A 144,179-nucleotide genomic window follows, 5' to 3' on the forward strand; every position below is an offset into this window, starting at 1 on the left:
CACACCACCATGTGTCCATATGTGAGGGTTCCCATTTTCTGCAGCCCCTTAAAAAAAAAAAAAAAAAAAACTACTACTGAATTTTGGTAATGAGGTGCATTACCAGAAAGAATCAAGGTAGTAGAGATTCTTTAAGTACTGTATATTTTGTTTAAAGGCAAAAATCCTTAACTGGTTGTATTTTGTGCAATTAATCAGTGCATCCCATTATTCACCACTTGTGTCTTTCATAGGTTTGCTTCCTGTATGGTGAAGGAAAAAAGGTTTCCTGAATAAATTGTATACAATTGCACTTCTCTTGTTTGCGTCTTCAGTTTTTTAGGTTATCTTTAAAGGTAAGTTCCATGTCTATGGGCATCAATGGGATATTTTTTTGTCTTAGGATCCATCAGGTAGGGACATTATAAAAATCCACTAAAATAGGCTTCTGCCTTTACAAACCTATTCCAGAAAACTTGTGCCCCAAAAATGAGAGCTAGGAATGAAGGTGAACAAAATTTAAAAAAATTACACAAACCTCAATTACATATAAAGTAAAAAATTAAAAGGAACCCAAAAACTTTAAAGTAGTATTAAACCCAAAAGCAAACACTTATTGTATTACAGTTTTCTTAGAGGTGATGGCTGCATTAGTTTTCTGTCATTTATTTTTCCTTAGGCTTTCTTTCCTTTTTCCCCTGGCAATCCAGCAAGTACTGGTAAGTCTTGTTTTTCAACAGAACAAGCTCTCATGCTGATGTAGCAGTTAAAAGTGTTCAGACAAACAATTTACCACTGACAGGTTGCTTACAATGGTCAGCTTTTATTTATACATGTAAAACCTTTATCACAAAATAAATAAAACAGTTACTGTAACTGATCAGATCACAAGGTAATGATCACTAATGTAGATAATGAAGCTGAGTAATAAAACTTAATTTTTTGCAATATTTCTTATTATAATAGTAAAAAGAGGGCAACATAAAACTAGTGCGATATTTGACACGGTTTTTGATACACTAACCAATATCTGGTTTTAATTTTGTCCATCATGTGCTTCATCTTTGAAAATAGTTGCTCACAAATATAGTTGCTGCTGAAAACCAATAACATGAAAAAAGGCATAACTGTGAGGAGTGGGATATTTTAATTTGGGATGATAAAACTTTTAAATGTCTAGTAAAGAGGCACTGGACATTTAAACGCTTCCCTCCCTTGACTGACCAACTGATGTTTAAAGGTGCCACAGTGCTCCTTCGTCCAGAGCAAGGGTCTCCAAACTATGGCCCTCCAAGTGTTGAGGAACTGCAAGTCCCATGAAGTCTCTGATAGCCACAGGCAAGACGCCAAGAGGCAGAGGCATCATGGGACTTGTAGTACTTCAACAGCTGGAGGGCCATAGTTTGGAGACCCCTGATCCAGAGTGTATGCACTCGAATATAGGAGGTGTGTTACTGACCAAACCACCAGGTGAAAACAGAGGGGAAAATACCTATAAAAAAGAAAACTAAGGTAGCCACTACATCTAAGGCTTGGTAAGCTGCATTATATACATTTTTTTGTTTTGGGATTAATACCGCTTTTAATGAAGATCAAATAGCTACAGTATCTCACAGAAGTGAGTACACCCCTCACATTTTTGTAAACATTTAATTATATCTTTTCATGTGACAACACTGAAGAAATGACACTTTACTAAAATGTAAAGTAGTGAGTGTACAGCTTGTATAACAGTGTAAATTTGCAGTCCCCTCAAAATAACTCCACACACAGCCATTAATGTCTAAACCGCTGGCAACAAAAGTGAGTACACCCCTATTTTAAAATGTCCAAATTGGGCCCAAAGTATCAATATTTTGTGTGGCCACCATTATTTTCTAGCACTGCTTTAACCCTCTTTGGCACGGTGTTCACCAGAGCTTCTGTCAGGGATCCGGGTATGACCAGAAATGTGTGGACTGACACAGGGAAGTAACAGGCTTCAGGAATGATATAATAATATAATTTTTTATTAGCTACCCAAATGTACAACACACAGTAAATACACCAACCTTCCACTAATCTTAGTATGTGCAGCAACTCAGGCGCAGTCAGGGCTGGAGAGGTGAAAGGGTCAGGCCGGCCATATGGGTCTGTTAACGACCGTCTGGTGATACCCCTAGCAGTCCTCAGGACAGGATTCCCCAGGGCACGGAGTCTAAGTCCCAGTCTGCTTATTCACCAGGGCCCCTGATGGTGGGGATGGACTTGGAGCAGACAGGAACCAGGTTGCCGCCCCTGAGTATACCTGCTCGTGGTAGAGGGATCCGCCAGAGGTATATGCAGGTAGGAAGCCTGATGTGAAGAGGCAGAAGGTGTGAGCAGGGATGGCTGGATCCGTGCAGGATGGATGGATCATCTGGGTAGCATAAGGCGTAGTCAGGCAGGCCAGGTCAGCAATGTGCGGGCAGCGAGGTACCGAAGGTGCAGGCAGAGAATAGTCCGGATCAAAAGCCGGGTTCAGGAACTCACGGGCAGCGCGGTACAGAGGATCAGGCAGAGAATGGTCAGGGTCACAAGCCGGGTTCAGTAACTCACGGGCAGCACGGTACAGAGGATCAGGCAGAAGGATGGTCAGGCAAGCCAGGGGTTAAACAGGAGACGGTCAGCAGGATCAGGAACAATGCAGAGTCGGCAACAAATCAGATAGGCAGAGGAACAGGAACACAGGATACAAGGTACAGGGGCTCATGGGAAACATACACCAAGGCACTGATCACAGGCCTGGTCATTCCTTAAATATGCCTCCTGCAATCAGCCCCAGGTGTTGGCTGACTGAAGGAGTGAGCTTCTGGCTGCTGAGAGCACCTGCTGGTCAGCCCTGGTACTGCAGCCCACACAGCAGGTGAGTCCCACTACCAGTGCTGAGTCCATTCCTGACAGCTTCACAGGTTGCCACTGGAGTCCTCTTCCACTCCTCCATGACAACATCACAGAGCTCTCCTCCACCTTCCGTTTGAGGATGCCCCACCGATGCTCGATAGGGTTTAGGGCTGGAGACATGCTTGGCCAGTCCATCACCATTACCCTCAGCTTCTTTAGCAAGGCAGTGGTCCTCTTGGAGGTGGAGCATGCTCTTCTTCAGTATGTCACAGTACATGTTGGCATTCATGTTTCCCTCAATGAACTGTAGCTCCCCAGTGGCGGCAGCACTCATGCAGTCCCAGACCATGAAACTCCCACCACCATGCTTGACTGTAGGCAAGACACACTTGTCTTTGTACTCCTCACCTGGTTGCTGCCACACACGCTTGACACCATCTGAACCAAATTGGTCTCAGACCACAGGACATGGTTCCAGTAATCCATGTTCTTAGTCTTCAGCAAACTGTTTGCGGGCTTTCTTGTGCATCATATTTAGAAGAGGCTTCCTTCTGGGACGATAGCCATGCACACCAATTTGATGCAGTGTGCGGCATATGGTCTGAGCACTGACAGGCCGACCCCCCACCCCTTCAACTTCTGCAGCAACACTGGCAGCACTCATACGTCTATTTCCTAAAGACAATCTCTGGATATGACGCTGAGCATGTGCACTCAACTTCTTTGGTCGACCATGGCAAGGCCTGTTCTGAGTGTAACCTGTCTTGTTAAACCGCTGTATAGTCTTGCTGCAGCTCAGTTTCAGGGTCTTGGCAATCTTCTTATAGCCTAGGCCATCTTTATGTAGAGCAAGAATTTTTTTTTTCAGATCCTCAGAGAGTTCTTTGCCATGAGGTGCCATGTTGAACTTCCAGTGACCGGTATGAGAGAGTGAGAGTGATAACACCAAATTTAACACACCTGAGACCTTGTAACACTAACATGACACCAGGGTGGGAAAATGGTTAATTGGGCCCAATTTGAACATTTTCGCTTAGGGGTGTACTCACTTTTGTTGCCAGTGGTTTAGACATTAATGGCTGTGTGTTGAGTTATTTTGAGTGGACATCAAATTTACACTGTTATACAAGCTGTACACTCACTACTTTACATTGTAGCAAAGTGTCATTTCTTCAGTGTTGTCACATGAAAAGATAGAATAGAATATTTACAAAAATATGAGGGGTGTACTCACTTCTGTGAGATACTGTATATGTCTAACCTATGCTGGTACAGTTGTGCTTCTTGGATCCAACTTCAGGTCAGTGCAGTAATCCAATTTACTCATTTAGGTTTTTTAGTGTTAAATGCGGTTTTTATGGTATTACAAAAAATATATACTACAAATAAACCAATCCCAAACCTCTACAACCTATTATTGATAGTATCAATCAACTATAAGTAGTACTGAACAAACCTAACATCAGTACACTGTTCCCTAAGAAACATTCATTGAGCATAGGGAGACATCTAGTGGTGAAAGTGTAAATCCACATGGGGAAATGTGTGTTCAGTGTAAAATTGTGTAAAATAAAGTAGTATATTGGAATTTCTCACTGAACACACATGGCTTGCTATGGGGACACACGCAGGAGAGGAGGGGCAACTAGAGTCAGCAAGGAACCCCAGAAGAGAAGGATTGGGGCCACTTAGTCCAATACCATTGCACAGAGCAGGTAATTATCAACCTCTGTTTTATTTTAACAAAAATGGCTTTACAATCACTTTAAGAGTCTGCTAATTCAAAGTAGAATTTTCCAATTTCTTTACATTCACTCTTGTCCCCACCTCCAGGAATGTTTACTTTTAGTTTCATTATTTTTTTTCCAAAGCAATAATATTCATGGTTTCTGAGGCCTTACCAGAAATCTTACCAGAAATCTTCTATAGATTAGAAAAGTAGATGTATAAAAGTAAAACACTTCCTCTCCTTGGTTGGCTATATCTGTTTCTCTACTCTATGTAGTCATAGATTGCCACCTATATTATATAATAAACGCTCCTATGGCCAGTAGTAAGCGGGTGTTCCAGCTACAACCAGCTGGATGCCGGTACCATCATAGACTGAAATGTATGTATGTCTCCAGCACACCGTGGATCTTTAACCAATTCAATACCGGGCAATTTTACACCTTCCTGCCCAGGCCAGTTTTCAGCGCTCTCACACTTTGACAATTGCGCGGTCATACAACATTGTACCCAAACTAAAATTTTATCATTTTCTTCACACAACTAGAGCTTTCTTTTGGTGGTATTTAATCACCACTGGGGTTTTTATTTTTTGCTAAATTAACAAAAAAAGACCAAAAATGTTGAAAAAAAAAAGTTTTTTTTTGTTTCTGCTATAAAAGTTTGTAAATAAATAATTGTTCTTCATAAATTTTGGCCAAGATGTATTCTGCTACGTCTTTGGTGAAAATAACCCAAAATAGGATGTATTTTTTAGTTTGTAGGAAAGTTATAGAGTTCACAAACTATGGCATAGATCTGAATATTGATCAATCCTGAGTACTGACAGCCAATCTAATTTCTTGAGGTCCAAGAATGTCAGAACAGTACAGATATCCCCCAAATGACCCCTTTTTGCAAAGTAGACAGTCCAACGTACTTCATAAGAGGCATGGCGAGTTTTTTGAAGTTGTATTTTTTTTGTCATTTTTCGGAAAATTAAAAAAATTAGTTTCACTATTTTTTTTTTTTTACATATTGTCACCAGTGCAGTACAGCATCATCATATAACTGGCATGGCGGTGATCAGGGACACTGACTGGTGACAGTATGAAAAAAAAAAATAATATATATTTTTTTATTTTTTTATAAAAAAAATTTTCTTTTTTTTAAGATTTTTTTTTTTTTTTCATATTTCACTATGACCAAAGTAGTACAATGTTACCATAGTAACACTGTACTACTTTGGGGAAGTGATCAGTATTTTTTTATTTTTATTTTTTTACACAATTTGCTTATAGCAAAGATTTACTTTGCTATAAGCAAGCATTTACCTGAATGACCGATTCATTCAAGGTTTTTTTTTTTTTTTGTTTTTTTTTTGTGCTTAGCTGTGATTTGGCCACAGCTAAGCTAATCACATGACATGTGCATGTGATTAGCTGTGACCATTCACAGCTAGACACTAGTATACAATGCATTGTATGAATGAAGACATCCATTGTATACAACTGTCATGTGACCTGCTGTGATTGGTCACAGCAGGTCACATGGTACCGGCAAGGTGGCCGATACTCAGATCTGTCATCGGCCGTGTCTGAGGTACATGGCCGGTGACAGATCACGCTGCTGCGCCACTCTGCAGGAGCGCAATCTGCGCATGTGCGGGAGGACGCCATATGGCGTCCACCCGGAACGCTGATGACATTTGCCTCCCGCCATTCGGCCATAGGGCGGGCGGCAAATGGTTAAGACATAGTCTGAATGTTTATTCATGTCACATCACATTGGTAAAGTATAACATTTCAAGGTCATGCAGGACCCCTTTGCCAGACATAGTCCTGCACAGCCCTGAAACTTTGCACATTATCAATGTGATGTGATCATCTTAACAAACTGGAAAATAGAGGCAGGAAGAATTTAACCAGTTGCCGACCAGTCCATTGAAGAAATACTGTTGGTAAACAACACATGGCTCTCTACAGACAGCAGTGATATGTTGAATTTTTTTTTCTCTCTGCAAAGCAGGGAGTAAAAACTGGCACATTGCTTGGTAAAAACATCACACAGTAAACATTGTTAGGCACACAGTTAATGATTTAAATTACCCCTAAATGTTAACCCCCTTCCCACCAAGTGTCATTAGTACAGTGACAGTGTATATTATTAGCACTGATCACTGTATTAGTTTCACTGTTAGCCAGTTCCCACAAAGTGTCAGTTTTAGATTGCCTGCTGCACTATCACAGTCCCACTATAAGTCCCTGATCACAGTGATTTCTAGTATAAAATTATATATAAATAAAAATTCCAGTATAGATACCATAGTATATAGATACTATACCTTTTATAACCGAGAGTAAAAAAAATAAAAGAAACTTAAAAACCCAGTGGTGATCAAATACCACCAAAAGAAAGCTCTATTTGTGTAAAAAAAAAAATTCTATAGATTTCATTTGGGTACAGTGTTGCATGACCGTGCATGTGTCAATAAAAGTAGCACAGTGCCGAATGGCAAAAAAATGGTTTGGTCACGAAGGGAGTAAAATTTTCGGGAGCTTAAGTGGTTAATTAGCAACTTCATACTTATGTAGCCCAAGCAAATCCCTGGGAGGCCTGGCCCAGCAGATTCTGGGAGAAGGCATAAATACCCTGGAACAGATGACAGCCTTGTCTTCTTCCAGAGGGAAAGATCACAGCCTTGGGGGCTATCTGCCCTCCCTGGGCACTACTGCCATGAGCTTGCCAAGAGAAGGCCCCAGCTGGGAGGCTGGAGATCCTGGTGCCACTGAAGGTTGCTGAAGGATAACAGAGCGGTTGTCTGAGGATCTGGTCTGATACTACTGGAAGAAACTGCCTGTAGGATACTGGTAGGAGGCAACCATTTGTCCAGAGGTAGCAGTTATTACACATGGAAAGAGAGATCTTAGAGATTGAGTTCTTCTACCACCCCTCTCGTGTGTTAGAAGGTTAGCCGAGTGTTTGCAAAGAAGTTTTTCCATAGGAGCATACTCTATCCACTCCTTGTGAAGTGACTGTTGCTTGGCCTGTTCACCGAGCAAGGCTTAACCTCCTCAATACTGTTATTGCAGAGCCTATCCATCACATGCTTAAACATTGACTGTGCTCAGAGTTTCAAGAAGCAAGTTTAGTGTCCTCAAGTTTGTTCCATATTTGAAGTATCCTTCTACTTCCCCTCACCATCCAATTTCAGTTCTTTACTAAATCATCAAAAACACCAACCCCTAGACTGTTTCTTTACCCAAAAGAGTAAATGTGTATGTGTGCCTGGTTGCCAGACAACTGCGGGGAAAAGACTTGGGGACCTATGGAACTGCTGGCTCCCACGGGGGTTCCGCTAAATTAGTTTACAGAGAAAAGATAAGATGTTGTGACAGACCCAACTGGGAGAGGGGCTTTTGGAGATGACTAGGGGCTAGCCTTCTACCCATTGATTATGGCCCATGGAGGAGACCAGGGATTTTATCTGCTTCTCCCACTCAGAGGATGGAAAAGAGCTCAGTTCAGCCTCTGATCACATGGAGAGAGCTGATCAGGCTGTGATGATGGATAATAACCTGATGAACACTGAGAGTGAGGCTTGGATTAATCTTCTGAATAAAGACAATAAAGCTTCCTTTCTGCAGTAGATGGAAAGGTGTAATATTAACCTTGTACAGGTTAATGGTCAAAGGAAAAATGGGGCCCTCTTGCGGACTGGGTTGGAGAAACTCAACAATCTCCCTCAAGAAATCTAAGAAGATAAACTAATTCCACTTTTCTTTATGGTGACTTTTCTAGTGGACAGATTAAACAAGTGAAAGGCAAACACCTGAAAGACAGCATATGTAATGTACTTTGTATATCCAGGGGTGTGGGCTTGTTGCTAGGCTGTCTGGGGTGGGCTCCTGGCTGGGCTCCTAGCTATTGATTAGATAACTGTTAGCTTCTAGCTATTAATTAGATTACTGTTTGATTAGATCACTGCTAGCTGTTGTCTGTTCATTAGATGTACTGATGATATTACTGTTTGCATTGTTTAGGAAAATGTGATCAAGCTATTACCTGATTCTGTGTGGTAGAAATTCTGTGTGAATTGACAAAGAGAATTCCAGTTTGCACCTAAGCTAGTGTCATCTAGTTCTTGGGTACAATGCCCAGTTATAATACCTTGTTCCTCTGTTCCAGCGGTGAGGACGCAGTTCCCTGACAGAAGCACCCAGGCAGGGTTCCAGGCGGTCCGTCACAGATGTGCTTTCTGTTAAAGTATAACTAAAGGCAAAACTTTTTTTTTTTAGTTATGGCCAGAGTGGAGAGGAATTAGAACACCTGTCGGTTTTTATTACTGTCTTTGCCCCCATTAGGGAGGTTCAATCTCTTCTATGTGTCATGTTTACTGTTGTCATCGAAAGTGAAAATTAAGGAAAATTCTAAATTGTTGTGCCTACATAATAGAGGGGGAACCTTCCAACGGGGACACCTGGGGTGCTCTAAGGGGTTATCTGGGGTGCTCTAAGGGACTCCCTTTAATTTGGAAGGATTCCCTTAATTTTCCTCTCACTTCCTGTTTTGGCTGTGGAACAGGAAATGAAGGGAAATCTCCCCAATGGAACACAGATGGGGAAAAAAAAAATCTGACAGGGGTTATAACCTTCCCTTACTCTACCTGAAATAGGAAATATTTCTACTTTACGCTTGGAGGAAGTGACAAAGAATGCTGCATTTCTGGCATGATTAAGGCTGCTTTCACACTGATGCAGTGCTGTTTGACCACACCGCAGGTTTGGTGCAGGTTAGCTGCGCTTTCCCATAGAGTTCTATTCTATCCCGTGATTTTGGTGTGCTTTCTGAAAGTACACCAAAACTTCTGCATGCAGGACTTTTGCTCTGCTTTCAGAAAGCACACAAAAACTTCAGGACATAATACAAGTCATTGGGAAAGCACAGAAAAGCACTTTGTGTTCATGGCTAACTTGACAATCATAAATCGATATCTGAGCTCTCGTATTCAGTTTTGCTGCTAACCAATAATCCCCTAGCACAGGCCTTGAAATTTCCTCTCGCCTGCTCGCCAATGGCGAGTGTAAATTATGGTGGGGGCGAGTGTGTCCCCCAGGGCCGTCTTGCTGAGCAGGCTCGGAGCTCAGGCCGGATCTGTCAGTGGCACTGGGAGCCGTCAGACTGCTCAATAGCTGAGCGCAATGAAAGCAAAGGAAGGAGTGTGTGCTGTGCTCTCTGCCTCCCCCTAGAGTGCAGTACCTGGCTCTTTGAGTGAACAATGAAGTACTGCAACTTTTTATAGGGGTGTGTGTGTCTAGTTTCAGCTCACTCTGGTCACATGATCCTCTATATCAGCCAGTGGTGGCTTCAGGGGAGAAGAGAGAGCACTTAACAGCGTGCATGTGTCTGTGTATGCATGTACATGTGTCTGTGTGTAAGTACATGTGTGTATCTGTACTTGTGTCTGCGTGTATGTACATGTATGTGTACATGTGTCTGTGTGTGTACCTGTGTGTGTTTATGTACGTACATGTGTCTGTGTGTACATGTACATGTGTCTGTGCGTGTGTATGTATATGTATCTGTGTGTATGCGTGTCTGTACGTGCCTGTGTTTGTATACATGTGCCTGTGTGTATGTGTACATGTGTCTCTGTGCGTGTGTGTACATGTTTCTGTGTGTGTGTGTGTGTATATGTCTGTGTGTGTGTGTACAGGTGTCTCTGTTTGTGTGTGTTTGTTGGTGGCGAGTAACTCTAAAGGCCTGGCTAGTAGCTCAGGACTTGAAATTTTAAGCCCTGCCCTAGCACACCAAATAATACAAGAATTATCTAGTACAGTCAATAACTACCTCCCTGTATTATTTACTACTCATGAAGATGGCATCTGACAGAATTTGTGGTATTCAAGACCACTAGTAACACTGCTGTAGTGTTCTATAATGCTTATTGGTTGGTATCTGTATTACAAATTCAGTCCTTACCTGTCAGCCTCTCACCCGTCCCACAATCGAGCAGTGTACTCACCACAGCCGCTTTTAACTGGCTGTCCTCTCTGACCAACGTCGGCATCTTAAATGTGGGCACTTGGCTGTAACAGCTTGCGGCTTCTCAGCCGGGTGCCCACTGCGCATGCACGAGTAGCATTGTGCCTTGTGAATGGTCCCTTAGTCGTCCGGGACCTGTCATGTGTCCCAGAAGACTACAAAGAGGGATGGGGGAGGAAAACTTCCGCTTCTGATCGCCTAGGCAATTGCAGCAGAAGTGGGAGTGGGTACTTGTCAAAATCAGGTATCCGCTCCCCAAAGGCGCCAATTACCCACTGTGAGCAGGGGACCAGTACTTAAAGCGGAACTTCCCCTTTTGGGTGGAATTCTGAGCTAAACCTATCTAATCTTAAATCTGCTTTGGCCCCCCCTTCTAACTAACTTCTATTCTATCTGCCCTGTAGAGGAAAGATGTATATACTTACCTATTCTCAGGGTGCTCCACTCCCAGTGCCGGCATCAGGGGAGAGGAGGGACAGACGGTGGAGAAGAGATGCCACATAGTAAGTTCACACCAGAATACGGTGCTGGAAAGGTGCATTTGCCTTATGCTGTGAGCAGGGGTGGACTGACCATTTGGAAACTCGGGCACTGCCCGAGGGCCCGGGGTCAGTAGGAGGCCCTATGAGATGCCCCTGGTACCTTTTTCATAGGCTTTTTTGAGTTTGGGCAAGGACACAGGGGCCCCATGATCCCCTATTGCCCGGGGGCCCCATGAGTTGTCAGTCCGCCCCTGGCTGTGGGTGCCAATACATTGTTAACAGCATCCCAAATGCAGATTACAAATGCAGTGTGCTTACCAGCACCAGATCGCATTGTACCACAGTATCAGTGCATTTTGGAGAAGTAGTGCATGCACTACTTTTTCTGCATTCTGGTGTGATTTGCAGTGCATTCAAATGAATGGTCTGCATAAACGCACCGCACTGAATAGCACAAGAATGCAGACTGCGTTCCTGTGAGATTTAAATGTGAACCAGGCCTTACTGCAGTTGGGCCTGGAGACCCAAAACTGTGAAACCCCACAGTTGCAGAATTTTAGGAGCAGGAAGAGAACAGGGCATCCCTGAAGTGGAAATTTCTACAGGATCCACCAGCCAACGTAAGTGAGACATACTTAATTACGGGTAATTAATAAAAATAAAGCTGTAGAGAAAAAAACTGGTTTTTAACCAATCGTCAGCTTTAAGTATTATTATTCTGTTGTCAGGAAACCACTGGCACAGTTGTAACAGAAAAGTGACAAGTTCCACGTAGCTTGGCTGCTGTGCTCTTCCGTATTACCTATACTGCTGTAAAGGTTTGTTTTTGGAGACTGAGTGGTTGGTGGCTAAATTTGATACCTTTGTCCAGTGCACTAAAGTGATCATTTTTCATAATTGGAAAATACATGATATAAATTATTACAGACTAGAAATGTCCAATCTCTAAAGTGCATATTTATTTATTTATTTAATAACACTGGGGAGTGTAATATTAACACTTTTAAAAGTGATAAATCTTATTTTAATAAACAGTAGAGGTATCTATATAAAGAATAGAAAAAAGGAAAGAAGTAAAACACGTCAAGCTCACAACTTCTGTGCGTTTGAACAATAGTATAAAAGTATTGCACTGCGTCCTTTTCAGCTGTCCAGATCTACAGCAGAGTCTAGCTGTATGGGTAATGGAACATGGAGTTTTTCAAGCAATAAGCATTTTCAGTTCTTCATCTGTCAATTCATTCACCTCCATGATCTTCTCCAAATACTCCATATATCGACCTCTATCCTGGAGAAACTGCGGAATCCTGGCATTGTGCAGAACTGCGAGGTCTTTTAAGCGATCTACATCTTCATATGAAACCTTTGATAGGAATCAGTCAGACTTAGGAATAGTGAGTAAACAGTGCACATTATTTTATTAAACAAAATTGAAGTCAAATACTTGGCATTTCTTTCATCCGCAATTGCTTGAGGTGATTGTAGCCGTATTAGTGCATTTGCGACAGAAACCCTTGAGTACTGTCCATGATACTTTTTATTTGCACTAACATACAATTTTGAGGACAAGCTTTCGGGGTATGTCCCCTTCTTCAAAGTCCAAACAGTACTATTACAAATCACAAAGTTTAAGCAGAATGTTAGAAGGGATTGAGAAAAAAAAAAAAAAAGGCTACAGATAAGATACATCAAAAGCGAGGAGGGGAGGGGGGGGATACTACACTCACACAGAGGGGGTCAAGCTTCAGCTAATAGATAGTCATGAAACTGTTGGATAATGGTTGAGGAATCCCATGTCCAAGGTAAGGCCGTTATCTTTTGTGTCAAATAGAATTATCATTCTTAGTTCAAATGTTTTTCTTTCCTAGATGGATTTGAATTTTCCTTTCAGAACTAAAACATTGAGGTCTTCCATATTGTGGCCTGGTTGTGTGAAATGGTGTCCTACAGACATACCATCAAGGAACATAAAGAAGATGACCTCACTACACCTGTAGGACACCATTTCACACAACCAGGCCACAATATGGAAGACCTCAATGTTTTAGTTCTGAAAGGAAAATTCAAATCCATCCAGGAAAGAAAAACATTTGAAATAAGAATGATAATTCTATTTGACACAAAAGATAACGGCCTTAACTTGGACATGGGATTCCTCAACCATTATCCGACAGTTTCATGACTATCTATTAGCTGAAGCTTGACCCCCTCTGTGTGAGTGTAGTTTCCCCCCCCCCCCCTCGCTTTTGATGTATCTTATCTGTAGCCTTTTTTTTTTTTCTCAATCCCTTCTAACATTCTGCTTAAACTTTGTGATTTGTAATAGTACTGTTTGGACTTTGAAGAAGGGGACATACCCCGAAAGCTTGTCCTCAAAATTGTATGTTAGTGCAAATAAAAAAAAGTATCACGGACAGTACTTAATTGTTTCATCCGCAACTAATTCCTGGTATGATATTCACATGTTTATATTTGCATGAATTTAAGGAGGCACTCCTTTGCTATTGATATGACATTGTATGTATATTATATATGAGGTATCTGCCAATGTACCTTTAACTTTTTAAATTAATTTTGTATTTCTCCACTGTGCCTATGGAGGGTGCCATGATTGCACGTCTGCCTTTGTTCTTCTCAATTACATGGTAAACGGATGGGGCAAATAGTTTACACAGAAATGTTTGTGGTTTTTTTACAGCTCACAGAAGGTGACAAGGATGTTGCATTTTTGGCTAGGCTAATGGGTATTTCCTACACCTGCCGAAAATGTTCTAAGCCTGAAAAATGAAAACCACTGCGGCCACCACATTTTACAGACTTGTAAACTGCAATATATGAATTTTTTGGGTTTGGATACAGTTTAAGCCCCTATTTACACTTGGGCATTTTTCTGCTTGTTTTCCTACAGCTGACTAAGCAGATTCCTATTATTTCTAATTGTTTCTGTTCACACTTGTACGCTTAATCACCCTATGCTCAAAAAAAGTAAGAACTTCTTACTTTTTTCTTCAGCATATGAATTTGATCCCATAGACTTCACTGGGCATGCCTGTAAACACATGATACGTGTGTTTTCATGCCTGAAGATTTCCTCTTCTCCTATAGAACTCCTCTTCTCAGCCAAACAAACAATCTCTTGAAGCTTGATACACCTGCAAAAATGCCTGTAATATTCCAGGAATACATTCTGCTCAGGTGTGAATACAGGCTAAGATGTTGAATGGTTCCACACTCCTGCCAACAGGGTGGGACTATAATAGCGTGCTCAAGTATATTCCTAAAATCTGCATCCAAACTGAATGGCCTATCCAGTGCATCCAGCCTCTTTACTAAGGGTTTGGAATAAGAATGAGGTCTATCTGTCAGTATGGAGCTCAGTCCTAATAGTTTTCAGGCTAGGTTCACATCTATGCAGATTGTGCGATTTCACAGCAGGTTTTGCGTTTTTGAACATGCTCTTTGCCACTTTTTTATGCATTTTGTGGTTTCTTTTTTTTTTTCTTTAATGGCGGGGGGTCCCCCCTCCCTAAATCCATTGCAAAATCCTATCCGAGCACGCAGCCTGGCAGGCTGAAAACTTAACCCTAACATCTAACTCTAACCAAGCCCTGAACCCTAACATTTTAATCCAACTCTAGTCCTTAACCCTAACATGCAACTTTGGAAAAAATATAGGTTCATGCACTACTTTGATGCTACTTGAGTGTCAGAAAATGTAAAGTCGCATCAAGGGTGCACTACATGAACATCACATGCATTTTTGATGTGGTTCCATTGAAGTCTATTGCACAAAAAACACAATCTGCTGCAGGTAAAACTCCCTGACCCTTTCAAAAAATGCACTGGCCCGAAACGCACAGATGTGAATCAGATCCATAGGAAATCATGTTAAAAGGACTGTAGTGTGTTTCTGCAAACTGGAAAACTCACTGAAATCCACATACAGTATCACATTTTTGTAAATATTTTATTATATCTTTTCATGTGACAACACTGAAGAAATGACACTTTGCTACAATGTAAACTAGTGAGTGTACAGCTTGTATAACAGTGTAAATTTGCTGTCTCCTCAAAATAACTCAACACACAGCCATTAATATCTAAACTGCTGGCAACAAAAGTGAGTACACCCCTAAGTGAAAATGTCCAAATTGGGCCCAAAGTGTCAATATTTTGTGTGGCCACCATTATTTTCCACCACTGCATTAACTCTCTTGGGCATGGTGTTCACCAGAGCTTCACAGGTTGCCACTGGAGTCCTCTTCCACTCCTCCATGACGACATCACGGAGCTGGTGGATGATAGAGACCTTGTACTCCTCCACCTTCCATTTGAGGATACCCCACAGACGCTCAATAGGGTTTAGGTCTGGAGACATGCTTGGCCAGTCCATCCCCTTTACCCTCAGCTTCTTTAGCAAGGTAGTGGTCGTCTTGGAGGTGTGTTTGGGGTCGTTATCATGTTGGAATACTGCCCTGCGCCCAGTCTCTGAAGGGAGAGGATCATGCTCTGCTTCCGTATATCAAAGTACATGTTGGCATTCATGGTTCTCTTAGTGAACTGTAGCTTCCCAGTGCCGGCAGCACTCATGCAGCCCCAGACCATGACACTCCCACCACCATGCTTGACTGTAGGCAAGACACACTTGTCTTTGTTCTCCTCACCTGGTTGCCACCACACACGCTTGACACCATCTGAACCAAATAAATTTATCTTGGTCTCATCAGACCACAGGAAATGGTTTCCGGTAATCCATGTCCTTAGTCTGCTTGTCTTCAGCAAACTGTTTGCGGGCTTTGTTGTGCATCAAATAGGTCTGCATGGCTGTTGTCCCAGAAGGAAGAGGCTTCCTTCTGGGACGACAGCCATGCAGACCAATTTGATGCATTGTGAGGTGTATGGTCTGAGCACTGACCCCTTCAACCTCTGCAGCATTGCTTGCAGCACTCATACGTCTTTTTCCAAAAGACAACCTCTGGATATGACGCTGAGCATCTGCACTCAACTTCTTTGGAAGTCCATGGTGAGGCCTGTTCTGAGTGGAGCCTGTCCTGTTAAACCACTGTATGGTCTTGGCCACCATGCTGCAGCTCAGTTTTAGGGTCTTGACAATCATTTTATAGCCTAGCCCTAGGCCATCTTTATGTAGAGCAACATTTCTTTTTTTCAGATCCTCAGAGAGTTCTTTGCCATGAGGTGCCATGTTGAACTTTCCAGTGACCAGTATGAGAGAGTGAGAGCGATAACACCAAATTTAACACACCTGCTCCCCATTCACACCTGAGACCTTGTTACACTAACGAGTCACATGACACTGGGGAGGGATAATGGCTAATTGGGCCCAATTTGGACATTTTCACTTAGGGGTGTACTCACTTTTGTTGCCAGTTTAGACATTAATGGCTGTGAGTTGAGTCATTTTGAGGGGACAGCAAATTTACACTGTTATACAAGCTGTCCACTCACTACTTTACATTGTAGCAAAGTGTAATTTCTTCAGTGTTGTCACATGAAAAGATATAAAATATTTACAAAATGTGAGGGGTGTACTCACTTCTGTGGAATACTGTAAGTGTGAACCTAGGGTGAAACGCTATATCCACTTTTGCGACAGGGTCCCACTTTACAGTACAGTGTGGAAATAAAGGGTTGGAAGATGGACTGGTACATCAAATGAAGGTTGCACAGTCAACTCTCTTGTTTACATAAATCTTTAAAGCAAACATAAATGGTAATGGATGCATTTTAAATGTTTTCTCATTGTAAGATTTGACAATACAGAACCATGCAGTATACCTTTCCCATGGATGTTAACAAGTGGAAATCTATGGTTTCTCTGTGCCTTAGTATTCGAAGAATCCCATCAAGATATACTTGATCTTTGCTAAAACAGCCTACAAAGATGAAGAAAATGTTTAGAACTAAAACTTATTAAGGGAAAAAAATTGTGGCATAGCATATTAATTATGGTATTTTCCACAAAAAGTGGAGCTCTAATTCAGACACCACTGTAATAGGGCTGTTAAAGATGAACATGGATTGAATGGGATACCAATTAACATTTGAAGCAAGCAAAATTCAATCACTTTGTTTCAGATAGGCAATAGAGGATCGCAGGCAACAGAAGCAGTCCTAACTGCTAATACCTCATAAGGTTTTTGGAAAAGTAAAGTCAACAAGTCACCTTCCCAGAGCTTCTTGGATCCTTAAAACCATTCTCAGGATAGGATTCCTGCCTCTCCCCAACTTGAGCAGTGCAGATGGGAGTGCATGTGTTCCCCATTTCACTATCCCGGTCAAAAAAATTGAAGAAGAGACTCAGCATGGGACCCAGCAAAGGACAAGGATGTTGTTGGATAATTGATTTAAATAAATTAAGAATATTAAAATGGTATATTAGGTGTTTGTGGGTGTCTTGTTAAACTATTGGTATACTTGCACACAGTGCAAGCACCCTCTCATATACTAAAGCAGATTTAGGCTGGTAGCAGCATGGTATGGGCCAAGTGCTTGTTGCCTGCTGTGCAGGTAGTGAAAGCAATGTCTTAGGTAAATCAGACAGCAGACTTTCACAGAAATCAGGGCACCTCAGAAGATTGGAAAACAATCTATATTTACTTTGTTCCATCAAGTACTGAATTCCTGTGTGCAAGTTAACCTGGCCATACCTGGTCAAATTTTGGCCAGGTTAAACTGATCAATATTTGCTTAGTGGGTGTCCCTTTGGTACCCTTCCACCCAACATTCTTTGAAAAATCAAAAGATCTGATGTTCAGGTATTCTGACAGCTGCTAGCAGAATGGAAGACTTTGTATGATTTGTCAGCCTTAGAAAGCCTCCTAGGACTCCATATCACTGCACTCAAATCACATCCTAAAAACCTTCCTGAAGTTTGCATCCTTGATAATATGAACAGCCCTGAAATGTATTTTCAGATGCAACTAGTGTATCTGATTTTATTTTCTTAAAAGAGAAGTATGGGTCTTGTTTTTTTTTCCCTAAATCATACTCAGCATCGGTCCAATGCTGGATCGGCCCCCTGCCGGCTCCAAGTGTGAGAACTCAGCGATGACCACTGATCGCCGAGTTCTCAAAGCCACTCTGAGCAGAGAGTGGTGACTGTCAGTCACCGCTGTCTGCTCTGCGCCCCCCCCCCCCAGTGCACACTGGAGCGTTGGGCTGTGGAGGGGGCAGCTGGCTCAGGCTCTCAATGGCTGAGCCAGGTGCCGCTCCAGACACTTTGGGATCTTTCACCAGCCTGGACTGGCTGAATGACATCAGCCAACAGAAGGCTTCAGCCCGCTGTCAATTGAAAACGGGTCACAGGATTGCAGAATGAACTGCACTCCTGTGATACACAGGAGCAGTACAGCCAAAAGAGCTTTGGCTGTACTGCTCCTTTAACAGCCTCCTGTACATTCCCTGGACAGCAGTACTGACTGGGAATGGAAGGCCAGCACTGGTAGCCAATTAGACTCTGCTGCAATTCAAGGCAAAGTAACAGCAGGCCTGGTCTACCTCTGGTACATACGTTTTACTTGCTGCATTGCCCCATTCACCTGCTGAAGCCCCCTGAGCTTACACAAGTGGCTGCTCAGGCACTGAGCAATGTATTATGAAAGGAATGTGAGTCCCAAGTCTACCTATCCCCAGAAGTACCAATGTTTTAGAGTTTCAACAGGCAAAAAAGGTAGCAGGGGAGCGCATGGAAGATAAACACCAGCAGAGCAGGACGTCTGGTATGCTTTTAGCTGATTATTTGCATGTGTTTTTCAAAATGTTATATAAGGTAATAACGGGCGCAAGGCGGTTCTCTCGTTCAGGGAGGATGTCATATGACGTCCTCCCATTCTAACCGCGCATGCGTGGCTCCGGGGGCGTGCAGCGCAGCGATTGGTGGTTCGCTTTGTCCCTCAGACACAGCGGATCACCGATCAACAGAAAGAGCTGAATATGTCGGCTTGGTCATGTGATCAGCTGTGTCCAATCACAGCTGATCACATGTAAATAGGGAAATTCCGGTTATCGGCATTTCTCTCCTCATGAGCTCTCACGCTGCCAGCTCGAGATGAGTGGAGAGCCAGTAATCGGCATTCCTTGGAGGGAACATGGGCACTCACCATCAGGGCACTGATGATCAGTGTGCCCTGATGATCAGTGTGGCCCCAGAAGTGCACCTGTCAGTGCCCATCAATGCCAGCTGTCAGTGCTCATCAATGCCACCTGCCAGTGCCTCATCAATGCCACATATCAGTGCCTACCAGTGCACATCAATGCCACATATAAATGCCCATCTGAGCTGCCTTTCAGTGTCACCTATCAGTGCCAGTCAGTGCCACCTATCAGTGCCAGTCAGTGCTGCCTATCAGTGCCAGTCAGTGCCACCTAACAGTGCCGCCTGTCAGTGCCACCTAACAGTGCCGCCTATCAGTGCCAGTCAGTGCCGCCTATCAGTGCCATATATGAGTGCTGCCTTTCAGTGCCCATCGGTGATGCCTGTCAATGCCCATCAGTGGCACCTACTAGTGCCTCATCAGTGCAGTCTATCAGTGTCCATCACGGCAGCCTCATTAGCGCACATCAGTGAAGGAGAAAAATCACTTATTTACAAAATTTTACAACAAAAACTAAGGAAAAAACATGGGTTTTTTTCTAAATTTTCAGTTGTTTTTGGTTTGTTTAGAAAAAAATAAAAAAACCCAGACGTGATTAAATACCACCAAAAAAAAGCTGTATCTGTCTCAAAAAAATGATAAAAATTTCATATGGGTACAGTGTTGCATGACCGCACAATTGTCATTCAAAGTGTGACAGCGCTGAAAGCTGGAAATTGGCCTGGACAGGAAGGGGGTATAAGTGCCCTGTAGGCTAGTGGTTAAAGGGTGATTTGACTGAAAAAAGGTTGAGAAACATTGATCTAGGGTGTCTGCTTTAAGAAAATATATAATGTTTGGGGGTTTTGTGTAATCTTCAGGCCTAAAATGATTTTTAAACGTGTGCACAAAAAAATGCAAAAATGGCTCTGGCAGTGAAAGGGCTATAAAAATTTCATATGGGTACAGTGTTGCATGACCGCGCAATTGTCATTCAAAGTGTGACAGCACTGAAAGCTGAAAACTGGCCTGGGCAGGAAGGGGGTATAAGTGCCCTGTAGGCAAGTGGTTAAAGAAAACTCCAGTTCCCCCAACTAATGTAAAATCATTTTTACATTTACCTGGTTGTGATGTGTCAGTACAGCCCCTCTTTGCCCGTACACAGTAATCCCAGCGAGTGTTTGGATCTTTGACAAACTGCCCCACATCCTGGAACAACTCACTGAAAGACATGTGGCTGGCTTGGTACACAGTGTAATATAGAAAAGCAGCCCTCCACAGGAAGGGATCCTTGCGAAATAAGACACTGTGTATGCTTGCAAGACCTTCTTCTGTTGGGTTGACTGGCTTTAATCCATACTTCTTCCGACCACTGACGTTATTCCAAGGTTGCTGATTATTGTTCATCCCTCGAAAATAATGGGTGCCTGTAGGAAAAAAAAATCATGATTGGCATAATATGACAACTGATTTTTGTTGTACTGACTGCATGTATGTGCTTATTTAGGTGCACCAAGGGTAATCGCCTACTCAACTCTCCAGTCCCTACTCATCACTATTACACATAATTATTCTACTTCACATTGCATAATAGCCTACAGGCTACGTGTTCAGTTTCTTCTCCATGCAACAGCCCTGTATTCAGAACAACAGTTCATGCCTGTGCACCACATTTCTAGAGCAAGCAATGGTGCCGTTATTTCAGCTAAACATACTGCATTGGTTTTGTTTTTTTCTAAAGCTGCCTATTTATGATTTTTGCATATGTGTGCCAGTAGCCAAACTGTGCACTTGCAGGCGTGCTAAAAGAAAACAAGATTCAGAGGTGCCCCACAATCTACTACAGTAGTAAAAAAAGGTTTTTGGTTAGGCACTGCTCGTATAGCCGTACATTTGCTCCTGGATAGCAAGGCTCAGGCATATTGATATGGCACTCAGGCCTTGGTTATTGCACTGTGGGATGGGGGTTCAGGGGATATATACTTTCTCCACTGTCAGCAGGAGGAAGGGGTGCCCCAGGCAGTAGAGAGCCTACACACTGTTGCAGGAGATGCAGCTCTTATTTTATTCAAGAAGCTTTAAAGTCTGAAGGTTTTATACCTTAATGCATTCTTGATATGAAAGCAAAAAGCTCTCCACTACCTGTCCTACCCCCATCCCTAAACACTTACCTGGCTCCTGTCATCACTCCAAAATGGTCTTTGGCTCCAGCACCGCTCCCCTCACTTCCAGCTTTCAAAGGAGAAACTGAGGGCAGCAGAGCCTCATGTTTCTCTCAGTCAAACTCCTGTGAAGAGGGAGCAGGGGTGTGAGTTACCAGAGCTGTGTGTGTCTATAGATGCTCGCAGTTTACCAGCAGTAGGGAAAGCTGGCAGCGTTGGTGGGGGACTGCCAGAAGAGGAGGTAATGGAATGGACCTCTCTGCACAATATTGTTGGTAAGTATTATCTCTTTTTATTTGAAACCTTTAGTATCATTTTAACCGCTTGACGCCAAGCGTACACAAATTAGTAGCCTCACAGAACTGGCTTTTTTCCATGGGGCGACTAATTTGCGTACCTGTTTTTGCACTGGGAGCGCGCCGCATGGCACGCTCCTAGCACAAAAACCAGAGTGTCAGTGAAAGCCTCGGGTCCTGTTCTGATTGGCTATCACAGTGAGCAATCAATACCAAATTAAAAAAGAAAAAAGCGCCACTTACAAAAACCACCAAAGTGTCAGCAGCATATCCCACCCAAAATAAATTTTGGCAACAATAATCCTAATTAAAGGTATGCGCTAGTAATAAACTTATACAAAGGTGTATATCATCATCCAAAAAACATTTAGTGTTTTATTATTATTATTTATTTAAAACACTAAATGTTTTTTGGATGATGATATACACCTTTGTATAAGTTTGTTACTAGCGCATACCTTTTAAAATTAGGATTATCACAGTGAGCAGTCACTGTGAAGCCCGCCCACCCCCCCTCCCCCCCTCCTGTTTTCTCTCTCTGAATGGAAGAGAGAGATACATTGCATCTCTCTCTGTCCTTTAAAAAAAAAGTGTGTTTTAAAAAAGAAATAAATAAAAATAATTTAAAAATAAATAATACCTAGATCAAGGTTTGATCTAGGTCAGTGCCAGGGTTAGTGTTTGGGTGAAGATCAGGATTTTTTTTTTTTATGTTTAAATTAGTATCAGTGTTAGTTAGTGGCAGGATAAAAAAAAAAAAAAATTCGCACTATTGTTTGTTATGTTACTACGTGTACAACTAACAACTAGCATATGGTATCAATCGTCAGGAGCAGGAAGCAATTTTTTTTTGTTCTTTGGTGGTTGGTTATGGTAGTAGCAAGAAATATACAGGTAAATTTTAACAAAAGTGTTTTTACTATTTTGGTGGTAAATGGTAATGGATATCTCCAGATTTTTTTTTTTTTTTCAAAGGAAAACTAACCCAAATTAAAGCCCAAGTTGTCCTGAAAAAAAGCATGCTATAATCCACCTGGATGCACAAAGTAGTTGTGATGATATGTACGGTTTTGCTAACACATGTCAAACTTGTGCTTATGCTTTAAGATTTGTTTTACCCTTAGGTGTGAAGGGGTAAAGCGGAACATTCACTTATCCTCCTCCTCTCTTCTGTCTCTCTCTTTATTACTACCTACAGTGAAGGAAATAAGTATTTGATCCCCTGCTGATTTTGAATGTTTTCCCACTCACAAAAAAATGATCAGTCTAAAAATCAAATGGTAGGTGTATTATAACACAGAGACAGAATAGCAACAACAAATTTTAAAGAAATGCATGCCTAACAAATGATGCACTGATTTGCATGTTCATGAGGGAAATAAGTATTTGATCCCCTTCACAAAAAATGACTTAGTACTTGGTGGCAAATCCTTTGTTGGCAACCACAGAGGTCAGATGTTTCCTGTAGTTGGTCACCAGGTTTGCACACATCTCAGGAGGGATTTTGGCCTACTCCTCTTGGCAGATCCTCTCCAAATCATTAAGGTTTGGTGGCTGACGTTTGGCAATTCGAACTTTCAGCTCCGTTCACAGATATTCAGTCGGATTAAGGTCTGGAGACTGGCTAGGCCACTCCAGGACCTTATTGTGCTTCTTCTTGAGCCACTCCTTTGTTGCCTTGCTTTGGGTCATTGTCATGCTGGAACACCCATCCACGACCCATTTTTAATGCCCTGGGTGAGGTGAGAAAGTTCTCACCCAAGATTTGGCAGTACATTGCTCCGTCCATCGTCCCTTTGATGCGATGCAGTTGTCCTGTCCCCTTAGCAGAAAAACACTCCCAAAGCAGAATGTTTCCACCACCATGTTTGACAGTTGGAATGGTGTTCTTGGGGTCATAGGCAGCATTTCTTCTCCTCCAAACACGGTGAGTTGAGTTGATGCCAAAGAGCTCGATTTTGGTTTCATCTGACCAGAACACTTTCAACCAGTCCTCCTCTGCATCATTCATATGTTCACTGGCAAACTTCAGATGGGCCTGGACATGTGCTTTCTTTAGCAAAGGGACTTGCAGGCACTGCAGGATTTCAGTCCTTGTCGGCGTAGTGTGTTACCAATTGTTTTCTTGGTGACTTTGGTCCCAGCTGCCTGGAGATCATTGACAAGATCCTCACGTGTAGTTCTGGGATGATTCCTCACTATTCTCATAATCATTGACACTCCACAAGGTAAGATCTTGCATGGTGCACCAGACCTAGGGAGACTGACAGTTGTTTTGTGTTTTTTCCATTTGAGAATTATTGTACCAACTGTTGTCTCCTTCTCACCAAGCTGCTTGGTGATAGTTTGGTAGCCCAGTCAAGCCTTGTCTACAGTCTTGTCCCTGACATCCTTGGACAACTTTTTGGTCTTTGCTATGGTGGAGAGTTTAGAATCTGATTGTTTGATTGCTCCTGTGGACAGGTGTCTTTTATACAGGTAAAAAAATGAGATTAGCAGCACTCCCTTTAAGAGGCTGCTTCTAATCTCAGCTTGTTACCTTTATGAAAGACACCTGGTAGCCAGAAATCCTGCTGAATGATAGGGGATCAAATACTTATTTCCCTCATGAACATGCAAATCAGTGCATAATTTGTTAGACATTCATTTCTTCTGAATTTTTGTTGCTATTCTGTCTCTCAGTGTTACATTACACCTATCATTCGATTTTTAGACTGATCATTTCTTTGTGAGTGGGCAAACATTCAAAATCAGCAGGGGATCAAATACTTATTTCCTTCACTGTAGTTTTGACAGATACCTGCTCCCACTTTTTTTGGGAACGCCTAGGCAATCCAGGCAAAAGTTCTCCTCCACCTCCTTCCCTGCCCGCAGCCTCCTGGGACATGTGAAAGGATCCCAGGAGGCTGCAGAATCATTTACAGAGCGCACTGTATCTTGCACATGCAAAGTGGGGAGTCGGCTGTGAAGCTGCAGGGAGTCACAGCCAGCCTCCCACAGTCTCCACTGTGGTGCTGGAGACCCAAAAACTGGTTAAGAACCGGCCCAGGTGAAGATAGAGCTGGATCCCCGGGCTTGTATGTGTCTTTTTTTATCACAAGTCAGCAGCTACAGTATTTGTAGCTGCTGACTTTTAATTTTTTTAAACCTGACTGAAGCTCCTCTTTAAGTCCTGATTGGCTACAATGGATGATTTGCAAACCATCTCTTTTTACAATATATATTTCAGTAAGCCAGCATAAGTTTCACTGAGGAACACCAAAGAGAACAATAGATGGAAGAAGTATATGAATACTCATTAACATATTCTGCTAAAGATGAAGCAATATAAGAAAATAGGAATTGCAGAGAGATAAAAATAGAAACAGTGACAACTCCCACATTCCTCAATGACAACACCCTGGAATGTGCTGGGCAATGGAGGTTTGTTAGTGAAAATAAAAATCTATTCTAGTTTATATCCTAGTCACATGAGGATTATTTCATACATCCAATTTGTTTGTCTAAACCAGCCTTTCTCAGCCTTTTCATCTCAGAGGAACCCTTGCAATAACTGTCGGCCTCAGAGAACCCCTGCTAAAAATTACTATAACTCTTGATAGATCAGTGTGGTGGTCAGTGGGAAGAATGCTCCTTACACATGTGGTCATTGGGAACAAAAATCCCCTTACAGATAACTAAAAAGATCAATGGTGTCACTGGGTACTTATCTGAGAGGAAGAAATTGCTTATTGCTCAAGAAACCCCAAGCAACCTCTCAAAGGAACCCTACAGTTCCATAGATAAACCATGAATTGGGGATACTAGATAAAAAATTCTTAGTTGTGCATGTTTTACTGAATGTTTTCAACTATAATAAAATTCAACCACATGGCTATAAAAATGTAGTGATAACCTTAAAAACTGCTAAATGGATTAATGTTATGTACTACTAAAAATTCCAAGCCATGAGACATTTGGAGCTGTTACAGGGAAGTTGACCTGGTCTAGTCAGTTATTTTTGCAATTGAAAAAAAATGGGTGAAGTTGCATAAAATCATTGGTGTTTATGCCCAGTATGTATTCTGCTACATGTGTTTGGTAAACAAAAAATCTCAATATATGTATGTTAATTGGTTTGTGTGAAAGTTATAACGTCTACAAACTATGGTATATATTGGAATTTACGTAGCTTTTACTTTCTGACTGCCTATCACATTTCTTGAGGTGCTAAAATGCCAGGGCAGTACAACCCCCCCCCCCCCCCACCCCATGCATGCCATGAGTATATGTGCAATAACACCCCAAAAAATATTCTTCTACTTCTCCCGAGTATGGGGATACCACATGTGAGAGATGTTTTGGCAGCCTAGCTCTATACAGGCCCCCGAAATCCAATGACCACCTCCAGGCTTTCAAAGGGCATATTCCCTCATATCACTTCCCCACTACCTTTCACAGTTTCGAAGGCCCTAAAATGCCAGGATAGTACAAACATGTTTATTATTGATAGGCGATGCTTTACAAGCATTTACAGGTCACCAATTTTTATTTACACAGGAGGTCTAGTGCTAGACTTACTGCCTTCGATCTGACGTTCGCAGCGATATCTCACATGCATGGTGCAACCGCTTTTTACATACCGAAATAGGGTCAATGCTTGCACACACAAAGGGTGCTTTTTTTTTTTTTTCTTTTTAGTTATTTTGATTTTTTAAATTATTTTTACACTGTCCCTTTCTTTCTTTTTTTAAATCACTATTATTGCTATCACAGGGAATATAAATATCCCCTCTGACTGCAATAGGCATTGACAAGTATTTATTTTTTTTTTTTTTTAGAAATCTGGGGTCTATTAGACACTAGGGGGTTTATTTACTAAAGCTAGAGAGTCCAAAATCAGACTCCCTTCTGCATAGAAACCAATCAGCTTCCAGGTTTCATTGCCAAAGCTTCATTGAACAAGCTGAGGCTAGAAGCTGATTGGTTTCTATGCAGAAGGGAGTCTGATTTTGGACTCTCCAGCTTTAGTAAATAAACCCCTAGATATCTCCCCTGCCCTTACATTATCTGATCTCACCAAGATCAGTGTGATCAGATGCTTTCCCAATTTACAAATGGCGCTGTTTATATTCTGCGAAACGGAAGTAATGAAATGCTAGTAGCTTTCGATTTCTTAGACTATAGAGATGATTGGAGCCATTCTGGTCTCTGATCAGCCCTATGGTCAGCCAGCGGATCTGCTGGCTGCATTCTCAGATTCCTCTGTGGTACAGGAGAGCCCATGAAAGCCGTGGAAGGCGGCAGGAGGAGGGGGGGGGGATGTCCCTTCCCGCTGCTCGTAAAAACAATTCAGCAGCTAATTGGCCACTAGGATTGTAGGATTGCTTTTACATGAAAGCCGACCGCCATCTGAAAGAAAAACAATACCAGGCATCATCCCAGTTTAACCACTCAAAGTCCAGTGACGTACCAGTACATTGCTGGTCCATGTTGGGCATATATGTAACAGTAGAGAACATGGGCATATGATGAATCGGGTCTGTGGACCAATATGACCGCAATTCATTCTTTTTTGTAATGTCCATGTTGAGGGTTAGGCCCAAAAAAGTTTTAAATTCAGAAACTGTGATAGGTTTCCATGCGAATTGTCTGACAAGAGCTGAATTTGGGTGGGCGGTGATGTATTGTTGTGCTTATAAATTGCTTTGGCCACAATCAATTGGTACAAATCTTCTGTGAAAAACAGCAGAGGGGCTAAACGCTAGTGCTGGCAGTGAACAGGGCTGATCCTGCTAACACTGCGTTTTTGGGGACACTATACAAAGCAGACACCAGTATAGTTCTGTTCATGATCATTATATTGATCCGTACAAACACTATACTAGTAATGGCGGTGATCATTGACCTATAGTGTGAGTGTGATAGTGCATGGGCAATCTAACGCTAGCTGACCCTGGCTGGGAGGGGCGCTAACTGACCATGACGTTATCTGATGTCGCTAGTGGCAGGAATGCAGTGATCAGTGAAAAATTCTATATACTGACACTGTACTAATGGCACTGGCTGGGTGACGGGGCGATCACAGGGTTAATAGGGGTGATCAAAGGGTTATATGTGCTAATCTAACGTGTGTGTGTAAAATCTAGTGTTTTTACTCAGTGCCATGTTCTCTCTTCTCTCCCTGGACCGACGCATGAGGGTGCAGGCGCGTTCACACCCCAAAACAGGAAGCAATGCAAAATTATGTCGCTTTGCCAAGAGCTGCTGCTCTCCCGCAAAATGCAGGTATGCGATTGGCAAGTAGTTAAGAAAAGAAAACCTTAAAAAATTTTTTTTTTTTAAATTCTCAATATGGTGTATTTTATTATTTTTTTTTACTTTTTTTGTAATACTTTTATCAGAATAGTACAATGTTACCATAGTAATTTTTTTTTGCTCTTTGCTTTGCAGGAGAAATAAAGATCATTTCTCCTGCAATGCAAAGCTTGCTATCATGAACCCAACTCATTCATGAACTGTCATGAATGAGTTAGGTTTTTGACAGCTCAAGATAGTGATCTGTGATTGGCTGGAGCTGGTCACATGGTACAGGGTGCTCTGATTGGCCCCATGTATCGTGACAGCTGTGGGCCAATCACAGCTCACTAGGAAGAGAAGCAGAGCTGTTATGAATGAGAACAATTCATTACAGCTTTGCTTACATTGTGATTATGTGATCGCATAGCAATCACATGATCCCAAGGTCCCGTTCACAGGGATCTTCATTCCGCTTGTCCGGCGGACACAGCAGTTGCGGGGGGGAGCACTGCGTGCCCCCCTGTGTTAGTACAGCCAAGGTGACGTACCGGTACGTCACTTTGCCTGTAGTTGCTGCCTGGCCACAGTACATTGCAGGCGTGCGGGAAGCTGTTAAAGTGCCTGCTTTGAGAAAACTGTTAAAAGAAGCATGGATTTTATGAAGAAAAAAACATACTCACCTAGGTGGATGGAGCATTGATCCGATGCTGCATTTGTCTCCCGCTACCTCTGTAGTGAGAACTGAGCGATCAAACACCTCCGATCACTCAGTTCTCCCTCTCTGGTCTGAGCAGAGAGCCATGACTGTCGGTCACTGGAGTACTGGGCTATGGAAGGGGGCTGGAGGGACTATCTCAGGCTGTCAGTGGATCGCTGAAAGGCTGAGCCAGGTGCTAGTCCAGGCTTCTGGGTGGATCCCGACCATATAGTCGAGATCTTTTCAGAGCCTGGACTGGCTAAGTGACATCAGCTGACAGAGCTTATAGCAAAAAAGCTTTGCCTATACTTCTTTAATCAGCTAATATTTGGTGGGAAGGGGTGGTAACAGACACCAAGGGGTGTATTTATTTAAAAAAAAAAACATTGCATGGCTGTTTGTTTATTGAAACTGTATATAAATGTGTCCTGTGCAAATGGAGCAAAATCAAATATTCTCAAATTATATTCTCTACAGATTGTGAATATGTGAGTGTGGAAAATATCTCATTATGGCCTCTTAATGGACCCTCAGCAACAACAACAGATCTCCCAGCAGCCAGCCATCAATAGACTCTCCAGTAGCCTCTTCCATAGGCACAAACCTACAGGTTCTCCCAATGCAAACTTGCAAGTTTACCATCCAAAATATGGAAGCATGGCTGGCCATCATATAGTGTTTTATAGGCAGCTTTAGTCAAGCTATACCTTGGTGATCAGAAATTAGCACCTACCTATTTCATGTCTGAGCATCCCTTCAAGCCACTGTTCTCGTGCAGTAGAAATGTTGATAGTCAATGTTGGACGTCCATTGACAACTGTCATGGAAGCTCGTGAAAGTAAATCCTCTGTAAGGTGAACTACAATCTGGAACATAGAAAATAATTATGTCAGTCTGCATTCCAGCAGTTTATTTTCCCATAAATCATTATCTCCAGGATTGAAGGAGCCAAAATATTTATCTTACTAAACATTGACTGTCAAAAGCAGCAGGTAAGCTCCAGTAGGGATGGGGATAATTTGCTGATTTTTAATTTCTCAAATATAAAGAACTGAGAACATAGCTGTTACTGAGTCACAACTTCAGCATATATACAGTATATAAGCTCATGATTAAAACTAACCTCTAGGATGATATCAAAGACATAAATTAATGTATTTTTTTAACTGTACAGGAGAACTCAGAGTGGGAGAAGAAAAAGCAGCTCAAGCAGCCAATCAGTTACTGCGCTGACAAAGAGCATGCTGATAGGAGGAGAAAGCAGAGCGACAGAAAGATGAGCTCATCTCTGTGCTGTGTCTCCTTCACTGTTCAGTCTCCACCTGGTCTCAGAGAAAGTGAAATGAATAATTAATGCAGGCCATCAGTCAACCTGGAACATGGAGGACATCTTATGGTGGAAAGTAAGTACTGTGGTGAAACGTTTTTGATTAAAGATGAGTATTACAGCCTATTCATGTTTTAGGGTGTTTGACTATAGTTCATCTTTAATCTATGCTATCTAGTATGTTTTCTTTTTAAAGCATACGTAAAAGGCAAAACTTTTTTTGGTTAGTTTTGGAGAAAATGGGTATTGTTAGGAAAGGGTTTCCTTGCTGGGAAAATTCACCATTCTATTTGTTTGCTTGACCATTCTCACCATCACAGAAAGTGAGGAAATCCTTAATTTTGGAGTTTTCACCAAAAACGTGAGAACAAAACTTCCAATGGGGACACCTGTTGAGGGGACAACTTTTTAAGAGGAAAATAACCCTTATTTTGTAGAGATTCCTCTGATTTCCTTTGGAATCTCCAGGACATTAAGTAAAGGGAAATCTCCCTAACTCTAGGTTCACACCTATACAGGTTGCATTTGAGCCATTTCTGCATTGTGTTTTTGCACCTGCGGTTTTGCCGTGTTTTTAATGCGTTTTGCGTTTATTTTTTTTCATTTTTATTGTTGCTAGGCAGATTAAAAAACGCAGCAAAAACGTACTACATTCTTTTCTGCAGAGTTTCTATTGAAGTCTATAGAACCAAAAACTGAACTTTTTGCATTAAAAAAAGTCCCTGACCCTTTCCAAAAAATGCACTGAGTGAAAACGTTCAGATGTGAATTTGTCCCATAGGAAAACATGTTAAATGGAATGTACTGCATTTCTGGAAACCGTTAAATGCTGCGGAAAACACTTAGGTGTGAACCTAGGGTAAAGGGCAGAGAAAGGCAGGTTTTGCCTTTCTTTTAAAGCAAAGATCAGAGACTCTGATTTTGGCCCCTTTCACACAGGGCAGACCCGTTAGCGGACCCACTTGCTTAGCGGGGATCTGTCTACTAATCCTTGCTGAGCAAGCAGATGGCAGGTCCTTGTCTGCTCTGCTGCTACAGACCAGACACAACACAGCCTGCTAACCTCTATGGGCAGTTAGATGGAAACAGACCGCCTGACCGTTTCCATCTGACTGTCATCCCATCCGTCTCTTTTTGGCAGATCCAATCAGATTGGATGCAGGTGGGTGTAAACAGACACATGTCTGTTTACACCGGCAGCTCCATAGAGTAGAATAGAGGTTCTGATCGGGCCTGCCTGAAAAACGGGCAGGCGCACCCAGTCGGTACGTCCGTGTGAAAGGGGACATAATCTACTACATGCACACATTGGGAGAGGTCTACTAAAACTGGAGCACTCAGAATCTGGTGCAGCTGTGCATGGCAGCCAATCAGCTTCTAACTTCAGCTTGTTCAATTAAGCTTCAACAATAAAACCTGGAAGCTGATTGGTTTCTGTGCAGAGTTTCACCAGATTTAGCACTCTCCAGCATTTGCAAATCAACCCCAAAGAGTCTTCCTTTCCCTTATCCTGTCGCTCATCACAGGAGTTACAGGGACCATTCTCTTAAAATGACATCTTCATTCACCAGATTTATTAAAAATGTGTTGCCTGAAACAGCACTTCCCAACATGTATCTTATCTACAAGTACCTTCTAACGCAGTTTGATATTGCCTGTAGTAGTCTCTAAGCTGGTATTTGGTATATTACAATTTGAGCAATTCTGCAAGGCTCACTTTACAATATTGAATTCAAGCAGGCTTTAAATATTTTATACTATAAATTATTAATACACTTTAACATGTTTTCAGGTTGCAATTATTCATGCTTAGTATAGCTTGCCACCAGTTTTTGAGCTTGATCATGACCTCAGAAATAACAGGGACCTAATTTTGAGGCTTCATAATGAGATATCAGTGAAGTTATACATACAATAGGAAGAAATATTAAAGTGGTTCTAAAGGCTCAAGGCTTTTTTCCTTCATGTATTCTATGAATGAAGGCAAGAAAACCTTTTATGTGCAGCTGCCCCCCAGCCCTCTTTAATTCTTACCTCAGCTCCCTCCAATCCAGCGACATTCTCAACAGGCTCTGCTGTCTGGGGACTCTTCCTCCTCATTGGCTGAGACAGCTGTGGAAGCCTATTGGCTCCCGCTGCTGTCAATCACAGACAGTGAGCCAATGAGGACAGCGCGGGGAGCGGGGCCGAGCCGCGGCTCTATGTGTCTTATGGAAGCATAGAGCAGTGACTCAGGGACGAGCATGCAGCAGTGCCCCCAGGACAAACAGCTTTCCTGGTGGGCACTGCTCGAGGGGGAGGAGCCAGGAATGCCAGCGGGGACCCGAAAAGAAGAGGATTGGGGCTGTTCTGTGCAAATTCACTGCACAGAGCAGGTAAGTATAGACATGTTTCTTATTTTTAAAAAAAGAAAAACAAAGCTTTAGTGTCACTTTAAGTACTGCAAAGATTAAGCCACTTACTTCACCCAAGCAACCTTCTTTTTCCATGTATTTTCGAACCTGGTGCCATATTCGGCTCTTTGGAAGCAGACTGCCTCCAGTAGCTTGCTCAAATTTTTCATAGCTGCCGTATTTTTCCAGTGCTTTCTTCATGATATTAACTGCCTGTGCAAGAACACAACATTATACTGACACTGAATGCAAAACAGCTTTTTTTTAAGATTGTACAAATAACACATGAATAACACAACAGATTGAGAAAGATGAAGAGAGGAACTGAAAAGAAGAGAAAAGAGGGGGAGCACTGTAAAGACTGCAGGGAACTGCCCTGGTTAGATCAATTTGGTATTCTTAACAAACGTATACACGCTGGGTGATTTAGAAACCAAAGGACTGTCACATTGGTTACAATTGTGTATATTTATTTAACTTACTTCATATATGCTGCAGTAATGGGCAAATTGGATAAAGCTGCTAACAATATCTCAGTATGTACTAACACTTGCATTGTGCTGGTATTGTAGAGTGGGCTACTTATTCTGGTTTGCTGCTGTGCTTTATTTTTATCAGCTGCCTGTTAGGAAACCTTATGTACTTTTATTATACTTTCATACTCTTAGGTTCATAATAGCTGGCAGAATGACTGTAACTAGAGACTAGCAGGAGTATATCCACACAGGACATTGTTAGTCAGTACATGAGAGTCATATGGGAACAGAGATTCAAAATAAGTATGGTCTGGGCCTGGCAGGGGGTCAAGCCAGGCAATTGGATACAAACTCAAGTGGTAGACTGGAAGCATAGTCAGGCTGAAACCAAAAGGTCAGTAAATAAGCCCAGTAGCCAAGTACCATAGATTGAACAAAGACCACAGATACTTGTCTAGAGTTATAGCAAAGAGCTTTAGGTTAGTCCAAGAGCAGTTATGAGAAATAAAGAAACAAGACTGGATGTAAGCAATCAAACATTACTCTACAATGGGCCACCAAGACTAAATGAGCCAAAAGAATGCATGTGTGCAAGAACTGTTTGGAAGCAAAAGGCATGAGGAGAGAAGGAGACTTCAGATGTCCATGCAGGATGAAGACTGCCCATCAGATATACGAACTGCGTATGACCACCTGACACAGAACTATACCACAGCCGGCAATTAAGGCTGGATAATTTTTTGTGTTCATCTGGGCTGAACAACAACAAAATTGAGGTGGATAGAGGAATATTTCCCACTGAGACATTGTTTTCTGACAGCGGAGACTCTCTGCTCTCCAATGGGCTGCAGCTGCCAATCGAGAAAAACATTTTCCAACATTCCCATTCGACAAAAGTTAATAATTGGAGTGGTAGTGGCCACACATGGCTTGAAATTCACCAGGTCCCTGCGGAACCGGCTGAATTTCAGTCCATTTATGGGCAGCTTCGAAACCAGCAAGAAACCATCAAATGATCAGCCAGATGAGCAGGCAATAGTCATTTTTCAGAATAACATGGAAAAAAATCCTTCCTCATCTTGACCACAGCTTTTGATGTTTATTCACTTCTCTGCATTATTGAAAGGGCCTGGTTTACATGTATTTCCCATGCCTTGTGTATACAGATGTACAGTATATTTATACATTTTGTTATGCTTTATAAAACTACCAATTTTACTGGTTACTAGAACAGGAAAACACAGATTGTCTAGTGTTTCCTACACATCACCCTCTGCTCTGGGTGTCTGGGAAACATTTGGAATGCTACTGTGCTCTTTTACTACATTTCTTTTAACTCCCTTTGTTGTCACTTTACAGCCATGTCTTTCTTCTGCAAACTTGATGGCCTGTTTGCAAACATAATGTGCCATCTGTGTCTCAATGTTCTGGTTTGTTTATGGGGTACTTCTGTGACATTTCCCATTTACCAAACAAGATGCCATAGAGAGCTGGATCCCTAACGTACCATTTTTCAGGCTTGTTTGGCTTTAGTTAGAGCACCCTATGGAATCCTCCATTCATCTCCCGCTTCTCATATTTTTAAATCAGTTTTTGTGCAATTTACTATCACTCATTTCCCAGAAGCACATAAACAAACTGTAAATAGGTGAGTGAGCACATTTATCTGATGTCAGTATAATGACATGAGGGGGTAGATGAAGTCAAAATATTTAAAATGTAAGTAATTCCATAAATTCCTTACATTTAGATTTTACCGTTCATCCTGGAAGTTCAGCCAGGCTCGATGGACAATATCCCCTGCTGGGCTACTGTATTCTGACAGCCACAGCCAGCAGCTGTCAGAATGTTTGAATACCTGATTGGATGGCTCTGTTTGGCCAACAATTTCCTACCCGGCTCCTTTGATTTTTCAGTCGACAAATGTCCAGCAAGAGGAGGAACCAACCAAAATTTGCAGTGTTTGACCAGCTTTAAGCTATTTTTGCTCGATCCCACAGATAATCCTCAGGTTGAGAAACAGTCTAATGCATATATAAATATATATATATATATATATATATATATACACTGTGATGAGTACAGACATCCCCTGGATGACTAATTTCTTCTTTAACCCCCTTAGTATTACCTTCCTCTTAAAAAATGCAGAAAAGTTGCATTTAAAATGAGCATGTATTCAATGTTGCATGATAAAATGCACATTTAGTCTTTGTAACTACTAAACCACAAAACACTATAAATGTTCTGAAGGCAAAGAACCTGTAGAAAAAAAGATAGAAGTTGCATTTTTTCGTCAAATGATATTTGCACAACTGTTTTTCAAACCTATATTTTAAGTAAAAAAATACAATAAAAATGATGGTGCACGCAGACATATAAAAAATTGCACGTGATTGAAGACCAATGTAAACCTACTACAATTTATAATCTTCTACAATGATGTACCTCAAACTCTTTTGTAAAATGGTCCCAGTGCATACTGATATTCACCACTGACCAGTGGGATGAGCGGACAACCAACTAATTTTGCTGATACTATCAATACAGAGGACCAATTCATACAGATTAGGGTCCTGCACTGCCTCTATTACACTTTGGAATATAGGTTGGCATTGTTCACTACTGCACACTGCCCTGGATGTATGTCGTGCATCTCCTTGCAGCCAATCACATTCACATACAGTCAGGTCCATAAATATTGGGACATCGACACAATTCTAACATTTTTGGCTCTATACACCACCACAATTGATTTGAAATGAAATGAACAAGATGTGCTTTAACTGCAGACTGTCAGCTTTAATTTGAGAGTATTCACATCCAAATCAGGTGAACGGTGTAGAAATTACAACAGTTTGCATATGTGCCTCCCACTTGTTAACTATCCTGGAAGACCAAATTTTCTTCATCGTACCCCAAACACATGATGTGCAAAGTTTGGGAGTTCTAAATTATTTTTTCCCCATGCATGTATAAGATCCATGTTCCAATCAATACTCTTCTATGCTCATAATGTTAAACTGGTGCACTAAAAGAACTCAAAGTGCGCAGAGCAGTGCACTTCCAGCTTCACAACAAACAGGCATACACAGTCAGGGGAGACACACTTGGGCAAAAAACGCAGTTAGATCAGGCATACTCAAACTCTTAACAAACAATCAGGGCAGGCACAGTCAGGGCAGACACATTTACATTCACAGTTGAGAAAAGTGGAAAAATAGTGCTGGGCCTTTAGTGTTATCTCACTGGTATTCCTATCTTAAAGTATTGATGTAAATGATCTGGTTCCATGGAATGTAGCTTCCACACCCTAAAGCAGCTGTCACTAAATGACAAACCGCGGTCCGTGAACGGCCCCAGCAGCACTGCCACCCGGACCGCAATGACAGATCCGCTGCTGAGCAGGGCGGTCGTCACAGCAACATGACATCTCGTGTGCTCCGCGCCTCTCTGTCCTGCTCCCTGCCTGTACACAAGCGCCCAGCAAGGATCCCAACACACAGCTCCTATCTGCCCTCAAGGTAGGGTATAGTCTTACAGGGGCACTCTGATGGGCACATTGAATGTTAAGGGGCACTCTGATGGGCACAACATATATTGTGCCCATCAGAGTGCCCCTTAACATAAAATGTATCCATCAGCATGCCCCTTATTTTATGCTAAGGGGCACTCTGAGGGGCACATTTTATGCTAAGGGGCACTCTGAGGGGCACATTTTATGCTAAGGGGCACTCTGAGGGGCACATTTTATGTTAAGATTCTGAGTGCACCAGTTTTAGTAAATCTCCCCCAATATGTTTGGCACGTGTGTGTGTTTTCAATCCCAACAATTGTAGCTTTTCTGTTCATATTAGGTTCATGCTGTTTTGTTGAAAAGCAGGTGTATACAGATTTCCATTTCCAGTAATTCATACCTGTTTAAGGAATCTGTCTGAGGCATGGCTGTGTCTAGCTAACACATTTGGCAGTGCAGGATTGGCATACTCAAATTGAGGGTTGTAAGTAAATGCTGCCTTGAAAAACTTGTTTTTTTCCTTGTCAACATTTGTAGGCTTTATAGCATTTAAAATACAAAACTTCCTTCCTGGAGGGTCTTCCTTCACAAGGGGTTTTGACACCCGGGAGTCCTTTCCGGTAGTTAAGACTTGCTTTCTCTTGGCTTTGGGTTTAGGGCGATGAGTAAACCCAATGCTGTTTCCTGACACAGTAATACTTGGAGAACATTTATGGGTGACTGCTCTTGATCTGGAGATAAAATTTGACATGTTCCTCCTGGCATATAACCAGGCATTGTTTTGTGAAGAAGGACAGACTTTGTGGAACTCCTTGTTGCGTGATGTACTCAACACTCTGCTCCCTTTCCTCCTTTTTTTGTTGTGGCTTAGGAGTGGATCTTTTTGAATCTGTTTCTTTTCTTCTTGACTTTGAAGAAGGACGTTATAGCTGCTGGTTCCAGTTGTGAATGTATCTCGCAAGACAGTCATAGACAGAACCTGCACATCTTTGATCTTCTCTCGTGTTAGCCCTTTTTCAACATTTAAGATGGATTTTCTTGAAAGTTCCTTTTTAGGCCAATGAAGTGTCTCTACAATAAACATAGACAGAGCAAATATAGTGATTAGGTATATCAAGTGTAATGTGGAATGTTTCTGAATTACAGGAAAGTAGGTAAAATCACATTTAAAACACACGTAGAGGAAATGTTCTTCCAGCCAAAGGAGCTATAACTCATTGAAGCCCCTTTGCAATTAAGACTAGATATGCGCACACCAGAAAATTTTGTTTCATTTAGTTTCAAATGCATTCGTTCATTGAAAAATTTTGCTTTTTCATATTCATTATGTTGAACCAATTAGTTTTCGGGATTTGTTTGCTTATATTCGGCATTTGTTTCATATATTAGTTGGTCCGGGTGGAGTCTAAAAATGTTGCATTTTTATGGCAGATTGCTATTTATATCAGGTAGATTCAATATTCATATATCAAAAATTCAGAAGGATTCAATATTTTCAGATGCAGTGGAATAAATAAAGCAAAATTCAGCAGCCCTGAATTTTTCAAACCTAAGAATCACAATAGACCAGGGGTGCTCAACCTTCTGAGCATCACTTAGGTGATTTGGTAACTGGTAGTAGCAAAAATTAAATGAAATGGTTGGTAATGAACATTTTCTTCCTACAGCCGCTGAATGCCGGCAGGAGGGAGAGGAGAAGAAGCCAGCTTTCAGCGGTTTCAGGAGGGAAACGGAGAGGGTTGGTTCCTTTATATGCAACCCCAGCCACCCCTCCTTCTGTAAAACAGAATGTAACAGGGAGGCTGCACAGGCTTCCTGGAGCATGGAGCTGGGCCACCACTGCGACCCTCAGCTACACCAGGGGTTGGGGTGTGTGGTAAAAACATGTCTCAACTATGTGGTTTTACACCCACTCCCAAGCTGCAAATGTAAACTTTCCCTTACTGTCTTGAATCCCCTATAAGGCTGCTTTCACACTGATGCACTGTGGTTTACCAACACCACCCGTGCAGCACAGTGCACCTGCAGCTTTCTTGTGGGCTAGCTGTGCTTTGCCATAGATTTATATTATATCTTTTAGGTGTGGTGCACTTTCAGAAAGCGCATCAAACCCACAGAGTATAATAGAAATGCGCTTCCCTGGTTTAACGGCGAGAGCCACATCAGAGGGCTCCAAGGGCCACAGGTTGCACACCCCTGCATTAGGCTGTGGAACTAAACTGACTGTGGCACTTACAAATTTAAATCACAAATCGAATCTAAATCATCAAACAAACTTGAAAATTGAATTAATTTCCCCATGGGCCCAAATTACTATCGATATTGTTGATTTTGTTATAATTTTTTTCGGATTTGTTTACATTCATTACTATGTCTATTCTGCCCCCTGGATCCTGTCCCCTCACAACTCCTACGATCTTTAATCTCTCCCTCTCTACTGGCGCATTCCCCTCCCCTCTGAAGCACGCACACATCACTCCCATACTTAAAAAAAACCCTCCCTGGATCCCACCGACCTGAACAACCTTAGACCCATCTCCCTGCTGCCATTTACATCCAAACTCCTTGAGTGCTTAGTCTATAATCGCCTAAGCTCCCACCTCACCGACAACGACCTCCTTGATCCCCTACAGTCTGGCTTCCGTCCCCTACACTCCACCGAAACTGCCCTACTCAAACTCACCAACGACCTGCTAACCGCCAAAGCTAATAGCCACTATTCACTGCTCCTACTCCTTGACCTCTCTGCAGCTTTTGACACAGTCGACCACCCCCTCCTCCTCAAAAAACTATATTCTCTGGGCCTCAGAGACTCCTCTCTCTCCTGGCTCTCTTCATATCTATCACAGCGCTCCTTCAGTGTTACCTATAACGCTGCCACCTCCCCCTCACTGCCCCTCTCTGTTGGAGTCCCTCAAGGCTCCTCACAAGACCTCCTTCTCTCTAGTTCCCTGGTCTCCTCCTTCCATGCCCGCCTCCAGGGCTTCCCCCATCCTCTGGAACTCCCTACCCCAATCCATCAGACTTTCACCTACTCTCCTCTCCTTTAGGCGCACTCTGAAAACCCACCTCTTCAGGGAAGCCTACCCCACCATCAGCTAATTGCCAATCTCCTCCACTCTTCCTACCACTCCATCCCCCACAGCTATCCCTCCCGTACCACTATCCCCTCCCTCCTAGATTGTAAGCTCCAAGGAGCAGGGCCCTCGAACCCCTCGTGTATTGCATTGTATTGTTATTGTACTGTCTCGTGTATTGTCTCCCATTGTAATGTACTGCGCAGAGCGAACTGTTGGCGCTATATGAATACTGTGTAATAATAATGATAATAATTCGGAGAGTCATATACATCAGAATCTCTGAAAATCAAATTTTCTGAAGAAAATCGATTCAATACGAAACAAAACGCACATATCTAATCTAGACACCCCTGCCAGTGAGCACTGCCGGATCCTCAGAACACAGAGTCAAAACTCAACCACAGATTTCTGATTGGACAATGCAAGGGCAGAAGTACACTGATGAAATCATCTCTTTATTCATAACAGCATGCTTATTATCAGCACATGTATATACAGCAGAACCTGATTGGCTCGTAGTGTTGTCCTTCACATCCCCAATCTGAGTACTGCTGTGGAGGCAGTTACAGCAAACTATTTTCAGATACTTATCCTTGTTGCATTTAGAAAAAAATTGTAAAGATGATTCCAGTGAAAATATAACTGTATTAACTGGCGTCTCTTCCATCTGCCTGGATTTTTTAACATTTAACTAGAAATTAGTTCATTAATAATACAATTGCCATGTTTTAAATTGTTTGTTCTGTCTACACGTCTTTGCTGATCTAGAAGAATTCTGTTATTTGCTTGCTGATTTAAAAGCTAACTCCACCTTTCTAACCATGTTTCATGTCGCACACATATTTAGGGTATAACAGGAAACATGGTCAAAATCCACAGCTGCCCCCTGAGCCCACTTACAGCATCCAGGGGTCCTTCTCCCTGCTAATTTTTGTCAGATCTGAAATTGGTATGGCTGTGTGTGGCTTCACCCACAACATTAATTTACAGGAATCTGTGAATTAAAAGTCCTATCTGCTACTGTGGCAGAGGGATTAAAGTTCTCAATGGATAGTGACATCAACATACTTGTAATTCTTTGATAATTCCTCCAGCCCCTTAACTGAAGTACCATACCATGATACAAACGTAAATTGGAGGAAGAGTCTTCAAGAGTCAGAACACTGATCAAGGTTGCAATGCTTTGCAAATTCAAATGCAAAAAAAAAAAAAACAATAAATGCACAGTACTGATTTTTGAAACATGGGTGCATTTCTTTCCCCCCAAAGTTGGAATTCTCCTTTAAAATGAAATGACAGTACCACAATGTTGAGAGAGGGATCACATGGCATAGGGATCAGACCTGTATTCTATTTTGGTTTTATTCTAGTTGAACTCCACTTTTCATGATTTATATATATATTTTCTTGTCTCTTTCAAGCCACAAAGTATATAGTGACCCTAGATTATTGCTTGGGGATCCCCACTCAGGCTTCTGGTGTCCTGTAAGATGGATGCCATTGAAACAGTGACTCTCCAGACGCGAAGCATGCAAGCAAAATGAGAGAAGGTTTCTCAACTGCTGCACAACTCATCCAGCCATGTAGTAGACAGGTAAAAGCAGTCTCAGCTCAGTCCATCAAGGCCATGCCCCCAATGTGTTTCACCCCGCCGGAATAGGGTGAAGCGCATTGGAGGCATGGCCTTGATGGACTGAGCTAAGGCTGCTTTTACAGGTCTACTACTTGGCTGGGTGAGGGGTGCACCAGTCGGGAAACCTCCCCTCATTTTGCTTACAAAGTATATAGTGTTTATGTTTTTATATGCTTATTTCTATGTACTGGGTAAAAATAGCTCATGAGCTCTTCAATGCAAGGTATCATATCTTTATACATATGCATAGGTGAGAATGTGCCAGAATTTTGTGCAGGTAGTACGTGGTGAAAATTTGCCTACCTTATGTACACTCTTCTCGTTGATTTTGACTTACTATGTAATGTGTCAGATAAAGTTTCACTGACTTGACAGTAAGCGCTCTAAACATTTCTCATTGTTTTTACTTGCTATGCAATATTAATGTCCAGTAAGTGTCCACTGACGCAATCAGAAATTAATTTGACAAAAGAACCTAGTATACAGGACTTTCTATTACAACTAATTTATCCACTCCTTATTAGTGTGAGCCACAAACTGTTGGTTCCCATTTTGCTTTTACCTTTCTATTCTCGAGGGCAGAAAAAAATTAAAACCTAATCAACTCAGTCAAAAGCCAGAGACATCTGAGATCTTTTATTGTATAACTGAGAATGGTCCATTGTGCAACTGAACAATAAAGGCTAGAGGGAAAGTTTAGGTGAACGACTGTGGAAGCCTGGGTATTCAAGAAATGCTTTGCTCATAAAACATTGCTGAGGAGGTTTAATTCAGGGTATTCGGCAAATGCTTTGCTTATGAAACAATGCTGGGACTGTATTCCCCCTATAGATACTTTCACTATTCAGTTCTCAGCATGTACGCACTAGTGTTCATTTACAAAAGGAGTAGATTCATATACAGTTCATACACACGGACATTTTTCATGCCTAGAGTAAATTTCCTGGTGCTTGCCCATGCCTGGGAAGCTGCATGTGGCGCATATAGCCTGCCATACAAGTAAGATTCTGTTTGCGGCTATATCCTTGTGTACTTTACATCTGCGTTTACCAGCGCATGCAAATAAGCATTAGTGTTTAACCACTAGCTTACAGGGCACTTATACCCCCTTCCTGCCCAGCCAGTTTTCAGCTTTCACCGCTGTCGCACTTTGAATGACAATTGCACGGTCGTGCAACACTGTACCCATATGAAATTTTTATCATTTTTTGAGACAGATATAGCTTTCTTTTGGTGGTATTTAATCACCTCTGGGTTTTTTATTTTTTGCTAAACAAACCAAAAACCACAGAAAATTTTGAAAAAAAACTGTTTTTTTCTTAGTTTTTGTTATAAAATTTTGTAAATATGTGATTTTTCTCCTTCACTGATGTGCGCAATGAGGCTGCAGTGATGGGCACTGATAGGCTGCACTGATGGGCACCGATAGGTGGCATTGATGGGCACTGAAGAGGAGGCACTAGTAGGTGGCACTGATGGGCATTGACAGGCATCACTGATGGGCACTGAGAGGCAGCACTCATATATGGCACTGATAGGCGGCAATGACTGGCACTGTTAGGTGGCACTGACTGGCACTGTTAGGCAACACTGATAGACATTGATAGGTGGCACTGATGCACACTGATAGGCGGCACTGACTGGCACTAATAGGTGGCACTGACTGGCACTGATAGATGACACTGAAAGGAAGCTCAGATGGGCACTGATATGTGGCATTGATGTGCACTGGTAGGCACTGATATGTGGCATTGATGTGGCACTGATGGGCACTGGCAGGTGGCATTGATGGGTACTGGCAGGTGCCATTGATGGGCACTGGCAGGTGGCACTTCCCTATTTACATGCAATCAGCTGTGATTGGACACAGCTGAACACATGACCAAGCCAACATCTTCGGCTCTTTCCGTGGATCGGTTATCCGCTGTGTCCGAGGGACACAGCGCACCACCGATCGCCGCGCTGTGTGATGCGCGGTTAGAGTGGGACGACGTCATATGACGTCCTCCAAGAACGAGAGAACTGCCTTGCGCCCGTCATTACACTATATGGCGGGCGGGAGGCGGTTAAAGAGTAATTTATAATAATAGAATTAATATTTATATAGTTATTGCTATATAATTTAATAGTTAAGAGTGATTTATTTATTATTAATAATGTATTAATTATCAAGTATTAATTTTATTTTATTTATATATATATATATATATATAGCAAAGACTTATTAAATTATTAATAATGCCTATAAGGGCTGGTTCACACCATGAATTCGCTGTGATTCACATGCAATCTGGGTACAGTGTGATTTTAGCCCATTCATTAGATACTAAATGTAGTGCATTCACATCCAGCAATCCGATTGCACGGTGCTACTATACCATGCAATCCAGGGCAGGGAAATGCACTGCGTTTGTGATGTTGTTACAGAAACACTGGCACCCGCTGCAGATCGCAAGTGCAGTGTGTTTTGAATGTGGTGCTGATTCAATGAAAATCATTTGATCTGTTATTGTACGTGAAACATTTTCATGCTTGTCCCTTTATGAACGGCTTTCGAAAGTTGTGTACTAACAATCAGATTATCGGGCGATCGCTCAGAAAGCAGTATTTTTCGTTCGATCTTCTCATCATGTGTACTAGTCTGGACAAGTATTAGAAGATGACTGTACATCTGGGTAAATAAGTTATCTTTTGATAGTCTACCTAAAAAGTTTTTATCACAATCAATGGGAATATTATATTATTATTATACAGTATTTATAAAGCGCCAACAGTTTGCTCAGCGCTGTACATTACAATGGGATACAATACATGAGACAGTACATAAACAATACAATGCAATACATGAGGGGTCCGAGGGCCCTGCTCCTTGGAGCTTACAATCTAAGAGGGAGGGGATAGTGGTACGGGAGGAAAAGCTGTGGGGGATGGAGTGGTAGGAAGAGTGGAGGAGATCGGCAATTAGCAGGGAGCGGGGTAGGCTTCCCTGAAGAGGTGGGTTTTCAGGGTGTGCCTAAAGGAGAGGAGAGTAGGTGATAGTCTGATGGATTAGGGTAGGGAGTTCCAGAGGATGGGTTATGCCCTGGAGAAGTCCTGGAGGCGGGCATGGGAGGAGGAGACCAGGGAACTAGAGAGGAGGAGGTCTTGTGAGGAGCGGAGAGTGCGTTTTGGGTGGTATTTGGATATTAGGTCGGTGATGTAGTTTGGGGCAGTATTATGGACAGCTTTGTACGTCCGTGTTAGCATTTTGAATTTGATCCGTTGGGCAATCGGAAGCCAGTGGAGGAATTGGCAGAGGGGGATGGCGGAAACGGAGCGGTTGGTAAGATGGATGAGTCTGGCTGCCGTATTCAGGATCGACTGAAGTGGGGATAGCCTGTGGTGAGGCAGGCCAGTGAGGAGGGAGTTGCAGTAATCGAGTCGTGATATGATGAGGGAGTGGATGAGCTGCTTAGTGGTTTCTGGGGTTAGGAACGTGCGTATTTTGGCGATGTTGCGGAGGTAGAGTCTGCATGAGTTTGTTAGCGATTGGACTTGGGGCTGGAAGGATAGATTGGAGTCAAGAATGACACCAAGTACTCTGGCTTGCGGGGTGGGCCTGATGGTGGCATTGTTGGACACGATGGAGAAGTCAGTAGGGGGGGGGTGCGCGGGCTGGGGGGAAAACTAGGAGCTCGGTTTTGGAGAGGTTCAGTTTAAGGAAGTGGAGCGACATCCAATCTGATATGCTGTTCAGTAGGCTTGTGATTCAGGCGGAGACTGAGGGGGTGAGGTGAGGGGTCGAGAGATAGATTTGCATGTCGTCGGCATAGAGGTGGTAGTTGAAGCCATAAGAGTGTATCAGTTGGCCAAGGAAGGAGGTGTAGATGGAGAAGAGAAGGGGCCCGAGGACAGAGCCTTGAGGGACCCCAGCAGAGAGGGGGAGTGAGGGGGAGGTGGTAGCGTTATAGGTAACGCTGAAGGGGCGTTGTGATAGGTAGGATGAGAGCCAGGAGAGAGCGGAGTCTCTGAGGCCAAGGGAATGTAGTTTTTTGAGGAGGAGGGGGTGGTCGACTGTGTCAAAAGCTGCGGAGAGGTCGAGGAGTAGGAGCACTGAATAGTGGCCATTAGCTTTGGCGGTTAGCAGGTCATTGGAGAGTTTGAGTAAGGCAGTTTCGGTGGAGTGTAGGGGATGGAAGCTGGACTGTAGGGGGGTCGAGGAAGTTGTTGCCGTTGAGGTGGGAGTTTAGGCGATTGTAGACTAAGCGCTCAAGGAGTTTGGATGCAAATGGCAGCACAGAGATGGGTCTAAGGTTGTTCGGGTCAGTGGGGTCCAGGGAGGGCTTTTTAAGTATGGGAGTGATGTGCACGTGCTTCAGGGGGGAGGGGAATGTGCCAGAAGAGAGGGAGAGATTAAAGATGTAGGTGAGGAGCGTAGGATGGAGGAGGAAGGAGGTTGTAGGAGTTGTGAGGGGACAGGGTCGAGGGGGCAGGTGGTGAGGCGGGCTTCAGAGAAGAATATGCTTGGAGTATGGTGCTTACGGTGGGTATATGTATATAACAGTAGTGAAGACAGCTGGTCAACATTATTTATAAAGCAGTGAATGTAACTTTCACCAAACATTCTCTGTTGGAGCATCAATCACTGTCATTTAAAACACATAATGGTTGGTTTGCTAAAACTGGAGAGCTCAAAATCTTGTGCAGCTGTGTATTATAGCCAATCAGCCTCTAAAGCTGGCCATACACATGTTGAATTCCGAAAGAATTTTCTTTCGAAAATCTTTTCTAAGAATTTTTGCTTGAATTTCGCACTATTAGTGGGTCACAGAAACGGCCGATATTTGTGTGACCATCGAATTTGAATGATCGGGCATGTTGGAAATTTTTTTGAAAAACGAATGAATTTCGAATCAATGATGGGAGAATCGTGCAAGAAATGTAAAGCTGTGGCCTGGAAAGAAAAGAAAATTCTTGGCCACGAAAATTCTTTTCTGTAGCAACATGTGAAATTGAAGGCTTGGTTGGTTAAATTTCAAAATAAATGGTGGCACCATCGCATTACAAAACACACAAGATTTCCGATTTTCTAAAGAAATTTCATTTGGAATTTGACCTGTGTATGTGCATAACTTCAGCCTGTTCAGGGCTGCTTCACACCATGCCTGCATCTGAATCAAATAGGAATGCACTGTGCATTCCTTTGCAATTCAAACCAAATGCAAAATGCACTATATTAGCGATCTGCAGCCGGTGGCAATAAAAAGTTAATGACACCCCAAGTGCAGGTCGCAAAATGCAGTGCGTTTGCCCACACTGGATTGCATGGTACTTTTGTACCATGCACTCTGGTTGCAGTGCGTTTTAAAAGGAAGTGCACGCACCACTTTTGGTGCAGTTGAATGGGCCGAAATTGCACCAAACAGAACTGCATGTGAATCACTCAGGAACGCACAATGCATAGCCATGGTGTGAATGGGTCCTTAATTAAGCTGTAACAAAAGCTCTGGAAGCTGATTGGTTTCTGTGCAGAGCTGCTCTAGGTTTTGCACTCTCCAGTTTTAGTAAATCAACCATATGGAGTTGTTTAATTCTCCCGCAGATAATTTTTGATGAAGTTCACATTCACTGCTTTATAAATAGGAGTAACTACATTAAAAAAATATATCCACTATGCTTACAGCATCTGCCCTTGTGCCATTCTAAAGCCAAGCAGAGATCCACTCTCTCCCGCAGTATGCCTCAGTGTCATGATCACATATAGCCAATCCTGCCCACACATTTTATCTTGCTTGCTACCTAAATGGTGCACAAATCTGCACTAAGACACTTATCTGGGAATCAAAAAAGAACAGGATAAGTGCAGTGTGGATGGCCACAAGTCACTAAAAATCAATAAGAAACTCATCATCAGCAGGGTTTGCAAGGGTAAGACACATCACTCTCATCTGTCATCCCTGTCAAAACATGTAATTGGTGACCTATTTCTGAAAATTCTAGCGTCTCTGGCTTCAAAACGTTTAGTCACAGCCCAGGAACAAGTAATCAGGTGGTAAAGTGAGAGCTCCTGGTCTGCATAAAGGCTCATGTAGCTGACCATTGTTTTTCTGCATTTGCATTTTTCTGCAACATGCGTTTGACACACAAACTAAACAAAGGTCAAAAGATTCTTATTTACTTCAATAGTGTGGTGTGGATGACAATTCTGAGGCTGACCTTGACCTGCTTTGTTTTGTGTTCCTTTGGACCCAGCAGATCTTTCCAAGATGCATTTGCCTGGCAGGCAAATACGTCAAGCACAGCCTTTTGCTGCATTCATGTTCAAATGCACACATTTCAGCATTCTGAGTTTGGAAGAAAAAAAAAGCAGCATTTGGCACAATGCCAGCCTATACAAACCCTAACCGTTTTGGGGCACTGTCTTAAAGTACTAAATCTAGAGGATCAGGATGACAGCCGAGGAACTAGCAAGCCAGAGACATCAACAAATGCACTCTGCATATTTTTCTGTAACTAAAACATATAAATACCATCAGAGAGAAAAATGAAAATCTGAAAATCTTAGTTCATAAAATAAATGCAATCACCGACCCTTAAATATGCTGGATTGGGAGCGATCAAGCTTGGTCGCTGACCACATTGTAACATCTCATTGCTATGTCTCACCTGCAATTCTATTCCATCTATATGTACATATTTAATTTTATGGCAAAGACGTGCCATAAAATGCCAATGACATGGTAAAAGTAGTCATACCCACCCGAAAGGTTGTCATTACTGTGTTTTTAAGAATGAATGGTTAAGTGCAATGACTTTTGAATATGCTGCATTGCGTCAGCTAACAGGACTGTAAACAAGCAAAAACAGCTAAATTTTAAATAGAATAGACTGAAAGCAAATCATTAAAAAATGACATATGTGATAATTATACCTTCCAAAGAGTATTTATATCTTCAGATCTACTCACCAGTAACGCAGATGGATTCCATCACGTTTCCTTATAAATACTGTGCAACTTCTGTATTATGATACCTCTGTTAAAGATGTCTACCGTTACCAAGAGATTTGACAGAGAGCCAGCATTTTAGTAGATGCTGGCAGTTGGTCGATGACTTTGGTGCATTGCATGAAAATTTCTGGTATATTTCCAAAGGCATAGGCAGATGGGGAGCCTGACTCTAATGTGACATTCAGCCTGTGGCTATTGTTCCTCTCCCATTGACAACAGGGGCAGCTTCATGCTGGAGTGGTTTGGAGCTCTACCTTGGTCGCCATGGCAACAGCTAGCTACACGTCACACACACCAAATGAATAGGAATGAATTGTGTGCGTGAACTTTTAGAAGCCGTGAGTGTGAGATCCGAGTTCACACGTCACATAGTATGATACTGAAAGACTAGTACCCCACTAGTTGGGAAAAGGGGCATTTGAAAGCAAAGCAAATGCGGCTTCAACCTGACACAAACACATAGCAATGCACTACAATTCAACTACAGTATAGGGGCATGACAGACCAGCTCTCCTGTTGTTGGCCATAGCTCACCAGCAGCAAAATTGTTAAATAGAAGACTCACCTGCACAAGGGTGTCCCCCGTTAACCATTTTTTTAAAGGGGTAGGTGCAGCGTGGTGCAGCAGAGTCATTACACAGAGTCCGGTTGCAGGAACAAGACTTGTATGAAAGGAAATGCTCAACTCAACAGATAGCCCTGCGGGAGAGCTCCATGCCAGAAAACGCTAACAGTTCCGTATAACTTGAGAACACAGCAGGTTCAGATTATTATTTTTATTATTTTATTTCAGGTACTTTTATAGCGCCATCAATTACGCAGCAATTTACATATACATTGTACATTCACATCAGTGCATAACCCTCCAGGGGCATACAATCTAACTCACATTCATACATACACATACTAGGGCCAATTTAGACAGAATCCAATTAATCTACGAGTATGTCTTTAGATGTGAGAGGAAACCAGAGTACCTGGAGGAAACCCACACAGGCACAGGGAGAACATGATTCCAGGCAGGTGGTGCCGTGGTTTGAATTCAAACCAACGACCTAGTACTGCCAGGTGGAAGTGATGTACTGTCAAAGTCTGTCTCAGAAGGCAGAATGCGGCTTGGCCAGTCTAGTTTCAATAGGGAGGCCTTCAAAGTAGGAAGGCGTATCCCTAGCCAGTCCCTCCTTATCAGGAACCTCTCCCTGTCATTTTCGCTTTCCCTGACAGATGAGTGCTCTTTCCCTCTCCTATCCATTCGCCATTACACAAAGTCCGGTTTCAGGAACAAGAACTTGCCTTAAAAGAAAGGTTCAACTCAACAGACAGCCAAACCAAAAAACACTCACAGTTCCATGTTACTTGATAACACATTAGGTTCAGATGCACTGACAACGTCTGTCTCAGAGGACTGAATGTGGCGTGGCCAGTCTGGTTCCAATAGGGAGGACTTCAAAGTAGGATGGCGTATCCCTAGCCTGTCCCTCCTTATCAGGAACCTCTCCCTGTCATTTTCGCTTTCCCTGACAGATGGGTGCTCTTTCCCTCTCCTATCCATTCGCCATTACACAAAGTCCGGTTTCAGGAACAAGAACTTGCCTTAAAAGAAAGACTCAACTCAACAGACAGCCCAGCGCCAAACCAGAAAACACTCACAGTGCCATGTTACTTGATAACACATTAGGTTCAGATGCACTGACAACGTCTGTCTCAGAGGACTGAATGTGGCGTGGCCAGTCTGGTTCCAATAGGGAGGACTTCAAAGTAGGATGGCGTATCCCTAGCCTGTCCCTCCTCATCAGAAACCTCTCCCTGTCGCTTTCACTTTCCCTGACAGATGGGTGCTTTTTCCCTCTCCTATCCACACCGCAAATGCGTGCAAAAACCTGCCAGCAAGGACTTAAAAAGACTCTGCTGATCCAAGATGGCCACCGGGGTCACCTGAATGCAGTGTACCCAACTGGAAATCTGCCTCAGGGGATCAGGAAATCATAGAGAAATCAGGTTTCTCCTGACTTCCTCTATGGCTGCGGTACCACTCTGGTTGAGCGCCAGTAGAGAAAGCAGACTGCACCTGCCTACACTCCCCCCCTTTTGACAGATGCTGTCCTCGGCATCACAGCACAGTAAGAACAACAATAAATGTGCAAAAGGAAGCATATTTAAGGCAGAACAATAAAACAAGTTCAAACAACATAGTCAGAATATCTTGCAGGAAGTCGTTGGACCAAATAGGGCGACAACTCTCTTGGTTTTCAACTGAGTCATTTGGCAAGGATTCATCTTCAGTTCATTACTTGGGAGCCACAGGTGACAAGGGATCGCATGTCTTCCCCACTCTCTCCTCAACCGAGGCTGTGTCCTCAGATGCATCAAAACAGTCTGTTGTACTGGATAATGTTGCCAGCTTTCCCATACTTCTGGCACTAGGGTTGTCTCGGAGTCGATGAGAGTCGGAGGCTCGAGCATGAGCAGAGGAAGGAACCACTCAGCGGGGCCTCGTGCATCAGTAGAAGATCAATGGAATCTAACGCCTACCGATCATTGTTAGGCTTTTTTGAGCAGTCTTTGGGCCTTGTAGGCCTGGAGCACTCTGAGCCACACTGCCCTCAGGCATGTCTTTAGCTAGCAAGCGAGGAAAGTCCAAGTCTTTCAGTATGTTCATGCCCAGCACATCAGGTACTGGCGGATTAACTGGACTGTGGGTCACCACTACTCCCACCTGGTCCTCGATTTGGATCCTCACCCATGATGATGCCTTTGACCATTATAGGCAGATTATTGGCCACTCTGAGAGACAGCCAACGGGGGTCCAGTTGTTCCCGTGCCCAGAACCTCTCGGCGTAGAAGTCATACTCTCTGACAGACCCGGTGTCAATCACCTCCTCATTGACAAAGGCTGATACCACTTGACTTGGTGCAGCCATGGACTCTGGCTTACTGGCACTTTGAGTTACCAGTCCAGGGGTTGTCCCTCTACCCCAGGAGCCACTAGTTTAACGACGGCCTGAGTGAGTTTTTATACTCAGACTGCTCACAGTTCATAGATAGATATGTGTCCACAGCAGCAGCATTGCCAGCACTTTCAGTGCTCTTTGGGGTTACTCTGTAGTGGATTGTTTCCCCTATTGGATTGAGGGGAATCTCACTTAAGAGAGAACACCTCTTGCTTCAAGGAGGCCACGTCTTGAGCTATCTCTCTCAGTGTTGTCTGCATGGATGACAGGGGTGAAGATGCCAAGCCCTCCTCCTTCAGATACACAGGCTCGTATTATTTGGGCACTGCCACCATTGTTTCCATATCCTCTTCCTCTCATGCAACCGTGTCCACCACAGTGTCATAGATGAAAACTGCGAGTTGCGTCCTGATTCTCTCCTGCAGGGCTTTCTGGACTGGGCCAGCTTTCATGCCTACTATAAACTGGTCTCTCATCATGTGTTAATGTCAGCACTGCCGTGCACATAGCTCTTTTCCAGGTGCATCCAGAGGTTCTGCATTGCAACCACATAATGGTTGAGATTCTCATCTTCCTGTTGCTTCTGGACAAAGACTCTTCATATCAGTTCCAGGACCAATACCTTTTCTCTGAACAAGCCCTCCAGGTGTGTCACAAATTTGTTCTAAGGTAGCTTGCTCCTCCTCTGGCAGCACTATCACCGCTCGACGGGCGTTAATAGCTACCTGTGCGACCAGTTGGGCCCGAACCCAGTACAGGCATGCTGCACTCTCCAGTTTGTATTCCCACTCAGCCAGAGGGATGTTCAAGCCATTAATCTTGGGCACCAGGGCTAAGGCCTATCCTAATGGAGCCATGGTGTGACCTATTCCTCCTATTGCACCCGCTGCAAGGGACATATCCTGCCAACTGCCATCAAGTGTGGGTAGGCGCAGAGTGGTGCTGCAGAGCCATTACACAAAGTCCGGTTTCAGGAACAAGAACTTGCCATAAAAGAAAGGCTCAACTCAACAGACAGCCTAGCGCCAAACCAAAAAGCACTCACCGTTCCGTGTTACCTGAGAACACAGCAGGTTCAGATGCACTGACAGCGTCTGTCTCAGAGGACTGAATGTGGCCTGGCCAGTCTGGTTCCAATAGGGAGGACTTCAAAATAGGATAGTGTATCCCTAGCCTGTCCCTCCTCATCAGAAACCTCTTCCTGTTGCTTTCACTTTCCCTGACAGACGGGTGCTCTTTCCCTCTCCTATCTACACCGCAACTGCATGCAAAAACCTGCCGGCAAGGACTTAAAAAGTCCTTGCTGACCCAAGATGGCCACCAGAGGTCACCTGAATGCAGCGTAGCCAACTGGAACGCTGCCTCAGGGGACCAGAAAACCATACAGAAACCAGGTTTCTCCTATACTCTCTGGCTGCGGTACCACTCCAGTCCCGCTTAACCTACAGTGGAGAAAGTAGATGGCACCACCTACAACCATCTTCAAGGAAAGATGGTGCCAACTAGATCTTCAGTGTAGATGGAGCAGCCAGCAATGGAATGCGCTTTCCTATTTGTAATCCAAGCCTGCTTTGCACTGACTGAAAGCACCCTGTGGTGCTGAAAACAAGCTCAGGGTTGCAATTGAAAATTTTAGATTTGACAGCAAACTTTTCTCTTAAATAATAGTGATTAGGGGAGCCTAAAAGTCACCCTATTACTTCAGCCTCTCCACTGTTGCTATGCTACTGTGACTGCAGTCAGGTTGGTACTCCATGTGTGAGATCTGTAAAATTTTTGTTTTCCGTGGGTCCATCCAAGTTTTATCCTTGTTGAGCACTAATGAAGGGGGAGTGGTGATGCCCCCAAAACACACTGACTGATTTTATCAATAATTAAAATGATTTGGGACTCTCTAATCCAGTGTTGGCCTGGCACTCTTTTCTGTATTTCTATCACTGTTAAAGAGACCCCCCCTCCATGTTTCCCAGGTTCCCTATTACTGATCTCCCTTTGGATGAATATATTCTGAAAATGCATAGCTCTGAGCATTTCCAGGTTCACAAACATAGAAGCAGCCTTCTAAGCTGCAGGTCAAGGACTGTGTCCTGATTTGTGTGCATCTGAGGTATAGAGAAGGCATTGGGGGGAATATTAATTAATAATAAGTGTACCTGTACCACCTCTATATTATTACAAGGGGGCATATGTTTCAGGTTTCCTGTCACTTTAAATAGTTTGTTTGGACCAAGCTATTTCCTTCACTAAGCACTGCATTGGCTCTAAGCGCTCTATGAACTATATGTAGGCTCAGCTACACACAGTACACAATACTGGGTTCTGGCTGCGAGACAGAGACTTTTCGTCTCACACCCAAAACAAAACAGTCAGTCTGAGCAGCACTAAGCCATTCATAGGCAGCTTTGACCTTTTTGAAGGAATAAAAAGCTCCCTCTGATTGGCCTCTCTGAAGTCAGAGATAGTGACATCATCTAATCGTAGAGGATTGCAAGAGCTTATAAGAACATGAGTATAGAAACCTTTACTCAACTGTGAGTTAGTATCAGGAAATAAACACAAGACTGTTTAGTGGTAAATGAACTAAATGTTTTGGTATGGGTTAGAGCTGGGATCAGCAACCTGTCGATCGCGATCTACCATCAACCTCGGCCAGGTGATGGGTAGGTTGCACCTCTGTATTACCGACCCTGAACTAAACTGCTCCTCCCCGCTGCTGTCAGAACAAGTGCTTGGAGGAACAGGAGAAGTTCTGAAGCAGGGAAGGAGAGAGCCGGGTGGGTGGAGAGCTGGAAGAGAGAGGCGGGCGGGTGGAGCGGTGGAAGAAAGCTAAGCTGGTGAAGCAGTGGAGGAGAGATCCAGGCGGGTGGAGTGGTGGAAGAGAGATCAGGGCAAGTGGAGCAGGGGAGGAGAAAGCTGGGTGGGTGGAGGAGAGATCCAGGCAGGTGAAGTGGTGGAAGAGAAAGCCAGGCGGCTGGAGCGGTGGAAGAGAGATCCGGGTGGGTGGAGTGAGGGAGGAGAGAGCCGGGCAGATGGAGTAGGGGAGGAGAGAGCCGGGCAGATGGAGTAGGGGGAGGAGAGAGCCAGGGAGGTGGAGTAGGGGGAGGAGAGAGCCAGGCAGGTGGAGCAGGGGAAGAGAGAGATCCGGGTGGAAGAAGTGGGAGAAAAAAGAGCCGGGCGGGTGGAGCGGGGGAGGAGAGAGCAGGGCGGGTGGAGCGGGGGAGGAGAGAGCAGGGTGGGTGGAGCGGGGGGGCAGTGAGCAGGGTGGGTGGAGCGTGGAAAAAGAGAGCAGGGTGGGTGGAGCGGGGGGGGGAGTGAGCAGGGCGGGTGGAGCGTGGAAGGAGAAAGCAGGGCGGGTGGAGTGGGGGAGGAGAGAGCAGGGCGGGTGGAGCGGGGGAGGAGAGAGCAGGGCGGGTGGAGCACGGGAAGAGAGAGCTGGGTGGGTGGAGTAGGGGAAGAGAGAACTGGGCGGGTGAAGTAGGGGAAGAGAGAGCTGGGCGGGTGGAGTAGGGGAAGAGAGAGCTAGGTGGGTGGAGGAGAGATCCAGGCTGGTGAAGTGGTGGAAGAGAAAGCCAGGCGGCTGGAGCGGTGGAAGAGATCCGGGCGGGTAGAGTGAGGGAGGAGAGAGCCGGACAGGTGGAGTAGGGGGAGGAGAGAGCCGGGCAGGTGGAGCAGGGGAAGAGAGAGATCCGGGTGGAAGAAGTGGGAGAAAAAAGAGCCGGGCGGGTGGAGCGGGGGAGGAGAGAGCAGGGCGGGTGGAGCGGGGGAGGAGAGAGCAGGGTGGGTGGAGCGGGGGGGCAGTGAGCAGGGTGGGTGGAGCGTGGAAGGAGAGAGCAGGGTGGGTGGAGCGGGGGGGGGGAGTGAGCAGGGCGGGTGGAGCGTGGAAGGAGAAAGCAGGGCGGGTGGAGTGGGGGAGGAGAGAGCAGGGCGGGTGGAGCGGGGGAGGAGAGAGCCGAGCAGGTGGAGCACGGGAAGAGAGAACTGGGCGGGTGGAGTAGGGGAAGAGAGAACTGGGCGGGTGGAGTAGGGGAAGAGAGAGCTGGGCGGGTGGAGTAGGAGAAGAGAGAGCTAGGTGGGTGGAGGAGAGATCCAGGCTGGTGAAGTGGTGGAAGAGAAAGCCAGGCGGCTGGAGCGGTGGAAGAGAGATCCGGGCGGGTGGAGTGAGGGAGGAGAGAGCCGGACAGGTGGAGTAGGGGGAGGAGAGAGCCGGGCAGGTGGAGCAGGGGAAGAGAGAGATCCGGGTGGAAGAAGTGGGAGAAAAAAGAGCCGGGCAGGTGGAGCAGGGGAGGAGAGAGCAGGCCGGGTGGAGCGGGGAAGGAGTGAGCAGGGCGGGTGGAGCGTGGAAGGAGAAAGCAGGGCGGGTGGAGCGGGGGAGGAGAGAGCCGAGTGGGTGGAGCACGGCAAGAGAGAGCTGGGTGGGTGGAGTAGGGGAAGAGAGAACTGGGTAGGTGGAGTAGGGGAAGAGAGAGCAGGGCGGGTGGAGTAGGGGAAGAGAGAGCTGGGTGGGTGGAGTAGGGGAAGAGAGAGCTAGGTGGGTGGAGTGGAGCGGTGGAGGAGAGAGCTGAGCGAATTAAGTGGAGGAGAATGCCGGGCAGGTGGAGCGGGGGGAGGAGACTTGTTCTCAAAGGAAGGTTCCTTTGTCAATAAAGCTTGGGTCCCGCAGTGTCCCTGCATCTTCTGTCCCGCAGCCAAGGGAAAGAGAGGAGTATGGGGTGAGAGCAGCTAGGACACCGGACTGTCACAGGGCTGAGCAAGGCAGGAGGAGAGCACTGCTTTGTAGCCAGACTGCTGCCACTGGTGTCGAAAGATGCTGCTCGGGTATGTGCCACCTACTGGGGACCCTCCGTACCCTTTACCCTGCTCACCTCACAACACTTTTACATAAGGGGAGAGAAGGCATTTGTTACTGGGGGGACATTTGTCATTACGTGGGGGGATGACATTTACTAGAACCAATCGGCTGTATTTTCCTCCTGCAGTCACTGAAGGCCAGCTTCTCCTCCTCTTCCTCGCCGAATTCAGCAGCTGCAAGGGGAAAATACAGCCAAATGATCCTAGAAAATGCCACCCCCGCCACCTCTCCTCCCCTCTCTTTCTGTTGCCCTGGACTTCACCTTCATCTCTGCAGCACTGTCAGCTGTCCTCCTCTCTAACCAGCTGCTGTGAACCAAAGCATAGTAAACTGTCTTTACTATTCTTCAGTTTGTGAATGAATGGAAATATCCTCAGTACAGAGCACTTCCCATTCATTCACTGTCCAGTGCAGCTAACGCAGTAGAGAAATGGACTGGGGAATCTCTGTCCTCACTCCCTTTCTCTGTCTCAAAATTGAGACATGATATTTCACCAAAGCCAAAAATCAAAAAATAAAATTGCAAAAAAATTAAAAAAAACTTCTGACACCATCCTCTGCCCTACTGACACTGTTCACTGCTCTTCTGTCCTCTTTTAAGGTGGGCTAAGTATATATTTTTACAGAGACAAGTTTTTATCATATTTTTCCAAATTTTCCTTGGTATTTAGTTAGGCCTCTCTAGTTAATTTCCTAAAAAAAAAAAAGGCACCGAACCCCGGTGATCTTGGATATCTTTCACTTTGTTCAGATAGATCTCCGCCTCTCAGACAGCATAAATAAACATAAAGAAGGTAGGTTCAGAAACAGTCTACTAGATAGTATAATCAGTATGGCAAAGTAACTCAGAATAAAGTTCTGTATCACTAAACTGGAATGAACTCATGAATCAGCAAAGTTAGCAATAAACAGTGCATATAAACAAACTGCAATGTCAATAATAATACTATAACTAGTCTAGAGTGCACTCTAGGAGAAAATCTAGGATATGGTGCAATATCCTGAGAGATATCCCTTAGCATAGGCAATAGGCGAAGATCTCTGTGTGGCAGCTGTAAAGAGGCAGTCTTTAGTCCTAACTCTTCAGCCGGCTAGCATTGGGCCCAATTGTACTATTGGCCCACCTGAGAATAGCCCCAGCAAAGCCTATAGGTAGCAATAAGGCTACTATATGGCTGTATGGTCAGTTCATAAAGGTCTCAGTCTCTCTCTTCAGCAGCAGTTTTAAATTTGAATAGAGAGGGATTAGAACACCTGTTTTTTTTGGGGTTGTCCCCAGAACAGTAATAGAGGGGAAATCTTCCAATGGGCACCAGTTCTGTTGACTCTGGTGTCAACCAGAGATCCCCTCACTTTTGAGGAATTTCCTTTCACTTTCTGTTTTGGCTATTGAACAAGAGGTAATGGAAACATGAATGGAAACAATAAAAACTGACAGTGGTTATTATCCTCCCTTTCCCTATCCAAAATGTGATAAGACAACATTAGAACAATGCTACTAAACAATGCTTAGCACATTACACTGGCACTTCTCAAAAACAGAACAGACAAACATAGGTTGCTAAGAAACTCATTTGTATTGTGTAGTATGTATGCATGCTGGTCTAAGCATTGCTAGGGAGCAGGTATTTGGTAAGAATTACACGGTAAATAATTAGACCATAAAACAGCTTTTTGTGTTCAAAGTTCATGTCATACCCAACAAATGCACTATAGTTGAGTTGTTTTTTTACTAGAGGTTAAATACGCATTTGCTATTACTTGTATAGTCTTATTACTATATAGATAGTAGTTTGTGTCTGTGTTTTTTACAAGTCACAATGCAGCATACACTGCTTGCTGGTATCACATGGCTTATATCATCCCTTTTGGCTAAGATCAAGTGTAGTATCTGTTCTTATCAGTGTCCAGTAGGGGTGCTCCACCATCATTCCTGCTTGCGGGGATGATTGGTTGTATAGTACCCCTGCTGGTAGGATGGGGGTCCTGATGGTTAATACAGGGCGGAACAGAAACCGAGGCGCCGACAGGCAGTTGGGGCCCGGGAGTAATTCCCCCCAGGAACGCCAGAGGGACCCAGATCCTCCTGATTTGAGCGGATCTACCTTGTCTGGCTAGGGGCCGGGAGGCAGAAAGTCCGTGGACCAGTGCCCCCTGAGAGTGGTCGCCTCAGGGGTGCTCTTAGTAGCACATGGGGATGGGAACCCAAGTGTGAAACGTGCACATGGTCACTGATCTAAACACTTTTTCTGCACTGCGCCTTTTAGGGCTATGCCTTTTAGCTAAGTCCAGGGCAATTTTTTTGCTACAGACCTCAGGGCCTAGCCAGTGCACAATTGCATGGCCACTTTTTTATTTTTTATTTATTTGACTTATTTTTTCTCCCACAAATGTTCACTTTCACTTATGTGTGTGTTTTCTTTTCTCACGGATGGTAGGGTGTGGGTCCTCGGGCCTACCCTGAAGTCTAGGGGGAGGATGTGTGGCCTTTTGGTTCCTTCCTCCCCTGTCCCTAGGGGGTTTTCTCTTCGGGAGAGCCCCCTTACCTAGTACTTGGTGGCTCGCTTCGGTTGGCCACAAGGAAAGGGTTCCACCAGGCCTTTTGGCTAGGAGGACCATACGGGAACCTTGTCCATTTCAGGAGCTTCATGCCCCGGGGTATCAGGGTAGAGATCCTACCCCTTCGGGGGGTGGACAAAGCACACCCCTAAGTGCACTTTTTTGTGTTGGTTTTGCACTAGCACGTTTTTTGTTTACTTACGGGTTTTTCATTTTTCGCACGTTCGCGGAAAAAAAAATGGCTTATATCATCCATCCTAAAAAAAAATCTTGCATCAGGTTCTCCCCTAAGAATCCTTGCATGTAGTGAGAAGCTCTCACTACAATTCTTACCTCCTCTCTGGCCCTGTCCCCCACAGAAAGTCCTTTCCAGAGTCCAGCACCACTTGCCTTCTGGTTTGAATGACACTAGATGTTATCATGCCAGTCTGGGTTCATAGGAGAATGCCACAGAGAGCAGCAGCAGGTCAAGAGGAGGAAGAGGACCTGTGACATTTTGCAACCTGGCCTTAAATGTCCTGGAAAAGGGGGGGGGGGATCAAATAGAGTTTCACTTTATATTCTTAAAAAATCTTCCCTCCCCCCTTCTCCTTCACCTATGCTGCCTAACCTTTATAAAAAGAAAAAAAAGATACCTACCGTATTTGCCGGCGTATAAGACGACTTTTTACCCCTTAAAAATCTTCTCAAAAGTCGGGGGTCGTCTTATACACCGGTATACGGCATACTGACACTTTTTAGGGGGGCGGCGCGTTGCCGCCGCCGCCCCCCCCCCTTCCTCCAATGGAAGGGACACTAAGTACAGGGGTGGGCAGCAGCTGTTTCTTACCTGGTTCCGGTCCCACGACGATCCGGTCCAGGAAGCGCGGCTGCGCCTTCAGTTCAGTCACTGGATGTTCGTGCGGCTGCTCGGCTCCGCCTCCTCACCAGTGATTGGCCGCCAGAACTGTAGCTCAGGAAAGGCACACAGGCGGCCAATCACCGGCGAGGGGGTGGAGCCGAGCGGCCCCGCGAAAATCGAGTGCAGGACCAGCAGGTAAGTGGTCAGTGTAGAGGTGCTGCTGCAACCACATATGCTGGCTGCAGCAGCACCATACGAGAACAGGGTCAGCAAGTGTCAGTGGGAGGAATAGTGCCCCATCATTGGTGTCACTGATACCAATGATGGAGCACTATTCCTCCCACTGATACCAATGATGGGGCACTATTCCTCCCACTGACACCAACGATGGGGCACTATTCCTCCCACTGACACCAACGATGGGGCACTATTCCTCCCCCCCACTGACACCAATGATGGGGCACTATTCCTCCCCCCCACTGACACCAACGATGGGGCACTATTCCTCCCCCCCACTGACATCAACGATGGGGCACTATTCCCCCCCCCCACTGACACCAATGATGGGGCACTATTCCACCCCCCACTGACACCAATGATGGGACACCATTCCTCCCACTGACACCAATGTTGGGACACCATTCCTCCCACTGATACCAATGATGGGGCACTATTCCCCCCACTGATACCAATGATGGGGCACTATTCCCCCCACTGATACTATTGATGGGGCACTATTCCTGCCACTGATACCAATGATGGGGCACTATTCCCCCCACTGATACTAATGATGGGGCACTATTCCTGCCACTAATGCCAATGATGGGGCACTATTCCTGCCACTGATACCAATGATGGGGCACTATTCCTGCCACTGATACCAATGATGAGGCACTATTCCTGCCACTGATACCAATGATGGGGCACTATTCCTGCCACTGGTGTGCATTGGAAGAGGGGTAGTCTTATACGGCGAGTATAGCTCAAACACTAAATTTTAGCAGGAAAAGTAGGGGGGTCGTCTTATACGCCCAGTCGTCTTATACGCCGGCAAATACGGTATTTTTATTCTGCTTTCGTCTAGTCATGTGATCCTGCAACTCCAGTGAGTGGCTGCTGCAGGGGAGCACCAATAACAGCAGGCAGGGTCATGGGGGCCTATGGATGACACCATGGCTCCTGGAAGTCAGAGATGTTGTTGAGTGCTCCCTTACATGGAGCTGCAGGGTTATGCGACTGGTCGGAATCAGATTAAAAATAGGTGAGCATACTAATCATTTTTATACGGGTTAGACATGATAGGCAAGAGGAAAGGGGAAGAAAAATTTTTAAGAATAGATATAGTTAGGGTTATTATCCCCTTTCCACTAATGGGGCAAAATCAAATATTCTCTGCAGATCTTCTGTGCATTTAAAGTGTTACTAAACCCACAACAGTAAAATCAGTATGTATATACAGTAATGCATGCTTGTTATACTCGCTGAGGAACCTAAGGGGTTAATCCTCTGCACTGTGTAAAAAGGCTGTTTGATCCTGTTTTCTCTTCTTGTTCAACTGTCCACCTGATAAGACAGACTGAACCTGTAGTCACATGCACATGCTCAGTTTAGTGTGTATTGGTAGAGTGTTTTTTTCTTTTCTTGGGAGAGTGCATGTGATCAGCACAGGGCCAATCAGCACTGTCCAGACAGAGGACAGGTTTTGCATCCTCCTACAGCAGAAAGAAAACGCCTCCTACAAGATTTAACTAGTGCTCTGCTGAAGTCACAAGACTGCTCTAACTGCTGATGAGAAAAGGTATTTAGCAGTTTATATTTAATAAAATAATTGCATTTCCATGTTCTATGTACTGTAGGAGACCAGATATAGTGAATGCAGGGTCCTGGGTTTAGTAACACTTAAAAAAAAACCAAAGTGGGGAAAAAGGGAAGAATACTGCACTATGGATACTAGATGGCGCTGGGTATCATAGGAAATAAGTATCTTCCTCAGCTCCATCTAGTGTCTATTATGTAGTATTTTACCCATGCACACATTTTTTTCAATGAATAACATTCGATCTGCAGAGAACATAGCCTGAGAACATTCGATTTTGTCCCAGTTTGCACAGAACAAAATTACAGGCAGTTTCAATGAAAGAGCACCTATGCTAAATTTTTTATACATATACCTCTAAGTGGCTGCTAGATGCTACACAGTTCATAATTCACACATCTTGAAAACAATATTAGGGCTTAAATCTTTTTTACTTTGCCAAGGTTACTAAAAATTATAGTTTAGGTACAACATCTTTCTAGGTCTGCAACAAAGTTATAATGGCCAAACACACAGATATTTGGGGCAGTTTCAACCCCTTCCAATCAACTTTTCATAAAAATAAGTAATGCAATACACCAACAGTTCACAGAAGCTCATTCTGGAAGGTTGCATCAATTCCTTTGAATGTTTTTTCAATTCACAGTTGGTTAAAGTGGTTTAAATTGCCACGCTGTTGCCATGGCTATAACAACAGACTGGTGTTAAATAGTGCTTGAAAAAAATGAATAGAACACATTACTTAGAAGTCCATACACTTACTTGCCTCCTTCTTTCATTAGTGAGAGATTTCCCACATTCTGATATTCGGGAAGTCAGCAACACTCCTGGCTGTAATGTCTTTCTATACAAAAGGGAACAAGGTTATCACTGTGTTGACTGGTAACCTCCAATTGCAGCAATGTATTATGAATATCAGGTTTGTCCACCCATGGTAATGCCTGGGCTTTGTTCTGTTGAGACAGTTCAGCCAGCCCTGAATGAAAAGCAAACAGAATGTGAAATAAAAGTAATGTATGCTCAGAGCTGATAGGTCTGACACCCAATGCACAAACCACCAGCAGGAATATTTACTGGAAGCTGCAAAGTCCTACTGACTGGTTTGATATGAACACAATAAAACAGATTTACCACGTTACATGTTATTGCAGATAGCAACCAGACTATTTTACTGTTCACTTGTACATTGGACAAACAAAAACACGGCTAATTTAGAACAAAGTATTAAAAAGTGGCATATTATAGTAACATATAAAAACCAAGGATAGATCATAATGAAATGTTTCATGTAGGCAGACTGCTGAAAGATTATCTGTAGTAGCTTACCATGTGCACTCTTTACATCCCGACATTGAAATTGTGCGACTTCCAGTGAAGTCGCATGATTTCAAAGTTGGATTGTATTGTGACTTGCAAGACATCTGTGGCTTGCAAGACACAGATGTCTATGCAAGTTGCACCTAAAGTTGGAATCGCACCGATATGATTGCTGTAATTGCAGACAATAGGGTGCAATTTGCCATGCTATTTGCAAGTCATAAGGCATGGCAAATTGCATGCCATGTTGCACCTGGTGTGACCAAGGTCTTAGGTTGGCTATACACTATACAATTTTCTGTCCAATTTCTGCCCAATTTCCTTTAGATTTACCTTCAACTATGTAGTGCAAGGGCCTGCCTAATTGGATACAACTGAAAGTGTTGTTCGGTTTGACCTCCTATTATATGGTTTTTGGTAAATCTAAAGTGAAATTCTCAAGAAAATTGTATAATGTATGGCCAGCCTTAAAGTTGAGCTCCAGGATACGCATATAGGTACTAAAACTGGAGCACTCAGAATCTGGTGCACCTGTGCATGGCAGCCAATCAGCTTCTAAATTCAGCTTGTTCAATTAAGCTTTGGCAATAAAACTTGGAAGCTGATTGGTTTCTATGCAGATTTGCACCAGATTGTGCACTCTCAACCATTGATAATTAACCCCCATATTGATTAAATACAAGAGGCATGTGTATTCTTACCCTAATCTCAGTGTGCTTTGTGTATTTCTTTCAGATCTATGCAGTAATCTAGCATGAAACTTTTCTCCTGAGCAAGATCTTCCTGTAATCAAGACCAGTCAATACTGCCCCGTCTCTTTGTCATGTTGACTAGTCTTGTCTCCACCCCATCCTGTAGTTTCTGCAGTCAGCCCGTAGTGGGGGACCCTCCCATAGCTCTGCTCTTTGTACAGTAGAACAATGATGTCACTGCCGCATTTACAAGGTAATAATTGGGTTTACACAGGCATTTAGTGCATAAAAAGTGTATTTATATCATTCATAAATCTTAAATAATACATTTAAATAAAAGTTTTTGTGCCTCTAGCTTTAAGGCCTTGTTTACACAGCTAAAAACAGGCCACAGAGTTACCGCACACCTAAACATAACATACAATCGGAGGTGATCATACACATGCCATGGCAAACTTGACTCAGCATCCTGAGTTTGATAGATGTCACCGCCTGTCAAACTCAGCTATTGATCTCAATGGGACCGCGCCACGTGAACCAAACATTTGGTTGCGGTGTGGTATTTCACCGCAAAATCTCCATTAGTGTATATTCACTCTGACGGCAGTCTCTACTGCCCCTCTGAAAAGCAGTCTCTGGTGGTGAGCCTTTCAAAGGGAAGAAGAGCAGCACCTTTTGCATGTTCAGGAGGTTGATACAACCACCTCCTGAATGCCTGATTTTTTTTTTGCTAGACAGGGTTTTCCATTGATCTGCAACTGCTGGCCAAGCATTGTAACCGCGATTTTGGCGTGGTTTCATTGATTTTAATAGGTGATTCTGAGAGGTGGTGCTGCACCTGTTTTTACCAGGGATCGGAATGAGGTCTTTGGTTGACAAGAAAAATCATTCAAAATAAAAAGGCATTCAGATGGCAGCAGTATCACCCTTAACCACTTCCTGTCCGGACACTTTTACCCCCTTCCTGTCCAGGCCAATTTTCAGCGCTATCACACTTTGAATGACAATTGTACCCATGCAATACTGTACCCATATGAATTTTTTACCATTTTTTTGAGACAGATAAAGATTTATTTTGGTGGTATTTATTCACTGCTGGGATTTTATTTTTTGTGGCTACGTAAATGAAAAAGTCCAAAAATTTTGAAAAAAAGTGTTTTTTCTTATAAAATTTTGCAAATAAATAATCTTTCATCATAAATCTTGACCAAAATGTATTCCGTTATATTTTTAGAAAAAAAAAAATAAGCCAAATTAGTTTATAACCAAAAATTATAATTTTTAAACTTTTTTTTTACATTTTTATTTTATTTTTTTGTATTATTATTTATATATATATATATATATTTTTTTTTTTTCATACTGTCACCCTAGCAGTACAGTGTCACCATGGTGACACTGTACTACTTGTGGGAGGTGATGAAGATTTTTTTTTTTTTTTTACAGTGATTGCTTTTACACCCATATAGGATGTAAAAGCAATCATTTCTCTTTCTCTCTGTCTGCATTCTTGCAGCAATTGAGAAATACTGAGTGAGCTGTGATTGGTCACACCTTGTCACATGGTACAAGGCTGTTGTGAATAGCCTTGTACCATGTGACCTCTGTGATCATTCACAGATTTCACAAGTAGTAAGCAATAATGTCACAAGTGACATCTTGCTTACTACTTTGCATGTGATCACTGATTGGCCAATCAGTGATCACATGATCGGGACCGAGGTCCCGTCCGACGATCGGTGTTTCACTGTGTCCAGAGGACACAGTGAGCACCGGATCGCGGTGCTGCGCGCTTCCAGGGAGCGCGCACAGCTAGAAAAGGCGGGTGCCGTTTATGAACGGCAACCCACCCCTGGAGTGCCACCGCCCTGCCGTTTATAAACAGCAGGCGGATGGCAAGTGGTTAAACGCCTAGAAGCCACCGCACTACTGTAAAAAAGCAATCCACCATGGATTGCTTTTCTTAGGGGGCAACATAGACTGCTGCAGGCATAAACAAGATCTAATAGCCCTGTTACACCAGGTGAGCCAGCACCCTTGCCCAGGGTAGTTCCAGCACACAAGCCAAAAAAACATGGTTTCCAATGAGACCAGTTCACACCACTATGCTGCGGTACTGTACAGCGTGCAATACTTTTTTCAGTGCCGTGTGGTGCAGTGCACTACAATATTCCACCATGTTGTGGGAGTGGGATGTGCACACTGTGGAGGCAACAGTGTATGTCAGCTAGGAGTGTGCTTGCAAGGGCGGCTCCAAGAGACCTTGTAAGGCTGGCCATACATTATACAATTTTCTTGAGAATTTTGCTTTAGATTTACCAAAAAAACAAATAATATGAGGTCAGTCCTAATGCAGACCATTCCTGGGTCGAATTCTGAACTAATTTTCTTTAGAAAATCAGAAATTTCATGCGTTTTGTAACCCGATGGTACCAACATTGATTTCGAAATTCCACCAACCAAGCCTTTAATTTAACCTCATATTGCTACAGAAAATAATTTTCATGGCCAAGATTTTTCTTTTCTTTCCAGGTCACAACACATGCTCGTTTCTTTTTCAGTTACATTTCTCACACGATTCTTCCATCATTGATTAGAAATTCATTCATTTTTAAAAAAATTTCCAACATGCCCGAACACTCAAATTTGATGGTCGTTCGTAAATCGACAGTTGATGTGGCCCACTAAATTCGAACAAAAATTCTTAGAAAAGATTTTCCAAAGAAAATTCTTTCGGAATTTGACCCATGTATGGCCGGCTTAAGGGGATGGAGCCACCTGAAAAAAAGGAACATGTGAAGAGGGAAATTTAGTACAAGGAGTTCAGAGTACCGACAGGCCTGGGAGGAATAGCACACAGCAAGTTATCAATTTCAGGTTCAATAAAGATCCTCACTTCTGCTTATGCAAACAATCTGAGAAATTCATAAAGTTTATTGAAGACAACCTTTAGAATTCCATCAGGATGCACCACCAAAAGTGATGGTGCTTGTGCCCAATTCTTTTACCTGTTAGACTTTGTTCACATGGGGCGTGCATAACCGTACACCCCTAGAAGGCCATTTTTACATGCACAGGGATAAACAGATGTTCCATGCATCCCCGTGCAGGCAGTTCTGCTGCTGTCAATTGGGATGCAGCATCTGCATGGCACAGCCACTGCTCCCAAGGTGATATCTGTATGTGTGCATGCCCTTAGAGTGTTCATAATGGACACTCCTTCCTCAGTACACTCTTCACACAGGGAAATGGTCAAATCAGTAGATTTAGTTCTGCATAACCAGTTGCAGACTCTGGACGTGTTAGACAAGCCCAAACAAAATTCATAATTGTGCACAGTGAGTCTATCACATCCTGTCCTTCTGCCCTACTGCCAGGACCTCCCCTGGCAATTCAGCTCTGATTAAGTAGCATTACCAATAACACAGAGAAAGTTCTGACAGCTGGAGCTGTCAAACTATCTGGCAATGTTTACCAACAATATTGCTCAAAAGAAACAATGTTTAACCACAAGCCTGCAGGGCACTTATACCCCCTTCCTGCCCAGGCCAATTTCCAGCTTTCAGCGCTGTTGCACAATGACAATTGCGCGGTCATGCAACACTGTAACCATATGAAATTTTTTATCATTTTTTGCGACAGATAGAGCTTTATTTTGGTGGTATTTAATCACCTCTGGGTTTTTTATTTTTTTTTAAACAAACCAAAAACCACTGAAAATTTTGAAAAAAAAAATGTTTTTTCTTAGTTTTTGTTATAAAATTTTGTAAATAATTGATTTTTCTCCTTCACTGATATGTGCTAATGAGGCTGCAGTGATGGGCACTGATAGGCTGCACTGATGGACACTGATAGGTGGCACTGATGAGGAGGGACTGGTAGGTGGCACCGATGGGCACTGAAAGGCAGCACTGATATATGGCACTGATTGGCAGCACTGATAGGTGGCACTGATGGGTGACACTGAAAGGCAGCTCAGATGGGCACTGATATGTGGCATTGATGTGCACTGGTAGGCACTGACAGCTGGCACTGATGGACACTGGCAGGTGGCACTGCTGGGCCTACACTGATCATCAGTGCTCTGCGCATGTGCGGTGAGAATGGGAGAACGTCATATGACGTCCTCCCAGAACTAGAGAACCACCTTGCATCCGTCATATTACTATATGGCGGGCGGAAGGTGGTTCATTTTGTATCTGTTTATTCATCTACAGATCAAAGGGATTAACTTCTATCTGCAGGTGAAGTCAATTTTAAGCAACCTGACAAGTAAAAAAAAAAAATAATTTTTCTTTTTTTATTAAATGTTCATCTGTTTAACCACTTATTAAAGCGGAGCTCTACCTAAAAGGGGAAGTTCCGATTTAAGGTTCTGTCTCCTTGCTCCCCGTTAAGGATTGACACCTTTGGGGAGCTGGGGGGGAGCAGGTACCTGAATTTACAGGTACACGCTCCCACTTCCGGTGCGATCACCTAAGGCAGTCGGAAGTTGTCCTCCCCCCCCTCCATCTTCTGGGACACGTGACAGGTCCCAGAAGACTACGGGACCATTCACAAAGTGCAGCACTACTCACGCATGCGCAGTGAGGCTATAAGCTGTCACAGCTGGGTGCCCACACTGAAGATGCCGGGGAAAGAAGACTGCTGGTGAAACCAGCTGTGGCGAGGACATTGCTGGACCGAGGGACAGGTACACGCTCCCACTTCCGGTGCGATCACCCAAGGCAGTCGGAAGTTGTCCCCCCCTCCTCTGTCTTCTGGGATACGTGAGGTCCCAGAAGACTACGGGACCATTCACAAAGTGCAGCACTACTCGTGCATGTGCAGTGAGGCCATACGCTGTCACAGCTGGGTGCCCACACTGAAGATGCTGGGGAGAGAAGACTACCAGAGAAACCAGCTGTGGTGAGGACATTGCTGGACCGAGGGACAGGTAAGTGTCTGTATTTTAAAAGTCAGCAGCTACAGATTTTGTAGCTGCTTTTATTTTTTTTTAATTCAACTGGACCTCCGCTTTAACCCTTGGTTTACGCTAATCAGCTCTAATTAACTCCTTATTCTCCTTCTCTATTGAATTATTATCTTCCTACTGATTGTTTTTTGTTAGTTTCTATTTTATTAAAGTGGTTCTAAACTTTCTGTCTGCAGAGGCCCCCTCAATCCTTACCTGAGCCCCCCGATCCAGCGATGTTCTTGACAGCTTCTGGTGTCTGGGGACTCTTCCTCCTCAGAGAGCGGAAGGCAGGGCTGAGCCGCGGCTCTATGTGTCCTTTCGGATGCATAGAGCAGCAGCTCAGGGACAAGCACAAAGAAGTGCCCCCAGGGCGAGTGGCTTTCCCTAGGGGCACTACTCACGGAGGAGGAGCCAGGAGTGCCAGAGGGGAGCTGAAAAGAAGAGGATCAGGGCTGCTCTGTGAAAAATCACTGCATAGAGCAGGTAAGCATAGGCATGTTTGTTATTTGAGAAAAGAAAAAAAAGAAGCTTTAACATCACTTTAACCAATAATATTTAAACTTTTTTTTTTGTTTGTTTGTTTTGTGTGTTAATATTTTTACTCCTTTAACATATATTTACAAATTTCACTTTTAAAAAAAAGTGAAAAATTGAAAAAAAACCCAAAACACTTTATTTCAATTGTGAATAAATTTGCAATGCTTTGTACCAGAATGATAATTTTAGTGTAATTTTAAATAGAACAAATTAAAGAATAAAATGTGTACTTTTATGTGCAGTAACACAATTCATTTTTAAACTAACACTGCTCAAAAAAAGAAAAAGCATGTTTCGTTACGTTTTGTTACATTTTGTTAAATTTATTTAAGGATTGCGAACAAAAAATAATTGTTGCAAGACAATGTTCATGAAAAGAAAGCCTTGTTTGTATATATATATATATATATATATATATATATATATATATATACACACCACATATACCACACGATTGCCAGTTAAAGTAGCGCAGTATTGAATAGCAAAAAAATACCATGGTCATGAAAAGGGTAAAAAAAACCTTCAGGAGCTCAAGTGGTTACAAGAAAATCATTTGTTCTGTTATCTTAGGAGAAAAATTATTGTGCTTTTCCCTTCGGATATTGTCACATGAACTGTCATGACTGGCTCTCAGAAGCTGTATAATAACGAATAAATTATCGGGCGGTGGCTCCAAATGCGATTTTTTTTTTCATCCGATTTTTTCATTGTGTGTACTAGGCATAACTGCAGTCAAAACAAAAGCAGAACAATGAACACAAAGGACATAATGTCTAGTCAGTAGAATGCTGATTTCTCTGTCATTTATTTTGACTGCACTTAGGCTTTAAATATATACATTAAAGGGACATTAAATAATGGTGTGGTGGTTATCTTTATATAGGCACACATTTTTAAAATCCTGCAAATGATCTGTTTAGTTACTGTATGTACTATAAACGGTGCAGAATTCTCCTTTTTAAGCAACTTTGCCAGTGAAAACTAAATCCAGGTTTAAAAGAACTGCTATTTTCCACTCTGCCTGTGACATAGCACATGTGGATGCAAAAAGCTAAACTTGTGAGTCACAAGATTTAAAGTTGGGAATGACTGAGAACGGTGGAATTTTTAGCCGTTGAACACCACAAACAATATCAGCATTCAGAGAACAGAAAAGGATCCCAAAGGAAAATGATGAAACTGTAAGGAATGCTGAGCCTCTATGCTCTAACCATTTCAAATAAAAAGGGTACATACTAGTTTTTACAGCAAGTTAGCCAGGATATAAAAGGTAAAGTGTTACTAAACCCACAACAGTAAAATCAGTCTGTATATGCAGTAAAGCATGCTTGTTATAGTCACTGTGGAACCTAAGGGGTTAATCATTGTGTAAAAAGGCTGTTTGATCCTGACTTCTCTGCCCCTCCTTGTTCATATGTCCACGCTGATAAGACAGACTGAACCCCTAGCCCTTCTGCACATGCTCAGTTTGGTGAGTATTTGAGGGGAGGGGAGAGTGCAAGTGATCAGCACTGCACAGACAAAGGGTCAGGGGTTTTGCATCCTCCTAGAGCAGAAAGAAAACTCCTCCTACAAGCTTTAACCAGTGCTCAGCTGAAGTTACAAGACTGCTCTAACTGCTGATGAGAAAAGGTGTTTAGCAGTTTAAATTTACTAAAATAATTGCATTTCATGTTCTGTGTACTGTGGGAGACCAGATATAGTGAATGCAGGGTCCTGGGTTTAGTAAAGTGTATGTTACCCCTCAAAAAATTGTCTCATATATATATCTGTGATTTAATGTTGTGTAAATCCAGCCTCTTTCTTTTTGAATGCTGCAAATCCTCGAAGGAGGATCTTGGAGAAGCTATCACTGCCTCTTCTCAGTTTTTAATTCTGACCACCCCAAGCATGGAAGCAAAGAGGAGCTAATTTTTCTCCACTGTAGTTAAGTAGTATAGCTTGGTCAGAGATCCATCCACTCCTTTGTGATTGGACAATGAGGGGCATCACCACTCCTCCTGTCAACAAACATGTAGGGGTACAACACTATGCTGTGTAAAAGAATGTAATTGTCAAAAAGTACCAGGCTTTCATTCTTCAAGTTAAAAAATAATTGTACATTTATTTTTAATAGCACATCATTAGATTAGAGGATCTTTTATACAAGGGGCGTTCAAGTCAAATAGGGACTTTTGAGTTTATATAATAAAAGAAAACATTTCAAGGAGTGGAAACTGCATTTACTTTTTTTTTTACATTCTCCCCTGCTACATTTATACACTTATCCCAGTATTTAACTAATGACTGGAAAGCTTCGGCATTGAAAGATTTGTCAGTATGCCTGAACTATCCTAGGACATCCTTCTTCACTTCATCATCAGTGCTGAAATGCTGACCTCCAAGGAACTCTTTTAGGGGTCCAAACAGGCAGAAATCACTCGGAGCAAGGTCTGGGCTTTGAGGATGTGGCAATACCTCCCAGCCGAGCTGCTGTAATGTGCATGAAGTGCGTTGAGTAGTATGAGCTTGTGCGTTGTCCTGGAGAAACAGGACACCCTCAGTGATCAAACCAGGCCATTTTGTACACTCCTTCAATGCAGTGCAGAGTTCAACTCTTCTGTGTTGGTCAAAAGCAGAAAACTGTCTTGGTATCAAGTGTGTACTAACTTGCAAAATGCAAATGTTCATGAATGAACATTTGCAACATGAATTGTGTTCACCATTCCCACAAAAAGATTTGTCTCTTCTGCAATTTCAGGACTTCTGTGGGCTGGGAACCACCTTGGCCAGGATTGTCACTGAGAGATGTACAGACATCTTTTAAACATTTAGAAATGTCCTATTGCGGCTGAGCATCTTATCACTGTACTGTGCTTGAAGTCTTCTGTAGATATCCAGGGATTTTCTGCCTTTGTTAACAAGAAACTTCATCACCACATGCTGGTCCGTGCACACACTAACTCTGTTGTCTGCCATCTTGATTAACGGTCTCTGGACTGGCCTGTGACATGTGTGCCACCTATCAGTAATAGGACACACTTGCCACTTACTACTGCATGTAATACAGCCATGCTGGCATCCCTTTTAATACCTGTAAAATTAAAAGTCCCGGTTTGACTTGAACACACCTCATATGTACAGAGACATTTTGGAGTCGGTTCCAGGCCTGCCATCAGCCACTTGCAAGGTGGTCTGAAGGAATGTTTCTTCAAAGAGACTCACCAACAGGCACAAGAACCTGGCATGTACGGCGATCCAAGGGGGGTTGCCACTCAGGGCATTTATGCATGCCAGTAACCTGAGCAGATACAGGCACTGCCCTTTTTACATCATCCAGGAGGAAACTGCTCAGCACAATTTCTGGGAGTGCTCTTTTGCTCAGGACCTGTGCTGAGGGCCTTGGAACCAGAACTCAAGGACTTTGTGCCACAGGCTGCCATCAGACACTTCGGTGTGTTGAATGGACTTTTACCCTGGAGGACATTGATGGCGCCTGGCGGGTGCTGTGTTGCTTCAAGGATGCTTTATGGTGCTCCAGGAAGCTCCTCATCCACCAGCGGCAAAAGATGTCCATTGAGGACTGTCGCAGACTGGTCTACAGTCTGCTCAGAGACTATAACTAGATGGACTTTAACCACCTTCCGCCCGCCATATAGTAAAATGACGGGCGCAAGGTGGTTCTCTCGTTCTGATAGGACGTCATATGACGTCCTTCCATTCTCACCGCGCATGCGCGGCTAAGGGAGCACGCAGCGCGACGATCTCCGGTGCGCTGTGTCCCTCGGACACAGCGGATCACGGAAAGAGCCGAAGATGTCGGCTCGGTCATGTGATCAGCTGTGTCCAATCACGGCTGATCACATGTAAACACGGAAATGCCGGTTATCGGCATTTCTCTCCTCTCGAGCTGTCACGCTGACAGCTCGTGAGGAGAGCAGAGCCGGTGATCGGCATCCCTCAGAGGGGACATGTACACTGATCATCAGGGCACTGATGACCAGTGTGCCCTGATGATCAGTGTGGCCCCAGAAGTGCCACCTCTCAGTGTCCATCAGTGCCAGCAGTCAGTGCTCATCAGTGCCAGTGCCCATCAGTGCCACATCAATGCCACATATCAGTGCATACCAGTGCACATCAATGCCACATATCAGTGCCCATCTGAGCTGCCTTTCAATGTCACCCATCAGTGCCACCTATCAATGCCAATCAGTGCCACCTATCAGTGCTGCCAATCAGTGCCACCTATCAGTGCTGCCAATCAGTGCCGCCTATCAGTTCCGACTAACAGTGCCAGTCAGTGCTGCCTATCAGTGCCGCCTATCAGTGCCATGTATCAGTGTTGCCTGTCAATGCCCATCAGTGCAACCTACCAGTGACTCCTCATTGGTGCCACCTATCAATGTCCATCAGTGCAGACTATCAGTGCCCATCACTGCAGCCTCATTAGTGCACATCAGTGGAGAAAAATCACTTATTTACAAAATTGTATAACAAAAACTAAGAAAAAATTTTTTTTTCAACATTTTCAGTGGTTTTTGGTTTGTTTAAGAAAAAATTAAAATCCCAGAGGTGATTAAATATCACCAAAAGAAAGCTCTGACTCAAAAAAATGATAAAAATTTCATATGGGTACAGTGTTGCATGACCACGCAATTGTCATTCAAAGTGTGATAGCGCTGAAAGCTGGAAATTGGCCTGGGCAGGAAGGGGGTATAAGTTCCCTGTAGGCTAGTGGTTAAGGAGGAAGAGGATGTTTGAAGATCTGCCCTTCCCCCTACGTGTCTTTGTCCTTTCAATAAAGCTTGGGGCTGTGAATTCTGTTTCCCCTCCCTCTGCCCTCCTTCCTACCCCCCCATCACACCCGATGCTTATTTGACTTGTTTTTGTACAGTCGGTAATGTTTTGTATGCTGCGGTTTATGTTGCGGTGCCATGTAGGATATGTGGGGTTTAACTCAGACGCTGCACATCTGACATTGCGCCACCAGGTTACTGTGGTGGAACCTTACGAGACCACAGTCTGGGGGTAAGTGGCGTCATGCATGACATGATGGTTTGGGGAATGTTTTGCTCCCCACATCACGTTAGGCATCATACCATTGAGTGAATGTATTTATTGTATGATTGGAACTATATTGTTTGTGGTGTATTTATACGCTGCGTCACAGTACAGGGTGGAAAGTACCCCGATTGAGTATCTTGTTCTTTTATACTTATGTAAAAAATATATTTTTCAAAAAAACACGTTAATGCTTGAAAAAAAATGTGCATGCTTGATTGCAACACACCTCACTGGTTCGATGTGTGCCTAGCCTTGGGGCATATTCTAAGCTTGTAAAAGGCTAGGACTAGGAAAACGTGTGACCCCTAACAGACATTTATACTATACATTGGACTTAAAAGTGAAGCTAATGAAAAGTTGCCGGTTGGATTTGAAGAATTTTTTTTTAGGTTGCTGCACCTGTAGGAAAAAAATTTGGTTGTAGCAGCTCTCCGGCACACAGCTATATACAGTTGAAATACACATATGTAAACTGATTTACCTGCCATTTTCTACATCTGTTAAGGCAGTCTTGTGCTTTCGACCAATTCATCAGCCATAAAATGAAGTGAAGAGGTGACACAATAAGTATCTCTGCCTGTCTGTCCAGTGTGGGGGATCCTTCACATACAGTATATGGATTTCATGTGCAATTAGTTGTTTGCTAAATCCCTTTAAGGAATGTCATCTGCATGTGTGAATGCATTACATGCCAATGTAAACTGCATACATAAATGCAATTCTATTGTTTGCTTCTGATCACTAGAGTCCTGGTAAAATGTTACACACAATAGCAGGATGTTGTCTTTCAGCTAATAGCGGCTCTGCCCTTAAGTTACTCAATAAATGACACAGAAAATTCCTATCCTGGAATTCACAAACTACTTGTTTCAGTTGACCAAGTCAAGCAATGTGAACAGGTAAATGTGTACATTGTACAAATACTTATATGTTGTCCAAAAGAGCAATCCAGCTGTGATTGTGTTTTTACAATGAGATAATATATAAGAAAATATGTGTCACTAGCATATGTACACTAACCACTTTCCTGCCGGGCACTTATACCCCCTTCCTGCCCAGGCCAATTTTCAGCTTTCAGCGCTGTTGCACTTTAAATGACAATTGCGCGGTCATGCAACACTGTACCCATATGAAATTTTTATCATTTTTTTTCACACAAATAGAGCTTTCTTTTGGTAGTATTTAATTGCTGCTGGCCATTTTATTTTTTGCGCTATAAACAAAAAAAGAGAAAAAAATAACGTATATCTTTGCTTCTATTATAAAATTTAGAAAACAGGTAATTTTTCTCCTTCACTGATGTGCGTTGATGAGGCTGCACTGATAGGCAGAAATGATGAGCTGGCACTGATATGCAACAATAATGGGCACTGACAGGCAGCACTGATGTGTGGTACTGACTGGCGGCACTGCTGGGCAGCACTGAGGGGCACAGGTGGATGGCACTACTAGGCACTGATGGGCACAGGTGGGTGGCACTGATCATCAGTGCAGGTCTGTCCTCTGACAATTGCTGGTTATCAAAATAAAGCAAGGTGCAGCGCTAAAATGATACATTAAAACATATGGACATGTTATATTCAAACATCCTCATATAAAATACAATAAAATAACATAAACCAATACCAAGGTGCAAGTAAAAAGGTCACCTAATGGTGACTAATAGGTGATTGAAGTATGCAAATGGCCACCGGGGCCCTCGTGGTGCCGGTCGGCATGACGTCACACCACTGTAGCCTCTCTCTGACGCGTTTCGTGCGAAGGCACGTAGTCATAGGGGTTAGCTTAAGGATATCACACTATGACTACGTGCCTTTGCACGAAACGCATCAGGGAGAGGCTACAGCGGTGTGACATCACGCCGACCGGCGCCACGAGGCCCTGGCGGCCATTTGCATACTTGTATGGGTCAGTATTTTTCCTTGCTCCTACCTGTACCTATTTGGAATAAACACTTCTTGTCATAAGGATAACACACTATCTGGCCTCCTTTTGTTCTTTGAGCTCTGGTGGGAGCCATTTACATCTGCAGAGTGGCTATTTCCAAATGTGGCAGCACTACGGAGCAGTGAGGGGCATTTGACCAGATCTGACCAGACCCACATAAGGATCCTTGATGTCCTGAGATTATCTACTCTAAATGCGCATTGGGATTGCGTATGTGGTGAGTGCGCAATCTTTATACATCCATCACCTCACCCACGGATCCAGCCATTGGATTTTTGAAGATCATTTGGGATCTTTTCTACTCACGCTATAGACTGTATTTGGTCTAGTGCCCAATCACCTATTAGTCACCATTAGGTGACGTTTTTACTTGCACCTTGGTATTGGTTTATGTTATTTTATTGTATTTTATATGAGGATGTTTGAATATAACATGTCCATATGTTTTAATGTATCATTTTAGCACTGCACCTTGCTTTATTTTGATTATTCTGGAGGTTTATATGGTGCCTTTTTGGTGTTCAGCTGCTGTTTTCTTCCTTTCAACTCATTTATAATTTTACTCTAGCGCTCACTTACCCTGTGATTTACAATTGCTGGTTATCGGCAGTACTGTCCTCACGCTGTCACAGCGTGAGGAAAGTGCAGCTGATAACCGGCGACTCCATTTACCGGTGATCTGCTGTGTCATTGGACACAGCTGATCATGTAGTAAAAGGCCACTGTGATTGGCCTTTTACCACATCACGTGACCAGCTGTGTCCGTAGGACACAGTGTACATGGAGATCGCCAGGGGCGAGGGGAGGGTGCGTTCTTGGAGGACGTCATATAACGCCCTCCCAGAACTGGCCAACCGTGCTGTAGCCGTCATTTGGCTATAACGCGGTTGGCAAGTGGTTAAAGTAGAACCTTACCCATAACAACGTGATCCAAAAATAACATTCTGTAGCAAGGAACAAACATTCCACATTAATATTTACATGTATGCTACCAAAATGAGTGTGTGCTGTAAATTGCCTCCAGCACTGTTCCTGTTTCTTCTTGCTGAAGGCTGCCATTTTGCTGAAGCCCAGAGCCCCTGAGCAGCAGTAAATATTTATATAATTTTTAGTCCAGTTCTTCACAACCTACTAGATTTGTATGTTATGCTCCGCAGATATGTGAATATTTTTCTCTGATGTCAGTTTGATATTGTTAATAATATGGTTAAAGTGATTGTAAAGATAGTTTTTTTTTTACATTAATTTTACCTTAATGCATTCTATACTTTTTTAAACAATGTGCAATAAAAATACTCTACTCCTCAGAAACGTATTGCTAAATATTGGATAAAATCTGAAACGTCTGCCTGCCTTGGCAGAATATAAAAGTAAAGTTTAAGTGGTTGTAAAGGTAGGTTTTTTTACCTTAATGCATTCTATGCATTAAGTATAAAAACGATCAGTGTGCAGCTCCCTCCCCCCCTATACTGAGCCCAATCTCGATCCAGCACTGAGCCCGAGAACAGTATCTCTCTCTCCTCATTGGCTCAGAAACTGCAGCAGGAGCCATTGGCTCACAACCACAGCCAATGAGGAACAGGTGTGGTGATGCGCCACACTGTGTGTGTCAATGGACACACACAAATCACGGCTTGGGATCAGGGGCGGACTGACAACTCATGGGGCCCCCGGGCAATAGGGGATCATGGGGCCCCTGTGTCCTTGCCTAAATTCAAAAAAGCCTATGAAAAAGGTACCAGGGGCATCTCATGGGGCCCCCTACTGACCCCGGGCCCTCGGGCAGTGCCCGAGTTTCCAAATGGTCAGTCCGCCCCTGCTTGGGATTGAGCCTGCACAGGTGCCCCTATAGCAGGCATTTCCAGTGCATTTTTCCTGTTTGCATTTCCTTTGAGGTCATTTGCTCCTTATTCCTTCTTTAGGCTTTTACTGTACATGCACTACATTGTGTTGCATTTTTGTGCATTTGCAGTGTGGAAAAACACAACTTGCTGTACTTTTTCACCACACTTTTTTTTTTTTTCCCGCAAACGTGCAACTATAACGAAAAAACCCGTAAGTGTTCACAAAAAATGTGCAAGTGCAAAACACCACACGAAAAAGTGCATTTAGGGGTGTGTTTGTCCTACCCCCGGAAGGGTTGGACCGTTCACCCGATCCACCGGGGCACGAAGCTCCTGACAGGGACAAGGTTCCCATTTGGTCCTCCTGGCCAAAAGGCCTGGTGGACCACCGTTCCTTATGCCCAGCCGAAGCCGGACATCCAGTACTAGGCAAGGGGGTTCTCCCGAAGAGAAAACCCCCTAGGGATCAGGGGAGGAAGGAACCGTATGGCCACACATCCTCCCCCTAGACTTCAGGTAAGGCCCGAGGACCCACACCCTCCATCCGTGAAAAACACACACATAAGAACAGAAAAAGTGACAAGACGTGGGAGTGGTTAAATTAAATAAATAGAAAATAAAAAAAGTGGTACCGTGCCAAATAGTGCACAGACCAGGCCCTGAGGCCTGTAGCAAAAATTGCCCCGGACTTAGCCAAAAGACCTGGTCCTTAGGGCGCTGTGCAAAAAGAAGTGAAAAACAGTGGCCATGTGTCATTTTCACACCGTGGGGTCCCACACCCAAGTGTTACTAGTGACACCCCTGAGAGCGTCTTCCCCAGGGGGCACTGAGTTTGTGGACTTTTTGCGTCCCCAGCCCCAGGCCAGACCAAGGTAGATCCGTCCGAATCAGGAGGTACTGGGTCTTTCCAGCTTCACCAGAGGAATTACTCCCAAGGCCCCAGAGCTCATCATGGCGCTCCCTGGTTTCTGTCCCTCCGGTTCAGCCTTCCAGACCCCCATCATACCAGTGAGGGTACTATACAACAACCATCCCCGCAAAGCTAGAATGGTCGGGAGCACCCCCACTGGACACTGATAAGAACAGATACTACACTTGATCTTAGCCAAAAGGCACCACACTGCCATAGTGTGAACTATGCCCAAAGGATAACCTGGATTTTGGACTGTCTATGCAGTTAAGAGTGCAGTCAAAAATGCTTCCCACTACACCTGGTGTGAATGAGCTCTACAGCCTAATACACATGATGAGAATATCAGATGAATGATCGTCTGTTTTTTTTTTTTTTTTTGCATGCTAGTCTTATATAAAAATGAATAGGTTACTTAAATAAGGAAAATTCTTGTAAGACAGAATACAACTTCCCACAATGATGTAATGTATTCTTTTGTTTCCAGGCATGTGCGGTCTCGGTCACTCAATTTTTACGGACGAATACTGTACTGATTGAACCAAAAATGTATGTTCTGTTATTGTACAAGAAATATTTTCCTGTTTGTCTCTTCAGATAATCTCGCATGAACTGTCAATATTGGGTCTTGAAAGCTGTGCACTAATGATCAATATCGGATGATTGCTACGAAAGCGGTATTTCTCATCCGATTTTCTCATCGTGAGTCTTAAGGGTGTTACATGAAACACGGTCAGAGTCTGCAGCTCTACACTTATAGGATCTGGGGGTTTTCTTCCTTCAGCAGCCTGTCAATATTTGTATTTCAATGGTTTTTATTAATTTTAAACAGTATAAAACAGAGGCAACAAAACACGCCCACGCAGGGGCTATCAATTGCACCGATAGAAAATGTATAATAGAGCAGACAACGCTCTAATTCCAATAAGGCAAAACGTATGCCCACGTAGGGGCTATCAATGGCACATAGGTTACAATAACACCAGTGAAACTCAGATTATCGCAACTAAAGACAGCTGTCCACTGTCACATCAAAACAAACAGAAAAGGAAAGAAGAAAAGCAGAGAAGAAAGAAAGAGAAAAAACAAAAACAAAAACACACACCAGAGAGCAAAGGTCCATGAGCGCCAATACAAAACTCCATCACCTCCCTACACTGGCCGGGGGGAGCGTGGGAAAGGCATATTGCAACCACGGTTCCCATATTTTCAAAAATTTATGTTGAGAGTCATTGCATATACTCGACATCTGGTCATTGAGCATCATAGTAGTCATACGATCTCGCACCCCCTGAAAAAGTACAAACGGACTCTTCCAGGCCTGGGCAATTGTCCTAGTGGCCGATAAAAACAAATAGGAAGCCAATCGCTGCTGACGAGCCAAGAGGCCCGGTATGGGGCAATGAAGCAAAGCATACCGAGCATCCCGGCGTATGGAGAGATGAAACAAAGTGAAAAGGAGGCCAAACACACGAGACCAAAAACGAACCAACCTCGGGCATGACCACCAGATATGCAGTACATCGCCACGATGGCCACAACCCCGAAAACATCGATCACTACAGGCAGGGTTAGCCTGGGCCAAACGAGCCGGCACCCAATACCAACGAAACAATACCTTATAGGCTGCTTCCAGTGTGGACGTATTAAACGAACATTTAGCTATGAGTGACCAGGCTTTATTCCACTCCTCCGGATCCACAGCCACTCCCAGGTCGCGTTCCCACTGAACTACATATGAAAGAGAAGTGTGCGACGAGCATCTGTTCAAAGGTGCGTAAAGAAGGGAGATAAGGCCCGGGCGCCCGGACGCTGCTGGCAAAGCCGTTCAAAGGCAGATGTCTGATATGGGAAAGCAGAAGTGGCCCTCAGCGAGAGTAGCCAGTGCCGCAATTGAAGGTACCGAAAAAATTCCGCTGGGGGAACATCCCGAGACTTCCGGAGGACATTCCAGGTGGGAAAGGACCGAAAAATCAAAAAGTGTCGCACCTGTGAGAAACCATGAGCCACCCACCAAGAAAATGCCCTCGGGTGATCTAGACCCGGCGGGAAAAGAGGGTTATTAACGATTGGAAGCAAGGGCAAGAAAGGTGACATCAGGCCACTGGAGTAACGTACCGAGTCCCAGACTCGTAGGCCATGGAGCAACATCGGACTCAGCGCCGTAGGGCGCAGGGCAGGGGGAAGCCATAGAAGTGTCGATAGTGCGATAGGGGCACAATTAGGCAGTTCCAGCAGGACCCAGAGAGGAACATCGGAGGAAGCGTGCAACATAGACAGCGGGGCAATTTGGCTCGCCTGATAATACTTAGTTACATTGGGTACCCCAAGACCACCTTGAAGTCTATGAGCAAAGAGCGTATTTCTAGAAACTCTGGGATGCTTATTGGCCCAGATAAAACGCATAAACTTCGCCTGAAGCAACCAAAGAAAATGAGGGGGAACTTGCACTGGGAGGGTGCGAAAATAATATAACAATTTCGGCAAGATGGTCATTTTCACTGAATGAACCCGTCCTATCCAAGACAGGTGCGGAAATTGCCAGGAATGCATAAGAGAAGATAAGGAGCTAAGCAAAGGATAATAATTTGCAGCAAAAAGGAAGTCATAGGTGGGGGTCAAGCGAATGCCCAAGTATTCAAGAGAAGAGGAAGCCCACCGGTAAGGGAAGTGGGATTGTAGGCGCGAAACCAAATCTGAAGCCAAAGTAATATTGAGAGCAACGGTTTTATCCAAATTAATACGTAGACCCGAGATCAAGGAAAAGTGCTCAAGAACCCGTTGCAAATTAGGAAGCGTCGTCAGAGGATTAGTAAGGGTCAAGAGGGCATCGTCCGCAAAGAGGCTCAGCTTAAACTCCTGTCCCGCGTATGGAACCCCCGATACATTGCAGTCGGTCCGGAGCGCTAAAGCCAGTGGCTCAAGCGCCAGGACAAAGAGCGCCGGGGACAGCGAGCAGCCCTGCCTCGTCCCTCGCCCAACAGGAAAGGGATCCGAGAAATACCCAGCGTATTTAACGGAAGCCGAAGGAAAGGAATACAAGGCTTGAATCCAAGAGAGAATAGAATCCCCGAAACCCCAGCGAGACAGCACAAACCGCAGATATTCCCAGGATAGAGAATCAAAAGCTTTATATATGTCCAAGGACAGTAAGAATCCTGGGATTTTCCGTTGTTGCAGAAAATGTATAAGATGGACCACCTTACGGACATTATCACCCGCCTGCCTCCCGGGGACGAACCCTACTTGGTCCCTGTGGACCAGGCTACACAAATATTTATTGATGCGAAAACTAAGGATCTTGCCCAATATTTTCAAGTCTTCATTAAGAAGAGAGATGGGCCGGAAGGCTTGCGGTTCCTGGACATCAGCGGTCGTCTTAGGAATCATAGAGATATGTGCCCTAAGTGCGTCCGGAGAGGGCAAGGAGCCCTGTCGTAACTCATTAAAGTAGGCAGCTAAAAAGGGCGCCAATAGGGCTGAGAATTTTTTATAATAGAGACCGGAGAAGCCGTCTGGACCTGGGGCCACGGTGGACCGTAAAGATTTGATTGCTTGTAGCACTTCCGGTACGGTGACACCTGCGTTGAGGGCCACCTGTGCTGCCTCGGTTAATCCAGGAAGATGGAGGTCCTGAAAGAATGCCTCTGCCTGGGCCACAGGGAAGGGATCTGGGGCAGCATAGAGGCGCGAAAGGAAGTCCGAGAATCGGGAAACAATCTGCTGGGGATTAGAAGTACAGCCACCCGTGGAAAGTCGAAGCCGAATCGGTTTATGGGGTTTCCCCACAGAATTGAGTTTCCTGGCTAGCATGGGACCGGGCTTATTAGCACAGGAATAGAATTTATGTTTGGTCCAACGCAAGGCCCGTTCCGCCTCCGAAGAGGCAAGGAGGTCCAATTCTGTCGCCAGAGCATCCCGAGCACGTTTATGGGCCAGATGACTTCCAACGCGCATCCGCAGAGGCCAGGAGAGAATGAAGCTCCGAGAGTCGACGTTCCCGCTCCAGCTTCCGGACTGCAGCCAGCTGTATAACATGACCCCGCACCGTGGCCTTATGCGCTTCCCATAGGGGCACTGCTGAAGAGACCGATCCTGAGTTTTCCGTAAAGTATGTCCGTAAGAAGAATTCTATTTCTTGGCAGGTAGCCTGAGTGGTCAGTAAAGAGTCATTGATGCGCCAATGAAAAGGGCGTCGTTCTGACCCGGAAAGGGCAAGGAGGAGTACCAAAGGATCATGGTCTGACCAGGGTGAGGAGGGAATAGTTATCCGCCGGACCGAGGGGAGTTGCTGGACCTGCATGAATATATGATCAATTCTACAAAAACTGTCATGAGGGTTAGAATAGAACGTAAAGTCGCGTTCAGTTGGATGAAGTTCCCTCCAGACGTCCGCTAGCCCCGCCGTCCGCAAAAGAGAGCGCATACGTTCCTCCAGCACCAAGTCATGAGAGGGGGTCGCTCCTTGTGCGTAGCGCCTATCCAGTGTGGAATCTAAGGTAACATTCGAATCCCCCATGACAAGAAGAAGACCCTTAGAGTGTCGAGAAATAATGGTGCAAATATGAGCTTGTCAATATTTGAATCTGGCATGGCTGTGAGTAGCTCCACCAACACAGTCTTTTTATCCATTCAAAATTTTGTGAATGAAAAACTAACTGCCACTGCGGCAATGACGTCAGCACACTTGTAGCCCACTGATACTTCCGTCCGTCCTGTAATTGAATATCTGTAGCTCAGTACTAACCTGCAGCTGGAGGAATAGTCTGCAGGAGCCAAATATGATCCACCGATTGCTGCTCCAATGCTTTGCAGTCTCCAAAACACACACAAAAGAGAAAAAAATAATTGCACATTAATTTTTATTATTCAATATAGGTGCATTTATTATTTTAGTTGCACCCCCACTGATGTCATTAGGGACACAGCAGCTGCTCCCAATTTGACATCTGTATTGGTCCCTGGGCGCACACTGGGGGGGGTTCAAAATAAAGCTGCTATACCACTTTTTTGTCATTATTCCCTCATGTTAACCACTGCAGATATACCGCTACAGGGCGGCCACTGTGCACTGGATCACGTATATACGTCATCCAGCATTTCCGGGTAGGGGGAGCGCGTGCACCCGCACTGCCCCATCTGTGCTGTCATTCGCTACAGCACATGTCAATCTGGAGGTTCCAGCCAATGATTTATGTCTGGGACCTGCTGATCGGCTTAGTGAATCACAGTACAGAGCTGTGTGTTTATGAAGACCACAGGGCTCTTTACAGAGATAAGCAATGTGCCTGTTTTTAATTCCCTGAAGAAAAAACAAAACACGTCCTTAGTAAAAGCAGTACATGGTACACATTCTTAGGCACACAGTTAACCCTTCGATTGTCCCTAGATGTTAACCTCTTCCCATCCAGTGTCATTAGTACAGTGACGGTGTATTGTATTAGCACTGATCACTGTATTAGTGTCACTGGAGATGTCAGTTAGGGTCAGATTGCCCACCGCACTATCACAGTCCCACTATAATCGCTAATTACTGCCAGTACTAGTATTAAAAAAAAAATTCTAGTATATATACCATCATTTGTAGACGCTATAACTTTCACACAAACCAATTAATATTTACTTATTTGTATTTTGTTTTTACCAAAGACATGCATTTTGACCTAAAGCAGTGGTCTCCACACTGCAGTCCTGGGGCCAGATGTGGCCCTTTTTCTGCCTCTATCCAAACCTTGGGGCACTATTCCATCCACAACTTCCACTAATGATGGGGCACCAATCCTCTCACTGACACCAATGATGGGGTACTATTCCCCCACTGACACCAATGATGGGGTGCTATTCCTCCCCCTGACCCCAATGATGGGGTGCTATTCCCCCATTGGCACAAATGATGGGGTGCTATTCTCCCCACTGACACCAATGATGAGGTGCTATTCCCCCATTGGCACCAATGATGGGGTGCTATCCCCCCATTGGCACCAATGATGGGGTGCTATTCCTCCCACTAACCCCAATGATGGGGTGCTATTCCCCCATTGGCACCAATGATGGGGTGCTATTCCTCCCACTGACCCCAATGATGAGGTGCTATTCCCCCATTGGCACCAATGATGAGGTGCTATTCCCGCCACTGACACCAATGATGAGGTGCTATTCCCCCAATGATGAGGTGCTATTCCTGCCACTAACCCCAATGATGGGGTGCTATTCCTCCCACTGACCCCAATGATGGGGTGCTATTCCTTCCACTGACCCCAATGATGGGGTGCTATTCCTCCCACTGTTAACAATAGGGCAGACTTCCTTCCACTAAAACCAATGATGAGGCAGTTTCTACTCCCACTGGTTACAGTCTGGCCCCCTTAAAGTCTCAAGAACAGTAAACTGGCCCTTTGTTTAGAAAGGTTGGAGACCCCTGACCTAAATTTATGAAAAAATGTGGTTAACCCCTTAGCGCCGACCGCATGCAAATTAGTGGCCTCACAGAATTGGGCTTTTTTCTGTGGGGCCACTAATTTGCGTACCTGTCTTTATGCTGGGAGTATGCCACACGGCGTCAAACTGGGGTGTTACTGAGAGCCCCAGGTCCCGTTCTATTCCTTCCACTGCCACCAACGAAGGAGCACCATTCCTCCCACTGACACCAATGATAGGACACCAGTCCTTCCACTGATACCAACGATGGGGCACTATTCCTCCCACTTCCACCAACGATGGTGCATCATTCCTTCCACTGATACCAATGATAGGACACTATTCCTTCCACTGACACCAATGATGGAGAACTATTCCTCCCACTTCCACCGATGGTGCATCATTCCTTCCACTGACACCAATGATAGGATACTAATCCTCCCACTGACACCAATGTTGGGAAACTATTCCTCCCACTGACATCAACAATGAGGCACTATTCCTTCCACTGACACCAATGATAGGGCACTATTCCTTCCACTGACACCAACGATGGGGCACTTTTCCTCCCACTGACACGAATGTTGGGAAACTATTCCTCCCACTGACACCAATGATGGGGCACTTTTCCTCCCACTGACACCAATGTTAGGAAACTATTCCTCCCACTGACACCAATTATGGGGCACTATTCCTCCCACTGACATCAACGACGCAGTATTCCTCTCACTGACACCAATGATGAGGCACCATTTCTCCTACTGACACCAATGATGAGGCACCATACCTCCCACTGACACCAATGACGGGGCACCATACCTCCCACTGATACCAACGATAGGGCGTTTTTCCCCCCACTGACACCAACGATGAGGCACTATTCCTCCTACTGACACCAATAATGGAGCACCATTCCTCCTACTGAAACCAATGATGGGGCACTAAATTTCCCACTGACACCAATGATGGGGCATAGTTTACTCCCACTGACTACAGTTTGCCCCCCCCCATGTCTGAATGACAATAGAAAGGAGACCCCTGGCCTAGACAAACTACCTGTATGTCCCTGTGAAAGTAAACCCAGCCTTGCACAAGCATATGTATTGCTACGTCCTGTGTGAATGAGGCCTCATTTCAGACACTGGACTGTCCTCTACCTTCACTTGCAGCCTGCTTGTTCCACATTAGTGATCTATAAAGAAACCAACCAGGCGATTGGCATTGCAGGGGCTGCTCAGCCGCCTAACACTCCATCCTGCTGGAGCACCGAGCCCACCTCCTTCCTGTCCTACGCACATAGCCCCTCCTCCCCCTTCCTCCGCCCTGCTACAGGTCACCTGACTGCCATGTCGCAATCGGAGGCTGCACCCACTTTTAGAAGCTGTCCAATGACAGCACTCCTTTTCCTCCTTTCCTTGCGTTCCACCCTTGTCACATGGTCGGCAGCGGGCGAAATTCAAAAATTTGAACCGTTTGTGTGCTTGTTGTAGGCTGAGCCTGCGGGTGACACCCGGAGAAGTAGAGTCCGCACACCGCCCCGTCCTCATACACTGCTGACAAGGAGAGGGCTGCTGCAGCATGGATCCCTTCACTGAGGTGAGCGATGTCCCCATTCCTCCTTTGTATGTCACTATCCTCAGACGTGTCCACATCACATCATATATAGAGCCACCGCCTTGTCCTCGGAGCTCAGGGCTGACAGGGGGGTTCATGGTATTTATTTGGTGATGGGTGGAGTGTCATTGGTCATCTTTCTATGGAAATCAGGGTTCATCTGCCCCAGGGGTCTGCAGACCTTCTAAATAAAGGGCCAGGTTACTGTCCTTCAGGCTTTTGGGGGGGATGGAATGTGGCCAGTGGGAGAAGAAAAAGTCCTGGCATCAGTGGGAAGAGTAGTGCCCCGTCAGTGGGAGGAATAGTGCCCTGTTCACGGTGTCAGTGGGAAGAGTAGTGCCCCGTCAGTGGGAAGAGTAGTGCCCTGTTCACGGTATCAGTGGGAAGAGTAGTGCCCCGTCAGTGGGAGGAATAGTCCCCTGTGCACGGTGTCAGTGGGAAGAGTAGTGCCCTGTTCACGGTGTCAGTGGGAAGAGTAGTGCCCTGTTCACGGTGTCAGTGGGAAGAGTAGTGCCCTGTTCACGGTGTCAGTGGGAAGAGTAGTGCCCTGTTCACGGTGTCAGTGGGAAGAGTAGTGCCCTGTTCACGGTGTCAGTGGGAAGAGTAGTGCCCTGTTCACGGTGTCAGTGGGAAGAGTAGTGCCCCATCAGTGGGAGGAAGAGTAGTTCCCCGTTGATGGAATCAGTGGGAGGAATAGTGCCCTGTTCATGGTGTCAGTGTGAAGAATGTTGCCCCGTCAGTGGGAGGAAGAGTGCCCTGTTCACGGTGTCGGTGGGAGGAAGAGTGCCCTGTTCACGGTGTCGGTGGGAGGAAGAGTGCCCTGTTCACGGTGTCGGTGGGAGGAAGAGTGCCCTGTTCACGGTGTCGGTGGGAGGAAGAGTGCCCTGTTCACGGTGTCGGTGGGAGGAAGAGTGCCCTGTTCACGGTGTCGGTGGGGGGAAGAGTGCCCTGTTCACGGTGTCGGTGGGGGGAAGAGTGCCCTGTTCACGGTGTCGGTGGGGGGAAGAGTGCCCTGTGCACGGTGTCGGTGGGGGGAAGAGTGCCCTGTGCACGGTGTCGGTGGGGGGAAGAGTGCCCTGTGCACGGTGTCGGTGGGGGGAAGAGTGCCCTGTGCACGGTGTCGGTGGGGGGAAGAGTGCCCTGTGCACGGTGTCGGTGGGGGGAAGAGTGCCCTGTGCACGGTGTCGGTGGGGGGAAGAGTGCCCTGTGCACGGTGTCGGTGGGGGGAAGAGTGCCCTGTGCACGGTGTCGGTGGGGGGAAGAGTGCCCTGTGCACGGTGTCGGTGGGGGGAAGAGTGCCCTGTGCACGGTGTCGGTGGGGGGAAGAGTGCCCTGTGCACGGTGTCGGTGGGGGGAAGAGTGCCCTGTGCACGGTGTCGGTGGGGGGAAGAGTGCCCTGTGCACGGTGTCGGTGGGGGGAAGAGTGCCCTGTGCACGGTGTCGGTGGGGGGAAGAGTGCCCTGTGCACGGTGTCGGTGGGGGGAAGAGTGCCCTGTGCACGGTGTCGGTGGGGGGAAGAGTGCCCTGTGCACGGTGTCGGTGGGGGGAAGAGTGCCCTGTGCACGGTGTCGGTGGGGGGAAGAGTGCCCTGTGCACGGTGTCGGTGGGGGGAAGAGTGCCCTGTGCACGGTGTCGGTGGGGGGAAGAGTGCCCTGTGCACGGTGTCGGTGGGGGGAAGAGTGCCCTGTGCACGGTGTCGGTGGGGGGAAGAGTGGTGCCCTGTAAGTGGGAGGAAGAGTGCCCTGTTCATGGTGTCAGTGGGAGGAAGAGTGGTGCCCTGTAAGTGGGAGGAAGAGTGCCCTGTTCACGGTGTTAGTGGGAGGAAGAGTGGAACCCCATTGATGGTGTCAGGAGGAATAGTGCCCAAAGGGCCGGATAGAAGCAAGCAAAGGGCCGCAGTTTGGAGACCACTGATCTACAACATAGCCACTCACCTGTGATGATTTACAACAGTGGTCTCCAAACTGCGCCCCAGGGGCCGGATGTGGCCCTTCGCTTGCTTTTATCTGGACCTTGGGGCACTATTTCTCCCCCTTAACATTAACAGTGGGGCATAATTCCAGCCACTTACACCAACAGTGGTGCACTATTCCTTTCACTGACACCAATGATAGGACACTATTCCGCCCAATGACACCAATGATGGGACACTGTTTCTCCCAGCGACACCAACAATGAGGCACTATAACTCTTATGGACACCAGTGGTGGGGCATTGTTATCGATGCCAGTACATTTTCTACTCCTGCTGGCCATGTTTTGGCCCCCTTAGGCTCGCCATACACTATACAATTTTCTGTCCAATTTCCTTTAGATTTCCCTTCAACTATGTAGTGCAAGGGTCTGCCTAATTTGATAGAATTAAAGTGTTGTTTCGGTTTGACCTCATATTGTATGGTTTTTGGTAAATCTAAAGAAAAAATCTCAAGAAAATTGTATAATGTATGGCCAGCCTTACAGTCTGAAGGACAGTAAACTGGCCCTTTGCTTAGAAAGTTTGGAGATCTAAAAGATCAATGCAAAACAATAGTTCTCCGTGTGTTCTGTAACACTGCTTTGTGGTTTTTAAGCTGGCCATACACAATCCAATCTGATTGTACAATCTGCTTTTTGATTTACCAAAGCCATGTAATAGAAGGGCACGCCTGGGCAATCCATTCAGTTTGTATCAGGCAGGTGTGTTTGAATGTATATTCTCCTTTAGATCTGCCATCAGATGGTAGTATAGTATATGGATGTCTTTGTGCAGTACAGACAGTTGCTCTGCATGTTACTTACATTGTCTATGTTCTGTTTATTACATGTGTTCATGATTTGTGACCAAACCGGACCATACATTGTAATATCTCCTGCAGTTTCATCAACAACTGTTGTGCAGGGTATGCCTAAGGCCTCTTTCACAGGGGTGGTCCGATCAGGGCTACCTGTCAGTTTTTCAGGCGGAGCTGATCAGACGCTCCAGGTAAATCTGTGAGCAGGCACATATAATGCCCGTCCATTTACCTCCCAGTCTGTTCAGATCCAAGATAAAATAGAAAATGAAGAAAAATCTGCACCGTTTTGTGTTTTTTCCAGTCCTAAATTTAACGGATTGGCGGCAGTCTAATTGTAAACAGACGCAAGTCCATTTCCATCCAGCTTCCTATAGATCAAAAGTGACTTCCCTCCTGTTCTCCAATGCAGCAGGGGATCTGTTTATGAATCCCCTGCTGAAGGAACCAGGTGATGCCTGTGTGAAAGGGGCCTAACTGGATAGAAAATTGAATGGATTGTTGAAGGTGTCACCAGATCAGGAGTAGAGGGGAATCCTTCCAATAGGGACACTTTCTTTTGACAACCAGGTATTTACTCACTTTAGAGGGCTTTCCTTTCACTTCCTATTTTTGTGATGGGTACTCTCCCCAACAGGACAACATTGGGGAAAGAATGACCATATAACCCTCCTTTACTACCCCCCCCCCCCCACAAAAAAAAGAAAGTGTTGCCTTTAGTTCTACTTTAGTTTCTGTATTGGTATATTTAATCAAATGTCAAACTGACAGTTATGACAAGCCGTGTATAAGTGTAATTACCGCATCAGTACTGCCAATGTTTGCTCTATGTGCCTTTTGACTTCATGTTTTGTAAGGACATCTCACCAAATCCTCCATCCTAATTTTTTGATTGGCTCCAGAAAAGATCTATTGGTATTGCCAGCATGCATGAGACAGAGCTAAGTGCAAGACAGTCATATTTGTCTGACAGCCGGCTTGTAAACCATGACATATTCATGTCTCTTGAAATAGAACCGTAAGCACTGTTTCATGAAAATCTGCATTTTTCTCAGCATTATAGTTACAAGGATGTCTTTCATCAATGCAATCACATGTCCAGACCATGCTCAGACCATGCTGAGTGTTTCCATCGATCCGTATAGCATAGGAAGGGCTGTTTATCTTTTATGAGCACAAGGGCTTGGTGCTTTATCGTCTTAAAAAGCTATTGTCCTGGAAGACGTTTCCATGTGTGTAGTGTCTGTGTGTGCAGTCCTTGGTAAAAGCACAGAGTCAGCTTGTTCCATGATACACACTTCCACATAACTTCTGTACACATGTGAACAAGTTAAATTATAAATGATCAGTGGTGGAAGAGGATTGCTGAGGACCCAGACGAAACTGCCATTTTAGGAAGCCCATAGATGAATGTTTTTTTTTTTTTTTTCTTCATTCAATCAGTGGGTTGAAAGAAAAAACAAACTTGATTCCCCAATCCACACACTCAGTAGATGGGGGAATCCTCTTGCTGTGTATTTGTATTCTGACAGCACGGAGACTTCCCCGCTGTCAGCATACACTGATCAACGAAGCAAACAATGGCCTGCAGCTCTGATCAAGCAGGGATATTTTGAGGGATATTTGGGAATCAACATGCTGTGTTTTTGTATTCTGACAGCAGTGAGACTTCCCCCGCTGTCAGCATACACTGATCAACGTTGCAGACTATGGCCTGAAGCTCTGATCAAGCAAGGATATTTGGGAATCATCATGTGTGTTTTTGTATTCTGACAGCAGGGAGACTTCCCCCACTGTCAGCATACACTGATCAACGTTGCAGACTATGGCCTGCAGCTCTGATCAAGCAGGGATATTTTGAGGGATATTTGGGAATCAACATGCTGTGTTTTTGTATTCTGACAGCAGTGAGACTTCCCCCGCTGTCAGCATACACTGATCAACGTTGCAGACTATGGCCTGAAGCTCTGATCAAGCAAGGATATTTGGGAATCATCATGTGTGTTTTTGTATTCTGACAGCAGGGAGACTTCCCCACTGTCAGCATACACTGATCAGCATTGCAGGCTATAGCCTGCAGCTCTGATCAAGCAGGGAGAATCCAACAGGACGGTTGCACAGAAGTCGATTGCTAGATCGAATTCTGTTCACCCACAGTGCTCATACATGGATTGAAATTCAGCTGGTCCCCACTGAAACAGCCACATTTTGATCTATCTATGGCCAGCTTTAGAAAGTCGCCACTGGAACATGTCTTCCCATTGGATGATTCATACTTCCGTTTTGCTTTGGCGACAACTTTTTAGGTTTTTTTTGTCCTTTTTATATTTCAATATGTTTTAGTTTTTTAGAAACCGTATACAAGAAAACAGAAAACGCAACCTAGCATTATGAGTTGTGGAACATCAAACAATAAATGAATGCATACGAGCATTATGTAGATAGCAAAACAACAAAATCCACCGAAAATATGCAATAAGAATAACAAACTGTTGAGCACAGTCACATTTTAGTCAACATCAACATATTGTACCACAAACGGGATGGTATAAATAATATCACTGAACAGTAGACAGAAGGAAAGTATAGAGAAGATTGAGGAATGAAAAGTAAAGAAAAGAATAAAAGAAAAGAGGATCAGCCAAGAATCTGTTAAATAAAAGAAAGAGAGGGTGCATCTATGGTACCAGGTAGGGACAAAAAAAGCAATAAAAACTGAATTAAAGGTCTAAACACTCACACCCTATCCTAAACAATGCCTTTACATACACATGGATGTTTTTGTTGGCCAGGAAGGTGGGCTTAGTACTATAATCACTGCAGTAGTCTGCTATAACCAATACTATTACCTCCCAAAGTGTCTTTTTGAAACTTGGTGAAGAGAGCTTGCTGAATTGCTGACAGGTAATTTTTTTGTCTGGTGTCTACTCCTGAAAATCACCCTTTCCAACCACTGATATATCAAGCTTGAAAAGGGCATTATATTATATATTGTATAGAATATATACAATATATATAGAGCCAGATTCCTATCTTTGTCGTGGGTGTATACCGCCATGCAAAGTGCAGTGACCCCCTAAAAACCAAGGAGGTATCTTCATCTACTGATTTAACTACAGTAAACTGGGTATATGCATTGGTTACTACCCTTTGTCTTCTGTTGGGCACGGATGACCACACACTGATCGAAATTCATCCAGTTCAGCTAAATTCCAATCTCCCTATGGCCAGCTTTAGATAAGGTGGATCTTCTTGTTAACATCTTTCTGAAAATGTTAGCTGTCTGTCTGCCTTTGGCTTCAATACTTTGAAATGGCTGACGTGTGTAAAATATCTTTTTTTTTTTTTTTTTTTTTTTAACAAATTTGCTTTAAATCTAGGAGCCAGTATTTTCTTTTTAGCGTAGTGTGGGTTGCCGGGGCAAGGCAAGTAATTTGCGCCCCCTAAGCCTAACTTACAGCAGAGCAGCCAGCCAATAACCCCAATATAATGCCAGTTATGACGGGGTTACACAAGCCTGTGCCTGGTGCCAATGGTGAATGGGCTGACAAAAGCCCAGGCGCCAGATCGCCATGGTGAATACAAATTGTAATCCTGGTGCCTGGGCTTTTGTCAGCCCATTCACTGTTGGCACCAGGCACAGGCTTGTGTAACATTATCTGCAGCCACGCTGCCCATGGCCACCAGTGTGCATCTCCGGGAGTTGGGACGTGTTAGAACCCCCCTCCTTTGCATTCCAAATATTAGTAAATTAATCTTCACATGATTTGGTTGTTATGAAAATATTTGGAGGCTAGCTTTCTGAAAACAGAATACTTTTACTAGTTTCTGGTCATGCTTGTAATCCTTTTATCTCCTTGAATCTCTCCTGTTAATCTTTTCTGACAATTGATAATCCTTCCAATACTGTAGCAAGGTTGAGATCATTTGGGTGGAGTTTTTCGTTCTTATGGGCTTGACAGCTTGACATTGTGTTTAGATTACCATTTGAAAGCGTTAACAGAAGGTGCCAGATGTCCCCGTGCTTGCTGTCTGCTAAGATCCTGGATCACATAGGGTGGAAGTTTGTAGGTTTATAAATGGTTTGCACCCATGTCATCTTCCAGTATAATCGGAAATGTGATGACATGCAAGACTGTATAGTATTGTAGCATATGCCTAGTAAACATCAATAAGCTATAGTACAAAAGTACAATAGCCTATTTACTAAAAAATACAACCTCATTGGTAGAAATATTCATAGAACAAGCAAAATGATTTAAAAATCCAACTGAACCTTTGTTGTCACAGTACTGCAGCCAGACAGCACATACAGAGCATAGTTCTAAATATGGGGCTTCTTAATGTTTTACAGTAAGTGGTGCAGTAAGGGTTAAAATATCCTGTGCTGGCTGCACATAGGAGGGGCAAACTAGGGCACTCTCCCACAAAGCGGAGGCCCACATTACAGTAATATATAGCGAGGGTTTTACTGGGCTTTATATTTTCTATGTTCAGATCCTCTTTGAAGGATCAAAACTGTATAATTTAAAGTGTATGTCAAGCTAACATATAAAAAAAATATATGCAGTACATCTCTAAAACACATTTCCCCGTGTTTTCTTCCTTTTTATATACACTACAAGTACAGAAAATTACTTATGTGCTAGAAATCTAATATGATCCTACCTTCCTCTTTGGCATGACAACACAGCCCTGAATTCTCAAGCATGTGGTGTCAGCCCGCCCTACTTTATTTCTGAAGGACAACAGATGGATAAGAACACAGGCCCCTTCATCTCCATAACCCCGCTTCCACTTTCACAACCCCTTCCCGTTTCCATAACCCCTCCTTGTGCACAGGAAGCTATCGGCTCACAAGATTTCTAATAAAATCAAAAGGAATTTTTGCAGTTATCGAGCAGATGTGCCAAAACACTTTCAAGTATATATTTAATAGACCAAATAAGAGATGGTCATTGTTTGAGTTTCCATAAACTTTAAGATGTGATAGTCCTCTGACTCTGGGGCAAGCCCCTCCCCAGCCAGCCTAACCTGGTGATAAGATAATACAGTAGGTTTCACCTGGCTATACATCCTTTGTCATTTACTGAACTTTCAAATGTATAGGTACACTAATGGGTCTATTTAGAAAGCAGGAATTCTGACTCTCACCAAACATTCTCTGGTGGTGAATTAATCACTGTCATTTTAAAACATATGGACCTTAAAGATTTACTTGCTGAGAATGTTTGCTGAATATCCGGTTCACTTCTTTATAGAGATGACTTACAGTTGGGTCCATATATATTTGGGCACATGCACAATTTTAATTTTTTTCATGTATTTACCAAAACATTCAAGCTATAGTTATATAATATGGGCTGAAAGTGCACGCTCTCAGGTTTAATTTGAGGGTATGTACATCCAAATTGGAGGAAGGGTTTAGGAATTACAGCTTTTTCAATGGACCAAAAGTAATTGGACAATTGAATCAAAAGCTGTTTCATGGCCAGTTGTGGGCTACTCCTTCCTTCATTATTTCTTCATCAATTAAGCAGGTAAAAGGTCTGGAGTTGATTCTAAGTGTGGTATTTGCATTTGAAATGTATTGCTGTGAACCTACATCATGTGTTCAAAGGAGCTGTCCATGCAAGTGAAACAGGCCATTGTAAGGCTTTAAAAAGGAAACAAATCCATCAGAGAGATAACAGCAACATTAGGAGTGGCCAAATCAACAGTTTGCTACATTCTGAGGAAAGAAGAATGGACTGGTGAGCTCAGCAACATAAAAAGGCATGGACGTCCACAGAAGACAACAGTGGTGGATGATCACAGGATCCTCTCTATGGTAAACAAAAACCCATTCACAACATCCAGAAAAGTGAAGGACACTCTCCAGGAGGTGGGCGTATCATTGTCAAAGTCTACAATCAAGAGAAGAGGTCACAAGAGCAAATATAGAAGGTTCACCACATGGTGCTAACCATTCATAAGCCTGAAGAATAGAAAAACTAGTTTAGACTTTGCCAAAAACATTGAAAAAACAGACCAGTTCTGGAAAAGCATTCTTTGGATGGCTGAAACTAAGATTAATCTGTACCAGAATGACGGGAAGAAAAAAGTGTGGCGAAGGCTTGGAACAGCTCATGATCCAAAGCACACAACGTCATCTGTAAAACATAGTGGAGGCAGTATGATGACATGGGCATGCATGGCTTCCAGTGGCACTGGGTCATTGGTGCTTATTGATGATGTGACAGAAGACAGAAGCAGCCGGATGAATTCTGCAGTGTTTGGAGATATACTGTCAGCCCAGATTCAGCCAAATGCAGCAAAGTTGATTGGACGGCGCTTCACAGTACAGATATGGACAATGATCCAAAACACACTGCAAAAGCAACCCAGGAGCTTTTGAAGGATATTCTGTGATGGCCGAGTCAATCACCTGATCTCAACCCAATTGAGCATGCATTTCACTTGCTGAAGGCAAAACTAAAGGCAGAAAGACCCACAAACACAGAATAATTGAAGACAGCTGCAGTTAGAGCCTGGCAAAGCATCAGAAAGGAGGAAACCCAGTCTTTGGTAATGTCCTTGGGTTCCAGACTTCAGGCAGTCATTCAGTAAACCATTCTCAACAAAATCGTAAAAATGAACATTTTATTTATGACTATATTAATTTGTACAAATTCCTTTTGGTCCCTTGAAAAAGGAAGCCACCAGCACCACCGAGGATCCCTACCACTAGTGGGACTCCCGGTCAGCAGCAGCATTGCCAGCTTGTTCTACGGATGAGTGCCTTTTATTCTATCTTGTAAGTTTTGTATTTTGTTGCCTCTGGAATACTCAACTGCTACACTCAAATAGGCACTGCTTCTCTTTCATTTGCTTGTTTAAATGAGCCCTAAAATATTGGATTTCTAAATCTTAGGAGAATATTTATAAAGCAGTGAATGGGACATTCAGCAAACATTCCCTGCAGGTGAATCTGCTTAGTAAGTTAGGTACTGGCCCAGGCTGGGTTGGGAAAGGGTTAAGCTCGCTGATCCCAATGCGCAGGCTTTTTGGCCCTTCAGCTGGCAAACCTGTGATATAAATTGGGGGTAGTCTGAGGTTCAAAGGCCTGCAGAGAACCCTAAGAGTTCTCATGAACTCCGGTGTGCTGCTGTTCATGTTTCCAGAAGTCCAAGGCGTCTTCCTTCCATACCGAGAGCTCTGGGATGCCACCAACTATGGACTGTACCATCATCTATGGTTTCCGTCATGATGAACTGTCGCCTATAAGGTATACCTGGGCTATCTATTAGATTGATTGGAGGAATTGGTGCACATTTATCATGTTTGCACTGAAGTTGATCAGTAAAGACTGTTTGAACTTTGTCCTTGAGCCTGCTCTGAAGTTATTCAGAAGTAGTGCATAATGGGGCTGGCATAATAAAAGAGCCTGGGCCTGTAATAGCACATGACGAGTATGAAGAACACTAAACTACAGTGTTACGTTAGTATGCTATGGAGGAGCAAGGTCATTGCTAAAGGTAGCTAACTGCACGCCGTTAATCGGGTTCCCTCCCTAGTGGTCCATTTCCCACCGCAAACAGGAGCAGACCAGCATTCCGGAGGTCCTCAGCCTGACTGTATGGTACGAGAGAGTAGAAGTTATCACAGGACATGCATGAGATCCTTGCTATGTGTCTGGCAGGATCCCATTCTGTTACTAGGAGTGAGGTAACAGAGATACACTGGCTGGTGGAGGTGGCGTGGTTTGGCCCGCTACTCTGAATGCAACAAGTACAAGTCACTGTGGGGTTTATTTACTAAAGCCGGAAAATGAAATATCTGGCTCATTTCTGCATAGAAACCAACCAGCTTCTAACCTCAGCTTGTCCAGTTAAGCTTTGGCAATAAAACCTGGAAGCTCATTGATTCCTGTGCAGAAGTGAGCCTGATTGTGCGCACACCAATTTTGTAAATAAACCCCTGTATGTAGAGCTTTATCAGTAATGCTGGCCATACATTATACAATTTTCTTTCGAAGATTTCTTTAGATTGACCAAAAACCATATAATATGAGGTCAAACCTAAACAACACTTTCAATTGTATCCATTTAAGCAGGCCCTTGCACTACATAGTTGAAGGTAAATCTAAAGGAAACTGAACAGAAAATTGTATAATGTATGGCCAGCCTAATTCTACTTCATTCTACACACAGTGCCAGCTCTTCTCTAAGCCGGGAGACTGCCTTAGGCTAGGTGAATAGCACAGGAATTGCACTGCATTCCTGTGCAAATTGCATGCCGTTCTGTGCAGTGCGATTTAAGACCATTTATTTTGAATGGCTCAAATCGCACCGCATCAAAAAGGTGCAGGCAGCTTTTTCTTATTCCCTCCAGAACTGGATCACGTGGGTATAAACTGCACTGACATTTGTGACCTGCTTTTGGGGCGTTGTTAACTTTCCATCGATACCCGCAGCAGATGGCGAAACAGTGCTATTTGTATGCTGTGCAGGAAACGCAGAGGAATTGCTGCGATTCCCACACCACATCAGTGTGAACCGGGGCTTAACGTTAGACTGTTGACATGACTGCAGTTCCCACCTGGACTCGGGCAAAGGTACCAGTAGTGCATGGGTGCAGTAGGCGCATCAATTTTGGCATAGTCAGTAAAACCCAACCACCCTACACGTGATTTAACCTCTTGGTGCCGGCGCCTCCCAGCCCTTTAAGAGTTTCAGAAGCCGGTAAGCGGGACGCGATTTTAGGGCCATGTGACCACCGTGATTCGCCGTCACGATGGTCACATGATCGGAAAAGGTCCAGATCGAAAGGGGAGATCAGGATCTTTCCGGGAGTTGCAGACATATGTGCTGGGAGCGCGCAGGGTGTGCGCTCTCAGCGCGTATCTAATTTCTAATTGCATGCAAATATGTGGCCGCTCGGTATCAAGGCCCAAACGCCGATAGATAGCATATTTGCGTGCGATCAGCATCTAGGGGTTAAAGTGGTAATAAACCGCTGCTGGGGAGAAGAAAAAAAAAAGGTCCCCCCACAGGGTACCGCACCGCATACTAGCACACTATGACAGACTTACCTGTGAAATGGATCCTTCCAGCGGTGCCTTGTCACTACTGACAGGGAATTTATCTTCACCAGGTCTTCTTCTGGAATAGCTGACTGTGTCCGCTTAATTGGCAGAGCTATGATGCCATCACTTCTGCGCATATGCGTGGGAGTCACTGTTTATAGCACAGGGCTCTGAAGGAACGGCATGGCAGAGCCATGATGCCATCACTTCTGCGCATATGCGCGGGAGTCACTGTTTACAGCACGGCTCTCAAGGAACGGCATGGCAGAGCCATGATGCCATCACTTCTGCGCATATGCGCAGGATTCACTGTTTACAGCACTGGGCTCTGAAGGAATGGCAGAGCCATGATGCCATCACTTCTGCGCATATGCGCGGGAGTCACTGTTTACAGCACAGGGCTCTGAAGGAACGGCATGGCAGAGCCATGATGCCATCACTTCTGCGCATATGCGCGGGAGTCACTGTTTACAGCACAAGGCTCTGAAGGAACGGCATGGCAGAGCCATGATGCCATCACCTCTGCGCATATGCGCGGGAGTCACTGTTTACAGCACAAGGCTCTGAAGGAACGGCATGGCAGAGCCATGATGCCATCACCTCTGCGCATATGCGCAGGAGTCACTGTTTACAGCACAAGGCTCTGGAGGAACAGCATGGCAGAGCCATGATGCTATCACTTCTGCACATATGCGCGGTAGTCACTGTTTACAGCACAGGGCTCTCGAACGGCATGGCAGAGCCATGATGCCATCACTTCTGCACATATGTGCAGAAGTCACTGTTTACAGAACAGGGTTCTGGAGAAACTGCATGGCAGAGCCATGATGCCATCGCTTCTGCGCATATGCGCGGGAGTCACTGTTTACAGCACGGCTCTCAAGGAACGGCATGGCAGAGCCATGATGCCATCACTTCTGCGCATATGCGCAGGATTCACTGTTTACAGCACTGGGCTCTGAAGGAATGGCAGAGCCATGATGCCATCACTTCTGCGCATATGCGCGGGAGTCACTGTTTACAGCACAGGGCTCTGAAGGAACGGCATGGCAGAGCCATGATGCCATCACTTCTGCGCATATGCGCAGGATTCACTGTTTACAGCACAGGGCTCTGAAGGAACGGCATGGCAGAGCCATGATGCCATCACTTCTGCGCATATGCGCGGGAGTCACTGTTTACAGCACAAGGCTCTGAAGGAACGGCATGGCAGAGCCATGATGCCATCACCTCTGCGCATATGCGCAGGAGTCACTGTTTACAGCACAGGGCTCTCGAACGGCATGGCAGAGCCATGATGCCATCACTTCTGCACATATGTGCAGAAGTCACTGTTTACAGAACAGGGTTCTGGAGAAACTGCATGGCAGAGCCATGATGCCATCGCTTCTGTGCATATGCACGGGAGTCACTGTTTACAGCACAGGGCTCTGGAGGAACGGCAGAGTTATGGCGTTCCTTCAGAGCGCATGTGCAAGTGATGTTTTTGGCGGTTACGCAGGAGATATTTCTGGTACCAACATTTAGGAGATATTTCTGGTACCAACATTTAATAGATATTGTACCAACATTTAGGAGATATATATGGTACCAGCAGGTAAACCTTATAGGCTCACCTGTAGGTACATGGAAAGAAGCATTTACTCCCACTTTAAATGACGCGTGGTTTGCATTTTGTGCAGTTCTCTGTGCCCATGAGCCCTTAGTATTAGCTATACCACTACTGTCCAGCAGCCCATGTCACGTGGTGGTTGTATGGTAAATTGAAGTCCAAATTGCTCATTCACCTCATTGTGACTGCATGTGTTGGTTACATTTACAAATCAAATGTAGAATTCTTCACGCAATGTGCCTAACCATAACTGACCGCTAATTGAAGTGTACACGATATATGTTGCTTTTTTATGTCATTTCTGGCAGTTAAGATGTAGCCATCTGACAGAACCTGTTAATCCAGCTGTGTTTTCAAATGGAGAAAATAGAAATGTGTTTTGCAAAGTTCTTTTTATGTAGATTCAGAGTCAGGAAGAAATTGTCTGTATATGTCCTGACTATAGAACGGACGTGGTTTGCATCACATGTGGAATGTTAATTTCCTTTGATTTCTCCCTTGTGACTCAGCTGCAGACTGTAAAACTGCCGGGCTCCCGTTTTTTTTGAAAGTGCAGATGGCGTCTTTTAAGTTTTTGTATGAGGATCTGCTCATCTGTGTTTTCCATAATTGGTAGGATGGAGGTTGTCTGCAGCTGCAGGAAAGATGTGTCGGTTAGTGGGCTGTGTTCCAGCACATAGCTAGGAAAGAATGCTGTGCGTAACGCCTGTACTCTACAAGCTACAGCATGAGTGGATGATAGAATATTCCAAACTGAAATGTAAATTCTTGGTATGAATAGAACGATTGGCTGATTCAAACTATAATGACTGGGTGTCTCCTAATGGTGCAGAAAGGGAGAAAAAAAAATTCTCCTTTGTCATGCTGTGAATGCAGCAATTTGACAGACGATGAGTTTATATACTCCAGAAGAGATTTTCTTTACTACTAGTATAACGTGTTGACTGTTGGAGATGTGCAGAATATTAACATCTCTTTCAAAAACAGCAAGCAGGCAGGCCGTTTTATTGTACAAGAGACGTGCAATGCCTCCTCTGTAATAAGTGAGACCTACCTGCCTGCTCGCAGTTTGCAAAGAGGACGGTGTTTGATGCAGTCCCAAATTTAGGCTTCATGAACAATGGCACACTCGCCCATGCAGCATAAATATGTGGTGTATCTTTGGTGCCCAGGATGCCCTGGTGCCGAGTACAGCCACCCAGAGACATGCATGGGTAAAGGCAATTGTATGAAGCTATGCACCAATACTTGCCTAATGTGATTCATGTGCACAGATGTAACGTGATAAATTCACACTATCAGCATTTTACACTTTATGCACATACAGTGAAGGAAATAAGTATTTGATCCCCTGCTGATTTTGAATGTTTGCCCACTCACAAAGAAATAAGTCTAAAAATCAAATGGTAGGTGTATTGTAACACAGAGACAGAATAGCAACAAAAAGTCAAAAGAAATACATGTCTAACAAATTATGCATTGATTTGCATGTTCGTGGGGGAAATAAGTATTTGATCCCCTATCATTCAGCAGGATTTCTGGCTACCAGGTGTCTTTCATACAGGTAATAAGCTGAGATTAGAAGCAGTCTCTTAAAGGGAGTGCTGCTAATCTAATTTTTTGTTACCTGTATAAAAGACACCAGTCCACAGGAGCAATCAAACCGATTCCAAACTCTCCACCATGGCAAAGACCTGTCCAAGGATGTTAGGAACAAGACTGTAGACCTACACAAGGCTAGACTGGGCTACCAAACTATCGCCAAGCAGCTGGGTGAGAAGGTGACAACAGCTGGTGCAATCCTTCGCAAATGGAGGAAACACAAAACAACTGTCAGTCTCCCTTAGCAGAAAAACACCCCCCAAAGCCTAAATTGTTAGTGCGTCTAGCACTACCCGTTCCCCAAACTATGTACACAACACCAGGCAGCAAAAATACACTGCAAGGGCAGATGTGCCCAAGTGTGTGAAGTCTACGGCCCTTTCACATGGAAGGCCATGCATTCCTGTGGACAGGCAGGTGTAAATGGACTTGTGTCTGTATACACCAGCCTGTCTCTGGGTCCGATCTGTTCCCTCATATTTAGGTGGATTGGTGCATAGAGTTGTCAGGGTAGTCTGTGAGCTTATCCTCTGCTGATTGGAACGAAATCTGCCCCGTGTGAAAGGGGCCTTAGATGGACATGACTAGCAATTTAAAACTAGCACTTTTTAAGTTGTTACAGGAACGTTTTTTAATAAGGGTTGGTTCATGCTTGTGAACAGAGCTGCGAAAAACACGGCTCTCCAGAAGGGCGCACAGAAACACAGCTGCATTTTGTAGCACCGCTTTTCAGGTCTCTGTGCAACCCTGCATTTTCATGCATGGTCGCTCAAATACACTGAGTGGCTGTGCTTAGAATGAATGTTCTGTTTACCCCCCTTTCTAACCAGGCCATTTTTTTGTGATCTGCGCTGCATTCATTTAATTGACAATTGCACGTTCATGCAACGCTTTACATAAATGTAATTTTATATATTTTTTTTCCCCCACAAATAGCTTTGTTTTGGAGGTATTTGATCATGTCTGCCTTTTTTTTTTTTTTTTTTTTTTTTTTTTTTTTTTTTGTGCTATAAACAAAAAAACTGACCATTTTAGAAATTTTTTTTTTACTTTTTGCTATAAAACATCCAATAAAAAAAGTAAAAAATAAAATTTCTTAAACGTAGGCCAAAATGTATTTTGCTACATGTCTTTGCTAAAAAAAAAAAAAAAAAAAAAAAAAAAAAATCTCAATAAGTGTATATTGGTTTACATGACAGTTATAGCGTCTACAAATGGCTGTAAATATACTGGGATTTTTATTTTTAATACTATTAATAGCGGCTATTAGCGACATCTCCAGTGACACTAATAATGATCAGTGCTAATAAAGAGCACTGATAATTTACTAATGACACTGGGCAGGAAGGGGTTAACATCTGGGGTGATCAAAATCTTATCAAGTGATTCGATTGTGTACTATGTGTTGTTTTGCTAATATCTGCTGCTTTCTATCTCTCTGCTGTGCAGAGAGATAGGAAACAGCATGTCCATGCTGACAGGAGAGAGATCTGTGTTGTTTATACAAAGTTCTCGCCCCTTTCGGCTTCGTTGACTATCACTGAAGCCTGGCTGGGAATTGCCACCCGGGACCCGGTGACTGACATCCTCAGGAGCCAATAGCAGCGCATGCGGAGCGGTGCACGCACTCCCTACCTGGAAATGTAAATTTGCATATGTTTACGCGATTTTGCACAGCGCAGCTGCCCTGTAGCAGTTGGTTGGATCAGTAGGTTAAAAAAAAGCCACCAGTTAGTAGAGACAAATTCCAGCAGTCTAAAGGCTGTAATTAAAGCAAAAGGTGGTTCAGCAAAATACTGACACAAGGGGGGTGATCCTTTCCAACTCAGTTATTCTGTTTTTGATTTTTTTTTTTCCCCCATAACATGTTGGTGTTATATCTTTCACTTGGATGTTATAAGTTGCAGCTGGAAAAAACAAAATGTTGTTTTTAAAAGATGGTGTTTCTTTGCTATACTCACGGTATATTATTGGTTTTCTTTTGGGAAAAGGTTAATACCGTTTCAAAGATTCGATTGGACAGACGAGACTCGGGCATGTAATCAGTCCATTTCATTCGCACCATGTCCCACATTTAGACCTTGTGCACACAGGATATTGTTCAACTGTCTCTTTATAGAATTCTTGCATAAGGGAATAAAGTAGGAACACAAGACAGCCACTCAGGGCTGAGTACAGCACTTGTTCTCCAGGCAAGATCACATATCAAGTACTGCTGTGTTTCATCTCTTTTCTCTTCCCTCTTTATTTATTGTTTCTGTATTTAAAGGAAATCTACTGAGAGAAATACTGTTTCCACTGACCTGTCTGAAAATACTAGCTGCCTGGTGGTCTTGGGCTTCAATACACTAGGAGTCACTGACCTGGAAAAAGCTTATACTGTAAAGTAATGTGTAGCCAGGAACTCCTGATCTGCAGACTTGTTCCACATCAGTGAATGACAAGGAACTGAAGATACTTGATTCGCTTGACAGCCAGGCAGTTAGCATTTTAGAAAACGTCAGCAATAGCAGACTCATGCAAATACTTTGGGGGTGATTTACTAAAACTGGGATGTGCAGAATTTGGTGCAGCTCTGCATAGAAACCAATCGGCTTCCAGGTTTTTTTTTTTTGTCAAAGCTTAAGCTCCCATTCACATCAAGCCAGACTTTGAAATCGTACGACTTACAGTGAAGTTGCACGATTTCAAAGTCAGGGAGACCTGTCGATTTCAGGTGCAATTTTCAAGACATCTGATACAAATGTCTATGCAAATTGCACCAAAAGTAGTGCATGTACAACTTTCAAAATCGGTGCGCCTTCGACCAAGGCTCCATGCACACGAGGCATTTTAATAACGCTGGTAACGTTCGCTGTGTAAAGTCACGTTAAAAAAGTGAGCTTCTTTGCATTAGCATGTAGCAGCGTTTTTTCGCCTTTGCAGTTTTTAGCGGTTTTTTTTGGTTTACCAAAAAACATCCAAAAACGCTGGTTTGCTGTGATTTACCACGTTACAGCGTTTTACAGCTAAAAAAAAACTCCTTTAGAAACCCACTAGTTTCCAAAAAAAACCGCCCCTGCAAAAAAATGCTGATTACAGTCTGTATGCATGGATGCATAGGATAACTTGCTGGGGAGTTTATTGGCTGTAGAAAAAAATGCCAAAAGCCAAAAACAGCCGCTGTAAAAACGTCCCGTGTGCATGAGGGCTAAAGATTCAGATCAGGAATTCTGACTTGCAGACCCTGTTTCCAACTTTAAAAAGAAAACAAAATGTTACTGTTGTATTCCGATTTAAAGTGGAGTTCCACCCAGAAGTGGAAGCTCCACTTATCTGTCTCTTCACTCCCTCTGCTGCCACATTGGGGGGGATCGGGTACCTGGATTTCACACTTCCGGCTCAGTTTGCCGCGGTGAACTGAGCTAAACGTTCAGCTCTCCCCTCAGACCTCTGGAACATTTCACAGGTCCCACAAGACTGTGGCCCATTCACAAAGCACAGTATGCTTGGCGCATGCGCAGTAGGAAACCGGCTGTGAAACCGTAATGCTTTACTGCTGGTTTCCCTTCAAGATGGCAGCACAAGCACCCGATAGCACAGGGTGAGGACACTGCTGGATCCCTGGACAGGTAAATACTCTAATATTAAAAGTCAGCAGCTACACTATTTGTAGCTGCTGACTTTTTATTTATTTACTTATTTGTTTATTTTTGGGTGGGGGGGCAGAACTCCACTTTAAGCTGGCCATACACAACTAGAAATATATTCCACTGCGGCTATTGCAATTTGGATGCAGCTGCTGTTTGGCCTGGCTTCTTTTTTGATTTTTTTCTTTTTCGGTTGAAGGATGCTAGGCGGGAGGGTGGCAAAAAGTCCGTTCACTAATTGAACAGTGCTATCTACTGATGGTTTGTCAGGAACTGGCTGATATTCCCACAGTCGAAGGCCCACTTTAGTTTCTTCAGTAGCTGAGCATTTTATAGCATAAGAGCAAGGTCCATGTCTCACTGGCAATTGTGTAACCGTGATTTGTGGTAGCTACAGTATTACTCACCTTGAGCATTTTTGTTGCTTTGAAATTATAAATTGCAGCTAATGAATGGTCTGCATCCAATGTAGCTGCTGATGACCATGGCAATTTGGGAAGATGCTTAGACCAGCAATTTATGAAGCTGCTTAGATGAACGTTGTAGCCAGTTACAGATCTAACACTTTAGATCGCTATAAACTGCCAAAGAATATAAGCTGAGAGATTTGTAGCTGCTACAAAGTTGCTGATGATGTGCCTTTCAGCATTCAGTGAAGTCTGACTTCATGTCCTGCATACTTTGTTCCACCTCAATGAATCACTAGGTAGTTAATTTAGGATCAGTGTAACATTCAAGAAGCCATGCAAAAACATCAGAAATGGTGGTGTGGACATTTCTGTAATCGCTGTTTTTTTTATGTTGGTCAGATCTCTTGTACATAGGGACAGGAGTTGAAAGTTGTGATTCTTTGTCCTTATTTTTTGCCAAAACATTGTCACCTAGTAATGATGGGCCAGTCTTCCTGAAAGTGTCATGGGTAAAGCCCAGTCTTCTGAGTCTGCCCCTGGATTCTTCTGTCTGCTTTCACCAACAAAATCTCCTCATAGTTCCTCTCTACCTGAAAGTCTTTGAGTCTTCCAGTACCTCTGTTTGCATTCCTCATAATATGAAAACCCTCTGATAATGACCACAGCAGATGTGTAGGCTCAGGAACTCAAGTGCACAAATCTCACTAATAGTCCTAAAGAGATATAAGAAATGGTGGCAGTGTGAAGGGTTAATTGCGTAATTAACCTGACCCAATAACAATCACTCTCAGGCTGCGAGAGAGCGGCACATAGGTTGTGGTCCAGTGAGCTGGAAAATCTTTGTACAGGGTGCAGCTGAGCGTGGCATTGTTACGCACGTGACAGCGCGGTTTTAGATTGGCTAGTCCTTCGGTCACGAGTTGGTGAGAAGGGCTGGGGGTCTGACACCGCGTCCGTCACAAGTACCATTGATGAATTCTGGCTTAGATCAATCTTGAAAAAGTGCATCTACTGGGTTTACAAATGCGGTTGTCAATGCCATTTTTTTTTCTTTTAATGATATGAAAAGGTAAACGATCACTTAAGGGGCTGATGTGTGGAAATTTCCTACACCCAGTTATTTCTACTTAAGCGCCCAGACTAAGGATGAAGCTTCCTCTCAATAGCTGGTATTATTGTGACCTTTTTTTTTTTTTTTTTGTCTTTTCTCCTTTTTCCTACCTGCTGACTTATGCCCTACTTCACTTTCCCCTTTGGAGACTGTGTATGAACTTCTAAGCTCCTCTGTCCCTTCGTGGCATAACCTAAATCCCAAAGCCTGACTGGTCTTACCCGGACATCTCCCCTCACAAGTGTGCAAGTGGGACTGTATAAGTTCTGTTATTCGATTCCACGTGATGGTATCTGTCCTTATTATACAGCATCTCAGAATCAAAGTTTGCTCCAATAAATTCTTGGTACAAGAGATAGGCTATTGTGCAAACTAACGAAATTCTTGAAACCTTACTATGCCTTTGCCCATAGTCTTGTCTTGGATTTTGATGATTTGACTATACTTTTTATCTCAAATATGTCTATTGGTCTCCTTGGTTTGGTCTGAGGGTTCTGACTACTTTTGTGATTACTTTATTTATTTTTACTTGTCTGTATTACCTATTGTATTAGTTGAAAGACAAAAATAAAGAATATATTAATAAAAAAATAAAATAAATAAATAAAAAGAATTCCTATACCCACAGGAACCCCTAACTACCATTTATGCAGTGTGGAGTGTAAGTGATTCTTATTGGTTATGGGCTTCAAGACATTATGTACCATGTGTCCACCATTTCCCATAGTGATTGCGTGTATTTTGATTGTGAACCCTTAGGTTGAACCCACATTAGCTACCCTGAAAATTAAGCACTTTTCATGTGAGCTGAATACCTGCTGTATTATGTATGGGACCTAAATCTGCATTCAATTCTGAGTTTTCATCTGAGATGTCATTTCAAAGGTTATACTTTAGGGCTTCTTCACACCATACGTGAAGAAAAACTGATGGAAAGGACCAGCAGATTTCACTTGCAGAGCCGCACGAGTTTCCATATGTTTTCAGTGAGTTTTATACACATTGCAGATTTCAGTGCAGAAAAAAATCTGCATGTGATACTAATGTTGTGGTGTGAACAGGGCACATAGAGAACAATTATTTCTTTTTTTTGCCCTTGCAGAATGCATACATAAAAACTGACATCTCTGCACACTGGTGTGAACGAGGCCTAAAAGTATAATGTTCATTTTGGCTGATCTGTCTATTTGTCTTCATGGACCTCTTCTTAAAGCACTTGTTGTGTCTGTGTAGTGGCACTATGAGTTGTCGTGGAAGAGGAGATAAATACACTGCTTTTGGGTGAAGAGGTGGCAACGTGTGCCATACTACTTCAATCGGTGGTGTGACATTTCTCTAAACAGATTCCTGGTGTCTACAAATTACAAGAATTTGTCTAAAGTGTTCTGTTAAAATTAGACTAGGCAGTATAAAATACTGTATGTTACACACCATAGGTAAAGCAACAGGTATGTCTTTGCAGTGGTCCTATATAAGCATGATACAAAACAACACAAATGTATTCTTGGTCACCACACAGTAGCTTTGTCTCTAAAATCTCTAACACCTTATGTCTTAGAAATTGCTTGAAAGGACGCGAGCCAGGAGAGAAAATCTTCAAAAGAAGATGGCCGATAGACCCACGGCTGGAGCACGGATGGCAGCATTAAACAAAAGGCCACTTACAGAGACCAATCGCCAGCCACCTGTACAAGCTGAAGAAGGTAAAGACAAAGGCAACTTGCAGACTACTCTAAGACACGAGTTCAGCAGATTAATTTTCCATTAGTCTGTTCAATAAAAGAAATATTGGATTTTGAGAACATCCTTTAAAATGTAACTCTTTTTTGATGGATTGAGTATTGTAGTGAGCAGTTAGATAGCACAGTTTGTAAATGGTATGCATTACATATCTTTGTTTTTTGTTTTTTGTTTTTTTTTTTGTTTTTTTGGTAAATGTTATGCATTAAACTATTGTGTATGTATTTTCAGTTTGGACATTAAAAGTATCAAATTTGTATACAATCATAGTGAAAAAGCTGGATTATAAATTCCATTTCTGAAATCTTTTGTTACTGTAACAAAGACTGTCACAGAAACCAATGTAAATGCATCTAAAACCAAAACGTTTTTTTTTTAATGTATATAGTAGAGGAGCTTTAAAATTCCTGTTGGGTTTCCTGGAGAGGTTTTTCCCTTTTAACTCCTGTCTTGTGGACACAAATGGAAGTGAGAGGAAATTTCTCCAAAGTGAAGGAAATCACGTTTAGGTAAATTGTCACTTGTGTTCCTATTGGAAGATTTCCCCTCCTATTCCTGTACTGGTGACAACTTTTAGTCTGGGTGATAAGTCACCAAGACAAATGAGGTGGTTGAATCTTCTTTACAGGGACACAGGTGAATGAAAAAAAAGGCAGAGGTTCTAACCCTTCCACTTTCTAGTACCTTAGGTAAACCTGAACTTGTCCTTCTCCTTTTTTTATTTATTTATTTATTTTTATTTTTTAACATACACCTCTTAGGAAAAAATGATTGATGCATTTATTCTCACTAGGGCCTGCATTTATTATTTCTCACTGGAGCCTGCAAAGCACTGCACCTGCAGGCAGCGGATTATGGGTGCAATGTCAAGCTCCTGCAGACACATCCTCCAGCTTTATGCCTATACTTCTGTACGGGCTTTCAGTTAGAAAGCTGGAGGAAATGTGAATGGACTACGAGGGTGCTGATCAGTGCTCTTGTATTCCATTGAGAGCTACAAGCTCTCTGCTACAGTTGCAGATGGGACTTGTAGTTGACTGTTTTACAGATCGCAGTGAATGAATGATGTGGTTTCGTGGAAGGAGCCCCACGCAGCCTTGCCAATTTTAAATGTGACAGGAGCTGCGGGGGAGAGGGAGGGGTATTGGAACATGTTACATGTCACACCCATAGTATGTTCTAAAAGGTGAACTCCTTTAAAGGATCAAGTACTGTAGACATTTTGGGTGCCTTCCCATGGGAATTAGTCTTGTCCAGCCTTATTTTTTTTAATTTTTTATATTGCCTTTTTTTCCCCCCCAAATACTTGTATTGGTTCACTGTAAAAAAAATCTGTTCTCTTTTCAGAGAAACCATGCTCAAAACCATCTCCTTCAAAGAAGCGCTGCTCTGATGAAAACAAAATATTAGGAACTGAGAACAAACAACCAAAAAGCCCAGAAATTGCTAAATGTACACAGCCAGAGATTGTTGCACATCCACAAGTGAGGCCCACAGAGCAGACTCCACCAAGAACCACTGTAACCAGTAAAGAAGAGCCGAAACTGAACTCCGAAGATCCAGGAGCATCTTCAGTGAGGACTCGTATGCAGAGGCTTGCTGATCAGCGGAGATATTGGGATAATGATGGTAACAAGAATCCATTACCACCCTCATTTCACTTTTGTAGTTCTATTACTTTGCACATATTTAGTTGTTACTGTAATATAAAAGCTGCTAACTAGTGCTATCCTTTAAAAAAAATCTAGGTCATTTGATTGAAAATACCAGTAACTTAATATACAGTTTTAATGGCAGTCCAAAATATTTTCTTGTACTTGTTTACAGAGGCTCTCAGTGAACAGATATAGTGCTTTGAAGCCTGGGGGCAGGCTGCCCTGTGCCCAAATTATAAACTTCAAATTTTGAACACAGAGTAAAAAAGCTTTAAAACATGAAATCACTGACCTTTGTAGCTGTTTGTGCTCTAAAGTAATTCATTCTCAAAGACCACAAAATCTAAAGTAGCACCCACTGTTTGCTTACATTGGAAAACTGGTAGCATGCCATGGAAAACAAGGAGAAAGGAGCCTTGATTTCAGTGCTTCTGTTGTGATCTTTGAAGTGTAATTTATTTGCAATGTGTAAAGCTACAAAGGTAAAAGAGGGCTTGTTTTAAAGTACTTTGCTGCTTTTTCACAATATGTGCATTTACTGGGCACAGAAAGTATTGCAACCTTGAAAGCTAAATTCAGGCAAACCGCTACTGTAAATAGATTAAATAAATGTACAGTGGCTGTTAAAGGATTTGTATTTCTGTCCATCCAGTTGCCAGATTTACACAGTTCTGCAGCACAGCATACCTGTCTGGTTGGGTAGGAGGCTTTTTTTCCTGTTGCGGTTATATGACACCTACAGGTCTTGTTCTGACTCCAGTCTTTGACTGGACAGTAAAAAGAGAAGCAGCAGATTGATGAGCTTCTCTCTCTGCTCCCTCCTCCTACCAGCATTTCTGTTGTGTTGCTTTTCCCTTTCCCAGTCTAAGCTCAGCTGTACAGGGGATTACAAAGGGCTGAAGCCAAAGGTATTCTGATACTTACATTTAATAACCTGTTCCACACGTCTGAGTTGTCTTGAGCACATGATAATACGTGTTGTTTTAGGTGGTAACATGCATTTTGGTAAGGCATTTCATTCATTTTGAATGGTTGCCAACACACCACAAAGCCAGCGGGGAGTGTGACAGGGTGGATAGTACAGGTGTGTTGGAGTGCCATTCAGGTGAATGGCAGTGCAGTAGGCATGTTGCATTTATCACATGGTAAAACTTCTTACCTCTGCAACATGAATGGAACCTTTATGATGTATTATGAATAAAGAGCTGCATTTATTTTATTTTTTTAATTTCTGCTTGAAGTTGGAGATTTATGATAGGGCTACAATCACTAAGGATGACCCCTATCAGGGAGAACAATGGCAAAACCAATATTTGGCTGCACAGAAAGAATAGTTTAACAGGAATTCAGCAGTTGTAACGTCAAATTGCTATTCATGAATGAAGAGTTCCACTTTAATATACCGTAGTGCTCAAAACTTTGCATACCCTGGCAGAAATTGTGTCATTGATATTGAAAAATATGACTGATCATGCCAAAAAATGTTCTTTTATTGAAGGATGATAATCATATGAAGCCATTTATTATCAAATAGCTGTTTGGCTCCTTTTTAAATCATAATGATAACAGAAATCACCCAAATGGCCATGATCAAAAGTTTACATACCCTGGAATGTTTGGCCTTGGTACAGACACACAAGGTGACACACATGGGTTAAAATGCCAATTAGAGGTTAATGTCCCACATCTGTTGCTTTTTAAATTGCAATTTAGTGTCAGTGTATAAATAGTCAATAAGTTTGTTAGCACTTATGTGGAAACACTGACTAGGCTAGATACTGAGCCATGGTGATCAGAAAGCAACTGTCAAAAGTCCTGCGTAACAAGGTAATGGAACTTTTTAAAGATGGAAAAGGACATAAAAAGATGTCTTAAAAAGAAGCCTTGAATATGCCAATCAGTACTGTTAAATCACCTATTAAGTGGAAAGTTCGGGGATCTCTTGATACCAAGCCAAGGTCAGGTAGACCAAGAAAGATTGTCATTAGCATTTTAACCCGTGTGTGTCACCTTGTAGGTCTTTACCAAGGCCAAACATTCCAGGATATGCCAAGTTTTGATCATGGCCATTTGGGTGATTTCTGTTTTCATTATGATTTAAAAAGGAGCCAAACAACTATTTGATGATAAATGGCTTCATACGATCATCATCCTTCAATAACAGCATTTTTTGGCATGATCAGTCATATTTTCAATATCAATGCCACAATTTCACAATTTCTGCCAGGGTATGCAAACTTTTGAGCACAACTGTAACATTCATTCAGTCATTTGTGTGTGGGCATGCAATTTCTTTTTTTTACTCTGTATGAAGATTGTGGTTTTTTTTTTTGTTCTTTTTTCTTTTTCATCCACAGGTAGCCCACCAAAGTCCCCTCCTATTAGCAACCCACCCAAAGAAATTGTACCTTCCCCTCCAAAGGTACAGACTTCCATAGTTAACGCTGAAACTCCCATGGGCCGGAGAACTCGTTTAGCTAACCTGGCTGCTACGATCGGGTCCTGGGAAGATGACTTGAGTCATTCAAGTGTTAAACCAAACAATACACAAGAAAAGCCTGGTACCACTTGTTTATCGAAAGTGTCCACTGTCAGTTCCGCATCTTCCAGCATCAATAGTCATACTGTCCGGCAGGAAGCTTTATCTCAAAAACCCAAAGAAGAGGCTGTGAAAAAAGCAACGATTCCTAGCACACTGGTATGTAGTTTTATAGAATCTGTTTATTTAACTTTATGATTAGATCTGTTATTTTATGATTTTTGTGTAAAAGTTCCATGTTAAACAAGATTATATACATAAGGTGTCAAATAATACGTTAAGAAATTTTTAAAGTGACTTTTAATTTTTTTTATTTTTTATGCTACTTGTTTGCGGTTTTATTTATTTCAGATTTGTAGAATAACCACTAGAGGGAGACCTTAACAAATATAATCTCTGCTTAGTAACAATTGTAACGGTTTACATAACATATCAGTTATGTAGAGAGTGCATTGTTTAATGAGTTAAACCAGATTCCAAGGACAGTAGTAATTGTAAGACCACAGGCATTGGGCAGGAAGCACAGCCTGTAAGCTAATGTGATTTGCTATTAAAAAAAAAAAAAAAAAAAAAAAATATATATATATATATATATATAGATAGATAGATAGATAGATCTCCTAGATTGTAAACTCCAGTGATCAGGCCCTCCTATCCCTCTTGTATTGAACTGTATTGTTGCTGTATTGTCTCCCTTTTATATTGTAAAGCGCTGAGCAAACTGTTGGCGCTATATAAATCCTGTATAATAATAATAATTTTATATATATATATATATATATATAAATAAATAATACACACGCAATAAATACAGGAAACGGATTTAGAAAAAAAAACGCAATTCTAACATTTACATTAAGGTACTGTTCACAAGACAGAGGAATGCACCCCTTACAAATGCCTCACTGTTAGACTGTTCATGCTTTATTAGCAACCCATAGTCACAAACAAACAATAGTATGTATTATTCCTAACCCAAAACATTATATGCCAATGTTATTAAATCTATATCCCCAACAGAATAATTGTTGAACATTTCTGATAAAATACCTGGGTCTTTAAATCTTATATCTAAAACTGATTCCCAGCAATACATACAGTATATGTAATATCAGACAGATCCTCTAGTTATTAAATACTCTAATGAGCTGCTAATGATCCTCTGGTATAAAAATAAATAGCATGAAAGCCAAGGGAGTCCAAAAAAAAAATCTACTTGTATTGAGTGTAAAAGGATAGGTATGACAACCAGAATGATAGTCTATAGACCCCAGGGAAGAGAGTGTTCTCAAATCACTCATGGCATGCAGCTCTCATGGTTTATGTTCTTGACATTGCTACCAGCCTCTTTGCAAGGTTTAAATTGGAAACAAACATATGCAGGGGACAATACGGGCTTGTGTCCATTTGGGCAAATTCCGCTTGCTTTTGACATCAGGGGCACTTTGAGATCACTCACTCATAGTTCATTGAAAGGTGTCTTTATTTTGCAGTTGACCTCTTCAAGTTTTGCATTCCCATAGACCCATAGGGGTTTATTTACTAAAGCTGGAGAGTCCAAAATCAGACTCCCTTCTGCATAGAAACCAATCCGCTTCTAACCTCAGCTTGTTCAATGAAGCTTTGGCAATGAAACCTGGAAGCTGATTGGTTTCTATGCAGAAGGGAGTCTGATTTTGGACTCTCCAGCTTTAGTAAATAAACTCCATAGGGTCCCATAGCCATAGGGTCCCATAGGGACAGAAGTAGCTCTGGCATTTTCTGCATTTTTTTTTTGCCCATTGCTAAAAGTCCATTGTCCCAACACATAATATGCCATTGTATTTTACTGAGCAAATTGTTACCAAAATTGTGGTCTTTGTTAATAAAGCTGAGATTTCTCACTTTTAGGCTGTCTGTTACTTTAAAATCTAAATAAATCCAAGTCATTTATCTCTTTTAAATATGACAAGTGTTTGTATCATATTCTTTTTTTACATAATGTATGATTTCTGTTTAGAATACCTAGTTGAACCTTCCATTCTCCCTTCTTATTGGTAAATTGACTGTGTTAAATACGGAAGCCAGTTCATGCTAGCATGGTCCGTTTAGGTCCCATGTCTTTATGTTGTGAGACACAGGTCGCTTTTCAAGTCTGTTTTTCAGTCACTCCCCCCTTCCCATCCAGCCTTGCACTGTTGATTGATGGTGCTTTCAATCCCAAGCCTGTATGTCAGTCATGCCCACTTGCTGCTCTGCACTGAAGAATTGCCGCCATGTGACAACAAAACATGGGAGGGGGGAAAAGGCATTTTATGGCTTTTCAAAAGTTGATTGAAAAGATGTTTACTAATAAGCACGGTGGCTAAGTGGTTAGCACTTCCGCCTGGCAGTACTAGGGTCATTGGTTCGAATCCCAGCCATGGCACCACCTGCCTGGAGTTTGCATGTTCTCCCTGTGCTTGCGTGGGTTTCCTCTGGGTTTCCTCCCACACTCCAAAGACATGCTGGTAGGTTAATTGGATCCTGTCGAAATTGTCTCTAGTATGTGTATGTATGAATGTGAGTTAGGGACCTTAGATTGTACACCCCTTGAGGGTTAGGGACTGATGTGAATGTACAATATATATGTGAAGAGCTGCGTAAATTGACGGCGCTATATAAGTACCTATAATAATAATAATCTGTACATAGTACTTACTAAGGTTTACTTTGTTTTTTATTCAAGCTCTTATTAATGTAAAGAGGATTTCCAGGGTACATTGATATTTAATAACAGATGAAGACTATGGGGACCCTACTCCTTCAGGCACCAAATAAACAATCTTAAGGCTTATTTTTGATGATGCCAGCCTTTTTAACAGGTGGAACTGCAGGGGGGATCAGGATTTATAACCTAGTATGTACAGGCCCATTCACACCACTGTGGTGTGGTAGCAGATGCTGCATGCTTGAGCTGTTGTTCTTATTCATTATGAATACTACCCCATTGCTATTCCAAAGGTTTGTGCGCTGCAGCGTGGCAGAGTGCATGGTATCCTGTGCCTTGCGCTGTGATTAAAATGCAGCCCACTGCATTTTAATGTTCATCGCCTTGTGTTTCCAACCATCTCATTTTTTATTTATTTTTTACTTTTTAACTCTAGACAATATGCTTTCTGTTACAGGTGTCTACACATTCTGAATCAAAACCTTCACGTTCTACAGTAACAAACACCGTTATTAATGATGCACCAAAACCAATAGAAGATAGAATCACAAATGTTGTACCTTCCAAGCTAAAGGAGAAGAATGAACCACCTGCTCAAATAGAAAAGTGTACCCCACAGAGAGTAGAGAGGCCAACATCAAAAATATTCACCACTTTCCCAGCAACCCCTAGGGAAGAGATTAGTAGAACACCTGTAGTGCAAAAGGAAAAGACGGTAACACCAGGTAAGAGCACGATAAATCAGGGGAGTCCATGATGTAGCCTGGTGGCTACTCTTTTTTTAAATTTTGTGCTTTCTTACTGTGATCTTGGAGGTAATTGTAACTTGGTGGTATTGGCAATTTTAGTGAGAACCTGCCAGTCTGAACTTTGTTGTTGGGCTTGTCAGCCCACTTTTATTAAATATGAAAGTTAAGGTTCAACAGAAAATTTGTCCATGCAGGAACCCCACCATCAAAATACTGTAAGTGACACAATAATAGTGTCAAGCCACCTGGCTCTGTCTTTAGCAGTGCCACTGCTCTTTTCACTGGTCCCTCAGACCGTCTCTTCCAGCCCTCCTGGCTCTCTGGACTCTCCTGGCTCACTCAGCCTGTGCTTACAGCACCATGCTGCACAGGCGCAATCCCTGGCTTCTCAGTAGGGGATCTCCTGGCACCCTAGGCTCTCACTGCTCTAATACCTCCAGATTCCCTCAGACCCCTGAGTCGTTGTCCCAGCTTTCCCAGTCTCCTGGACTTGCTTAGCTGCCTTGACCCTCTGGGCACATTCACACTTAAAATCTGATCAATCACAGAGCAGCCAGAGCCATTTACTGCTTTGGCTGCTCTGCATTGCTGGCTGCATAGGGGGCAGCGTGATGAGGGATTCAACACATCACACTGCTCCTCTTCCCTTTTTTTAGTAGTTTTTTGTTTTGTTGGAGGGTTATTTGAAGTGTATAAATTGTACACTTCATTCACTGCAATGTTGCTGTGCTGCCTGACATTGTAGTACATTTTGGTCCAGTGCACTGCAATAAGATGCATGGGACACAAAGGAAACGTGTGTGTGTCCCTGCAGTAAAACGCCCGCATATAGTGTGAATTAACCCTCAGTCCTGTAGGTAAGCAATCTCTCCTGCAACAAGGATCCCTGTCTCTCAAATGGAGCACCTCTCCTAATGGGAGCCCACACCTTCCCCCTGACGGGGGTGCGTCTCTCCTGGATGGAGCACACACCTGTCTCCTGATAAAAGCTCTGAGCTATGACCAAGCCTGTCATAAGGGTTGTACGCACCTGAACTCACCCTGCTGGTCTTCTGCAAGAGCTGGATACTGGGTTGAAGGCTTTGTCCCATGAGACTCTTTAAAGCCTTTGGACTGCAGATCCCTGAACCCATAGAAAACTGAAAACCCAGGCTTCTCTGCTCTACTCTAGAGCCCCTCAAGCTGTATCTTTGACAACCCTGTGTGTCTTCTGCCTGTACTCAAAAAGTGGCAGAGCCTAGCACTGTCACACTACTTACAGTATATTGCTTTACTGAATAATTTTTCATATTTTTCTTGTCATGGAATGTTATCCGTACACAAGTTCCCAGTAGGCTCACATGTTCAAGTACATAGTACACCTTCTGGTTTATTAAATACATCATACTCTGCACTCAGTTCAACTTTTTCTATTTGTGAATCTCACTAAATTATCCAATCAATTATTGCCCTGTAGGTGGTCCAGGAGTTAAGTCCTTCCTGGAGCGATTTGGAGAGAAGTGTCAAGAACGCACACCTGTAAGCGCAGCACCTGTAAACACTGCACTGAAGTCTGCTGTGGTGACACCAACAACAAAAAGTATCCAGGAAAGGCTTTTCAAGCAGAGTGATGTATCCAGTACTGCTAGCTTAGCACAGCAGCAGAAAAAGGTACGGGCATCTACAGACAGCTATATTCAATAGGAAATTAAATTTTCTGTTCAGCAGAGTAAATGAGTTCTATTACTTTTTTTATGATCAGGAACGTGAAAAGGAACTTGCAGCCATTCGTTCCCGATTTGAGAAAGGAAGTGTGTGGACTGCAGACAAGGAAGACACAGCTAAAGCCAAGCATCAAGAGACTCAACGGGTAATGGAAACTTGTATTCTATCAGAAATGACAAAGCCCTTTACTATAGAATGAAAATGGTATTCATACTTTCAGAGTTCCCTTCATTCTATACAAGTAATTGATCTGCAGCTTTTTTTAAAATTTAATATGTGACTCTTACTTATACGGGTTTCTGTAGAAATAAACTTTACACACGGGAGCTACACTCAGCAAAAATTACGCATTTGGCACAGCTTTCTTAAACGTTTTGTACAACGAATCATACATTTTATTCTTTGCTAACCTGTAGACTTTAGATTTGTATTATGGAGCTAATAAGACTTCTCTTAAGCAACAAGGTTGCGATTGGATGTGAAGTGAATTTGGACTTTTAAAGTGATTCTAAAGGATTCATTTATAAAAAAAAACAAACATGTCTATACTTTATCTACTGTGTGCAGTGGTTTTGCACAGAGCAACCCAGATTCTCCTCTTCTCGGGTCCCCTGCCGATGCTCCTAGACCCTCCCTCCTGTCGGGTGCCCCCACAGCAAGCAGTTTGTTATGAGGGCACCTGCTGCTCTGGCCCCACCCGCTTTCTTTTCTCATTGGCTCACTGGCTATGATTGACAGTAGCAGCCAATGGCTCCCTCTTTTGTCTTGGCCAATGAGGCGATGGAGTCCCAGGATAGCCAAGGCTGCAGTGCGCATCACTGGATCGAGAGTGGGGTTAGGTGAGAATTGGGAGGGCTGGGGAGGATGTTGCTCACAGTAGGTTTTTTATCTTCATGCATAGAATACATGAAGGTAAAAAATCTTGAGCCTTTAGATCAAGCACAGCCAGTGAGCCAATGATGGGAATTGGGGGAGGGGGTTTGACAGAGTTGTGTCGTGGCTGTGTGTGTGAAAGGACACACAGAGCAGTGACTCAGGAGCGAGCCTGCTTGGGTGCCTCCAAAGCAAGTTGCTTGCTCTGGCAGCGCTAGGTAGGAGGGAAGGACCGGGAGTGCTGGCAGGGGACCCCAGAAGAGGAGGATCGGGCTGCTGTATGTGAAACAATTGCACAGAGCAGGTAAGTATGACGTGTGTGTGTGTGTGTGTGTGTGTGTGTGTGTGTGTGTGTGTGTGTGTGTGTGTGTGTTTTTTAAATTGCCTTTTATATCACTTTAATTTTGTCAGTATTGTATACATAATTATCTTTTCTCAAGAGCTATTGTAATGTCCTTTCCCTTTAGGAAATTCAAGCTCATCCAGTGACTTCTAGCAAGCCACCAAAGCCAAATGTAATCTCCCATCCAGCTGCTGAGAGAGTGCCTGTCTCTCCAGAGAAGGGTACAGCACGTAAGTAGGAATGATTGACGGTATTAATGTGTTCAGACATAAGGACACCTGCCTTTTATCAACCGTCATTACTGCATGAAAGAGGTAGACCATTAATTCTGGCAAACTTATTAAGCTGTGATTTTCAAAGATTGCTTCTAATTTTTAATACGTCTTGTTCCTGACTCTGTTCTCCCTTTCCAAACTAAGGCTACACAGCCTGTGTCTAAATGTATTGTCTGTAGCTAAAAGCTGCATTCTATCTATATGCAAGTATATTTTACCTGCCATTAATCCTGGTCAATACTTGTACTGTCCTCATTGATTCATATTAACCTCTGGTAATTCAGTGGCAGATATACAGGCCAGTTGATGATTAGTGATGCAAACTGACCTTCAACTAGCAATTTGGCACTAACTCATTTTCTTGTTTTTACTTTTATCCACATTTTCTAGGTGACACCCAAAAAAAGATAGCTGAACATATAAAAAGTCCTGAGAAATCTGTGCAACCGTCTTTAGTGCCATTGGAGAAGCCAGGATTCAGTAACAAAGTAAAGTCTAGTGAGGATAAAGGTTTGTTTAATTTTAGGGATTGAAAAACATCTGATTGTCATAGAGTATTATTTTGCCACTAATGTCAGGGTGTCCTCAACATAACGTGGTAAAAGAACAATGATGGTGTTATAGCAATAAATCCAATTCCATAATAATTTCAATTTTAGAAAGGAGAATGGAAATGTGTTTGGTTGCTATGGCATTTGATAGAATACCTCTGTAATAGGTCTCCATTTTTAAATAAAAATGCATATTTATATGGTGCCCTTCTGACAAGCTCCTAGTAAAGAATATAACTCTAAACCCTCCTATTTCAACCATATTTCGGTCTATTGAAGTCCTACTGTTTCAAAGTTTCTGGGTGTAAGAAAGGCATATTCTCTCTAGTGACAGATTTACTAAGCTCTCCATCTTGATTCTCTGGGGGATCTCTTGGTATAGGCCTTTCCTGCAGGACAGACATTACGCTATCAAAGTATTAGGGTTACATCATTGTCTAAGGTGCCTACACATACCATTTTATATTTCTTCTGAAACCAAATCCTGTATCGCTAGGAAATGTCCAAACCAGGCAATGTGTAATCCCTTTTTAATTAAATTGATTTGGATAATAACCTCTACCTGCAAGTACCACAGATGGTGGACAAGCATTCCCTACTTGTAAGTTTCTCAAAGCTGTAAAATGTATGAGTTAATACATTTTATGTAAACCTGGTATTCGCAACCCCTGTATAGGGTAAGGCTGCATTGATACTATGAGTAAAGGATTGCATGGCATAAGAAACCCCCCCCCCCCCCATTACTTACTTGAGCCTTGTCTCGATCCAGCAATGTCCTCGTCTGTCACAGGTCTCCCTCCTCATTGGCTACAACAGCAACAGGAGCCATTGGCTCCCGCTACTGTTAATCACAGCCAGTAAGCCAATAAGAAGGATCAGGGGGCAGGGCCGAGCCATGTATGTGTGTGAATGTACACACTGGGGAGCAAGCCTGCTCTGATGCCCCCATAGCAAGCTACTTGCTGTGGGGGCACTTGGTAGGAGGGAGGGGCCAGAAGCTTCAGTGGGGGACCCAAGAAGAGAAGGATCAGGTCTGCTCTGTGGAAAACCATTGCACAGAGCAGATAAGTATGACATGTTTGTTATTTAAAAAGAAAACAAAATTGTTTCTGCAACCTTTACCCCATATGTTATACATTTTTTTTTCCTTGATACCTTTTTGTCATTACAGTGGAAGTGATTCGAGAGATTGAGATGAATGTAGATGGAAGCATTGATGAGACTAACAGTTCAGAAATGATCAACAGCATATTTAGTGATGCTTTTGAAAATGAAGATGAAAATGAAGTACCTACTTCGCTATTGGAAAGGGTTTCATATGATTCCGAAAGCAATAAAGGAGGTGACAGTTCTGGTGAGGAAGATGATGATGCACTCAACATTTCTTCAATGTCTTTGCTAACTCCGCTAGCAGAGACTGTTGGGGTTGGAAGTCCAGAGGTAGGTGAAGAAGCCAAAAAATTTAGTATTGATTAAAAAAAATATTACTAGTGAATCCATTTTTTTTTTTTTTTTTTTTTTTTTTTTTTTTACAGGAACTTCTCTCTTTTTCACTGTCACCTTCCAAGGTACAAGTAGAGACTAGTACAAGTTCTAATAACCCTAAATCAGGAAAGTTCCAAAGGACTAGGGTACCTAGAGCAGAATCAAAGGACAGTTTTAGATCTATAGAGGAAAATCAAAATCTCTTGTACAGGTAAGAAAACATTTGTACGGATGAGCGATTTCACAAAGGTGAGATGTGTTTAATTTTTCTGTAACTTAATCTTTCCTTGCAGCATCGATGCATACAGATCACAGAGATTTAAAGAGTCAGATCGTCCACCGGTAGTGCAAACGATTGTGCGCAAAGAAGATGTGTCTTCCCGAATGGAGGATACAAAGAATGCATCTCCCCGACATGTTAATATCAAACAGAAACTAAAGGTAGCATTTTATGTTTCAGTTAAAAAAAAAAAAAAAAAAAAAAAGGAATATTTGTGCATTTCTTAGCATTTTAACATTTTGTTAATTCTGCAAACATTGGGTCCACTAACAATTTAAGTGAATCTCTTTGAGAAATTTAAATTGAGTCTGTATTTTGTCCATGCAGGGAAAAACAGATTTTATTTAATGATGGCTGTACCAGTTGCTTACACTTTTCTGCCTCTCATGTTTTATTATTATTATACAGGATTTATATAGCGCCAACAGTTTGCGAAGCACTTTACAATATAAGGGAGACAGTACAATACATTTCAGTACAGAAGGAATAGGAGGGCCCTGCTCGTGGAGCTTACAATCTAAACATTTCCCCTCCACTCCATTTTGGCCATTGGTACAAGCCTTGCGTACTCTTCACGTTATCATTTAGAGCTTGCATGGGGCTATAGACTCTGTTTCTGCCCCCATGTAATGGCATACAGTAGCTGAGTGGCCAATCATCAATTGCCAGCTTTTTCTAATGGGAAGCAGAGTCCTAGGCTTCACATACCTTAAAGTACTGGGTATTTGTTTCTGCCAACCAATTGAAACAGTGTTCAGCAAAGGGTAAAGCAAAAGGCTATTATTAATGCCCTCTTACCTTCAAGAGCATACCTTTCTTAAGCTACCCTGCTGCTCCATACAGCTACCAGGAGCAAAGGGAATACCCAGTACTTTTGGGTATGGATGAGCATGTCTCTCCCTGTCCTCTTTCTAATGTGACAACACTGCTGCTATGTGTTTGGCTTGGAGCTGTCATGTGGTGGAGAGTAGTGTCCTCAGGGCTTTGTAAGCTCGGATTAGACTGACCTGGAACTTTCACAAGGCTTTCTTTCCTTCTGGGTGCCAAAGGAATTAGTGAAGGGAGCCAATGAGAGGTGAGTATGTGGTGCTGGGAAGAGCGACATTAGAGCAAACACGTTGTTTTTCCCTGCAAAAAAAAATAAGAAACGGCTTGTAACTTGAGAACTGTGTTCAAAGGTCTTTTGTAACACCTTTTTATGTTGCTGTATAGTTGAATGTAACCTATTTTATATGGTCAACCATTTTAGGCAGAAGAAAGGAATGACAGCAGTGTCCTTCAAGGGGATCTCGGGGCACAAAGTCAACTCTGTGTAGGATATCCCCCATATCCACTTTTGCTCAGATATTTTCTTTTTCTAATAATTGTAGTTTTAAACCGAAGGCTTTCTCACACTTTATTAAGTTTGCTGTGCTTTGGACATGCATGTTTAACACGCATAAACAGATGACTTGTGTTTTTTTTTTTTTTTTTATTATTATTATTTTTTTTCCCTGACTGGGCATTTCCCCTGTGTGTGCTTTGATAGCTGATATATATATATATATATTTTTTAATTCTTTTTTTTAATCGTGTAAACAATGCATGATGGGAGTTTCTATTAACTTTATAGAAGAATCTTTTAGAATATGTACAAGTAAATGTAAACTTGTTTTATGGGCATGTATATGAGCTTTTATGTGAAAGTACTGTGTGAAAAAATTTAGTAAAGAAGAAAAAAAAAACATAGCATTAACAATTTTAAAACTTAAAAAAAAAAAAAAAATTCAGAATAAAATGCTTAAATATATCGACTTTCAGGCACTGTAGCAAGCGTTATGAGTAAATGTACTCCTGTTTTATTACATAAACAGAAGAAATAATAAACTAGCTTGTGCGCTGACCACTACGGTACCATGATGGATGGGAAACGTCACAACATAAAACATCCAAGTACTTTATCTCTTATCCTTTTTGTCTCCTGGGGTACTGCAGCTCTCTTTTATCTCCACTGGGGTGTGAGAAAGGACCTAAAACATACAAAGAGAGCGCACGACCACCCTAGTGTAATACCGCTTTATTGTAATAAGGATTAAAACTTTTCAAAACTGCACTCACATTTTCACATTGGTGTCAAGCATGTCTGCATATAAAGTGATCCACCGTGTGGTCCCTGTAAGATCCAAAGCCTCTGGATGATCCAATGTCGACCGCAATCTATTATGCACTGCACTGGAGGCACAGTGACTGACCACTGTGTATGCGTCTGGTCCATGCGCAGTGGGAAAGGACTCCAGCAGTCTGTCACTATGCCTCCAGTGCAGTCCTTAATAGATTCCGGTCGACAGTGGATCATCCAGACGCTTCAGATCTTACAGTGACCTCGCGGTGGATCACTTTCTATGCAGACATGCAAATGTGAGTGCAATTTTGAAAAGTTTTTAATCCTCATTACAATAAAGCGGTATTACACTAGGGTGGTCATGCGCTCTCTCTTTGTATGTTTTAACTCCTGTTTTAATGAAAACAATTCATATTCATATCAACATACAAAATACATCAAGCAAAAAAAGCAATGATATATTCAAAAGAAAAACAAAGAAATGTGTGCTACCTTTTAACCTATTTCCACAGAAAAAAATCTTCCAACGGTGCAGCTATATAATGTAGTTCAGTTATACAAGAACTCTGCAAACTGTCTTTTTTTTTTTTTTTTTTTTCCCCCCTCCAAATATCATGTTGAAATTTCTCTTCTGCACCAGCAATTCTGCTTCTCAGTGTCCTTAATCTAAGATTGTTACTCGTATTAGAAAAGCTAACTGGTTTGCTGGGAGACTTCTACATTAAATGAAGGCCCATTTTTTTTTTTTTTGCCATTTGCGTAATCCTTATGGCTTGTCCATTAACCCATCCCTTGCCAGGGTGCTGGCTTCATGTAGCTTACTGGAGCTTAGCTTTATAAACCTTTTGTAAAAAGGAAAAAAAAAAATATAGATCGTGTTGGTGATAGCTGTAAGTGTGAGTAAAGTGTTTTATATGGAACCATTTGTAAGTGATTATTTTAATGATAAATTAAAATGATGTTGAGATGGGAAGGGGGGGAGGGGAAGGATTTCTGAGAAGAAGCGGCTTTCAACCGTGAAATGCCCAATTCATGTGAAAACATAATTGTTCCTCAGTTTTAGGATAAATTGCCATGTGATAATGAATTTAATTAAAATAATCCATCCATCTTTATGAATTGAGCATTTGTGCTGGAAATTCAACCATCGATATTTTACACAGTTCAGCCAGTAGATGGAGCCAAAGTACCAGTGTAAAGTATATTCGCACAAATGCTAAAGTCCACATCCATATTATTATTATACAGTATTTATATAGCGCCAACAGTTTGCTCAGCACTGTACATTATAATGGGAGACAATACACGAGACAGTACAGTAACAATACAATTCAATACACGAGGGGTTCGAGGGCCCTGCTCCTTGGAGCTTACAATCTAGGAAATTATTATTATTATTATACAGGATTTATATCATGCAGTAAGGAGACAATCCTCAACATTCAGTAGGGTGTTTGAGAAACATGAGGATAAAACTCAACAAAAAGCATGTCCTAAATTTAACGGAGCGCCAAGACTTGTAAACGATATTTATAAACAAGATTGTCATAGGGAACATCAAGATATTTTCATTGTGCCTAGTACTCCGAATAAAGCACATTTTGTCTGGAGTTGTTCCTGATAAATAGCAATCCACCTCCTAGTATGTGAGGGTGCCTCATAGCTGTTACTGAATGACAGAAAGCATGAATGAACTACCTAGAACACTCATCAGCTCCCTGATAGTTCATACAAGCCGTCAGCTGCAAAGGAACTCTGTTAATGACTTCGGCCGCGCTTTTAAAAAAAATATAACAGCAGGTACGGAGAAAAGATCCCTGGCCAGCTTCTACAATGGGGGTGGGGGGTGCAAGGGCTGCTGCATTAGTAACGTTGCATGTTGCACCCTGAACCCTGCGTCTACATTGATGCTTGCCTACACAACCATAGTGCAGAACAAGGAAGAGTTCATTCACACCAATGATTTGGCTGGTGCGTATTGTAGCGTCAGGAATCTAATCATTCCTGCCATGGCTGTGAACAGCTTGATTCGGCCACCGGCCCTAATCGCTATAATGACAGGGCACCGGCAACCGCAGCTATTTGTGACTCTGCACAGCCAGCGATTTTTTTTTTTTGGTGATCACTGCTGCATGCACTTTGTGTGTGGTGTGTGTGTGAGTGCCCAGCAGCGATTGCTGCATGTAATTGCTGACTGTCTGACAGTGACTGCACCTAGCCGCTCAGAGCTGCAGTAGGAATCAGAAGATTTCTGCTACTACAATTCACACTGGCCTAAATCGCTGGCAAGAAAGAAACCTAAGTCCATAACTGGGAATGATCAGCTTCAGGGAGACCACAGGCAATACTGGTGACCATTCTATTTCCATTTGCCTGCCTTTTTATGGGCGCAGCTTACATAGTCCAGTTACTCTAAAAAAAATAAACTATAAAAATCTCAACCAAGCCAGTTGCATTTAGTGCAGGCCAGACTTGCTGCACAGGTTATTGGTTGTAAATGCATATGACTGCATATATCGCTAGGTTCCAATGCTAAAGACTGTACAGAAAGCAAGCAAGAAGGTTGTTGGAAAAAAAAATACAAATACAGGTTATAATGTATTGCTCTTGCTCCATTCACATATTACTAAAATATGCAAAGTTCTCAAGAAATTTAAATTGAAAAAATTGCAGGCGTAGACTAATTTAAAAATGGCCCTGGTTGGTTGTTTTTTTTGTTTTTTTTGTTTTGTTTTTTCTACCAGACCTACCCCTGTAGACGGGGTTAGTTTTGTTTGTGTTTTATTTTTAAAGCTGAATTTCATGCATGTTCCTTGCCTGGCCAATCCTTGTGGAAGCTGAAAATCACAGTAGTAGGCACCGATACTGATTGTCAACAGGGTCCTGTGCCATGCATTGCATTCATTGAGAGAATGCAGCATTCTCTGAATGACGACTGACCTGTGTTCAGTAAGCAGCAGGACAGCCAGAAGCTAATGGAAATCACTGAAGACGTGGTGCCTACTATAGTGATTTTCTGCTTCCATGGGGATCCCACAGGTATAGCACGCACATACACTGGTTCAAGCTGGACCAAGGTAACTATAAAAATTGCTGTATCTTTAGCTTTAAAGCAAAACTGTAGGGAAGCAGACCTGCTTCCTCTACTACTGTACTGGAAAAAACAGAAGGCTAATTGAAAAAGTAAATTCACCTTGTTAAAAATAAATAAATAAAATGCACATCTCTGTGCAGGTTTTCTTTTTTATTAATTAGGAGCCTTTAATGCATTGCACCCACGTTTAGCAGATCGCAGGTGCAATCCACGGTTCCTGCAGACTGTCCATTGTATCTGTCTGCCCCAAACCTCAGGCAGGCAGTTACTGAATGACAGGAAGCATCGACGAACTACCTAGAGCACTCGTCAGCTCCCTGGTAGTTCATTGAGAACTACAAAGCCGTCAGCTGCAATGAAACTGTGGAACTCTGGGAATGAGTTCAGCCTCATTTTTACAAAGAAATGTAGCAGCAGGTACAGGGGAGAAGATCCCCGGCCCGCTGTCATAACGGGTGTGGGGGGTGCAGGGGCTGCTGCAACAGTAATGTTACATGTTATACCCTGAATATAGGTGTAACATGTAGGGAAAGGTGAACCTATCCTTTAAGACCTAGTGTGTTACTATGTAACAACAATATATTTATGGCTTTTTAATTGGTAACATAACTGAAGTAAATTTGGGTATCTTACTGTATATTGGCCTGCAGTTCTGCTTTAAATTCAAAACCATTTTATATTCCATACTTGTGTGACAAATAAACCAAAAATAGTTGTAATAAGAATAGGAGCACAGAAATTAAAGCCCAGAAACACAGGTTCACAAATAGTCATGCAAACACATAATGTATTGATATTTTATATCTATAGTTTCATTTAATGCTATATTTCGGTAAAGTATTCTGTGTCAGACTTTATTTTTTTTTTTCATATTTGAGACATATATCTCATCCCTTTTTTTTTTTTTCCCCCCCTAGATATTAAATAATGAAATCAACTTGCAACAAACTGTGATTCACCAGGCCAGCCAGGCTCTTAATTGCTGCACAGATGAGGAGCATGGTAAAGGAACACAGACGGAAGCAGAGGCAGAACGCTTGCTGCTGTTTGCAAGTGAGTACCCATTACATTCTTGTTTTTGTTTTGTGGCGTTCTGTATTAAACTTTGTGAAACTGCCACCTTTTCATTCCAGAAAAAAAATCTATGCCATGTGCCCATGCATTGTTTTCCTAAGGGAAGGTGGTTTGGGTCTAATTGTACTCTTTTGTTTCTATTTTTGATATTTTTGTTGTATTTTTTTTTTTATTTTACAAATAAAGATAAATACCCTTAGTGCTGGTATCCTTGGGGAATTATGGATTTTCTAAAGCAACAATAAAGTAGTAGCTATTTACTTTCAGACTGTCTCTTAAAGTCTGTATGGAATAGTCTGTATAGAGTCACTCACTCATCTGTTACGTGTATGTAGAGGGGTTGGACAGAAATATTGAAACATGACATGATTTGCAGGTGTGACAGTGACGACATGTTTTGCATTGAAAGTGGAAGTGATGTAACGGTCTTTTGCTTCCGCTGTGTGATGTGACACCTAGCTAATAGGTGGGAAGCACCACTTTTGTCATTTACTGCGTGCGCTGCTAGTAATATGGAGTTATGTCAGAACTTAATGAGTTTCAAAAAGGGCAAATTGTTGGTGCCCGCTTAGCTGGGGCCTCTGTGACTGAAGTTGCTAATTTATTTACCGTGTCACGAAGTACAGTATCAAAGGTTATGATGTCATAGACCAGGGGTGGGCAAACTTTTTGACTTGAGGGCCGCAATGGGTTCATGTATTGGACCCGGGGGCCGGACAAAGAGTAGATGAATGATGTGTATGTGTCATCCATAGTAAGTATAGTAATATATCCCCAATAGTAAATCATCCCCCATATAGTAATTCATCCCCCATATAGTAATTCATCCCCCATATAGTAATTCATTCCCCATAGTACTATTCCCCCCCAAGTAGTAAGCCAAGTCCCCCCTGTGTCAATTCACTTACCTTTGCTCCGCGCGTTCCTCTCGCCGTGTTCCCGCGCCGTTCCGGTCTTCAGGGCGGACTGTGAGAGGAGCCTAGCTCCCCTCACGTTCGTCACGCTGCCCTGCCTACACACATACTGACAGCCAATGTATCACGCTCCGCGGGCCGGATTAAAAGGTCCCGCGGGCCGTAGTTTGCCCATTGCTGTCATAGACTGTTTCTAGGAAAACATCACCTGATAAGCATGATCAACAGAGAGAGAGAGCTTTTTAGCAAGTCATTTCACAAACCCACACTAAAGGGTTTTTAGGGCTTCCTACCCATCTTTGTTCATTCAGGTGAGTTCACAGAAGATTTTTCACACAGGGAATGTTTCCATACAGCAGAAGTGTAAAGGTTTCAGCCTTCTTAGAGCCTTCATGTCTCTTTCCTTAAGGCAGAGCTGCTCTCAGTCTCAGCCTCTCTGCTGAACTGAACTGGTGACTGAGCCCGGGTTCACATATATGCGGTTCGGTACATCGCATGTGATTCGCACAGGAACCGCATCGCATTCCTGTGCAAATCACATGTGAATTGTGTGCGGTGCGATTTGAGCCATACATTTTGTATGGCTCAAATCGCACCACATCTGCACCAAAAAGGTGCAGGACCCTTTTTTGGGTCCGCACTAGAATCAGATCGCATGAGTATTCACACCTATGCGTTCCAATTCTGCACATCGCACTGCGTTTTGCGGACCGATTTCGGGGTGGTGTTAAAGTGGAGCTCCACCCAAAAGGGGTTTAATGCTTTGTCCCCATTAAGGATTGGCACCTTTTGGGGAGCGGGTACCCGAATTTGACAGGTTCCCGCTCCCACTTCTGCTGCGTTTGCCTAGACGATTGGAAGCTGAAAGTGTTGCATTTTATTGCAGTGCACTGGACAGAAACGCATGTCACTGCATAGCAGCGCAATGCACTGTGCTGCTGTAAAGTGACATGAATGAAATGTCACTTTTATGCACTTCAAGTAAAGTTAATTTGGAAAAAGATAAAGGGAGAGTTGATGCCCTGAATCATGCACTACACCACCCCTATCATTGCAGCAAAATGGAGATCTGCTGGAGAGTAACTTCCGTGGTTTACTGACAGGCCCTTAAGGTGTTTGTGCTTGCAGTGCCACTTTAACCATGTGTGTATTAATATGGTGTCATTTCTATTATCTAGCTGAAAAAAGATCCGCTTTGCTTTGTGAGATTAACAAGTTGAAGAGTGAAGGTCCCCAGAAGAGACCACAGCCTTCAGCTCATGAGAGCACTCCATCCAGAGGCCTTATATCCATTTCTGAGATATTTTTGCCGATCAAGCCTGATTTTATTTGCAGTACATCTCAGAGACCAGGTAAGAACTGATTATTTTGCTGACCACATTAATGGATCACAGCCTAGAAGGGGGCTTAGGTGTGCAGTTGTGGGTATGAATAGCTGGGAGTGTTTGTGAGGTGGGTCAAGGGAACTGATGCACTCTTTCTACTATGATTAAAGTGATCCTGTGTCCAGATCTTGCACAGTATGATCTGCCCTCTGTCTTTGGGTGGCTTGTGAGACTCGTGGTGTGGGAGGCAGTTCACCACTGTGCCTGGTGAAGCTGCAGGACCCGGCGGGTTCAGAGCCGCTAGAGGGTACTGTGGGCGTACGTTAGGGCAGGGCGCACACGTGTGTCACCCTGTTAGAGGCATTGAGGACGCTAATTTATTCATCTCTGTACCTTAAGCAGACACAGCCTTCATGAAAGTGGCAACCCTGCTCTGATTTGTGGAACAGTGCAGCAGTGTTGCCACCCCATTACGGGAAGCTGCATTAGGTCAACTTCCCAGACAGGCTCATTGGGTAAATGTGTGACTTTGCAATGGGATAAGGAGAACACTGGAGTGCAAATGAATGAAGTGCTGCAATAGATCTATATATTTTTTAATGGTAGACCATAGTTCTTTAATGTTCATAGTCTGTGCACTTGCATATTGTGGTTTCTGATATTTTGTTCCCACAGATGCAGCAAACTATTACTTCTTTATAATCATTCGAGCAGATGCAGAAAACATGGTGGCAACGCCCCTTGCCAGCATTTCTAGTTCAATGAAAGGAGATGCTTTAATGTTTCCAACCACCTTTACGCTGTAAGTATAATGGAAGTCTAGAATTGATTTAGAATTATGAAAATGTCCTTAATTAAATTTATGTAATAGAATTCACTGTACAAGGGTCTAGTATTCTATCCAGTCACGGTTTAACTTTTTTGTTTTGTTTTTTTCAGTGAGGATGTTTCTAATGATTTCAACGTTTATGTTGATGTGTACAGTTTGGTAAGTTGTAATCCTTCGCTTGTGTGCTTTTATCTATTTAAATAGGCTTGCATTATAGTATGTGTGTGTTTGTAGATGTATATCTTTTTTTTTTTTTTTTTCTTTTACATACATATTTTTGCATTGTATGTTTTTAGGCACAAAGAAAAGAGGGTGCTGCTCTTGATAAGAGGAAAAAGGCTGTAAAGACTAAGGTACAGAAACATCATAGCAAGTCACTTTTGTTTGCACCATCCAATTTATGATTGTGCTTTGTTTTTTTTAAATGTAGTTCTGTTCCTTCACAACTATGTAATTTTATTTCTGTTTGCTATTTTAGGCAATCACTCCAAAAAGACTGCTTACTTCTATCACAGTAAGTGTTGTGTTTACCCGTATACTGATATGTTAATAGTTTATTATCAGTAAAACTAGATTTTGTTAAGGGCTTATTCATAGCGGATGTAATGTTTTTATTGCATATTTCCAATAGTGCAGCTTGGACCAATGTAAGTATGCATATCTCACACCTGAATCCTCACTGTGGAGGCTGACCATCACTGTAACCACTATTACAGTGATAGTAGCAATCTTCTGGGTCCTATGCCAAGTGGATTTTTGGCATAGTAGCCACAGGGGGTCCCTGGCTTGGCACTGACCCCTTTCACAGAATGCCTTGTAATTTTTTTTTTTTTTTTAATGAATGCAAGGTATTCTCTGCTTGGACAAGGGGGAGAGGCAGGATGGTGATGTCAAGATCTTCAAATTGTCCAATTTGGGAACCCCTTGTATTTATTTAAAATAATGAAAGGCATTCTGTGAAATGCGGCAGTGCTGATCGAGGGATCATCTGTGGTTACTATGCAGAAGAAGTGAACCCGCTTGGTGTAGGACCTGGAATATCACTGCTATCACTGTAGTAGCATTGACTAATGCTAGTGATTTGTATCTTCCACATCGGATTAAGTTATGAAATATGCATACTTACCTTTTTAATCCAAACTGACCAATGTGAATATGCAATAAAAATCAAACCTAAAGTTCAGCTTTAAATGGACCGTTAAACTGGTTGTAAACTTCTGACATGAAATATGAGCAAAATATACACCTATAGTGTGTACTTGTCTTAGTCCAGAGCACAAAGTGTCATTTTACTCTACTGCCTAGTTCCTCTACTATCTGTATGAGTCACTTCTAAAAGATTTTCCTGACACCAAGAGGTAAAAAGGTGACAAGGAGGTATCTCAAGCACACAGCCCATAATTGACAGCCATAACTCTGTTCATGTGTGCTGTGTGAAGGAGGGGGTGTCCCTTCCCTGCAATCAGCTTTCACAACTCTTTTTACTGAGTGTATAACGTCAGCTCCCCCCTTGCCTTTAGAAGCTCAGACAATTTGTGCAAATTCAGTACTTTGGCTGTAGAGAATAGAAGACTGCACTGCAGACACCGTGACAACTTATGTAGGAGTATTTGATTAATCACTGTGTATCACATGAGACTAGTCATTTCCTTGGGTATATGTAAGGTTTTACAACCACTTTAATACACCTATTGATAAAGGGCTTCCAATCCCCCAACACACTTCTGCTTTTATGTAGCAGCTCCTCCCTCCATCCTGCTGCTGTTTTGTTTAGAGGTGAGATATAGATATAATTTTTTAAATGTTATATTTGAAGGGTACTAGAGTAAAACCAGCAGCCAGAGCTTAAAATGCAGCTCCTACATCTCAGCATAGCTGATTGCAGATACCAATTCAGACTTCATACAAATTTCAGCTTCTGTTTTGAAAGTTGATGAATTGTGTGTAAGCCTCGATTTATACTGGTGCAGCTTTGAAATCGCTCTACTTCAGTCCGATTTCAAAGCCACATATCAGTGCGATTATTTATTTATTTTTTGGACTGATGATTTCATTGGGGCTTGCGTCTTCATATAACAGAAATCTATGCAAGTCGCAATGAAATCGGCAAAATGTATTTCAGGAACCTTTTTCAAAATCGCTGCGCCACGAGTTTGTTGCGATATGAATGGTTCCATTGCCAGCAATGGGATGTGACTTGTTATTGGATTTGGAAATGTCAAGTCGCACTGCTGTGAACCAGGGCTAAAACGTTAATTGGCCTCCTCTTAGCCAAGGCATTCACAGCAGAAGTACTGTCCAAGGATAGGCATCATAAAGCGCCCAGTTATAATTTTTTTTACAGTAGTTAGAAAATCCTCCTTTCATGGTCTCTTCTAAAACTAGTTTCACTTCATTATGAACTCTGTGTTCTCCGGTTTTGGAGGTAAGGCTCACCCACTCATCCCCGCGGTCCCGTTTCATTTGACAGGGCTATGGTGTGTGTTGGTAGGCCTTATGCTGTGCATACACTGTTTGAATTTTTGACAAACCACCTGAAATTTGATTGGTGGGCTGCCTGTTGGCCATCTCCTGCCCAACATCCCTCATATGAAAAGTCAAAGGAGTTGGGTGGAAAATAGTCAGCAGAACAGCAGTTTCATCCAATCAGATGCAGCCACTGCTCAGGTATTTTGACAGATGGCAGGGCCAGCTTCAGTCAGAGAAGTAGAATCCTTTTTTATTGACCATAAATGTACCTATGGAAATGTTTGGTGGGTTAGCTTCAAGCTATCCATAGTCCTAAAGCATTAAGGTTTGTCTCAATGGAATTGGCATGTTTGAACACTTGGCAAATCTCAAGGTGCTAGCCATGTCTTAGGGCAGTGGTGGGCAACCTTTTTTTTCAACTGAGCCAAATCTCGCCAAAACCACGATTGAAATTTATTTTGAGAGCCACATTTTTAAAACTGAAAATACATCCCCCATATATTAATTCATCCCCCATATATTAATTCATCCCCCATATTAATTCATCCCCCATATAGTAATTCATCCCCCATATAGTAATTCATCCCCCATATAGTAATTCATCCCCCCTATAGTAATTCATCCCCCATAGTAATTCATCCCCATATTAATTCATCCCCCATATAGTAGTAGTAAGTAAGTAGCAAGTAGTAAGCCAAGTCCCCCCGTGTCAATTCACTTACCTTTGCTCCGCACGTTCCTCTCGCTGTGTTCCCGCGCCGTTCTGGTCTTCAGGGCGGACTGTGAGAGGAGAGGAGTTCGTCACGCTGCCCCGCCTACATCCTGGCTGCCCCGCCTACATCCTGACAGCTGCAGAGTCCTGACTTTTGGGGCGGCCGCCCGAGAGGAGGGAGGGGAGCGGGCGCCCGGCACACAGAAGAGCCGCATTTAAGTTTGTAAAGAGCCGCATGTGGCTCGCGAGCCGCGGCTTGCCGACCACTGTCTTAGGGGAACAAAAGCAAACTTTTTTAACTATGTATTAATTGTTCGTGTTGCATGTAGTGTTTACTATAATAAATAAATATATATGTATGTTCTATGTTTGGGGTAATAAGCTTCCTAGCACTACACAAGTCTTTTTCCATATCTATCATTTCGATAAATAGCATAAAATTACAAATAAAACTTTGTTTGGATTTTGAAAGTAGATTTAAATGTGAATGCGTAAAATGTAAATACATACATTTTTTTTTTTTCTATTAGTTAGAGCAAGTTTTGGCTCTTGAGTATTTAGTTGACTTTACTTTAGTTAACTTTTATTTTTCTTTCGTTTTAGAAAAGCAACATTCATACACCAGGTGAGTTTGTTATGATATGCACTCCTTAAGCTCTCCAGCTTAAGCTTTAATTTTAGTGCAAAACCATTTAATGTTGAAACCTCTAGCTGGACTTTGGGAAAAAAACTATTTTCACTGTTATTGAACGTTATAGACTGAGGCTTCGTTTACACCATATGTGCAGAAAAACTGATGGAAACTTATGTGCAGATTTCATATGCAGAGACATCAGTTTACATTCATTTTCATGTGTGCTTCAATGATTTCTGATTCCTGCGCAGAAAAAAATCTACACGTGATACCAGTGTTGTGGTGTGAACTGTGCCCCAAGAGCAATTGATTTAGCTGTGCACTTGCAGAACGCGTGCTGAAAAACTGACGTATCTTCACCATGGTGTGAACAAAAAAAAATTGGTTGGCTTTTTAACCACTAGCCTACCGGGCACTTATACCCCCTTCCTGCCCAGGCCAATTTCCAGCTTTCAGTGCTGTCACATTTTGAATGACAATTGCGCGGTCATGCAACATTGTACTCATGTGAAATTTTTGTCATTTGTTTTGAGACAGAGCTTTCTTTTGGTGGTATTTAATCACTCTGGGTTTTTGATTTTTTGCTAAACAAACCAAAAACTGAATATTTAAAAAAAAAAAAAAAAAGTTTTTCTTAGTGTTGTAAATAAGTGATTTTTCTCCTTCACTGATGTGCCCTAATGAGGCTGCGCTGATAGGCGGCACTGATGGGCACTGAAAAGCAGCACTCATATATGGCACTGACTGGCACTGATAGGTGGCACTGAAAGGAAGCTCAGATGTGCACGGATATGTGGCATTGATGTACACTAGTAGGCACTGATATGTGGCGTTGATGGGCACTGACAGGTGGCACTGATGGGACTACACTGATCATCAGGGCACACTGATCATCAGTGCCCCGATGATCAGTGTACATGTCCCCTCTGAGAAATGCCGATTACAGTCTCTCCTGTCCTCACGAGCTGTCAGCATAACAGCTTGTGAGGAGAGGAATGCCAGCATTTCCTTATTTACATGTGATCAGCTGTGATTGGACTAAGCTGATCACATGACAGAACCAACGTCATTGGCTCTTTCCCTTGATTGGTGATCCGCTGTGACCCAGGGACACAGCGCACCACCGATCGCCACGCTGTGTCCAATGGCACAGCAGATCACCAGGTAAATACAGTTGCCGGTTATTGGCTGCACTTTCATCAGGCTGTCACAGCGTGAGGGAAGTACTGCTGATAACCGGCAATTGTCAGAGAAGTGATCAGCACTAATCATCAGGGTATTGCCACACATCATTGCTGCCCAGCAGTGCTGCATCAGTGCTGGCTATCCATGCCACCTCATCAGTGCCGCCTCATCAACGCATCATCAGTGAAGGAGAAAAATTACCTGTATGCAAAATTTTACAATAAAAACAAAGAAACTTTTTTTTTCACATTTATTTGCTCTTGTTCTTCTTTTTTTTTTTAATAGCACAAAAAATAAAACCCCCAGTGGTGCCACCACAAGAAAGCTCTATTTGTGTGAAAAAAAAAGTATAAAAATTTTATGTTCGTACAGTGTTGCATGACTGCGCAATTGGCATTCAAAGTGCTGAAAATTGGCCTGGGCAGGAAGGGGGTATAAGTGCCCTGTAGGCAAGTGGTTAAGATACCCAGTCAGTTGCATGAAAAAACAATCCAAAAGAAATTTCCCAACTGTAGAAAAGCTTCCCGTGTCTCTGTCCCAATGCTGCCGTCTCCATCAGATTCTTCAGAAGGATACAGCAGCGATAAGTTGGAGGATGGAACCCAGAGAATGTTCTGGGGTTGCATAGGCTCCCGAAGTGTCAGATACTACATAGTCTGATGGAGGCAACTGACAGGGTTACTTTAAATCTGTTAAGTTACTATTAAAATGTGTTAAGGGGAACTACACTGCATTATGAGCATCACAAACAAAAACGCTATTTAATTAATTTTTACCATTCAAAGCAAACTCGCACATCCCATCTATGCCTCCAAGCTTTTATTTTGTTGATAAATAATTTTGAAAAACACCTCCATTACTAGCATAGTATAGGATTAAAAATATTCAATGCTGATTGACAGAGTGAAGTTCTGCTTTCGCTATCATGACAATCATTAGCAGTTTGACGGTTTTTGGAGTCTTTTCTTTAGAAAGGTATAAATAGTATTTAAATAGAACAGTTTTTTTGGGCTTAACTATAAGAAGCAAAATATGGTATGAATATGGTAGAAATGGTGGCAGATTAAGTGTCCCAAGATTTGTCTGGTGGGAATGGTGGAGGACCTCCTGGTTGGTATAAAGAAACTGCTGCATATATTCTACTTTTATGCCAAAAAGATGATTTTAATTACCTGGAAGAGGTCTTTTCCGCCAACAATTTCAGAGTGGAAATGATTAAGACAGACCTACTGCTTTAGCAGCTTACATATTCCACTAAGGGGATGGGGGTCCAAATAGCTATTTACTAGGGGTTTATTTACTAAAGCTGTAGAGTGCAAATTCAGGCTTCTACTAACAGATTTTGTTGCCAAAGCTTAACCGCTAGCTTACAGGGCACTTATACCCCCTTCCTGCCCAGGCCAATTTCCAGCTTTCAGCGCTGTCACACTTTGAGTGACAAATGCGCGGTCATGCAACACTCTACCCATATGAAATTTTTATCATTTTTTTGTGACAGAGCTTTATTTTGGTGGTATTTATTCACCTCTGGGTTTTTTTATTTTTTCTTAAACCAAAAACCACTAAAAATTTTGAAGAAAAATTTTTTTTTTCTTAGTTTTTGTTATAAAATTTTCTAAATAAGTGATTTTTCTCCTTCACTCATGTGCGCTAATGAGGCTGCAGTGATGGGCACTGATAGGCTGCACTGATGGACACTGATAGGTGGCACTGATGAGGTGACACTGATGGGCATTGACAGGCATCACTGATGGGCACTGAAAGGCAGCACTGATTTATTGCACTGATAGGTGGCACTGTTAGGCGGCACTGACTGGCACTGTTAGGCGGCACTGACTGGCACTGTTAGGCGGCACTGACTGGCACTGTTAGGCGGCACTGAAAGGCAGCTCTGATGGGCACTGATATGTGGCATTGATGTGGCACTGATGGGCACTGTTCAGCACTGACAGCTGGGGCCACACTGATCATCAGGGCACACTGATCATGAGTGCCCTGATGATCAGTGTACATGTCCCCTCCACGGAATGCCGGTTTCCGCCTCTCCTCTCCTTTCGAGCGGTCAGCAGGACAGCTCGAGAGGAGAGAAATGCCGGCATTTCCCTGTTTACATGTGATCAGCTGTGATTGGACGCAGCTGATCACATGACCGAGCCGATGTCTTCGGCTCTTTCCGCGGATCGGTGATCCGCTGTGTCCCTCGGACACAGCGGATCACCGATCCGCGGAAAGAGCCGAAGACATCGGCTCGGTCATGTGATCAGCTGTGTCCAATCACAGCTGATCACATGTAAACAGGGAAATGCCGGCATTTCTCTCCGCCGATCGCCGCGCGCTCCTGGAGCCATGCATGCGCGGTGAGAATGGGAGGACGTCATGTGACGTCCTCCCAGAACGAGAGAACCGCCTTGCGCCCGTCATTGGACTATATGGTGGGCGGGAGGTGATTAATTGAACAAGCTGAAGTTAGAAGCTGATTGGTTTCTATGCAGAAGTGAGCCTGATATTGCACTCTCCAGCTTTAGTAAATAAACTCCATAGAGCTTACTCAGGAGCAAGCATCTTGCTATGAGGGCACTCAGCAGGGGGTAGGGGCTGGGGGCGGGGTATCTCTTAAGTGTCTGCAAAACCAATGCACAGAGCAGACAAGTATAACAGGTTTCATGTTTTTATTTATTTTTTTAAATACAGTTATTGCCTTTGCAATCACTTTTAAGCTGTGCAGGACACAGACTCTGTCAAAGCTATATTTTTTTGTATTTTGTACCTGTGTAATTTTGCAAATCAATAAATATCTTAAAAAGAAATTATGGCAAATGTACTGAAAATTATAAAGTTATATTTGGCTCACTTGAATACAATTCACTTCTTACCCTCCACAGCCTTGGCTAGTCCGGGAGGTCCCAATGCTGTCCGCACCAGCAACTTTGTCCTTGTTGGATCTCACAAGCTCTCACTGTCCTCAATTGGTTGCAACAAATTTCTCTTGGACAAGGTAACAAGATTTATTATTTCTTTTCACCTTTTTCGTTTCATTTTCTTGGTTATAGGCTTGAGAGCAGTTACTAGAGGATATATTAAAATGTATGATTACAATGTGAGCTCTTCATGTTTGGACTGTTCAGTATGTGGTATATGCCTGTATTTGTTTTGCTAGCAGAGACCTAATGCTCTTGTAAGGAGAAGTAGAATGCTTTGGTAAGTCATTATCTATGGCTTACAGAGCAGGGATGACCATCGGTGTCCCACAGGATTGGTAGGACAGTGGCTAGAACTTGACAAATTCACTTGTCAGGCAGTGTCTTCTGTCAGAAACAACTGCAATGAATGACATGCCAAGGCTTTGTTTTATTACACATGACATAAATAATAATTCATATTTTCTGGTCTTCTAGGTTCCATTCTTGTCTCCTTTAGAAGGTCATGTCTGTCTAAAACTCAAGTGCCAAGTCAATTCTTTTGCTGAAGAAAAGGGCTTTCTGGTGAGTCCTCTCCATGTGTCTGTGTGTACTGTACTCAGCATAAAGGAGTACACCCCTTTTGAAAAGTAAGATTTTAATCAATATCTTAATGAACACAAGAACAATCTCCAAAATTTTGACAAAACTGAGTTTTGTAGAACATTTGTTTAGCGCATTACATGAAATTAAGGTTATAATATAACTTAGATTACAAAATCTTCAGTTTTACTCAAATTAGTTGATGCAAAAATGAATACACCCCACAACAAAAACTACTCCATCTAGTATTTTGTATGACCTCCATGATTTGTAAGGACAGCACCAAGTCTTCTAGGCATGGAATGAACAAGTTGGCGACGTATTGCAACATCGATATTTTTTTTTTTATTTCCCATTCTTCAAGAACTACCACTTTTTGAGCCTGGATGCTGGATGGAGAGTGATTCTCTTCAGAATTTCCCATAGGTGTTCGATTGGGTTCAGATCAGGAGACATACTTTGCCACTGAATCTCTTTCACCCTGTTCTTCTGAAATGCAACAGTGGCCTTAGATGTGTGTTTTGGATCATTGTCATGTTGGAAAAGTGCACGACGACTAAGGGTGATGGTAGCATCTTCTCTTTCAGTATAGAGCAATACATCTGTGAATTCATGATACCATCAATGAAATGCAGCTCCCTGACACCAGCAGCACTAATGCAGCCCCACAGAAGGACACTGCCACCACCATGTTTCACTGCAGGCACCATGCATTTTTCTTTGTACTCCTCACCTTTGCGAAGCCATAAAGTTTTGAAGACGTCAGTTCCAAAAACATTTATCTTGGTCTTATCACTCCAGAGTACAGAGTCGAAGTAGTCTTCTTTTTCAGCATGGGCCCTGGCAAATTCTAGGTGGGCTTTTTTGTGCACGGGCTTTAGGAGAGGCTGCCTTCGTGAATGACACCCATGCATGCCATTCCTCTGCAGTGTACGCTGTATTGTGTCACAGGAAACAATCACCCCAGTTTTGGCTTTCTACTTCTTTAGCTAACTGCAGTGAACTTGCATGGCGAATTTCTTCAACCCTTCTCATCAGAAGATGCTCCTGTTGAGATGTTAACTTCCATGGATAGCTTGAATGTTTCTGTGAGATGGTCGCAATTCCATCTTTGGAAAACTTTTGTATCACTTTTGCGACAGTATTTTGACTGATAAGTAAAGCTTTGCTGATCTTCTTTTAGTCTTCACCTTTCTTGTGTAAAGAAATTATTTTCTTTCTCAGGCCTTGTGACATTTCTCTTCCATTTGGTGCCTTTCCGAACAGCATGAAATGGGAAGGGGTTTTCTTTATTAAGTAATGCCCTTTTATAATCAGCTGTCTGCTGGACACCTGTTTAATGATTAATTAGATTCAACTGTAGTTGAATTCTTGTTAGTTAGGATTTTGTTGTCTAAAATTTAGCTTTGCTCCTAAGACTTTCATTGGAGTGTATTCATTTTTGCAACATGGTTTTGAATGAATTTGTTAGGTAAAATACTTTTTGTGTGTGCAAATTAACAAATCTTGTGTGCAATCAATGGCCCGCATTTGTGGGAGTATTTTGCAGTATAGTGTCCCATATAAAGTGGATTCTGAAAGGAACGTAAAGGTTTTCTGACAAATCTGTTGGGGTGCACTCATTTATACTGAGGTGTGTGTGTGTGTGTGTGTGTGTAATTTGTAATTTATGAAAAGTTTTTTGTTGTTGTTTTTTTTTTTTTTTTTTTCTTTTAAACAAAATAATATGGTAAACCTGCACATAACGCATTTAAAGCGGAGCTCCACCCAGAATGGGACGTTCTGCTTTAAGCCTTTGTCCCCCGCTCCCCATTAAGGATTGGCACCTCTTGGGAGTGTGTACCCGAATTTGACAGGTACCCGCTCCCACTTCCGCTGCGATCGCCTAGACAATAGGAAGCGGAAGTTGTCTGCAAGCTGTCATAACCGGGTGCCCACAGTGAAGGCGCTGGGGAGAGAAGACGGCCGGTGAAATCAGCCGTGGTGAGGACACCGCTGGACCAAGGAACAGGTAAGTGTCTATATTTTAAAAGTCAGCAGCTACAGTTTTTGTGGCTGCTGACTTTTTTTTTTTTTTTTTTCAGCTGGAACTCTGCTTTAAAGAGTTGTTCAGCTGGGTTTTTTTACATTATACAATTTTTTGGTAAATTTTAGATTTACCAAAACCATATAGTATGAGGTTAAATCTAAACACTTTTGATTTGTATCCAATTAGGCAGGCCCTTCTATTACATTTTGAACTAAAGGAAATTGAGCAAGAAAATTGTATAATGTATGGCCAGCTTTAAATGGCTTCAGCATAATATTGCAGAATACATTGTGATATAGTTATGATATTCAGACGGTAATAGGCAAGGTAGTCACACCTTTGAGATATAAAAAGAAGTATAGAGTAACAAGGTTATAGATTATGTAAGTGAAGGTTTGTAGTATTTGGATGGGGATCTGAAAGATATTCAGTAGAAATATAAAGTGCGTGCGCACCATTTGTATAACAGCAGCAGGAAGATTCCCCTTCACTCCTCTGAGAATCCACCAAAAAAGACAGTAAGGGGTTTATTTACTAAAGCTGGAGAGTGCAAAATCAGACTCACTTCTGCATAGAAACCAATCAGCTTCCAGGTTTCATTGCCAAAGCTTCATTGAACAAGCTGAGGTTAGAAGCTGATTGGTTTCTATGCAGAAGGGAGTCTGATTTTGGACTCTCCAGCTTTAGTAAATAAACCCCTAAATGTCTACAAAGTGAGAGTAATTCCCCCTTAAACATTCATCACCAGAAATAACATCCTTGAAGATTTACCATTACTTTTTGTTTTAGTCATTACTATGTCATTTTGTATTTACTATCACTGTGTCTCGGTGACAGTGGTCAGAAAAATAAATAGAGAGGGTAATCTAATAGACACAAACTGAATACAATTTTGCAAGGATTTCTACTCTGTCCCAAACTAGAAGAAATTTTTTGGCTATACATAGCATTTTTGTAACAAACTCCATATAAAGCGTGTCTAGTATCTAACTTTACAATAACGCCATATGTAGCTAGTTTCTTATTAAAGCACTCATGGGTTATATTGCTGACAATCTGCTGGTCTAAGCTGTTAAACCCCAAAACAAATATTTAACGTATTGCAGCTTACCACGTCTTAGATGTGATGGCTGCATTCATTTTCTTTTCAGGCTTGCTTTCTCTTATTTTCACCTGGTGATATTGCCAGCAAGTCTGTCAAAATTACAAGCTCTCCTGCAGATGTAGCAGTTACAGGGATGAGACTGCTTTTATTTACATAAAACCTTTATCCCAAAAGGAAAAAGCTGTTTGCTGTAACTGCTTAAAAAGTGTGAGCTGGAGTTTGGCTTCAGTTTGTTAGTATATCTAAATCTGCTAGTACCACTAACACTCCCCTCTCCCCAGACTGACAATGCTATTGTCCAAAGGTGCCCCTGTGCTCCTTCATCCAGAGTGGGGACATGCTAATACAGGAGGTGTGCTGCTGACCAGATCACTAGGTGAAAACAGAGGGGGAAAAAGTAAAAAGGTGTTCATACATAAATCTTTTCTGCATTGGCTTGATGGTTTGTTTAGATAAGTATGCACTTTTGTCTTTTGCGCTGATCAGTGGAACTGAAGCATATTCATTTTAAATTTAGGATACATTGCGTTTGCGGCTCACTAAGCCAAAACAAACACTGGCAGCTCATTTGATGTTTGCAATGTTCAAATCATACCTAATCCCTTTAAAATGACTTTAACGTAACTTATCTATTCTTCAAATAATTTCCATGGAAATCTGTCACTTTGGCATAGTTTGTTTTAGTTGGCACTGAAAAGCAGTTCACGCAACAAACAATTCTGATTTAACAGATGGGGTCTGTAGTAACAGATATAGCTTTAAGGAAAATCTGTATACACATGACCCTTCTTCAGAGGAGACTTTTTTCCCCTTCTGTTAGCACCCTCTGAAAATTTAGTTATTTTAAGACTCTTTATTAATGTCCGATTTTAAAAGTTGATGTACACAGTGAGATGGGTGTTCCTGCCTTGAGATGCAGATCTGCATCTCTAGTAAAATTTTGGTTTATGCACGCATGCATGTGTACAGTGTACACTTCGTTCTTTTACCAACATTCATGGCCACAATGAAGGATGACATAGACAAACACAGATGCCAGCTGGTGATTATTATACTTTGATAGCATAAACAGAGAAAAACTCCCCACTGGGACTTTAAAGGCACTAATACATAAGTTAAAATGTTCACATCGATCTTTATTTTGTATCACACTAGAAAAGGTTAGTCATTTAGAATAGCATGTTGACAGATTAGAGTCTATTATGCAAATTCAACGCGTTTCAGAGTAAATTAACTCCTTCCTCGGGAAAAAACTCTGCAGAAGGATGGCAACATCCAAGAAATAATAAAAAAAAATACATTTAAGACCTATACAGTGTAATTTGGACATATATGAACATATCTTATCTATGTACATACAGTATAAGTATTAATTACTCACATAACCGATGAGTCTAATCGAAATGACAGTCAGCCATAACATAAAACCAAAATGGATTACTACCACTCCCTGATAAGCATTTGGGTGGTTACAGGTCACCTGTGTGCCCCCTTGGCTGAGTACTGAGGCCACCTAGATAGCGGCAAGAAGATGGGAGAACATAAAAGCCTATTGGTGCATACTATAGGAAGAAACGTACAAACTGATGGAAAAGATATACCTAATGGGTCTTATACAGCACCCACCAAAATAATTTTTTTAATCCTGTATATTCTCATGGATATTTGATCCACAGATGTAGGCAGGCACAAAATTGTCTCACAAGAAACTCTGCCTGTTTTTAAGAGTTTGCCAAGTTCTGTTGTAAAAAATATAAATATAGTGTCTCAATATCCAAGTATATATCATCCATATAAGCCAACATCAATAT

General features: G+C 43.1%; 2 protein-coding genes and 1 non-coding gene across 5 annotated transcripts in view; 2 read left to right on the forward strand and 1 right to left on the reverse strand.

Annotated features, from left to right (window-relative positions):
- Positions 1–12,012: 12,012 nt before the first annotated feature.
- MATCAP2 (microtubule associated tyrosine carboxypeptidase 2) lies at positions 12,013–61,931 on the reverse strand. Of its 2 annotated transcripts, none has more exons than XM_089686982.1 (7): positions 61,795–61,931; positions 36,716–37,386; positions 32,392–32,535; positions 29,336–29,468; positions 20,290–20,595; positions 16,872–16,969; positions 12,013–12,438 (listed from the first exon to the last, which is right to left on the reverse strand). In XM_089686982.1, exons 2-7 carry the CDS (start codon positions 37,283–37,285, stop codon positions 12,277–12,279), a joined length of 1,413 nt encoding a protein of 470 aa, XP_089543108.1. In that variant the 5' UTR covers positions 37,286–37,386; positions 61,795–61,931; the 3' UTR covers positions 12,013–12,276. The 2 variants fall into 2 exon arrangements, with proteins under 2 accessions (XP_089543108.1, XP_089543102.1); XM_089686976.1 differs by lacking the exon at positions 61,795–61,931 and adding an exon at positions 47,975–48,302.
- Positions 61,932–86,178: 24,247 nt separating this feature from the next.
- Positions 86,179–144,179, forward strand: part of ANLN (anillin, actin binding protein) — a 73,940-nt gene continuing 15,939 nt past the window's right edge. Inside the window, exons 1-22 of one of the 2 annotated variants that reach the window (XM_089686991.1) lie at positions 86,179–86,295; positions 108,073–108,217; positions 109,602–109,883; positions 112,267–112,607; positions 115,595–115,862; positions 117,343–117,536; positions 117,628–117,735; positions 118,931–119,036; positions 119,472–119,591; positions 120,804–121,072; positions 121,168–121,328; positions 121,411–121,558; positions 122,647–122,709; positions 127,510–127,645; positions 129,759–129,932; positions 130,581–130,707; positions 130,845–130,893; positions 131,031–131,087; positions 131,213–131,248; positions 134,519–134,540; positions 138,617–138,729; positions 139,130–139,216. In XM_089686991.1, coding sequence (XP_089543117.1) covers positions 86,278–86,295; positions 108,073–108,217; positions 109,602–109,883; positions 112,267–112,607; positions 115,595–115,862; positions 117,343–117,536; positions 117,628–117,735; positions 118,931–119,036; positions 119,472–119,591; positions 120,804–121,072; positions 121,168–121,328; positions 121,411–121,558; positions 122,647–122,709; positions 127,510–127,645; positions 129,759–129,932; positions 130,581–130,707; positions 130,845–130,893; positions 131,031–131,087; positions 131,213–131,248; positions 134,519–134,540; positions 138,617–138,729; positions 139,130–139,216 — 3,024 coding nt within the window. In that variant the 5' untranslated portion in view covers positions 86,179–86,277. The remainder of the gene's footprint in view (positions 86,296–108,072; positions 108,218–109,601; positions 109,884–112,266; positions 112,608–115,594; positions 115,863–117,342; positions 117,537–117,627; positions 117,736–118,930; positions 119,037–119,471; positions 119,592–120,803; positions 121,073–121,167; positions 121,329–121,410; positions 121,559–122,646; positions 122,710–127,509; positions 127,646–129,758; positions 129,933–130,580; positions 130,708–130,844; positions 130,894–131,030; positions 131,088–131,212; positions 131,249–134,518; positions 134,541–138,616; positions 138,730–139,129; positions 139,217–144,179) is intronic. The other variant, XM_089686996.1, reaches the window with a different exon arrangement.
- On the forward strand, positions 107,715–107,847 carry LOC149472265 (small nucleolar RNA SNORA21). The gene has a single exon (XR_016314317.1). It is a non-coding gene; the product is annotated as a small nucleolar RNA SNORA21 (small nucleolar RNA).

Source organism: Staurois parvus, unplaced genomic scaffold (genome assembly GCF_062004578.1).
Source record: "Staurois parvus isolate SC_StPar_1 unplaced genomic scaffold, SC_StPar_1.0 ptg000020l, whole genome shotgun sequence".
In the NCBI taxonomy this organism is placed as follows: domain Eukaryota; kingdom Metazoa; phylum Chordata; class Amphibia; order Anura; family Ranidae; genus Staurois; species Staurois parvus.

What these genes read in the sequence shown, in the direction of transcription:
- MATCAP2 (XM_089686976.1), bottom strand. Translation starts at nt 47,996, where the DNA reads ATGGAATCCATCTGCGTTACTG. An exon ending in CAGACAGATTCCTTAAACAG is followed by an intron (nt 32,536 to 36,715) that starts GTATGAATTACT and finishes GTTCTTGCACAG; the next exon opens with GCAGTTAATATCATGAAGAA. An exon ending in TACTGACACATCACAACCAG is followed by an intron (nt 16,970 to 20,289) that starts GTAAATGTAAAA and finishes TCATCTTTGTAG; the next exon opens with GCTGTTTTAGCAAAGATCAA.